The sequence below is a fragment of the Aplidium turbinatum genome, chromosome 2 (genome assembly GCF_918807975.1).
Source record: "Aplidium turbinatum chromosome 2, kaAplTurb1.1, whole genome shotgun sequence".
In the NCBI taxonomy this organism is placed as follows: Eukaryota; Metazoa; Chordata; class Ascidiacea; order Aplousobranchia; family Polyclinidae; genus Aplidium; species Aplidium turbinatum.
This window is the reverse complement of record NC_137473.1, coordinates 10380743-10506841: the sequence shown is the minus strand read 5'-3', so window position 1 is coordinate 10506841 and position 126099 is coordinate 10380743. Positions and strand designations below refer to the sequence as shown.

At 38.4% G+C, this 126099-nt stretch overlaps 5 protein-coding genes, 1 long non-coding RNA gene and 1 other non-coding gene across 9 annotated transcripts; 5 read left to right on the top strand and 2 right to left on the bottom strand.

Annotated features, from left to right (window-relative positions):
• The first annotated feature begins 4440 nt into the window (after positions 1-4440).
• Positions 4441-19316, top strand: LOC145788215 (uncharacterized). Of its 2 annotated transcripts, XR_014291501.1 has the most exons (4): positions 4441-4574; positions 5402-5578; positions 13781-13957; positions 19207-19316. It is a non-coding gene; the product is annotated as an uncharacterized LOC145788215 (long non-coding RNA). The 2 variants fall into 2 exon arrangements; XR_014291502.1 differs by lacking the exon at positions 19207-19316 and having other exon boundaries at positions 13781-14014.
• A 50-nt stretch (positions 19317-19366) lies between these two features.
• On the top strand, positions 19367-23202 carry LOC145788192 (uncharacterized). Its single transcript, XM_082599882.1, has 4 exons — positions 19367-19383; positions 20218-20394; positions 21639-21815; positions 23066-23202. Exons 1-4 carry the CDS (start codon positions 19380-19382, stop codon positions 23071-23073), a joined length of 366 nt encoding a protein of 121 aa, XP_082456008.1. The 5' UTR covers positions 19367-19379; the 3' UTR covers positions 23074-23202.
• A 5739-nt stretch (positions 23203-28941) lies between these two features.
• Positions 28942-32664, top strand: LOC145765668 (uncharacterized). Its single transcript, XM_082577486.1, has 4 exons — positions 28942-29035; positions 29789-29998; positions 31493-31687; positions 32031-32664. The coding sequence occupies exons 1-4, from the start codon at positions 28957-28959 to the stop codon at positions 32192-32194; spliced, it is 648 nt and encodes a 215-aa protein (XP_082433612.1). The 5' UTR covers positions 28942-28956; the 3' UTR covers positions 32195-32664.
• Positions 32665-33197: 533 nt separating this feature from the next.
• On the bottom strand, positions 33198-38884 carry LOC145765281 (uncharacterized). The gene is made up of 3 exons (XM_082577083.1): positions 38775-38884; positions 34910-35065; positions 33198-34279 (listed from the first exon to the last, which is right to left on the bottom strand). Exons 1-3 carry the CDS (start codon positions 38842-38844, stop codon positions 34065-34067), a joined length of 441 nt encoding a protein of 146 aa, XP_082433209.1. The 5' UTR covers positions 38845-38884; the 3' UTR covers positions 33198-34064.
• A 5460-nt stretch (positions 38885-44344) lies between these two features.
• Positions 44345-54924, top strand: LOC145764783 (uncharacterized). The gene is made up of 10 exons (XM_082576458.1): positions 44345-44475; positions 45936-46094; positions 46767-46919; positions 47543-47710; positions 48920-49066; positions 49785-49940; positions 50344-50475; positions 50997-51125; positions 53790-53939; positions 54625-54924. The coding sequence occupies exons 1-10, from the start codon at positions 44403-44405 to the stop codon at positions 54828-54830; spliced, it is 1473 nt and encodes a 490-aa protein (XP_082432584.1). The 5' UTR covers positions 44345-44402; the 3' UTR covers positions 54831-54924.
• Positions 54925-57959: 3035 nt separating this feature from the next.
• Positions 57960-58031, bottom strand: Trnap-ugg (transfer RNA proline (anticodon UGG)). Its single transcript has one exon. It is a non-coding gene; the product is annotated as a tRNA-Pro (tRNA).
• Positions 58032-60655: 2624 nt separating this feature from the next.
• LOC145764782 (uncharacterized) lies at positions 60656-89759 on the top strand. Of its 2 annotated transcripts, XM_082576456.1 has the most exons (17): positions 60656-60784; positions 75633-75782; positions 76652-76789; positions 78271-78429; positions 79022-79150; positions 80531-80683; positions 81002-81136; positions 82012-82140; positions 82378-82530; positions 82854-82988; positions 83868-83996; positions 84840-84989; positions 86770-86955; positions 87333-87539; positions 87886-88014; positions 88809-89174; positions 89578-89759. In XM_082576456.1, the coding sequence occupies exons 1-17, from the start codon at positions 60712-60714 to the stop codon at positions 89607-89609; spliced, it is 2553 nt and encodes an 850-aa protein (XP_082432582.1). In that variant the 5' UTR covers positions 60656-60711; the 3' UTR covers positions 89610-89759. The 2 variants fall into 2 exon arrangements, with proteins under 2 accessions (XP_082432582.1, XP_082432583.1); XM_082576457.1 differs by lacking the exon at positions 86770-86955.
• Positions 89760-126099: the final 36340 nt, after the last annotated feature.

Genomic DNA, 126099 nt, shown 5'->3' with positions numbered 1-126099 from the left:
GATGAGCAACCTTTTTGTGACTGTGGACCATAAATTTTTTTTAGAAATCTCTGTGGACCATAGCCTTTTTTGTATATCAGATTTATAATTGTGGCTTAAGTTTAGAAAAACAACATAGTAATAAGTAATAAATTTAACCAAATATTTATAAGTAATAATTGACCAAGTATCATAAAATTTTACGTCAGTGACTGCCTTGTTCTGTCACACATTAAGTTTGTTGTTTGTCACACATTAAGTCATAATTACAAGTAAAAGTTTGATTCAATCTTAATCTTACTGTACTACGCTTATTAATATCAAGTCGGTTTCTTTTTTTACAAAAAATGTCATTAATAACAGAAAATCCAGCCTCAACTAACCATGTTGTTGGAAAAGATATGATGAAACATTGTACGATTTCGTAAATCTGTAGATTATTATTTATTATTTTAAATAATTATTTTATCCGTGGACCACCGAAAATTCTCTGTGGACCACTTGTGGTCCACCTGGACCACGTTGCTCTTCACTGCTCTACAGTGTAGTAGAGCGAAATGCATATGCCATAAATAAGGCTCTGCTGATTCTCCATCCATTTTTAATAAAAAATACTGAACTCTGAACTGATACTTGATGGAGAATCGCTGGCCTGCTGCTTCGTAGTCAGGAGATCCCCTATCCTTAATGGAACTCAATAAATGTAAGAAATTGTTTCTATTATAATCTTTTTTGGAATAAACTGTTGCCTATGTAAGTTTTGACGATTTTAGCTTTGATATCCATTTTAATATTTGTGCATTTTTTTTTTCAGCTTGCCCAAAATCACAGAGCCCTTTTTCAATAGATTGCACTCCTTTCTCGTTGTGTTCATTCAACCTTTGCTCTAGATTTCCCAAGGCAAAATGTTCGGTAATTGACTGCAGAGGATGTTCGACAGTTTACACGACGCCGGAACTGGGAGTTATTCCAGAGTTTGCGTGCCGTCGCTTTGGTACGTCGTATCACTAACTTTGATTCTTAACAAAAACTGTAGCCTGTATTCGGTAAAGTTGGGAGGGAAATCCAGGAGGTACGTTTGAATTCGTCCTCGGGATATTCTTCGGGTCCCGGAACCTTTCAAGGGGTTCAGGAACATGAAGAAACCACATGGTATTCTTTGGATATAGTGCGTTATTCTTACAAATAGCCGAGTGGTAAGAGCGCTGGAACGGCAATCGAAAGGGCGCCGGTTCGACACCGCTCAAGAGCATGCGGCTGTGTCTTTGGCAGGACATTTAAAGGCTTGCCTGAAGGTGGACATGAAGATTGGCTACCTTGAGTTCCCGTCCACTTAATCAAAATCTTCAACCACCGGGTGTAAGCCTGGATACCAAAAAAAAATCTTACAAAATATCTTGAAATGAAATCTAAGGGTCTTATTGGTACCGGGTCCAAACTGTTGACTGTATTTAACATGCCCTGCCTGCACATACTCTGCCTAACATACCAGCCCTGCCTGTATTTAACATGAAAAATAAGCCTACAACTGCAGGAGACTCGAGCAAGAGCCATAAGGATATCTAAAAGCAATGCGATTAGCCTAGTTCCACGACAGGCTCTATGCCAAGAGTTCTTAACCTTTTTGAGCTGCGCCACCTTCGATGTCACTTGTGGAACTTTGCACCTCTTTAAGTTATAAATCAAAGTCAAACTAATTAAATTTTATATGTTTTGGATTTTAAATAAACAAAATTTGCTTTCTATTTTTTTATCGTACATAAATCAAAACATCAAGTGGAGCACAATCTGCTTTTGCTCGCATGTGAATGATGCAGCTGCTTTTTGGAAGCCAGCAGCGGTTTAACTCGTGGCTTGGTTGAAGACAATGCACATCGCATGTCAGGTTCCCAGTTAGAGTTAAGTATGTTTCGAGCTTATGTTTTCACAATTGCAAAGTGCAGAAAAGCCATTTTCAAAATAACTTCATTAACAGTCATTGCTACCGAACAATGGACTACACAACAGCTGCAAAAAATAAGCGCTGGTAACTGAAATCAAAACCAGGTTACGCTACTAATCAATAATCGTGACACAAGCTAAGGTGATACCAACATTCCTATTCAAGGCTTGTACAATATAATTCAACACAACAGCCTACCATCTTTGAAAATCAACCCCCACTCTCTTTGAAAATCCTCACGATCCTCAATGCGGGCTCGCCCCCAGTTTTAGAACCACTGCCCTATGCGTATTGCTAATATTCTACTGTAGATACAACTTTATGCATCATTCTACAATTTACATAATTTTAAAGATTTCACTATTAGCTTTTGCTTACATGACGTAATCGTAAGTTTAAAATTTAAAACCATCATTGCATGTTACTGAATATTTTTGTCATGTTTTTTTCTTCTGATTTTGAATTTTTTTTAAAGTTTATACTTATCTCAACAATCAGATTATTCTTCAACATGATTTTCTACTGTAATACAATCGGTTTGGCTCAGTAATGTAGCTAAAGAGAAAATTTTAAGGGAGCAAAAACAACTGTTGAGGGGGCAAATGTTTTAATGTTTGCAATAAAAAAATACGTAATTGGGCTTCTGTCTTGCACCGGCTTGACTGGGCGTGTCGTTGTTCTCTAATACATTAAATTGCTAACCTCATTGTTTTGCATATTGAAATTAAGAGTCTGTTTAAAAAATATAACCAGTAAATGCAGCCTAAAAGATTATAAAACGTCATTTAACATTTAACATACATCATTAAAACGTTGTAATTGCATTAAAGCATGTTTTTGAGGAGAGGCAATATATCATAACATCCCTTGGCTATACGTCGGGTTCATCATCCAGTCTTGTATAAAAAAAATTCTCGAAATTTTATGATTACAATAAAATCGTAATTGATAGGATTCGTCGTGACGTCATATCAAGATTCCATCAATGGTAATCGGATCGTGTAAACGTTTTTTTTTAACATTGAAAGTCAATAATTTTATTCTTCTGATTTAGCTATTTCGGGAAATTGGCCTTCTTGTCTTGAAGGTAAAAATTGTCAACCCATTTCTGATGACCAATGTCGAGCATTTTGTCCAAGATATGAAAACCGCCGATGCGAAGTGAACTGTGACTGTGAGTTACAAATAATTGACAAAACTACCGGAGGTTCAGTTGATATTAATAGAGACTGCCATGGCGGTAAGTTGTTTGCAATGTTTGAAGATACTGAAAAGTTTGGGTGTTCATCAGGACAATCGTTTCTAGCACTAGTTGCAACGTTCATGAAGATGATGATGTTTGTTTCTCATTCTAATTAGAACAAGCAATATATCAGAAAACACGAACACTGCTAATTGATTGTGTGTATGCAATCATGGTGTATGTACTTATTGTATATAGCGTATGATCAAAAGTGGGAAAAGCTCACTGAAAAAAGCGATCTCGTACAAAGACACTTCCTCAAATCTACCTTATAAAATCAGAAGCAATCACTAAAAAAAATGAATAGTTTTTTCCAAACTCTAAATATAAACGTTAAAATCATTTGGTTAAAGTTATCACTCACGAAAGTATTTCAAAAAAAAATGTTCAATAATTTTTTTTATATTGAAGTACTGTTGTTAGTGCTAGCCTAGCCAAATTGTTTTAAGGGTTAGACTTCACAAAAAAGTACTAGAAGGCTATTGATTTATTTTTTGTACAGTATAGCCTATAGCAGGGCTACTCAACTGGCGGACCGCGGTCCGAATCCGGACCTTCTGAGTGTTGAAGGTGGACCTCGGGCTTCTGGAAGAATAACTTTATTGCCACATTTTAGGGCCTTTTTAAACATATTTCCATTAGGGAAAAGCATTTTTTGTGTTTATCCAAGGAGCTGGGGGCTTCGCCCCTAGACCCCCAACGCTTTGCCGTCTTCTCTGATGTACGATCCACACAGCTACACTACAAAGAAACACAATACATTTTTCCTTTTTTATTTCTTTGTTTGTGTCAGACAAAAATCCAAGTTGTGTTACATACTACCTGAAAAGTGTTTCGGTGCTCGTAGGTTACTGGTTGTTTAATTTTCGTGGTTGCGTATGAAATATTCAAAACCGCCAAAATATTCAACTTGTCAAAATATACCTTTGCTAACATTAGTTGAGTAGCCCTGGTAGTGGTATATAGCTTAGCAATTTTGTCTGCAACTACCGCTTTGTAGGCAACATGAAGATTGAATAGCCTACACTTGTTTTTTCGTGAAAATCAATTTGAAATCAACCCTTTACCCGCCGACGTTTCCAAAATGGGAACTCATATTGGTGCTTTTGTAATCAAGCCTTTCTTCTTGTGAAACGATGTTAAAAAATAATAAACAAAAATACTTGGAACAAGTGTTTGGATTATGGTTGAGTTCAAACATTACAAAGTTATGATTTTTTACTTTTTTGAAAGGACGTTCACAGTCTCAATGTCCAGAGTTCGATGATGATGAAGATGATGATGATGAGCTATGTGATCGACGGAGACGGGATCCAGAAGGTGATGAGTTTCGCAACTGCCTTCTTGGATGTCCGGTTGGGCAGATATGTTGCCCTGATCGGTGTGGTGTAAACGTTTGCACTATTCCAGGTATGTAACTTAAACAGGTATTTGTTAAAGTTTTTATTGACTAATTTTCAAAAGCGCGAAACTCGTTCTCATTGACAGGTATGTAACTGAAAGAGAAAATAGCAATTTAAAGCTATAGCATTTGAAGTCTTTTTCAACTGCAACTCATCGTTGCGTGGACCAAATTAACCAGGGAAATCTGGCTCATTGTTTTCTCACTTTTTCAGTGAAGCTATGCTAATGGTTTTCAATCAGTGGATCATGCCTTAGTGGTGGGCCATGGCGTCATTTCCACTGGGGCACAAAGCTAGAGAGAATGAAAGCAATGTGAAACTTGATAAAAATACGTACTTGAACATACAATTGGAATCATCTTGTTAACATGCAATATATCATTGTGATCAAATAACAGGGACAAACAGAGAACAACTTAACTTGATTGCACTGCATGTACACAACAACCTAGAAAAATGCATTATACTATAGATCAGGGTTTCCCAAACTTTTTGGGCCACGGACCACTATTTGTGAAATTTTTTGGGCCGCAGACCACTAATTTTTCGTAAACAACTTTTTAACTGCAACGAAGATGCAACAAGGAAGATTTACGATACTGAATAGCAAAAGCTTTCGAAATCATTTAAGTTGTAAAAAACTGCTTCAATTATTTTTGACAGGGTACGTGCTGTACAACGTGTATGTGTGACTTCTTAATTTCTTGTCATATCGCCAGCACCGACTACCAGTAAAGTCGTCGCGGACCACCAATGGTCCGCGGACCACAGTTTGGGAAACCTTGCTATAGATGGCTTGGTTATACTAACAACAAAAACATGATTTCTCTTTAGAAACCAACAGGGGCGGAAGGGGACGTACATCACCATTGTGCCTGGATGGTTTCGGGCCAGGTCAAAGATGTGAGCAGCGTCCCCCTGGAGAAAACTTGCCACAATGTCCTAGACCATGTCCATTGGGAACGATCTGTTGCGAAAGACCTTGTGGTGGAACTCAATGTGTTCGAACAGGTGATGACAATTTTGTGCGTGGTAATAAACTGTTATGCTATGAAAAAATGCTCGCCCTTCATTGCCAAAGATGGCCAATAAATCTGAACCAGGCTTTATTAACTGATTGGCGTGAATGGGTGTGAAATGTGAATATCACTGATGAGGCGTGCCTCTGTTTTGAAGCTGCTGCTACAGAATGGATACGAGAAAAATGGTTGGCTAAAGTTTTTATTCTACGCTTGGGAATCGCGCTGTTCCCGTTTTTGACAGCAGACTTTGCTGATTTTGCTCCTTCAAAAATAACGAATGCGCCATGTTAGTCGTTCTTCGGCTAAGTCTTCCCAAGAATCAACATATTCAGAGAATTTCTTCATGAAGTCTTAGAAAGTGTCTTTGAAACGTCTTCTTTCTTTACCAACTTTTCGTCTCTAGGTAGTAGCCCAAGTTCAACGTACAACGGTTGTTTTGGAATGCGATGGTTTGGCATCCAGTGGACCTGACCAACCATTCTAATTTGTGCTTTCTTTATGATGGCAAGAGTGCTGGGCATGTTTGCCCTACGGAGCACGTCTGTGTCTAAAACTCTGTTTTGCCATTGAATGATGAAGAGTTTTTGTAGTCAGAAAAGGTGGAAATGATCCACTTGCCTTTTGGTCAACTGTAAAGAGTCCAGGCCTCACACGCATAAGAAAGGTGGTCAGAACAAAATTTTTGTAGACTTTTAGCTGTAGACTATCTGGTGTTCCTCTTCTGCCACACGCTAAACTTCAATCTACCGAATAGATGCTTTGGCAATTCTGTTCTTGATTTCCGTGTCAACGATGGCTGTGTTAGAAAGAGTATAGCCTACTCTTAAGATACCGTACTTAAAACTTTGGCAGGCGTGAAGTTTATGATTATTTGCAGTAACCTAATAACTGATTGGTTATCATTTTGTGTGAGCTAGTTAAGCAAGTTTCTCAAATGTTTAGATTTGACCATATTTTTATTGTGATATTGTATGATTTTTTAGTATTTCTTTTAAAAAATATTTTTCTTACAAGCTTGAAAAGGGCTGTATGACTAGCCGAAAACGTTAGCTTATTGTTTTTTGTTTTTATAATGTTAAATGTAGTGTTGTTGCTGAGTTATGTCTGTTTATAACTGATTTGTTATAAGATTTTCCTGGTGCTGGTTGGTGCATGGACTCATTTTTTCAGGGCTGATTGTTAATCCAAACTTATCTCAAGCAACGAAGAATTGTGTTACTCATTTTTTAATGAATTGCATTTTCGAAAAGTTTTAAAAGGTCTCAGGATAAACAGTTTTCCGTCGCAACGATATTGAGTTGAAATAGCAGTTTTCATCTCTGAAAGCATCTGATAGCATCGCTCAGAGGTTCTAAACCAGGGGTGCGCGCACCACTAAGGGGTGCGAGACTTATGCATAGGCGGTGCGGGAATGCTGAATTATCAAAGTTTGTTATAATAAGACGCAAGAAGCAAAGTTTTTTTACGAGGTTTCAACAAAAATTTCGAACTGTAGGCGACTATTAATTTTCAGCCAATCCTTGGAGGGGGTGCGAGAACTGGTTGGTATGCCGACAAGGAAAAAGGTTAAGAACCGCTGGTCTAGCTGAAAACACTATGCTAAACGAAGTGGGTACCAAGACATAACCCTGTAGCACGTCATTTATGATAGGAAAGACTTTTTAGAGAGTGCATTGTCACTAACAACGTCGGCCATCATTCCATCATAAAGTTGTCTCATAATGGAGATGTACAATTATGTAGTGTGGATTCATAATTACAGTTAGTGTGTATCCGCACGATCTGATTCATGAAGACACTCAAAACAATGAAAACCGGAAAGGCAGCTGGCTCATCTGGCGTCATAGCTGAAATGCTCAAAGCGTCCGGCGACACAGGTATTCAACTCATTACGGATATAGCAAATGATATCATCAAAAAGGGTGCAGTACCAGAAGATTGGGAGGATAACATCATCATCAACAGTTACAAAGGCAAAGGAGATGCCCAACAAAGAGGTAACTATAGAAGTTTGAAGCTATTAGATCAAGTGATGAATGTGATTGAAAGGGTTGCTGACAACATTATCAGAGACAAAGTATCCATTGACGAGATGCAGGTCGGTTTCATGCCCGGACGAAACACTACAGACGCCGCCTTCATTGTCCGTCAACTGTAGGAGAAATTTCTCTGTGCAGACAAGAAACTCTACTTTGCCTTTATTGACCTAGAGAAGGCTTTTGACCGAGTCCCAATGGAGGTTTTCTGGTGGTCCATGAGGAAGCTCGGAGTAAATGAGTGGATTATTGGTTTTGTTCAGAGTATGCATAGGCGAACTAATTGCAAAGTACGAGTAGGAGACAGTCTCAGTGATGACTTTGAAGTCAAAGTCTGTCTGCATCAGAGGTCTGTCCCCACTCCCCAGCCTGTCTTATTCATTATACTTCTCGAGGCACTGTCATGTCTTCCGCACGTGTTTCCTTTGAGAATTCCTTTATGATGACGACCTGATTATCATTTCTAAATGGCTAGACGAGCTTATGGAAAGGTTGAAGATATGGGAGGATGGAGTGGAAGCCAAAGGTCTAAAGGTCAACATGGCCAAGACCAAGATCATGATAAGGGAAAAGAAGTTGCAACCATTATAAGACTCAAGGGGTTACCCTTGTGCTGTGTGTAGGGCCGGTGTAAGCACAAATTCCATCCAGTGCAACACTTGCTTCCTCTGGGTTCACAAAAAGTGCAGTGGCATAAGCAGAGGACTGAAACTCGACCCAACCTTTAAGTGTAAAGGATGCGCAGGGGAAGCTCGGCCCATAAGGGGTAGAACCATCACTGACGTCCAAATAGATGATGGAAAGTTAGAAGTGTTAGACACAGTTTCTTTGGTGGTGGAATGCTCACTGCTCAGTGCAGATGGAGGTTCCGATCTCAGCTACATCACTAAAGTGAAGACAGCATGGGATAAAGTCAAACAACCACTGCCTATACTCACCGACAAAGATATCTCCCTTCTTAGTAAAGCTTAGTCTACAACAGCTTTGTCAAGAGCGTGGTGTTGTTTGTGAGCGAATGCTGGGCTGTGACAAAAGAGGTACTTGGTAGAATCAAACAAAATGACCATGCAATGATGCGATGGATCTTGCAACATCAGATCACAATAAATTTAGTGCACCAGTTCAGACACACTACTTGCTAGGCTGAGCTTGCCAAAGATTGAGGATGTCCTTCGCTTCAACCATCTCCGCTGGTTTGGACATGTTAAAAGTAGCAGAGGATGGATAAAACAATCCCGAGATGTGCCAGTTCCCAGTACAAAGAAACCTGGAGGTCCCAGATATACGTGGGTTGATACAATAAGTAATGATAGGAAGCGGTGGCAGATGACCAACGTTAGCCCCTTCGATCGTGATGAGTGGAAACTATGTGCCTTGCCAGACCCCGTCCTACCCCTACATCTGGGAAATGAGACGTAAAATAGAAAGAAGAGAAATAAGCAGAAGAATCAAACGGCAACTTTTAATCAAGTTATTTCACAATTTTTTATGTCTTTAAAGTGCCTCTGACAGGTAAATAAATTTGCGAAATTTACCTAAGATACCAACAAGGTGACACTAAAAAATTTCCCTGAACAGAAAATTGTAAAAAATATCAACAGGCTACTAAGTTACACGCTTGCAAACTTTCGTTGACATCGGCGATTCTGACACTCATTCTTTTGCGAAAATAAAAACGGCAACATCGCTGTGACGTCACCGTAAGCTGGAAGGATACAATCTGTGGTGACTGGTGACTTGGTTAGGTATAGTACGGCTACTGCAAAACGTGAATGTGTTGGGCTCTGTTGGTCTAAAGCATGTGCAAATTAAGAATTACCGAAATAGAAAAGTGAACTTACTATTACTACCAGGTTTTGATCAAAAAGGTTGAGTTTATTTTTTACCAAACAGCAATTCAATTGAAATTGCAGTTTCATAGGGCTACAATTTTGATACTTTTTTATTTGTTCTAATCTGGCTATAGCCATTTGCAGTGTAACAACAGTATCTCACAAACAGTAGGCTACCTTTAATTTATGGTTGAGGCAATGCCTAAAAATTGTTGTTCATGTGTATTGCTGTATTTAAAAATATCTATCCAGAATTTCCTTGCCAACTGAAAGTATTAAATGCAATAATTCTCATTGTTCAGATGCTTCTCATGTTGCCTCAATAGACTCTTTCTATAATATATATTATAACTGATGGTCTCAAAGCAGCTTCTGATAAAATCTTTGTTGATGTAAAGAAGAAATGTAACATATTTTCTGTTCCTGGTTGGAATAATCGTGTTAAGCAAGCTCATGCTACTGCCAGAGAAAGTTACATCATGTAGGTAAAAAATGGGAAACAGTGAAATGGTTACCTATATGAGTTGATGCAGAGCAAACAAAAGGAGTTTAAAAAAGCCTTTCACCGTTGTTTGTAATCATGCCTCTGAACAACATAGAGCAAATGTGCTTGCCTCAGCACTCAACTTGGACAGCTCACATAAGTCATTTTGGCAGAAAGTAAAAAAGTCTACTTGCAAAAAAAGTTCTCTTCCTGTAAATGTTGGTGGAGCAAAAAGTCCTGAAGCAATTACTGAGATGTGAAAACATCATTACAGCTCCTTGCTAAATTCTAGCAAAACCAACACTGAAAAAGAATTTGTTAACTCATGTATTTCTTCTAGGGATAAATATTACAACTTTTGTTGCAACATGGACACAATTGGTTCCTTGCTTGTCAAACTGACACTAAACCGCGCTGCTGGTGCTGACAAAATTTCAGCTGAACATATTGTTTATGCTGATTATTCGTTTTTATATTAGTGTACCTTGCTTTTTAATATGTGTCTTAGTCATGGCACTGTACCAAATTCTTGCTTGAAAACTGTCTTAGTCCCGATTGTAAAGAATTTGAATGGCGACATTCAAGATTCAGGTAACTATAGACTTATTGCTCTAGCCACAGTAATCTCAAAACTGTTTGAATGTTTTATTTGAATCATCTATTGCCTTTCTTGAATACCAGTGACAATCAATTTGGGTTTAAGTCTGGTTATAGTACTGACATGAGTGTTTTTTATTAAAACAACCAGTGTCCTCTTATATCAGTCATGACACTCCTGTATATTCTGTCTTTTTGGATGCTTCAAAAGCCTTCGACAAAGTCAATCATCATTTATTGTTTAAAACGCTTATCACACGTAACGTGCCTACTGCCTATCTAGTTTGTTTGCTTATTGGAATACTGGTAACCTTTGTGCCTTTATAGTAAAAAAACCATGCAAGTGAGGTGAGAAGGTCACCTGTGCCAATCATTTAGGCTACTGTGTCCAACGGAGTCTGACAAGGTGGGGTGTTCAGCCCCTATCTTTTTGCCGTATATATTAATCAGCTTTCTTATCTCAATAAAACAAAAGTTGGTTGCTATGTTGGCAACTCTTGTCTAAATCATATTATGTTTCCTGATGACATTTGCTGCATCTCGCCTAGTTTGTGTGGCTTTAAAAATTTGTTAGATGTTTGCCACAAGTATGCCGTTGAACATGAAATTACTTTCAATTCTAAAAAGTCATTTGGTATGTTATTCTCCCCAAAAAACTTTTATCTTTTACGTGCTCCTCTGCTACATCTAGGTAAATCTGAAATTGTGTTCACAGACTCTGTAAAATACCTGGGTGTATTTATTGATAGTTCTCAGATGAAAATTATGTTTCAAGGCAAGTACGCTCTCAGTATTGTGCTGCAAATAATGCAAAATCTTAATTTTTCTAAATGCTCACCCACTGTAAAAAAACAGTTTATTTCGTTCTTATTGTATGTCGTTTTACTTATCCAAGTTGTGGAACAAGTTTAGATCTTCTAGTATAAAACAATACGTGTTGCTTACAATGACTCTTTCAGAATATTGCACAATTTGCCTCGTTAGGTCAGTGCCCGTGAATATCAAGTAATGAATAATGTAACTACGTTTGATGCTTTATTGAGGAAAAAACATGTTTTCGTTTATTAACCGATTGCATACACTCCTCAAATCGCTTTATATCAGACATGATGTCATCTGATTGTTTTTATCGTTCTGAATGCTTTCAATTCTTCCAACGCTCATTGTATGTAAATTTGTAACAGTAGATAGCCTATTTAGTGAGCTTAACCGACGGCATCCAAGGTGGCTCTCTGTGATCTTTGTGCATTTTCAGCTTGTGTATTACAGTATTTCGTTGTTTTGTTTTCGATGTGGACAGCTTTGTCTGACGCAAATAAATAATAAATAAATATGTGACAGTGACAAAGATCGTGTGCTTTCTTTTCACGCTTTCCCACAAAACAAGGTGCTGAGAAGAAAATGGTCGAAGTTTTCTTCAAGTGTTCGAAAGTAGGATGGGCCATACAAAACTAGTCAAATATGTTCTCTTCACTTCACTAAAGATGATTTTGTTAATACCACTCAAGTAAAAATGGGCTTGAGCAAACTTTACATTTTGAAGAAATCTGCCATAGGCTACCATCTATAAAAGCAAAGATGCAACCTGTTGCTGATGATGATTTCAGCACTTCTAAACAACAACTTTTACAAAAACGTACCCTTGTACAGGTAAACTAGGGTGTTACATGTATAGACTCTGCGATGTACGTACTGAGGGCACATCATGAGAGAGAGAGAGAGAACTTTTATTTATTTTTGAATAGTGATGATGAATTAAATATGAATGATGATTCGTACAATTTCTTCATTTTTCACTTCAAGTATATTTTAGGTTTTGTAGGAACGTATCCAGTACAGTTTTATTAAACTGTAAAAAACAACAGATCTTTGAAAAAAGCAACCGCTTGTACCAACTCCGACTAAACTGTGATCCAGCAATTACATCTAGGAAACGTATGTTTCATCCGTCGCTAAGAACGCCGACTTAGGATGACGTAATACCACCAAAGTCGTCCCAGAGCAGTGAAATATGGAGTTTCGCCTGTGGTGGCGCTGCGGAGCCGTCGTTTGATGTAAATTACGCCCTAACCAGTCGAGCTACGAGGTTAAGGTTAAAAAGTTCGCTAAGTATGATTCTGCGCAAGGAAATGCTTTAAAAAGTTACTATACTTGGATCCAACCTGTCAGGGGCACTTTAAATCAAGTAATAAAGTTGAATGATGAAGTTTGGATGGAATTATGGAAGACTGTTTTCCATTTTATCATCTAAATCTCCCATCCCACGTCATCGTTCTTCCATCGCAAAATATGCATTCCATTCCATCCTATCTTCCTTTCCATTCTATCCCATTCCCTGCCTATGAATCGTAATAAGAAAGACAATCGTATTGTTTGTGATTGAACAACAGAGAAATTGCCATGAGGTTGAGTTGGTAAATTCAATCACTCACTGATGAAAAGTAACTATCCTCAAGCCTAAATAAAAATTATTTTAATAGGTTTTATTATGAATATATAGTTGATATTTTGCTAATTGATATTTGGCTGCGTCATTGGTAAAAAAAACTTAGGTACGGTAAGTGAGAAGTTTTTAGCTAAGCGATAGGCTACGCAACAGCGCACCAATACTTCTAGTTCTTACATATCTTCTAAAACTGAAACGAAATCATCATCGGCCAATAAACATATAGAATCGAGGCTCCATTACAAATTAACACAAGCCGCCAGTGTTGTAGACGACTAATTTTCAATCGCTGCGCTTTGGCACTCCAGTGTTTGGTGGAAGATCACTACGTGTTCCCAAACAGGTTTTGCATATCCCTTGATACATCATTGGCGTCGTGGCTAGTAGTTTTATTCCTCAACAATACCCCACACTCATTATTCTTTTCTGAATTTTAATGCAGAACTAACATTAGATGAAAAATTTTCTTGAAAAAGTAGGCTAAACTTTATTGTTTTTAATATTGTTCCCATAAGCTTCACACTAACGTTTTATATCCACACTTGCTTTGCTTGTCTTTTCAATAAAATACAATAAAAAACTTTTCAACCTTCAGTTCTCCAACGTACATTTAATTAGACTATTACCTTTTTTCACATTGTTAAAAACATTATGGGAATAATTCTTCATTCCCTGTCAATTTAAATTTGTTTCAGGTTGTATTGGCGCTTCCACACAGTCCTCAATGATTGTTGTTTAAATACATCTCTGAGGGAAGATGCAGAAACACTAAAAATAAAAAGATTTCTTTTGACAGGTGGTGGCCAACCTAATCCTGGGCGTAGGCCCACGTCGCCTTTGTGTCAGAATAACTTCCAACCTCGCCCACAACGATGTGATCCCCAACAACAGTTAAGACAATGTCCTATTCTATGTCCGGGTCAGGAAATCTGTTGTGATCTTCCTTGTGGTGGAACCGGATGCGTTCACATAGGTTCGCGTTTTGTCACTTCTACCTTTTTCTCGACCTTTGCTATGTTGACGTGTATTGTTTTTTGATATGATGGTCAGAAATAAAAAAACAACTGAACTGAACTGAGGTAAATGTGTGTTCCCAGCTAACATACCCTAATCGGGCCGGTATAGGGCCAATGCGGTGTTATATCGGGTCCCTTTATTGGCACGATACAGTAATCTATACAGGCCCAGTAAGAAAGTGCAAACAAGTTCCATACTGGGCCGATACAGTATTACTACAGTTGCCGGCACGATGCCATTACCCAACCGGTATTTGTACCTTTAACATACCCTAATCGGGCCGGTATAGGGCCAATGCGGTGTTGTATCGGGTCCCTTTATTGGCACGATACAGTAATCTATACAGGCCTGGTAAAAAAGTGCAAACAAGTTCTATACTGGGCCGATACAGTATTACTACAGTTGCCGGCACGATGCCATTACCTAACCGGTATTTGTACCTTACACCCTCGTTCTAGCCTGTACAATGCCATTACTCAGCGAATATCACTATACCATGCCAATAATGGGCCAGGGCAATGCCATTTATCTGCCTGTACCTCTAAAAGATACCATGCCTGCGCCTACACCATGCCAATACCTACAAATGTACAGGCATATACAATGCCATCACCAAGCCTGCATCAGTAACCCTAACCCGTACTTTCAAACAAAAACAAGAAAATTCTTATGTGAAAATTTATTGAACATATGAGCAACCGATGGTTCGTCTTTTCCGTCCCCCTTCGCGGTCATTAAAATTTCGCATCCAAGTGCTGATACATTTTTCTATGGCACTTTCAGTGGCACCATCCAAGTTCGGTGTTCGCATAACAGCACCTGTAAAAGCAGATATTTTATTGTCTCAGAATAAGTAATGTTTACAGAATCATGCATCAAAACCATTATTAGTCGGCTGCATAGCCGAGTGGGGAGAACCCTAGAACGGCAATCGAAAGGGCGCCGGTTCGACACCGCTCGAGCATGCGGCTGTGTCTGTGGCAGGACACTTAAAGGCATGCCTGAAGGTGGACACGAAGATTGGCTTCCTTGCCTTCCCGTCCATTCAATCTAAATCTTCAACCACCGGGTGTAAGCCTGGATACGACAAACAAAAACATTATTATTCAGTCCAGCCGTGATGGCGTGAGAAGTGCGACATGGAACTTGTCGTAGAAAGGCGCACTTTGCTACTGCTGACGACGCCCACTCACCTTAAAAGCAAGGTGTTTAGAAGGCATGACTGTGTCACGTTATCCACCCGATGTATTGATGCAGACAATATCCCTGATATAAAAGCGTCACGAATCGCTTCATTGCGGCAAACTTCCGCGGTTACGGCTTTATAATTGCAATCTCGAGATAGCCGCTTCAAGTTTAATACGTAATCATCTAATGACTGTTCTGCCTGTTGTTTGCACGTCATTAGCAAATGTCTGGCAAATATGAGATTATTTGGTTTCACGTATAATCTTTCTAAAGTTCTTATTGCAAGGTCTTAAGTATTACATTCACTGATGTAATTGTAAACATCCTTATCAACGTGGGCGATCAAACATCGCAGTTCATCGTCATCACTGATCTCTGGTTCAGCTGGAAATGCTGCAAGAAAATTCGCGAATGTTCGATGCCAATGTTTCCACTCTTTACTAGCTGGACTAGAGTTGGGATCAGCGCTGAACAAACTGGGCTTTATAAACTTGCTATCCATCTTCAATTAGTTCGTTAAATTGCCGTGAACTAATACATACTTTATTACGCAAGCTTATATTAGCTTTAACAAACTAAATGGAACATCTAAATAAACATAAACAAATGAATTAAGCTTATTTATTTTTATTTTTTATTTATTTATTTGCATCAGACTCAAGATGGTCCATATTACACAATCACACATAGCCTAGAAAGTAGAAACAAAGCAGATACTCAACTCCGAAGAGCTGAGTCGTAATGAACCAAATACAAAGATTGATAATAACAGTCCGTTCGCATGAGTTCATAAATCCATTGATTGGAAGACAAGTTACATCGGGTTATAAACTGATATAATCTTTTGCGAATGAGAGCTTGAAAGGTTGTGGTATTGTTATCAACGAATGCAGAGGTGATGCTGCATCGTCTCTGCAGATTAAACAACATTCTGTAACAGAACTTCAGACAATAAGATTATCAACCTGAACCGCACCTCAACATAACAAGCAAGTAAACAGAGTGGGAGCGCCAACTGAACAGTTGCGTTGGCCAAAGGCATTATGCGTGGAACGCGGCAGGAGTTTCTACTGTAGCATACAACGCAAATCACACGACAAACAGCTAAACTCGACTGCAAGCTTTCTCAAAAGTTTTCTTTCTCTCTCTCTCTCTCTACCACGCACGAATGTAGCCACCTGGCTTAACTCGCACGCGAAGTGTGTTCCCGTTAGTAGTAAACTGAAAACCAGTGATGCCAGGTTGGTTTTTGAAAACAAGCAAGTGAATCTAAAAAACAAGCCCAAAACAGCCAAATCAACACAAAAACAAGCCCAATAATTTGCAACCAAACTGTAGCTACAGTATACAGTGTTGCCTTTACCAAACTGTACTGTGCCAATATCGGCTGTACTGTGCCAACACCTTACCATACTGTACTGTACCATTGCAACACCGGATTGCCATTATAAACTGTAGGCTTACAGATTTGCCTTTACCACACAGTACTGTGCTAACACCGGATTGCCCTTACACAAACTGTACACTTTTGCCGTTACACAAACTGTACTGTGCCAGTAGGCTACCGGATTGCCCTTACACAAACTGTACATTTTTGCCATTACCAAACAGTACTGCGCCAATACCGGATTGCCCTTACACAAACTGTGCAGTTTTGCCTTTACCGAACTGTATTGTGCCAATACCGGATTGCCCTTACACAAACTGTACAGTTTTGCCATTACCAAACTGTACTGTGCCAATACCGGATTGCCCTTACACAAACTGTACAGTTTTGGCTTTATCACACAGTACTGTGCCAATATCGGATTGGCCTTACACAAACTGTACACTTTTGCCTTCATCACACAGTACTGTGCCAAGACCGGATTGCCCATACACAAACTGTACACTTTTGCCTTTACCACACAGTACTGTGTCAATACCGGATTGCCCTTACACAAACTGTACAGTTTTGCCATTACCAAACTGTACTGTGCCAATACCGGATTGCCCTTACACAAACTGTGCAGTTTTGCCATTACCAAACTGTACTGTGCAAATACCGGATTGCCCATACACAAACGGTACAGTTTTGCCATTACCAAACTGTATTGTGCCAATACCGGATTGCCCTTACACAAACTGTACAGTTTTGCCTTTACCACACAGTACTGTGCCAGTACTGGATTGCCCTTACACAAACTGTACAGTTTTGCCATTACCAAACTGTATTGTGCCAATACCGGATTGCCCTTACACAAACTGTACACTTTTGCCTTTATCACACAGTACTGTGCCAAGACCGGATTGCCCATACACAAACTGTACACTTTTGCCTTTACCACACAGTACTGTGCCAATACCGGATTGCCCTTGCATAAACTGTACAGTTTTGCCATTACCAAACTGTACTGTGCCAATACCGGATTGCCCTTACACAAACTGTGCAGTTTTGCCATTACCAAACTGTACTGTACAAATACCGGATTGCCCATACACAAACGGTACAGTTTTGCCATTACCAAACTGTATTGTGCCAATACCGGATTGCCCTTACACAAACTGTACAGTTTTGCCTTTACCACACAGTACTGTGCCAGTACTGGATTGCCCTTACACAAACTGTACAGTTTTGCCATTACCAAACTGTATTGTGCCAATACCGGATTGCCCTTACACAAACTGTATAGTTTTGCCATTACCAAACTGTACTGTGCCAATACCGCATTGCCCTTACACAAACGGTACAGTTTTGCCCTTACAACATTGTATCGGCCCGATACAGGCTTTGTATCAGACAAACTGTACCATTTTGCCGATACAATACTGTACGTTGCCGGTATTGGCCCGATACAGTGCAAACGTTACCGAACGGTTGGCGAATCGCAGCTGCTCGCTGTACTAGTGAGTGCTCAGCCTTGTGCTGATAGCCGGGAAGAACGCCCCTTTCTTCACAATGTCCTCTGCCCTGGCGCCTGCTAGTTTTGTTGGCTCTTTCTTTGTTTCCACAAAGATAAGAGTTAAACTGACTGGTAAAGCGGTGGTCGAATAAATTTGTGGCAGAATACGGTGCGATACTGATGAGCCCAGCCTCATGGGCGAAACACGTGGTATCGCTGTCAATTCTTGCTACAAATCGGCTGCCGAGAAACATATTGTTGATTGGATGGTCTTAATGGCTAGCGTGAAAGCTACACCGTTATGGTTGGCGAATCGCAGCTGCTCGCTGTACTAGTGAGTGCTCAGCCTTGTGCTGATAGCCGGGAAGAACGCCCCTTTCTTCACAATGTCCTCTGCCCTGGCGCCTGCTGGTTTTGTTGGCTCTTTCTTTGTTTCCACAAAGATAAGAGTTAAACTGACTGGTAAAGCGGTGGTCGAATAAATTTGTGGCAGAATACGGTGCGATACTGATGAGCCCAGCCTCATGGGCGAAACACGTGTCTATCGCTGTCAATTCTTGCTACAAATCGGCTGCCGAGAAACATAAAAAATTGTTTACTTGTTGTACGCTTCCTCAACTGAACCTCCTATCTAGGTGATATGCAATAGAAGCAAATGTGTCTTGTGTCAGTAAAATATGTAAGAAAAGCACTTGGTCATTCGCCACTCAAAAACCGAAAAACAAATGCAATATTTGATTACTACTTTTGACTGTTGGCCATTTCAGTCGTTGTTGATGCTCAAGCAAGCTTGGTGGTAGTTGTTGTTTTCTGTAAAAGCAAAAATTGAATATAAAACTGCACAAAAGTAGACAACTAAACAAACCACAAAATTTAATTGTAACATAGACAAAACCACAGAATTTTTCAACCTTTAATCCTCCAACGTACATTTAATTAGACTATTACCCTTTTTCACATTTTTAAAGAAATTTATGAGAATAATTTTTGATTCCCTGTTAATTAAAATTTGTTTCACCACCAGCTTTTACAAAGGTTGTGTTGGCGCTTCCGCACAGTCCTCAACGATTGTTATTTAAATACACCGCTGAGGAAGATGCAAAGACACTAAAAATCAAACGATTTCTTTTGACAGGTGGTGGCCAACCTAATCCTGGGCGTAGGCACACGTCGCCTTTGTGTCAGAATATTTTCCAACCTCGCCCACAACGATGTGATCCCCAGCAACAGTTACGACAATGCCCTATTCTATGTCCGGGTCAGGAAATCTGTTGTGATCTTCCTTGTGGTGGAACCGGATGTGTTGAGATGGGTATAAGTGTGTTTGATTTAAATTGATATGGCATAAGAGCTGTTTTATATGGCACCAAACAAGTTTCATTTTTGAGAAGCAGCTCAATAAATATTAGTCTATAGCTTCTTAACGATGACGGATTTGGAAAGGAGTAGAGAGAATCAAAATTCGTTTCCTCCAAATCAGTAGAAAGTTTCATTTTTTAAATTAAAATTACAGTTTCTCGAACTATTGTATCTAGATGGGAGATATCTTAATGAAATGGTGAATGTGAGGGGCAATTGGGTTTGTGCTCGATATTTAAAAAATTGTTTACTTGTTGTACGCTTCCTCAACTGAACCTCCTATCTAGGTGATATGCAATAGAAGCAAATGTGTCTTGTGTCAGTAAAATATGTAAGAAAAGCACTTGGTCATTCGCCACTCAAAAACCGAAAAACAAATGCAATATTTGATTGCTACTTTTGACTGTTGGCCATTTCAACCGTTGTTGATGCTCAAGCGAGCTTATTGATGGTTATTGTTTTCTGTGAAAGCAAAAATTGAATATAAAAGTACACAAAAGTAGACAACTAAACAAACTACAAAATTTAATTGTAACATGGACTAAATCACAGAATTTTTCAACCTTCAATCCTCCAACGTACATTTAATTAGACTATTACCCTTTTTCACATTTTTAAAGAAATTTATGAGAATAATTTTTGATTCCCTGTTAATTAAAATTTGTTTCACCACCAGCTTTTACAAAGGTTGTGTTGGCGCTTCCGCACTGTCCTCAACGATTGTTATTTAAATACACTGCTGAGGAAGATGCAAAGACACTAAAAATCAAACGATTTCTTTTGACAGGTGGCGGCCAACCTAATCCTGGGCGTAGGCACACGTCGCCTTTGTGTCAGAATATTTTCCAACCTCGCCCACAACGATGTGATCCCCAGCAACAGTTACGACAATGCCCTATTCTATGTCCGGGTCAGGAAATCTGTTGTGATCTTCCTTGTGGTGGAACCGGATGTGTTGAGATGGGTATACATGTGTTTGATTTAAATTGATATGGCATAAGAGCTGTTTTATATGGCACCAAACAAGTTTCATTTTTGAGAAGCAGCTCAATAAATATTAGTCTATAGCTTCTTAACGATGACGGATTTGGAAAGGAGCAGAGGGAATCAAAATTCGTTTCCTCCAAATCAGTAGAAAGTTTCATTTTTTAAATTAAAATTACAGTTTCTCGAACTATTGTATCTAGATGGGAGATATCTTAATGAAATGGTAAATGTGAGGGGGGCAATTGGGTTTGTGCCCTATACTTAAAAAATTGTTTACTTGTTGTACGCTTCCTCAACTGAACCTATCTCGGTGATATGCAGTAGATGCAATAATGTCTTGTGTCAGCAAAATATGTAAGAAAAGCACTTGGTCATTCGCCACTCAATAACCGAAAAACAAATGCAATATTTGATTGCTACTTTTGACTGTTAGCCATTTCAACCGTTGTTGATGCTCAAGCAAACTTATTGATGGTTATTGTTTTCTGTGAAAGCAAAAATTGAATATAAAAGTGCACAGAAGTAGACAACTAAACAAACTACAAAATTTAATTGTAACATCGACTAAATCACAGAGTTTTTCAACCTTCAATCCTCCAACTTACATTTAATTAGACTATTACCCTTTTCACATTTTTAAAGAAATTTATGGGAATAAGTCTTCATTCCCTGTCAATTAAAATTTGTTTCTCCACCAGCTTTTACAAACAGACATAACTCAGCAACAACACTACATTTAACATTATAAAAAACAAAAAGCGAACGTTTTTGGCTAGTCATACAGCCCTTTACATGCCTATAAGAAAAATACATATTAAAAGAAATGCTAAAGAATCATACAGTATCACAGTAAAAATATGGTTAAATCTAAACATTTGAGAAACTGCCTCGCTCACACAAAATGATAACTGAAAATTACACAGCACAACGGGCACAACAGCAGCACAACACAGCACAGCACAACGGGCACAATAGCCGAAAATTACACAGCACAATAGCCGAAAACGTTCGCTTTTTGTTTTTTGTTTTTTTGTAATGTTAAATGTAGTGTTGTTGCTGAGTTATGCCTCTTTATGGTTTAAAAGAGTTAACTCTCTACCCAAATTGTAGGTTTTACAAAGGTTGTGTTGGCGCTCCCACACAGTCCTCAATGATTGTTGTTTAAATATACCGCTGAGGAAAATGCAGAGACGCTAAAAATTAAACGATTTCTTTTGACAGGTGGTGGCCAACCTAATCCTGGGCGTAGGCCCACGTCGCCATTGTGTCAGAATAATTTCCAACCTCACCCACAACGATGTAATCCCCAGCAACCGTTACGACAATGCCCTATTTTATGTCTGGGCCAAGAAATCTGTTGTGATCTTCCTTGTGGTGGAACTGGATGCGTTGAGATAGGTATAAGTGTGTTTGATTTAAATTGATATGGCATAAGAGCTGTTTTATATGGCATCAAACAAGTTCCATTTTTGAGAAGCAGCTCAATAAATATTAGTCTACAACTTATTAACGATGACGGATTTGGAAAGGAGCAGAGGAAATCAAAATTCGTTTCCTCCAAATCAGTGGAAAGTTTCATTTTTTAAATTAAAATTACAGTTTCTCTAACCATTGTATCCAGATGGGAGATAGCCTATCTTAATAAAAAGGTGAATGTAGGGTGGCAATTGGGTTTGTGCCCGACACTTAAAAAATTGTTTACTTGTTGTACGCTTCCTCAACTGAACCTCCTCCTATCTAGGTGATATGCAATAGAAGCAAATGTGTCTTGTGTCAGTAAAACATGTAAGAAAAGCACTTGGTCATTCGCCACTCAATAACCGAAAAACAAATGCAATATTTGATTACTACTTTTGACTGTTAGCCATTTCAGTCGTTGTTGAGGCTCAAGCAAACTTATTGGTGGTTATTGTTTTCTGTGAAAGCAAAAATTGAATATAAAAGTGCACAGAAGCAGACAACTAAACAAACTACAAAATTTAATTGTAACATGGACAAAATCACAAAAGATGAATACAGTGAAAACCCCTTAGATAAAAGTTTGCAAGTGGTCTATACGGAACAGTATATCAATTACAGTAAATACTGCAGTGATGTACGCGCATACAAAAAATATTGACGCCGTCAGCGTAAACGTAAACGTTCGAAAAACCATACGCCGTATGCTTCAACGTAACTTGTAAAAAAAGTTGGCGGCGTCAGCGTCAGTGCATACACTAGCGTAAACTAATTTTGTTTGCTAGGTGCCAAACATTCACACGGTATAAACCACTCGAAACAAACAAGTTTTATTTTGAATTTCCACGAGGATACACAAGCATCTGAAAGTGTTCGTCTGACATTTTGCTGTGTTTTGGTTCCAATATGTCTTTGCCCATTGAAAACATTCTTTCAACTGCAGCGCTGGAAGGTATTGGCGTGTTGTAGCGAAAAAAAGACATTAAAAAGTATGCGTTGACACTATGCGCTAAAAAACCGCGAAAACTTTACGGCGTAGCCACAAGCGCAAACTATCCAAAAAATGTGGCCGCAAGCGTTAGCGTAGACTTTGCGGCGTATACGTACATCTCTGAAATACTGTTATAAAAATATTTTTTTGGGTTAAATACAATGAATAAGCTTTGCAAAACTAAATGATTATTTTTCAGAATTGTAGAAGATGAAACAGATCGCGAAAGTTTGTGCTGAAATCAAAAGAGGACTTAACAAGCACCTTCATCAACTTATTCCAATCATTTTGTTGATTGTAAAATGCATGGCATAGCCTATCAAATTTCAATAAATTCATTCCACATCGACATAGGTGGTAGTTTATTTTCCAATCAGAAAACGAATGTGCAATTATGGATGGCAAATTCGTACGAAAGTAGGCTACTGTATGATATAAAGTCAGAGATATCTAAAGAAGGGGTTACGAAGGCTCGCAGCGATTGCCTTATTCTCACGGCACTACCAGCAGGGCAGTAGTATATATTAAATATGAGGTTCTTTTTGAAATTGCAGAAAGTTTTGTGGTGCAGCTGGTACAATCAGCTACAGAAGACAGTTAGTAAATGTTGCGCAAAGCATATGTAAAGAATACTTATTTGGAAAGACAGTTGAAAAGTTACCAGTATAAGGTGTTTTTTTAACAAAGCCTTTACGATAGGCTAGATGTAAAATAAGTATACTACGGGTAAAGGTAGTTGAACATGCAGTGAATATTCAGGTCTGATGCTAATAGCAGGTTATCATAACAAAATTTGTTAAACTACTATCGGTGCCAATTGTCATTTTACGATAAACAGAGATTGTTTACGATAAACAGAAGCCCTTCTATTGTTAGACGTAATAAAAGCCTTTGCATCCCTTTCTTTAGATAGCCCTATATATAAACTAGTCTACAAATCCTATTGTCCTATTACGGATCTTAACTAAACGTTGAAAACGAATATCAGCTTCTTTTCCAACACCGAAATTATTTTAAGCGAATCGAATTCGAATTGAAACGTAACCAACTAAACAAGTTCACTTTCTGACGCAACAAAGCAATGATCGTAATTGTCATTTGATATTTTCATCAGATAACATGACCCTGGACATCAGATATCAGACATCTGGTATCAGATATCATCAGATATCTGATATCAGGTATCATCAGATATCAGATATCAGACATCAGACATCAGATATCAGACATCAGATAACATGACCCTGGACATCAGATAACATGACCCTAGCGTAACCCTGGACAGGTCACTCACGTACCGACGACACCTGGAGTCACTGCGCAAAAAACTATCTGCGCGCGTTGCACTTTTGAGGCGGCTGGCGGGTTCCGGCTGGGGAGCTGATGCGAAAACCCTTCGCACAGCTACCTTGGCCCTCGTCCATTCTACCGCTGAGTACTGCGCACCAGTGTGGTGCCGCAGCTCTCACACCCGCCACATTGACACCGCCATCAATGACGCACTACGCACTGTGACTGGATGCCTGCGTCCCACTCCAACGGACTGCCTTCCCATCCTTGCAGGCATCCAACCTGCTGAGCTTCGCCGTAAAGGAGCCATGATTTCCCTTGCTCGTCGCGCACTGGACCCCGACCACCTCCTCCACAGTACACTCCAGCGCCTACCTGGAAGACAGCAGCGACTGAAATCAAGACGCCCATTTGTGCCTGCCGCACGACAGCTTCTGAACAACGTTGAAGATCTTGGAATAAGTGCGGCACACTGGACGAACTACACATGGAACATGGAGTGGCAAAATAACACCTCCCGACTCCGTGATTTCCTACCCGACGTCGATCTCCACCCTCCGGGAATGTCCCTCGCAAGACTTGCGTGGGTCCGGCTTAACCGCCTACGAACCGGCGTCGGTCGCTTTCGTTCAGACATGTGCAGATGGGGTCTGGCTCCCTCACCGCGATGCGAGTGTGGCGCCACAGACCAAACAGTAGATCATGTCGTCCATGACTGCCCAATCCATCAACCACCACATGGAACGCTTGGACTGAAGGCCCTGGATGACGAAACTGTCGAGTGGCTGATGACATCATGCCCAAACATATAGTCCGGAAGAACAGCTCATATGACGAAGAAGAATCAGATAACATGTCATTAATTCCAGTATACTCTTCAACATTTTGCCAAAGTCTTAAAACAGACACGTTTATCCGTTGAATGTAAGGCCGGGTTGAAGTCTTGTTTAACAGCTTTGATTTACATGACAGACTCACAGTTTGATTGCAATAGAGCTTTCCCGCAGCCAGCCAAAGAAGCGTGACGTGGAAAACAAACCACTTCACGAACTGAAATCATAGCAGTGAATTAGTAGGCCTACAGACTTTGAAAGTTTTGGTTGTTGTTTTGATCGAACAATCGCTCATTTTATTCGAACATTTTATACTAAAAGTACTTTTTGGACTGATTATGACAATTAAATTATCTATTTTCAGCAAATCTTTGAAGTTATTGGAGGGCCATAGCGCATAGGCATAACTACCGCCGGCACGCTCTATAGGCCAGCACTGCAAGGGGCCGCTGAACAAAAGGACCTCGCATTGATAAATTTTATTTTAAAATATTTTAGTTAACAACTAAAGTAATTAGCTTAAACTTGTTACTACTTTATACAGAATCTACACTTATAATCTTTTTAAACAGCATTTTCGTTTATTAGGCTACTTGATGTTTTTGTCCTACCTTGGCCTATGCTTAGGGTCACTCCAGGTTTCTAGCCACTTAATGTTTGTGTTTGGTTTGGCTTCTTTTGCTCTTATGGAACTGCTGTAATATATTGAAATTACTTTCTGTCGAAATAGGAACAGTCCCAGCACAAGTTTGCAACACACGCGCTTCACGCTTTCATTTTGAATAGGACTACAACGCAAGTGAAACCACTCAATACCAAACGTTTTGGTTAGATTGTTAAGTTACAACGTTTTTAAATTATTAGCCTACTAACTGTTGTCTAAATTTTTTATAAACTTTTTAACTTTATAAAACTTTAATTAATTACAAACACCTTATAGTAATGTAGCGGCTGCATGGTTGAGAGATGAGAGGGTTTGCACGACGTTTGCAAAGGACTTCTGTTCGACACCACTCCAGAGTTTGCGGCTGTGTCTCAGCGAAGACACTTAATAGTATGTTAACAAGCGTAGCAGCTGATTCGAAGACTAAGCTATATATCTCTTCGCTAATTCCTGTTGTGTTGTATTTGTGATCGCAGTGACGGCTACGTAATTTATATGTTTTTGCAATGCAGCAGGGAAAATGATTAGGCTAGCCTGCTACAAGACCCCTATGTCAACTTTACTGAGTAGGGGTAGCTTATATGAAGCTGGGTAGGCTGAACAAACAAATTATTGAAATCCTTCTGTGGTCGGAAAAAAATTAAAACGTAGGTTCGATTTCAAAGTTAAAGTAGCCTAAATCACCAAACTTCTACGGAAATGAATTCGGGTAAATGCAATGTTTATGCCATACGTCTTCATCAGTAGGTTAACCCTTTGCGCTATTGCGCCCAAAAAGCCACCAAAACAAAGTATAGGGCCTATGGTAACAATAAATGTTTGTCGGCAGCCGATTGTAGCAAGAAATGACAGCGATAGACACCGGTGTTTAGTGGTATGTAGCTCCTGCGAGCTTTACATAGGCCTACGTCATTTCTACGTTCTATAATCTGCACATAAAATAATGGAGGCCTCATAATTGCATCCGGGCCCCAACTGACAAAGTTAGGCTACGGGCGGCCTACTACGGCCCTGATTATTGCTATTTCAAGTTTGTTTAATTTGGCTAAATAAGCGAGCTTGGTGAATGGCATTCTCAGTTGAGTTCAGTTTATTTTTATTTCTGACCATCACAACGAAAAACAATATATGACAAACATAGCAGAGGTCTAGAAAAAAGTAGAAGCGACAAAACACGGACATCATAACGTGCATAATACTAAAGCAGGACAATCAGTTTAAAATATGGCACGGTCGCAACATCTTATTAGATTTTTTTTTTAATTTCGAAAAAAAGAAAAAAAAGGCAAGTGAAATTTTGTTTAACAATTTATATGAGCAAAAAAAAAAACAAGACAAAAAGACAGTTGCTATATTGATCGACTATTCTTAAAGTTATGTCCCTTTAACAAGGCTTATTAGCCTACTCTAGTTGATTCATATTCAGTGCAAGTAGGCCATGAGTGATACATTGTTTTCACAAGTAAAGAAGCAAAAAAGGCTACAAAGGGAAACCTACTTAGCCTACTTATTGTAGTAAATAAGACAATAAATTTCACTTATTAGTATAAAGACACAGTAATGCAGGAAGGAATTCCAAGTCTATCAAAATTGTAGACCAACGGCATTTAGCTTTTACACCAACACAGTAACACACCACCAACAGTTCTTTCAAGCGCCACAGCTTATGCGCAGTTACGAGAGCCCATTAATAAGTGGCTTATCATTGTATCACTTGGCCTGTTTTTCTTATAAAAGTAACTTGAATAAAATACAACAGTCAGTTCTTTGTTTTTTTACGTTGATTCCACGTTTTTACGAAGATTCTACTAACTGCTAAACAAGTTATTAAGTATTTACAAGAAATTTGGTGCTTGCTAATGAAGTAGCTAGCGTGATTGTTTTCCACGTCACGCTTCATTGCACAGAGCTAAGAGAAAGGTCTATCAAACACGGTGCTGCCAGGAGTGGCATATTTTGACAAATCTCAACTGCATTGTGGCAAAACGAAATATGTAGCCTAGATAGCCTTCAATTAAAAAAGAAGATTGCACTATGTCCCATTTTGATTTTTGAATTCAAGTCGCAATGTAGGACGACAGAGCGTTGTGCTAAGTGGTGGGGCTGTCAATCGTTCCGGTGTTTTTCATTTGGTGCTCTTGTTGCCTGGATTCTGTCTTCAGCATCAGCAAGCTTATCATGTTGGAATGAATCAATAGCGAGGACCATCGTGTCCTGATCACTTCTCTTCATCGTCATGCCCAGAAGTGTTGTCCCATCGACGAATGTATATGAGCGGGCATGCTAACAAGCAACGTGCCGCTACATATTTTTAATGAAATCAACCTTATGCTGCAAACACTCAGCCCTATGCTCTCAAGTGGTGTGGAACCGATTTCTTTCGACCGTGTCTCCAGGACTTTCACCACTCGACTAAGCAGTTGGGTTACATTTTAAAAACGCTTTACAAAAATACCACATGATGCATTTTGTATCATTGTAGTTACACTGATGTAAAGCAACTCAGTTCGAAGAACAACCAATATTGTGAAATAAAATGTGAAATGAGGACATGTCGACACAGTTCAAACTAACTCCACAAAATACCAAAAAACGCACATCACGACCATTACACTAAATGTCATAAAATCGGGATTCTTACACTAAATGTGGATTCTTACACTAAATGTCATAAAATCGGCCATAACAAGACTGATACTAACTTCCTTTTTCCGCTTGCTAATCAAAAGAAAGTGCAAGAAATAAATATCCTTTGCAGAAGCCATGCTATGAATGCACATAGGCTACGTGGGTGGGAACCAAGCTTCCTTCTATGAGTCGCCTACAAAAATTTTTGGCGGAGAAAGAACTCCACAATATGACACATTTTAGAAAAAATAAACTTTAGCCATTACTGGAGTTCAAAATAGCTACGCCAAAGAATATAAATGGTTGGAAATTTCTATATTATTTCACTGTAGAAACAACTCATTTGTTGTACAGTCAAAAGAACTTTGATCAGTAAGCCTAAACTACGAAGGTGTAAATTGAAGCAACTATGAATCACTTACTGAGCTGAATTTCTGTACAACAGTAGCACGACGACTGTTGCAATTGAAATAGACTGCAATTTGTAAGGCTAACTTTCATTTGCAAAGTTTTGCCACGTTTGAGAATATTTTTGTGGAAAAATAACATGGGCGGGAAAATAAAAAGTCAACCTATGCAAATATATGAATGTTGTTCATCAGCAAGCTTAGAGAAATAACTAAGACACGAATGATTTCACAACAGGTCATAGAAGTAATTCTAAGGTGCATAAAAATGAGATTGACGCAGTTTGCACCACTGACTGTATTGGCTTTAACATTGTTTTTAATTTGCTTAACAAGTGATAGTGAAGGTAAGTACAATGAAGTAACAAATTGTTCAAAATTTAATTGTATCTACGCCTGTAATGTTTATGATAAGGTCGGCTTTAAATCTAAAAAAAATTAACATTTCAATGTTTGAACACTTTGCTGTTTCGGTTTTTCTTTCATAAATTTCGTATCGGAATATCACAACCCGTTGAACAGTATCACTCACATTGCAAAAAGACTATAGCGTACAAACTTGAATTAGTTTATTTGTGTTTGCCAAGAAAAAGAATTTCAATTTTGTTGGAAAAAATCATTTTGAAAACATTTAAAAGACAAACTCTGGTTAAACGTAGTAGGTAAAGCATTATATTCTACTACGATTGCTCCGTTTTACGGGTTAGTCAACGGGCACTTTTGTTAGTGGCAGGTTTTGATAAGGACTGTGTAATGGTAGGCTAATGGATGCAATTACAGTAGATTAGTAAACATCCTACTCCATTTCATCTTTTCTAACAACCTAATTTGACTATATCAGAATAATGTCGACTCCACAACCGATGGGCTGGCAACATCAAAGGTTTTTTAATGAAGTAAATTTTTTTCACCAGCAAGAATAATCTATTTTGGACATAATGAACTGAATAGAGAAGGCTATAAACAAAATCGTATGAAAAATGTTTCTAAAACAAATCTGTTTTTGTGAATGCCGTCACAGAGTAACCAGGAAAACTGTCACTCCAAGAATAAAATCTTCATTCATTCTTCAATCCTCATTTACAAAAATGTATTTGCAGCTTATAGATGGCGTCCCCGAAGTAGACGAATGTGCCGCCGGCTTGACAGCACGTTGGTAACTCAATGTACGAAGGGGCGGCGTGTTGGCTCTTATTGCATAATGAGCTGTCGGAAAGGTTATCGCTTACTAGGAAGAGTTAAAGCAGGCGTATTCTGTCTCTCCAACAGCCGCTGGAACAGACGAGTGGCAAGATCGCGATGCGTCAGAAGTAAGAAGGCTTCTTATTTTGAGTTGACTTATTTATAAAAACATGTTACCTTGGTCACGGTAAGCAAAAGTTGCCTGATTAAAATATACCAAACTGCCTGATTAAAATATACCAAAAAGTAAACTACTTTCTTTCTTTTTTTAACTACAGTATAGTTACAAAAAATATATATAGGCTATTTGTTTTATCGTTGTCTTTTGAGCTATTGAGCCGATGGTCCATTCTTTTAAACTCAGTTCAGAGATGTTTGCTGGGACTAACCGAGATGATATTGGAGAATAGCCATTTTTTTCATAATTTATTTGTTTGATATCTCTTTTAGAAAATTGGAGACAGTTATTCTGTTTGAATGCGCCCATACTGCTATTGTATGTAGCTGGCAAACCTTCTTAATTGAGATCGCAGCAGTCTGGCTCAGCTAAAGCAACCTTGACTATAAACAGCTACTTTCGCTGGATAGACAACAATGCAGTGCTGCCTGGAGATCGGCGGATAGATTCCCTTTGTTACGTAATACTGGGTGCGATGGTTGTCTTTCCATAAGTGCGTTGCCAGTTCCCCGTCACCAGCTGAAAGATGGTGCAGCGAATAATACGTTTGCTTTCCAGTTATGGGAACTTGGTTCGAATCCCGTTTTAAGTTGGTTTTTGAACACACACTGCTAAATTCAGACTGTAATAAATTGGAAAGACGGATTTGCTGCAGATAAAAAATTGGCAACCTGATTTTCTCATTGTTTCACTAGGTAGGCACTTTAACATAGGACAGTTTTCCGTGCGAACCAGCTATTGTGCGTGCGTACGTACGTGCGAACCCGCATTGGTTAAGAAAGGTAGGACAATTTTCCTTATAAACTCAATTGATTACAGTCATTAAGATCCTTCTTGCACTCAGTTCATTTGCAGAAGAAAAACAAAACATTAGCAGAGGGTGGGAATTGAACCTACGCAATCGAAATGACTATTACATTGCCCTAAACTTAATGGTTAACCCATTAGGCCACGCTGCTTGTGGCGATACATTTGCTTAATTCTCTTTGTATCTTTCGAGTAGATTATCACGTGATTATCAGAATATCACGTGCTGAGTCGCATGACTGAAATCAGCTGATTTGCACGGAAAACTGTCCTATGTTAAAGTTCCTACCGTTTTACTATGGGGATAACCTATAATATTCGTAACCTCTGCTGCTTTGTATCAAGTACTGTAAGCGGTGGGATGGCGCAGCTGGTAAGGCACTCGCTTTCCAATCACGCAATCCTGGTTCAACTCCCAGCTTATGCTGGTTGTTGACAAATACCGCTCACCTCTACCCAGGGTGTAATAAATTGGGTGGGCTTAATTGCCGAAGTAAAGGCAGCCGAGAGAAAGGAACTGGCCACCCTACTCTCGTTGGTGCCGATGACTTAGTACAAGGAGAACCTTATCTTCTCATCCCCCGATGCTTGGATTCAAGTATGGGACTTACCTTTACCTTTACTGTATGTTTTATAGTACCACCAAAAATAGCAGTATGTCCTCCTCTTCATAAATCCCTGGCAACAAATTGCACAAGAGGAAGGAGAGTTGGCTCAACCTGCGCATTGAGCTGCCAACCAGGCTACGAGATGCTTACGCGATTAGATTTAACAAGGTGTCTGTCCATCGAAAAGTGGCGCCCGAGTGTACGACGAGTGAGATGCACTAAAGGTAGGTTGTAGTTGAAAATTTACTTAATGAAAATTGACAGCCTTTTCTCATAGCTACCAGTACCACGATAAATCTAATACCAAACGTCTTATAAATATTAAAATTTACTGAAACGTACTAGGCTACAGTATATTCCATTTATCCAACTTTATTCAATTTATGACGTTACAGATAAAAACAGTTAAGTTTTCGAAAAGTTTAGTTTCTAGAATTTAGTTTCTGCAATTAGTCCGCTTAACTTTTTTTTGAGTTATCGTGTAATTTTAGTAATTTCAACACCACTTTCATGAAACTTAAACTGCTTAAGTGACATTTTATTGAATCTTTTGTCGTTTATTTGTAGCTTTGTGTCCAGAAAAAAAAGATTGTGGATTTTTATCAGACAACGAATGTCAATCTGCTTGTCCCAAACATCAAAACCTTGAATGTGCTTACGACTGTGACTGCATGGTTGTGCCCTTTGACAAAACAACAGGAGAAAAAGTCGACGTAGAAAGAAATTGTTAATCTAACTGTGGTATTCTACGTTTGATCAGCGATAAACCACCAAGAATGGTAGCCGAAATGTGGATCTATAACCATAACCTACCATCACTTGAATAATACTGCAATAGTTAGGCCTACAATGGATATGTACAAACTATGTACAAATTAATTAGTTTATATCTTTGGTATAGTGGCCTAAGCTGGGTTGCACGACAATCGGAGGGCACGGCCACTTGTAGAAACATTTAAAAAAAGCATATCATTTTTTACTTATAAAATAAATGTATATGATGATCGTATTAGAATACTATGATGTGTGTCTGCTTCATTCACTTAATGTTTTGAAGGTAATTCACCTGCAGTATTTACTTCGCACATATGTTATGATTTGTTTTATCAAAATTAAAATAATATTCACAATCTATTTTCATTGTCTTAAAAGTAGTGATCTATGTTCAGTGGGCCTACCTGAGAAGCTTCTCAGGCATTGTTTTCGTTCAAACGTTAAACCCCATTATTCTAATAATCATCACTTTTTTACCCTCAGTGGGTTAGTACCTGAGAATGAAGTGGGTTAGTACCTGTTAGTACCTCAGTGGGTTAGTACCTGAGGTTAGTACCTGTTTATATTATGTGGACTTAAAAAGCAAGAAAACTGAAGGTTTTATGTATTTACAAGTAATAAAGGTAAAGGTGGTTCCATACTTGATTCAAGTGTTGGGTATTAGAAGATAAGGTTCTCATTGTACTAAGCCTTCGGCACTAACGAGAGTAGGGTGGCCAGTTCCATTCTCTTGGCCGCCTTTCCTGCAGCAACTATGCCCACCCAATTTATTACACCCTAGGTAGAGGTGAGCGGTGTTTCCAACAACCAGTTGAAGCCGGAGTCGAAGCAGGATTGCATAATTGGAATGCCAACGCCTTATCCGTTGCGCCATCCCACCACGTTTACAAGTAGGCCTATACAAAATTGTCAGGTTAAAGTTTCAAAGAAAACATTTCTCACTGCAAGGACAAAGATTCATACAATCATTGTCTTTATTTTAGACGAAGTTCAACGTACGGTAATTAAAAAAATTCCAATATTACCAAAGTTAATATTTTTCTTTTTAATGATCTTAGTTAAATTTAACGCTTTAAAATTACCAACATTGATGTCATCATTACGATTTCATTATGAGGCTCACTATACATCATCAACAACCGGTAACGTACATTATAATTGAAATTCGCTTTCTGCTTGGGGTATTGATTCTTTTTTGGATACGTAAGAGATTTTTTTGGACGTCATAAATTCTAGACTTTTTTGGAAGATTTCCGGGAATGATGTGTTATTATTGGCAATGAATTTACACCATTTTCTACCAAACTTAGCCTATTGTTAAAACTTATCAAGTAAAAACAAACTTAATAGATTCAATTTACACAACTTGACAGAGCACTAAGTGTTGAATGGAACAACAGCAGATCTTTTAAGTGACCGATTAAGCTAGCCGTCTGATTAGTTATCTCAATCGACAATCACTTTGCGCGAAGTTTTAGAGTGCGTCAGTAATCGGAAATTTCATTTTAATCAACGGATTATGGTTGAGAAATAAAGGAAAGACTATCCGCAAAATAAGTTGATTAATCGACCGACTTGCTTTATCGGTAAATAAGCTAGGCTACTTTCGATGCACTTAACCTTATGTGATAGGAGAAAATTTAAGATAACTAGCAAACCTTGCTTTTAAAAGCGCATGAATTAGATTAGTTTAAAATTTGAAAACAAAAGCGGGTCAGTCATGAACTGGAGGCTTAGGTGATTAAATTACTTTCTGTTTAAGTTTGAGTTAAAAACATTGTTTCCTGCTGTTTAATGACAATAGCACAGTAGCAGGTATATTGATTTTTAAAAGTTTTCTTTTTTGCATGCTTCTTCAAGTTGTTCAAGCAATTCACGATTACTCCATTGCTTGAATGATGTACATGTTGTTTGGACTTCTTCATTGGCAAGTTGCTGAACTAAACCGCGACAGGTTACCACACATTCCGACCCAACACGTAGTCCACTCGAGCAACGAACGCTTAGTGCTCTATCGAACGATGGGCACCTACTCTGAAATACTAAAACAGAAATATGCAATGTAAGGTGTACATAAAAGCAACAGCATGACATTAAGCTTGTACCTGGTTACTTGGTACAAAGGTGGCCAAAAATTAATCACTGATGACCAAATGACTTTTTAAATTTTATATTCTTCAAGTAAACAAACAAAAAAACAAAAAGAATCTTGTTTTAACAGTAAATCTCTTCAGAGACTTGCCCTGCTTCTCATGCTGCTGGCCTTCTGACAGGAAATACAATAAATCCGATGAACTTTTAAAAAGTTTAATTAACCAACAACCAGTGCTAATGACAGCATAAAGTTACATTTTTCCACAAGTATTTTCTTCAATAGAGTTTTTTCTACAATCCAACACAAATTCTAAATTCGCCACATCGACGCTACTACACGAAGAAATAAAAGCCATTGGTTGCCTACTTTTAGAAGATACTTGATATAATCTAATGACGTGGGCCTACTGAGCCCACATCAAGCAACTTTAGTTATTAACTTCAGCTGGGTAACTGTTGAAGGCATCACGTATGCTTAAGAATAGCAAGTAGTAAATTTCTAAAATTAAAATAGAAATATAAAAACAACAATTAAAAGACCGAAACAACAAAGGAACCGAGAAGGCTGATTTACTGACTTGGTCGTCGTTTTAAACAATAACTGGCACATTGTATTCCCCCTGGACAGCAGATGTATCCTTCTTTACAAGGAGGAAAGCACCCTTCACAAGGTAGGGTCTCTATTAGGGCAGCATCCTGAAGAAGGGGGCATTGGAAAAAGTCCAGTGGTATTCCTGAAAGTTTAATTTTTTTAGTTATTACAAATAAACTTTGCACAGTACTGTGAACGCGGTTCTATTTTTAAAGAGGTAACCTGCCTAAGGTCATAGACGTAATCTATGAGGCCAAAACATTTTTGGGAAAAAAATAAAGCAAAAAAATGCTCGAATGTACTTATGATACTTGCAAACAGAGCAACTGTCCCCTAGCCACTAGAAACTCTGTCATGTACGTTAACTCTGTCCATTAGGCCTACTAAGACTTTTGTGGAAAGTTTTAGGTTATTTTTGGATGCAATATAATAATTCCATTCGCTTAATGGATTTTTTTTTGTTACGTTGCATGTCAAGCAGATAACCAGCAGAACTAATACCTGGTATTAATTAAGGCTAAAATGAATTAGCGTTTCTGTTTCATGTAGGAGTTGGTAACATACATGATGGTCAGTGCATTACTTTACAGATGTATAAGAGTTTGCAAATAGTTTCATATCTGCGGCTGCAATTTTGGCACAAAGTTGTAGAAAAAAATAATGAAAGTATAAGATACTTTCTCAAATTTATATTTATTTTATAAAAGCTCAAACAGCATAATATAACATAGAATCTGTATTGGTAGATACGCCGTTGATTAATAAAAATGAGTAACTACGTAATGTTTCTTTGGGCGTTTTTTTACCGATTGGTCTTATTTAGGCTACATAATTTGATACTTTGTGGCTGCCCAAATTTTGATAGTGCAGTTGTGTAAATGAACATATTAAGGATTTTAATGATTTTGGGCCATCTGTATCAAGTTGATTTGAACAGTTTCATACAAGAATTACTCAGATTCAAAATAATGTTATGTTTTATGGCTGCCAAAATCACCGGGATACATTTGTAGATGAGCAAAATCATTAAGGTTTTGTTGCTAAGATTTTGTCATTGCATAAAGCAATTAACGACTTCAGTTCGCTATGAGTGTGCCAAATACAAGTTTTGCAGCAGGCTTAGATTTTTTTATGGAGCTTTTAATTTTTCTAAACAAACCAATTTTGCAGTTTTAGATTTAGCAAACTTTGTTTAAATAATTGTAGTTTTTCTTTGCCAAAGGAGCAAATGCCTCATTGCTGCCGTGGCGCGTACACCTCAGGGTCGTTTCGAAGATATTTTGCGCCTTGTACCACTGAGATCGTCGGGATCCAAATTAAAACACTTTCAAGAAAAAGAGATTATATTTAAATAAACGTGCTGGTTTCTTCAAGGTTCCGGGCCCTTTGGAAAGGTTCCAGGCTCCCAAAATCATTCCGGACCTGGGTCTGAAAGTGTTCCTCCTTGAACCCCTTTGTCAACGTCACTGGTGTTTACGAAATTATTAAGAAGAAGACAGGTTGGGTAGCAATTAATACATAGCTGCTTCCATGAAGAAAAAACAACTGGTACACCTATGCATAGAGTGTGCCAGATGGATGATGACAACGAATAGTTACAAATAATCACATATTTTTCCCGTCAGTCTTCTTCTTCTTGCGCTTCCTCCTGTCGGAGTAACACTCTTCCTGTTAGCACAGAATACTAATGCGGTTTTGTAAAACTCCTGTTGTAGCTTAAATCTAGTCGTGGTGAGTTCAGGTAACTGAAAATATCAGACTAATGCCAACAAACAGAGACACGTCAGAGAATCTCTGTGGTGGTAAAAAGATAAACCCTCGGGCCAAGAGAACGAAGAAAGAATCTAAAAGTCCCAACATCCTGCATCCTCTTTTGTGCCTTCTTTCTGGTTTGCGTGACGCAAACCAGACATACATTGGCATGTCAACCAGACATTTGTTAACAAGGGCCGGGAAGCGAAATTTTTTTTCCTACGAACTTTCTGTCACTTCGCATAGAATTTGTATTTATACCGTGTGAATGCAAACATTTTTCGTTGGCTTGTTTGGTTCAGTGGTTTCGTCTTTTGCCTTATATTTGTGAGGACATCGGTTCGACACCCATAGAAGTCAATTGTTTTCTTTACATAATTTTTTCGGTGCACAAAAGCTTTTCAAAAAAAGTAAGGATAGGGTTAGTGTTAATTCTTAATCAATTCGTAAAAGCTTACTTTTACACTTAGTGACCAGAATCAACTTATTTTCTCACCTTTTTTAAACTTGACTAGACTAGGTGTGTCTCCAGGTTACATTTTGTTTCAAGTTCAATGTTTATATTTGGACCTGGAGGGCGAAAATCGGTAAAAAACAGTTACCGCGCGCCGCGCGGTAATGGCTACACTTACAGAAATATGCAAATGAGACAGAAAGTTTGTGGGAAAAAAATTCGCGGCCGGGAGCACTTAAACCCAAATCTAACAACTAAAAGTGCAATTAAAGAGCACATCCCCTCTTGTGAAACAAGCACTGACAATATCTCGATCGACCAATTTAAAATCATCTCTCGAGGCAGATCTGATTTTCAGACTAAGATCATGGAAGCCTTAAGAATCAAACGTAACAATCCATCTCTCAACCGGCAGTTAGCCTATTCGCCTGTGGCTCATCGTTCCTTTTGTGTGTGTTCTAATTGTTTGTCCAATGCCTGTAGTTTTCACCTCATGTGATCTGTTTCCCACCGCATAATTTACTCGTTATCATTCCTGTATCATTTGTTCAGTTGTGCTTTTCAGTCCAGAGTGTGGTTACAGTTGTAGTCAGTAGTGCAAAGTCAAATTTACCTTACGATTTTTCATAGTATGTATATTGCAGATTTAATTCCTGATGAGGACACACGTACGTGTCGAAAACATTTGAGTCTATTTTAGTTATGTTATATTTTTTGTGTGAAAAGTATGTTAAACCCGCTAAGGTTAGCCTACTCTGTTTTATTTCTCTATAGTTCAACAAACCAAACTCTCCACTAATTTTTTTTTATTTAAGTTACGACAATTTAAAAGCATAATATGTAATCACATTATAGCCTACTCTATTTGCTTGACACACTCCTACGTTTATTATATGAAGCTATAATAGCTTACACTACACGTAATATAATGAGTAAAATCATAGATGCATATAAATGAAGCTAGCAATATTGAATTTTATAGGTGTTAAGTACAATCTAATTTGTAGGTAGACCCACAGTAGCCTATGCTAAACTTAAGCCAAGATATAAATACATATGCGTTTCAATTCTTATTTTGGTTTATGTTTGGTTAATCAAAAACAGATTGTTCCAGACAAGTTCTGTAGGCCTACCTAATTTTCTTTTCCCACTGCCAGGATATGGGATGGAATGGAATGGAAGACGTTTTTTTCCATCTTCCACCCTGAGATTTTCTTCCATTCCATCTTAGAAATCTTCCATTCCATCTCAGAAATTTCTTCCATCTTCCATGTTCACATTTTGTGATCTCCGCGTTGGTTATGCCACAAATAAACCTAAAAACCATAGCTTTCTAATTGGTCAATTCTGTCTAACGACAGTACGTTTAACAAATATGTGTCAGGCAACAGTCCCGTTGGTTTAATACGAACCGAAAATTAAAAAAGTTAATGATGGAATTGGGATGGAATGATGGAAGATTGTCTTCCATCCCATCATCAAGATCTTCCATTCCTTTCCATCCTTGACATTTTCCATCTTCCATCCCAAAATCTGTCTTCCATTCCATTCCAAAGCTTTAGTATTTCAATATAAAGTGTAAAAAAAAGCTGCACATGCTTTTCCAAAGTGGGTTTGTAGCCAAAAAGTGTACAAAACTGCTTACCTTGTGTGCTGTGGATCACAAAAAGAAGAGAAATAGTAACGACAAGGACGACCTGTAGACACTTTTGCATTTTTATCAGTTTTTTTTATAAGATTTTTTAAACTAAACCTATGCATATGTAAACAATGTTGTCTGGATGTTAGCATAGCGCACTTCGATTTAGATACATTCAGGATAGAATCGGTTTTCGAATCTAGATACACAACTTTAAATCTTAAGGGGCGCATTGTGTCACAAGTGATTGTGACAAACATATCAAGCTGGGCAACCTCATAATCGACAAATATTTTAAGTTAATCAAAAAAGCAGTACGGTAAATCAGGAAGCGTAAGCGTAACTTCGAAAATGCTTTTATATCATTCGAAAGTTGTGAAGAAACAAAATAAAATCTCACCGTAACTTTTATTGTTTATATAGATTGTTTATATAAAAGATGGAAAGTTGTATTTTTATACATATATTTTTGCGTTTGCAATGCAAGGATACTAAACCTTCTAGAATAGCTTACCGTTATATGTTTAAGGTAGGCCGACAAGAAAGTAAATTTATTAGTCAGTTCGATAAATACTTGATTTTGCAAACAAACAAAAAAGTAAGATAAAGCTGCTAAAGCTTAACTCGCGATATGTGAAGTTGAACAACTAGCCTATTTCAAAGACAATGTTTCATTCTTTGACAATTATAGTAGAAGAAATAGTCAACATGCCATAACAGTTCACAAATCAGAGAAAACTTCACCGTCAATTGCGATAAAAGTTCCTACGCCAGTAGCTCAGAACATCTGAAGTAAGCAAAACTACCAGGATGATGCCTTCAAAACCGCTTTCTCAGTCTCATCATCATCATAATCCATCGTCGGTTTGTTCCCCACTAGTGGGGGTGGCCGATTGTTTCCGCGCAGCAATTGTTTTAATCCATTTTCTCCATTTCACCCTGTCCCTTGCATCTTCCTCCTTCAGTCCGACTTTTTTAAATTCATCCTTCACTTGTTGTTTCCACATTCTTCTTGGACAACCGCGTTTCCTCTTCCCATCCACATTTAGATCTAATGCCTTTCTAAGAAAACTTCCTTCCTCCCTCCTTATCACATGTTCATACCATCTTACTCCATTTGCCCTTGCCAGTTGGTCTATGGTCTCTCTCATCTCTAGCATATCCAACAATTCTTCAGTCCTTTTTTCCCTTCTCGTTTTCACCCCACACATTGCTCTCACCATTGACCTTTCCGTTCTTCTCAGGATTGCCAGTTCACTCTCTCTCAATACCCATGTCTCGCTACCATATATCATTGCAGGCCGCACACAGCTCCGATATACTTTTCCTTTCATCCTTAGTGAAAATTTTCTGCCATACAACATTTCCCCACATTCCCTGAACTTTGCCCAGCCCAATCTTGCCCTTGTTGTCACCGCTGCTTTACATCCACCACTTCCATTTATCCGATCACCCAGATAACAGAAGTCTGTCACTGTTTCGATGCCATGGCAGAACTCATTATCATGGCCTTCCACTACATTCCTTCCTTTACTGCATTTCCCACAAACAAAACACTTCGCCAATCTTGTTGCGGCTCTCTTGACATTAGCACATCTTGCATGTACCCACTTTCCACATTCCTTGCATTGCATTGAATTCCTCATCACTCTCTTGCCACATATTCCACAGGGATCTACTCTGTTCTCAACAACTGTTCCTTCTGCTCCACTCACCATCATTTTTGTTTTTTCAAGATTCACCTTCATACCCTTGGTTTCAAATGCTTCTTTCCATTTCTCAAACTTTCTCTCCAGTCCCTCCATACTATTACGTGTCAATACCAGGTCGTCTACTCTATTTGCTTGACACACTCCTACGTTTATTATATGAAGCTATAATAGCTTACACTACACGTAATATAATGAGTAAAATCATAGATGCATATAAATGAAGCTAGCAATATTGAATTTTATAGGTGTTAAGTGCAATCTAATTTGTAGGTAGACCCACAGTAGCCTATGCTAAACTTAAGCCAAGATATAAATACATATGCGTTTCAATTCTTATTTTGGTTTATGTTTGGTTAATCAAAAACAGATTGTTCCAGACAAGTTCTGTAGGCCTACCTAATTTTCTTTTCCCACTGCCAGGATATGGGATGGAATGGAATGGAAGACGTTTTTTTCCATCTTCCACCCTGAGATTTTCTTCCATTCCATCTTAGAAATCTTCCATTCCATCTCAGAAATTTCTTCCATCTTCCATGTTCACATTTTGTGATCTCCGCGTTGATTATGCCACAAATAAACCTAAAAACCATAGCTTTCTAATTGGTCAATTCTGTCTAACGACAGTACGTTTAACAAATATGTGTCAGGCAACAGTCCCGTTGGTTTAATACGAACCGAAAATTAAAAAAGTTAATGATGGAATTGGGATGGAATGATGGAAGATTGTCTTCCATCCCATCATCAAGATCTTCCATTCCTTTCCATCCTTGACATTTTCCATCTTCCATCCCAAAATCTGTCTTCCATTCCATTCCATCTTTCATTCCATCCCATCCCATTCCCTGCCCACTGCATAGCAACATCCTAAGCCTAAATGAGCATTACAAATCGGATACACGTGGATACATCTCGTTCATCTCAATTTTATAACAAAATGTTTGTTTGTATGTTGTAACTTTGGCTTTGGTACACTTCTGCAATTTGACTCTAAAAAATCATTTCAACAGAACAGACCTTCAAGCTTGAAAGGCTGTTAGGGCCAGACAGCATTCGACTTACTGATGTAAAATGCAAATGCATTGCCATTAAGAGATGAAACTTTTAAATTTTAGAAGTAAAGCATATTGTTTAATAAAATATGCCTCAACTAATTTTCCTACCAAAAGGGGATTTCACAGTAACTCAGGAAAAAGATTTCCACCATCTGTTGCAATATTTACTGTTTTGTAGCTGTTTCATAGCTGCTTTTACTTCAAGGAAATTTCAAACCACTTCCACAAATTGGAGCCTTTTGGTGAGGCAAGTTGTTTAGTGTTTGAGTTTTTTTCATTTAGCACTTTGACAACGGTTCAAAGTGCAACGAGGTAGCAAGTTTGATAAGCCAATAATAAGTCATGATCAAGTAAAACTCCTGCCATGCAAATTGATGGTCATTTATTCAAGGCGAGTGGATTAGATTCTTGGCTGTACGAAATGTTTCCAAATAAAGGATTTGAGCTATGAGAAAAATACTGCATGGTTCTTCTTACTCGTGGGTTTGATTTTAAAAGTGTTTTTTTTTTTAACTGTAACTTACCATCAAGAAATTATTGTTAGTTTAAAAAACGCTTAAAGATAAATGTCAACTTAAAAAAACTTATTTGATTGTGCGTAATTAAAAAAAGTTGAGTTTTCTGTAAAAGCCTTCTTCTCCATGCAAAGGCTAAATTGACAAAAAACCAATGGCTTCGGAGAAATTTCAACACAAAGAGCGGGGAAACAGATGGTGGAAATGTATGTTGAGAGCTTGCAACTTCCTCTTAGTGCAAAAACTTAATGTGACATTTTTTTATTAAGCAATATGTTTTCCATCTGAACGTGATTAGCTCGGCTGATTAGGGCTATGGATTTACATTTTGCTACAGTTTATCGAATGTTTTCAAGTAATAATAATCTTTGGAGCATTAAGCGCTATTCTGTTGAGGGAGATTTTTCCAGTCGGGGTATAACAAATTTATTGGAGCCTATTTTTCGCTGATATGTTTGCAGGTCACTATTGTTGCCTGTATTGCGATGTGTCAAACATTTCCTTGTTTACTGAACTGTTAACTGAAACTGTTAATTGCAAGATATCTTTTGTGAAGAGAAGTGACAACACCACTCTTGCTTGGCGATGAATATTCTGATGAAATCGCTTGCCTCGCTATAAGTGCGCAAAACAAGTGGCCTCGTTTATTAGGCATTGTTAAAAAAATGTCACAAGTGTTGTAAAAGGAGCTTGGCCTGGCAGTAGCATTGTTCGATTAATTTTGTTGCTGCGGTATTCTAACATGAATATGAACAACATGTAACGCTGGATGCTGGGTACGAAATGCGTTCTTTTCTAGCATAAGAGTCAACCTACCTAACATATTATTAGTGCGGCCCGCCAAGACTCTTCTTAGTGCCAAAGTGGCCCGCATGCAAAAAATATTAGTGACCCCTGCTATAGACCAATCCTGTTGTGCCAAGCCAGTTTATTGGTGCTATCGTATTATTTACATGGGAATTTAATTAATTTTATTTTTCAGCATAGCCTACAGATCGGCTACATTAATTTATTGGCTATATTTACTTGAATTATTGATAAGCATACTCCATAAACCGTGGTTGCATCTCATTTAGCGGTGATCTGAAGCCACTGTTGGTCATATAGGCGAGCCGCCACTGTTTGTTTGCGCCATGTTTCCCATGCACATGGCATGAACTGTGATGTTTGTTGTCATTTCAGTTCACCCTAATTAGGGTGAACTGACTTTCACCCTTGTTCACCCTTTTCAGTTCCTTTTTACATGTTGTACATTACCATTGAGTGGGCTGGTGTTTTGATCGCTGTTTACTACTGCTTTTTCATATGATTAAATTTAATACCGTTTACATTGTGATTTATTAAACCTTGCAAAAAAATAGTAATTGTGGCTTTAATTTACGTATAGTTTTGCTTTATGATCCAGGGCAGTTTAATATTTATCAATATCATGGGACGCGTCCGGGAGAAACTTGAAAATTTCGCTGGGAGGCGGCTTGTTGTTGACTTTTTTAGCAGTTATTTCATGAAACTTTTTTAAATGGGAAAACGTGTTCAAAATAATGCTACGTGACATATAAGATTGAACAAACTGCTCAATTAGGGCCAAAAATATGCATAATAAGTGAGTGTTCAAAGTTAGAATACTCCAACCCTAACTTTGAACACCCAAAAGTTTTGCGGGAAAAGCTCCAAAACTTTACTTGTTTAAAAATTGCTTGCACCTCCTTAAGCGTCTACACACAGCCCCAACTTTGGATAAATCTGAGCTTTTTATAGCTTAAAAACGCGTAAAAATACAAGCAAATAAGTGCAAAAAGTGTTCAAAGTAGACCTGGTTGACGGCATCTACACAGATTGCAACTAATAAAATGGATTTAAACGAGGAAGAAAATTTCCCACCAATTGCATGTTGTTGGGGGAAAAACATGACCAAAAGAACGTGAATCCAATGATACTTTGATTCTAAGACAAATTAATAACTCTTAATCAATTACACTTTTGAAAGAAGCTCTTTCAATAAGAATACTGTTGAAGTAATTCATCCGGTTTTCTAGGTAAATTTTTCCAGTTAAATACCTTCTAGCTAAAAAAAATTTTCTTGAAAAACTAATTTTTTATCTTGTAGTCGTGATTGCCACTCCTTTTTGTGTTATTGTCGCCATCATCGCCGCTTGTTCCAGTAGCTTCAGGCTATCACTCAAAAATTAATGCAACGTAATTTAGTGACACAAAACATATAAAAACATTGACCTTTAACAAACTTTTTTCCAATTTGATATAAGATTTGAGATTTGAGTTACAAAGTTTGGGCTTCATGTGTTTGAAATCAGCAGTCTTGAATGAGACTTCTAAACCACACACCCACAGATTAGCATGAAGCTTTCGATTGCCTTGCCCTTTGGCCTGCTGCTTGTTATGGTACTGACAGTTAAAAGCCAGACTCAAGGTAAATATCATTTTACAGTAGTTTGACACTAGGCCTATATCAGCAAAAGTGAGGTTTTAATATGCCTGGTATAGGCTACTGTAGGATGAGTTTTTATTAGCCTAAAAATTAAAAAAAAAAAACACTTGCATGATTGTAACCGACAAAGGAGGCTACACAAAGCGCGAAGAAGGGAGCGTCCCTCCTGGTTATCAGAACAAGGATGAGTAGGCCTACTCACTAATAGCCTACAGCGAGCAATTGGGATTCGCTAACCATAACGGTGTAGCTCCCACGCTAGCCATTTAAACCACCGGCTTAGTGGCTTAGTGGTTAGTGCGTCTGAATCGGTAGTCATGGGTCGATACCTTGTCGGGTCATACCAAACACTTTTTAAAAAAGGTGCTGAATCTAATTCCTGTTTGGCACTGAGTAATGGAATGGATTTGGGTAATAATGTACTCAGTTGTGCCTCCATAGGGCTGCATTGACACTGTCTACTTTGTAAAGCGCTGAGGAACAACGCATTCTACGATGGATACAGCGCTGTATAAAAACAAACATGATTATTATCTTATCAACTATATGTTTCTCGGCAGCCGATTGTAGCAACACACGGTTTTCTACAACTTGTGGTGAAAAATGCAGTTTTAAAATAGCGGCTTAGAGGCTTAAACAGCATTAAAACCATCAATCATGCTGTTTCGAAAGTCCCTTTATAACGTTGACAATCAATTAATGCCATAATAAAATACTGTCGGAGTCTCTTTGAAGAGGCTGTTGCACCGTACCAAAGCATCAAGATAAAGAAATATTTACAGGCGCGGATTTATGGGGGAGGCCCAGGGGGCCCGGGCCCCCCCCCGAAATTTTGTGAAAAATTGTAGAAATTGTATGTTTCCGCATCAAATGGTTTGATAAGCTTCTAAACAGCTGACATTAGTCTCTCGGCATCACAATTGATGAAAATGGTTCTTTTAATGTCTATTTTATAGCATATCGTATATGTCGTAGTATCATTGTTCATATCTGTTTAGCCTTTTCTTTCTTTTTAATTGATTTTCAAATTTTCTGGCCCCCCCCCGAAAAAACTCTTAGATTCGCGCCTGAATATTTATATACTGTATAATGCACTATTGCAATTCAACATGATTTAAGTAAAAATCTAAATCAATCCACATATCACAAACTCTGGTGTATACACGCCATATTCGATATCGTATCCTTAGTGCTAGTATAAATTGAAATGAAGCAAGATTTACAGTATGTTCGTTCTAATAATGTACAGCAAATAGGCTATTGCCAAGTCTTTTTTCTATGATTCTATTGTAGTTATCAGTTCTATTCGTATGACAAATTAAGTTTTGTTAATACTGTATTTACGTTTATACATTCATTTTGTGATCTTTTACAACCCCTGAAAAGTAGGTTATGTCACTTACAATTGATCGCTTCATAAAAAGCGCTTTCCTCCATTTAAGACCCGCGCTGCCCAGCACTCCGAGCGATCGATCCTTCCGCATATGGCGGTACATGTCCATCATGCTTCGGAAACAGACGTTGCAGGAGAAACGAGATCTGCTGCCGCGCTGGCTGTGGATCAATATGCGTTCCGCGTCCACGGCCAACAAGACCACCAGGTAAAAAGCGCCTAAAAATGTTAAATTAATGATCACTTAGTTTAGAAAACTATCTTTGCGCTTTGAATAACAAAATATTCTGTTTATAATAATAATAGATGTGATTGGAAATAGGTTAAAATAGATTGACCTGGTTATAACGCTGGTATTATGCTACATGATAATCTGTTTCAGTTCTACTCCAACTGTTGCATCTCTATAGAGTGTAGTAGTGATTTCCAAGGCGAGATTCACAACGAACATACAAAACTGTCTTCAGGATACAAAAACGTTGCACGAAAAATGGCGGATGGATAAAGAAAACAAACATGCGCCATTTTTCGTGCAACGTTTTTGCATGCTAAAGACCGTTGTGTATGTTCTTTGTGAATCTTGCGTAGCAGTTGTGTTTATTCGTACGACAGATTGCAGATAAAGGTTTATGTTATCATCGCTACCGAGACAGTTACTTAATCTAATTCAGATCTAGGCAGAGGGATTTCCGTTTAAGAGACGTGCATCAGATTAAGCACTTTCCTGAGCATTTGGAATTCTCGCTTATTAAATTGAAAATAAAGTTATTTTACTTAAGAAAGAAACTTTTGCTTCCTCTGATATTCGTAGGCTTCTTAGTAACAAGATAAAAAGGCTTCGTGCTTGGCATCTTAATAAACTAAATTGTATTTTTTGCAGTAGTCAATCCGGTATGTCCAGTTATAGATAGACCTTGCCTTGTGATGCGTGACCAGTGTTCTCTCACTGGACCTCCTACTTGTTCAGCTGGGCAAGCTTGTTGTTTTATTCCTGGTTGTGGTCTTGAATGCGTTGCCGTTGTACCAGAACCAGGTAAGAGCTTGTTTCAGAGCATGAATGAACTAAATATCATATAAATACAACACGATGGCGTGTAGCTATGCCTCGAATGCATTATAACTGGTATTCAAGCAAACAACACATTGAAAAAAAAACAATTTATAAGTTACATGACGTGTACAATGGCAGATCCAGGGGGACATTGAGGCGATCTCCCCCCTTACAACACAGAAAAAGTAACTTTATTTAAGGTACTGTATATTTGCAAGGTCAAATTAATGTAGACAAACAAATCATTGTGTTTGGTTGACATTTCTCCCTTTAAAATTATTTGCTAGGTCAGCCCCTGGGCTCGAGGGAGCATAACTACTTCACATCTTTATTTTACCGTTTTGACATACGGAAGATAGTTGCTACAAAATACTCTTGATCATGCTGAAACTACCTGCCTTGTAAGGCATTGAGACAAACATATTGTTAAATGGATTCAGTGCAATATAAAAAAAGCTATAAAAATTAAACAAGCCAACCTATAACATAACGTGAAAACGGAAGGTAACGTAATGATGTTGAACATTTTTTGTAAGCAGTATTGTCAATGACGTCATGTGTGTGGATGGCAAATGCGATGTTTACTATTTTCATTTATACGATAGTTTGCCCACCAAGCAATCCTTTAGTCGGATGCAATGGTCTACCTTGCGATGTGGAAAGCTGTCCAAATTTTCCTGATGCTATTTGCACAAATAATTTTTGTGGGGGATGCACAGCGGTCTTCAGAAGACCAAACGGACGCAGAATTTCAAGACTTGCGTGTACACTCAGTGAGTATTTTGCAACAAAATTTTGAAGTTCTTTAACTCTTATCAGATGCTTTACGTACCCTTTTCATATGAAAAACTTGTAGTGTTCTCCTCAATTATAGATTTTTATTAGACCAGCGAATATTTTGATATGAAATACCGGTACCTGCTTTCTGTTTGCCTGAAATATGTTTTATAGAAGTTTTATCTGTGTGTCTGAAGGCCAGGATTACAAAGCCAATAGGTTATTGTTGTTCTATGTAAACACTATCAACTACTTGCTCTCGATATCTTACAAAACAAATAATTTTTATCTAACAGAGATTCATAGAAATACGAGATGTCTAATAACTGCAAAAGTGTTGCCAGATATTTTTCAAACTTTAAGGAGAAATCGTTATTTTAGAGTTGTGACTACCCAAATTTTGCCTTTGAAAAACAATTCCAAAGCTAATTTAACGTTATTTACTCATCAAACCATCACAATAACAAATCACAATGCAAATTTAACATCACAATGCCATCAAAATTAACCATCACAATGCAAATTTAACCTGTCCTACACATAGAGAACTTACAACCTGCAAAAAAATGATAGTTTTTTTGCAGTTGAGACATTAAGCTACTGCTCATCAGCTCAAAGTGTAGTTTAAGAGTTCCTAAGATTTTCTCGTTCGCAAGTGATTAGTAATATATTTTCTAAACCTATACTTTCTTAGTACTTTAAATTCTGAAAATAAGTTTAAAATCTCATTGCAAAATGACACAATTACAAATTGATTTAGGCCTAAAGCTATTTTGCAAAACGTCAAATCAGAAATCACACGCTAGTATGCAACAGAAAAGTTTTGGGTGATTTTAAAATATCATCTTTTCAATTTGAATATCATTTGGCAGGAAGTTTGCTGAACGCACTCCCCCTTTGGCAGCTAGCTGGGCATCCCATAGCTTACAACTATGAACCTGTGCTAAAATAACAATCGTTGGCTCAACATTTTTCTCGGAGCCTAGTTAAAATGTTGAGACGTAGGTATTTTGATTCGAGTATAGCAACTTTCTGAAAATAAATTTAATGTTAGAATTACTTTTTTTCTGTAATCAGACATTTGGAATTGCCTTGCCATCGTTAAGTTGTTTCTAGGCCATAGATCAACTATACAGCCTCAAGTAGACTTCGACATGTTCAGACCTTAGTGGCTGTTTGACTTTTACTTATTCATTACATAACAGATCCACAGTGTCCAAGAAGGCCAAGAAATGTACAAGCAGTTACAACTCCTGGTCCTGGTCCATGCTTGTCTTGTGCAAACATTTTGTGCATCGCTGGAACAATATGCTGCGATTATGGATGCAGCCCCCAATGCGTTCCAAATCTTGGTAATTTATTTTTAAAGGAAGCTGTGATAATTACACTTAGGCTGGATAATCATAACAATAGATTTGTATTGTGATCAACGCTATTGTATTGACTTTCACGATCTTAACTTAAAGCTGAGTACAGTAAAATTGCGTTCCCCTCAGTTCTTCTCACTTTACGATGGAATTCTTCTTTTAGCGTAATGGAAATAAGGCATTTGCCCTTAAAAAGCATCGGGGGATTACCCCAAACCACAGTGACGTAGGTAGAAAGAAAATCTTAAGGGGCCAAAGTAACTGTTGAAGGGGCCAAATATTTTAATATTTGAAATAAAGAATTTGTTTAAACATAGGCCTATAGCTGCTGAATGCAGTCAAGCATTTATCACACGCCATTTAACATGTAATACAATTTCATTAAAACGTTTGATATCATTAAAAACCCATTTTTGGGAGAGGCAAAATAATTCTTTTTTGAGAGTTAGATTGCTGAGATGAGCAATCAGAGTATACAACCATTCTGCAAATAGAGAATTTTTCTAAGATTTAGAGTATGTGAACATTCTGGGAATAAGTTTACTGCTAGACATCTGGAATTCCCTTGTTAGTTTAGATGTTTTCACGGCCAGAAATCAAGTAGTGACGTATAACCTACAGCTTCAAAACAGCTTCAGAAAGTACACTTCGACATCCTTGGATCTTAGTCTTCATTTAAATTTTTCTTGTCATTACTCAACAGATCCTCGGTGTCCAAAAAGGCCAAGAAATTTACAAGCAGTTGCAACCCCTAGTCCTGGTACATGCTTGTCTTGTGCAAGCATTTTGTGCATCGCTGGAACAATATGCTGCGATTATACATGCAATCCTCAATGCATTCCGATTCCTGAGCCCACTGGTAATTGATTTTTAAAGGAAGCTGTGATACTTACACTTAAATACCGGATTATTACAGACGATAGATTTTAATTGTAGACAAAGCTACTATATCGATTTCCACCGTCTTAATTTAAAGCTGAATGTATGATACTGAAAAATACCAAATGTATCATAGCTCAGTCTATTGTGTTCCCCTCAGTTGTCTTTTAATATATTTCACCCAGAACCCACCAGCATAATGTCCGATGCCCTGAATGATTGCCTACTGTCAGAAACACATAGCCTATCTATCTGGTAGAAATGCTGCGCCAAACAGAATTATGAGTTGATGCAGATTTTAAAAAAATGGAAACGTTTTTGGTTGGTTACAGAGTCATGATATACAACTTTTTTTGTAAATATGCATTTTTCTTTACTTGCAGTTGATCCAAGGTGTCCTCTAATTAAACCAGGGGGTCCTTGTCTTGCACAAGAACAATGCCCACGCAGATGCCCTCCAAGACAGATATGTTGCCCTAGTTTTTGTGGAACTGCTTGCATACCTCTTCCCCCAGGTTTGTAATAAGACAAAAGATTTCCTTATTTAAAATGTGACTTGTTTTCGTTCAGAAATAATTTCACTATTGCAGTATTAGTCACTGCCAAGTGTAAAACAAAAATACGATAAAAGATAATGATCAGGGTAATAAAGCGAAACAACATCTTTCAACAATCTAACATATATTGAGGTGAAATTAAATTGGGTTGCATCAGGTGCGGATTAGTAAATCGGATTAGCTTGGGAATTTAAAAATAAAAGCAAGAGGATAAAAGCTATAAAAACTCACTATCTTATTTGAAAAGTGCTCGTATTCCTAAAGCAAGTCTTTATACAAGACAATAGTCACCTGACAACCCCAATCAAGCAGCCCACCAAAGTACATCCATAATTTGCTGTGAGCTAATTCACTTGTTTAGTTACATCACGCAACAAACAAGTCTGATGGTCGACACACAAAATTGTTCCTGTTGCACCCTCTTGCTGCAATAATATCACTAAAAGTTTGACCACTTTTGACATTATTGTTTGCTACAGATCCATCATGCCCTGCTCGTCCGATTGGTCCAGTCTGTGTTGCATCAGTGTCTTGTCCTCGGAGATGCCCACCAGGTCTCACTTGTTGCCCCCATCCCTGTGGAACATCATGCATTGACACTTCTCAAGGTACGACACGGTAGCTAGGTGCCAGAACTGTGAAATTGGTAGGCCTACCCATTACCATAAAACCATTTCTGGTATGCCACGACAAATCTCAATTCTGCTAAATTTAAACCACACTAACTAATGACCCCATAGCCACTCCATCTGGTACAAATGCTTCCCAATGGCTACCTGGAGGTATGGCCTGATTTGTCACATTTTTGGTGACTGTCTGAATGATTTTTTCTAAAAAAAATATTTTAACGTTTTCTTTACTGTCTTCCCTAGGTGACACAATGGATTTTAACATTATCAAACGTTGAAAAACAAACACAATTTGATTTCGAAAATTAGAGACAGACTGTTAATCGCTTTTTAACAGTCTGGTTGAGCGCTTTTCATCTGGCTTCTTCTGATTTTCTACTGCTTCTTCAAGACTTACATGACTTCGTAAAAAAAAAAAAAAACCTAGAAATTTTCAATCAGACAGTAGCAGTAGCGGTAATGAAAATCTGCAAAATGTGGCAAATCAGGCCGCAACTCCAGGTACACATGGCTTACCCAAACCGAGTTACGATTTGACTTGGTAAAGATCTGCACCAGATAAAATGGTTGTCTGAAAACTGTAGTGCATGATGCAGATTTAAAAAAAAAACATGAAACAGTTTTTGGTTGGTTACGTAGGTTCAGGCGCGGATCTAGGAGTTTTTTTCGGGGGGGGCCAGAAAATTTGAAAATCAATTAAACAGAAAGAAAAAGATAAAACAGATATTAACAATGATACTACGACAGTAGCGTAGCCAGGAATTTTGAAAGGGGGGGTTTTTACGGCCGGCGGGCGAAGCCCGTCGGCGTCTTCGCCAAATGCGACACCCAGCGGCGGGGGTCTGGGGGGCAGCCCCCAGAAAATTTTGAAAAATTGCTTTGAATTTGGTGCATTCTGGGAGCATTTTCAACAAAAATGTGGGTATAAATATTCCTGTAAAATGGTGATAAGATCATGTTTTCTTCGGATTTTTCGGTAATAAACCTAAGTCTCTATGTTTTCTTGTTGCTAATTCCTGGCTGAGATATTTAAATGTTTGGTATTGGCAAAACTCGCTCTTTTAATGCAGTTTCGTTTAAAATTAGGAAAACTTTATTTTAGAGAAACAGAGACTGAAAGCATTATTCTCAATATCGTGATGTCACACGCGTGCCAAAGGGGGAGGGGGTTGTAACCCCCCCCCTCCCCTTGGCTACGCCACTATACTACGACATATACGATATGCCATAAAATAAAATATACATTAAAAGAAACAGCCATTTCATCAATTGTGAATGTTTGAAAAATACATTTTGCTTGAATAAAAATTGCTAAGCATGCAAAGTAAACTTGAAATCTGGTTTAAAACCCTGTATGCAGTGTCCATGACCAATTGGATGTTTGTATGTTTGCAAGCATAGACGGCAATTGATTGAAATTATAATGAAGGCTAAAAACTATAAAACAGCCATTCAAGGTTTCAGATTGTTTCAACTGACGTCATTTGGTTCAGCATTGGTTTCAGCTGAGTCAGCTCCAACAAATGTTGCTATTAAAATGCATTTACAGTTGTATAACGGAATAAAGGAGTCTGATCGATGGATGATTTTAACCATAATAATAACAAAAAATTACCCCCCCCCCTCCCAGATAAGTTAAGTCTGCCGTGGGACTAATATCAGTTGTGTAGACGCATATCAAACGATTTGATGCGGATACATAGAATTTCAACAATAATTCCTCGCAACATTTCGGGGGGGGCCCGGGCCCCCTGGGCCCCCCCCATAAATCCGCGCCTGCGTAGGTTGGTAGGCTAAAAGTGTTGGTATGCCAATGTGAGTGTTTAGTGAGCGGTGAGCGGAAATTACAGCTGCACTACAGTTCTGTACATGTGCTTCCCTTGCCATTAGCAACCGTCTTTGGCTTTTTCTTTTTGTGTAATAGAGACTTCTTTGTTAAAATTGTTCGTTCTTATAGTTCGTTGTTGTATGTTGAATTTGTACATTTTTCCGCCAGGCAGCCTACATGTTGGTGTTCTGTTTTTATCATTAGGCCACCACAAATGGGGACAGCCTAGGCCAAATTTGGAAAGATGTAATGTTTTGTCAAAAGCACGATGCCCTGTAGGGTGTAGTGTATAACAGCAGGAGATAACTTTTCCAGCACCCTTTCGATTTTCATCACAACTCTGTTATTCCACCGTTGACTTTGTTATTTATTGTGCTCAATTCAAGTCAATGGAGATTCTAAATAGTTGTATATCTTTTCGCAATTTGCATCCAGCCCGCAGCTGTTAATCTCGCAGCAATCCGGCCCTCAGAGAAAAAAGTTTGGTGACCCCTGTTCAATGCTCTGCGAATAGTTATGCCCAAAATTCTATTTTAATAAAAAAACTTGAAAAGCGTTCAAACGCCTAAATGCTTATTAGGCCTAGTTCCAAATAGATAACGTTCAAATTGATAGTAAAGCTTAAACAATGACATATCTGAAGTAGTGGAGACAAGACAGTAGACTTTTGATATATTCGTTTCTGGTTGATGCATCACATACATGAAGGCGCAAGCTTAAACTTTTTTAAAACGTAAAATCAAAACCTATTAATATAGTTCAAAAGAAAATTAAAAATATTTATAAAAAAAATAACTTTTCACTATTATCATCAGACCGAAGATGCCCAGCTTCAAATGGAATTAGCAGTAGCCCGGCATGGATTGGACCTTGCAGAACTTGCCGTACGGTGAGATGCAGGCGCGGAACAATATGTTGCAATCCCGGATGTAGACCAAGTTGCATTTCTATCCAACGACCTCCAGGTAATATTGGTTTATGCACTTTCTTTGTGTTGTTGCGAGTGTTGCGGACGCTGCTGATTAGCATGCCCTTCCATGAAGCACTATATAGTCAGAATGCGATTAGGCATTCTTCCAAAAATTTATTGCTTATAATTCCCAAATTCAATTCAGTAGATTACTAAGCGAGACGCAGGATTGCGCTAATAGCCCGCGGTATTTGTACAAATCAAGTGGATTCCAGAGCGCGTGACGTCAGAGAGAGTGCTCGGGCTCTATAAACAAGCATCAGTGTATAAGCTCATTTAATTCCTTGCTAAGGTTAAAACAATGTAGCCTAATATGTCTGCAAAAGTCATCTTTGCACTGCATAAAGGCTAGACTGGAGCATAGCCGCTATGGGCAGGATTTACTGTCGCTTACTCCTGCTCCCAGTGGTCCTTAATCTTTTTATTTCATGCATTTATCAAGTGCTGTTTAATGTTAAAAAAATAAAAAAAAATTTGCGTTTTTGTTGCAAAGAGCGTTTTACTGAATATAGAGCCATAATGGAAGTTGCTGGGTTTTGTAAAAAATACAGAAGTGAGCTTTACCGCGGAGACAACAAGACCTATTGTTCTATTATCGTGTTACACATGGTCGATACAGAATATTATCTCGGTGGTGAGGACTAAATCCACAATCAAATCTTAATGTGATTTTGTTGCAGTTACATCCTGTGGTGCCCCAAGGAAGCCTCATGGGTCCATTTTCGAGTTAAATTGTTCAAACGGCTACAACGTTGGTTCTGTATGCCGGGTTGTCTGCAGGAATGGTTTTCTCGTTTTTGGTAATAGACAAATAACCTGCCAACCTAACAGGCATTGGCTTCCCGGACTTTATGGCACAAGATGCGTGACACCAAGACGTGGATAAATCTCACAGTCTACCGAGCTTTTATTGCTTAAAGTTGCAAAGATGTTTCGTCAATTAAACCTACCTTCGTAGAATATTAGTCTTTTATTACATCATTCAGATGACAATTGTACATTTCTACTATGCTACCAAGATTCTGCTGTGTGGTAACAATAAACAGCCTAATTCGTGGTAGCCAAGCTGTGTTGAAATGATTCGGATATTGTTGGGTAGTTTCAAAGACACCTATCATGTCTTTGAAACCTCACCGCTTCTGCAACTCACTTCAACGACAAATATCCATTGAGCAGTAGCGTAGCCTACTTGCAGTATAATGGATAAAATCTTTTACAGTCAAAGTTACAACCAGAAGAGGCTTTTCACTGTCCACCTCGTTGACCGAACCTGATTCAATGGTTCAAAGCTTCTGCAAGTATGTGAAGCTATCATTAAACTCTGGAAGAGGCTTTCTCAAACCCTCAGACCTAGCATCAAGATTCTCACATTTTTACGTCATCAAAATTCTCACCACAAAACGTGGTTATCATTACCCAGCATTATATGTGTAGTCTCCATATTTTATGAGACGAATTAAATGTATGAAACTATGGCAATGCTTTAGGTAGGTAGGCTTACATGCAAAGAGGCAACTGAAGTCACTGCGACTTGTAAACAACACTAGAGTAAGACTGTTAACCTACTTGAAACCGATAAAAGGAAAATATAAAGAACAGCTGATGAAGAACAACCGGAAGTAAACATCATCTTTTGTAACCAACAATCCTGCAATAATTAGCCAATACTAGCCTCTGTTAAGATTCTAGCGACCAGACAAGCAAACCTAGTGAAAATAGCTTATTACAATAGGCTATATTCTACAATTTACACGATAGCCTACGCAGGATTTTCTGGAGGGGAAGGAATAAGCTATAGCCAGCTTTCTCAATAGCCTGTACATTTTAGTACCGTATTTGTGAAGTCGTGAAATAACTAAATAAGGCAGGGGTGCTTAAAGTTTTGTAGTCATAGACTTTATTTTTCTTTTTCACGAATTTCAGTGGGCCTCACTAATTTTTGTTCCTGAAATTCGACCTATGAGCTTTAAGATTGTACAGCCTTTTGTAAAGCCCGTGGGGTTGCAGAGATTGTTAACGCATTTTGAGCACCCCTGAAATAAGGTGTTGGTATATCGATGCGAGTTTCACGTAAGCTATGTTTCGAGCAAAGTCCGTCATTGTAATCAATCGCAATCAGTGGCATAACAGCAGTATTTGCCGCTTTTCGATATTTAAACAAATTTTCATCCTCGTTTGTAGTTAGTCTACTATTAACAGTTTAAAGTAGATGAATTAGTTGGAAGAACCAGTTGGCTCCACATAGGTAGGCCTACCTAAAGCAACTGGAGGTGTGCCAGTTGATGAAACCATGCGGGGACGACTGAACCTTACAACTAATATAAAAAGGAAAAATCAACAACACGAGCATTTAAGAATAAACAATAAACATGCGGCCACAAATAGGGCATATTATTACATATTAAACATATTACATATATCGTTTTAAGTAAAATAAAGTGTTCGCAGCAACGACAGTGGTGTGATGTTGAATAGGAATTGATAACTGATAGGTACAGAAATTTAGATTAATTAACTTATTATTTGATCATGATATTAAACTGATGATCATGAATGATGAAAAATGTAGTGAAGATGATATCAAAATGGTCTTGATGGCATGCGGGTGACTTTGATGAAGCCTTTGATAGAAGAGAACAAAGAGATCGTTTACGTTCACCTGAAGTTGCGGTGTAACATCATCTTACTAATAAAAACACGTAGCCTATAAAGTTTTAAATAAAGTCCGCCCCGATAGCTCAGTTGCTTAGCGCGTGACTTCTGGAACGAAGAAGTTTCAAGATCAAGCAGTGCTGGTTTAATTTTTGGGGTGTGCATTTGAGCAACGCACGTTAAATAGGTTACTGTTCTCCATTCAGCGGCACTTAAAGATGGAATAATTCCTCGGCCACAAGCCACAACACTTCAACAATCGGAAACTTCTCGGTGACCGGGCCTGCATCAGTGGTTCAAAGCCTTTTCAAGTATGCGAAACTGCCAGAACTAAGCTCAGACAAAATAAAAGGTTTCTCTCTCTCTCTCTTTCTCTCTTTCTCTCTTTCTCTCTTTCTCTCTCTCTCCCTCCCTCTCTCTCTCTCTCTCTCTCTCTCTCTCTCTCTCAAAGAAGCTTTCTCAGCATAGACAGATAAAACCAACCAACCACACGGCATTTAACATAATACATTATAGTGAGCATAAACTATAAACTACGAACGTTTTCGGCCATTATACACGTGTTAACCCTTTTCAAGTAACGAAAAATAACTTATTTATTTCTCGGTACAAAAATAAACATTCAATCAATCAAAAAACTACAAAACAAAAGCTTATTGCGCTGCGGTTTGGGTATCTACTCCTCAACACAACAATCTCGAAAGTAATATTATGACGAAAAAGTTATGAGGATGTTATGCTGCGTGGATTGATTTATTGTGCTTAAAATACATCGAACTCTCTTCATCGCACAGACATTATTGGTTGACACTATATTTCTCTCTTTCTCTCTTTCTCTCTCTCTCCCTCCCTCTCTCTCTCTCTCTCTCTCTCTCTCTCTCTCTCTCTCAAAGAAGCTTTCTCAGCATAGACAGATAAAACCAACCAACCACACGGCATTTAACATAATACATTATAGTGAGCATAAACTATAAACTACGAACGTTTTCGGCCATTATACACGTGTTAACCCTTTTCAAGTAACGAAAAATAACTTATTTATTTCTCGGTACAAAAATAAACATTCAATCAATCAAAAAACTACAAAACAAAAGCTTATTGCGCTGCGGTTTGGGTATCTACTCCTCAACACAACAATCTCGAAAGTAATATTATGACGAAAAAGTTATGAGGATGTTATGCTGCGTGGATTGATTTATTGTGCTTAAAATGCATCGAACTCTCTTCATCGCACAGACATTATTGGTTGACACTATATTCAATAGCAAAGTAAACATGCACATACCCAAACCAAAGTAAACATGCACACTAATGCGAGTTGTAAAATTAAATTAACAAGTATTAAAGCGGAAAATAAACAATAGGGCTCGTCCGGGATTTGAACCCGGGACCTCTCGCACCCAAAGCGAGAATCATACCCCTAGACCAACGAGCCACACTTCAATTACGCAATTGAATATAGTATCAACCAATAATGTCTGTGCGATGAAGAGAGTTCGATGCATTTTAAGCACAATAAATCAATCCACGCAGCATAACATCTGTTTTTATTAGGTGAGAATAAAGTTGTGAGAAGTAGGCTACAGCACATTAATTATTTTGTAAGACATTTCTTCATGACAATTTTTTTGAAAATATCAAAAACAATTACTATCAGAATATTAAACTTAGTCTGCAACATTTTGTATTAGCCATAGTTTATTATATTTATGCATAAGTCATAGTTTATTCTATTTATGCAAAGCAGAATTAGATCAATCACACAGTACCAATTGCAATTACATTGCAATTTCATCATCAACTTTTTTTAATTAGGCGACATTACAATTACATATTTCTAAATTTTTTGATTACAATTACTTTCAAATGTAATTAGTTACACATTTTAATTGCAAAAATTAAATGTTTCGATACTTATGTTCATCAATCATTTTTTACAGCTTGATTTTACCAACGACAGTAGAAAGGCATTTGTTAAAGACATGCTAGTGCAACAAATTGTAGACTAGCTATTTCATTATTCCATCGCACATTTTCTCGCACAAGTTCACGGAGACACATCTATTCTACATCGTATATCATGCGTGCAACTTTACCAAATGGATTTACAATTTAAATAAAAAATTGTACAATTACATTACACAACTGTTTTATTACACAATCGGTAATAAATAAACTGAAGAAGTGAATCATTCAGATCCTATTTGCTCACTCCTGCTCTTTCGTAACAAGCTTGCTCTCTCTTGTTTACTTCACCATGTTACTGTGTCTTCCTAACGCAGGCATGGTTTTTGTATTGTAAAAATGTGACAATTTATTATTGTTTTTCCTCTAATTTTTCTAATGGTTTTTGCAGTTTAAACGTAGGTTTGCCGATGCTTGGCATCTGTTACATTAAAGACACGGAAAGCAGCTGGCTCGATGACTGATATAGTCTTTCGCCGCTTCCTGTCTGTTGTGGAATTTAGCTTTCATGGTGCTCGTTTTTTCTCGCACTGATTATATTCTTGCACCGTACCATTTTCAAAACCGACGAAATAAAAGTTTTCTCTCTCTGTCTCTACATAAGAAGCAAAATTACGCGTGATGCAATATGTAAAAAAAAGAATAAAATCCCGCATTACGATTGTAAAAGATAAACTAGCCGACATACACATTACACACCATTTAATTAAACAGACATTCACTCCATCTTTGGAAAACAGAAACCTTATAGCCTACAGGTAAAATTAAATACAGGAATATTTCTTTCAGAGAAATTGTGTGCTACATAATGAATTGGGACTAACACGTGTTTGGATAAATGAAAGAACAGACTCTATTTACCTATAAGAAAGTGACTACCAAAAGGTGTTGGTTTTGGAAAGTTCAATCTTCAAATTATTATCATCCATGGCAAATAACCATGTATCATCTAACTAAAACAAGAATCTAATGGCCAGAAAATCCTATGAAAATACATTCTGACATTATAGGTAAGCAGTAAAGAATTGGAACTACTGAAAATTGGTTCGAATTTATTATTTTAATTGCACAATGGATGTACATTAAACCACATAAAGCAAAAACAGAGTTTTAATTGTTTAAATTGTTTTTAACGACAAGAAAAGTGGCAAATTAAAGTGTGCACTGTGTTGTCTTTAAGAGCCTTGTTTTAATATAGCCTGATAATTTAAATTAAATGAAAACGTATCATTTTGCATTAACAGCAGTACAAATATGCTTTGAGATAATGGTAATTTAGAAAGCCACAATTGGATAATGAATAAATTAAAGACCTCCTCCACAATTAAGCTGCTCTGGTACAGAACAGGTACTTCTTAGTTTGAGTTTTTTGTGGTAAATAAATGAATCAGCAGAAAGAGAATGGTTAAAACTACATAATGTAAAACAGAATGACTACGTCACCCACATTTGTCCATCTTTCAGTTTTAAACTCGCCAGGACCGCCATAAAAAATTTTGGTGACCCTTCCCATAAACAGTTCATAAATAGTTCATATAAACAGTTCATAAAAAATTGCAGCTGATCAACATACCTGGTAAAAAACAATTTGCAGCAAACTTTCACAATAAAAGATCAATTTTGTCTTGAAACTTTGACACAACAACTGATACACACTTTGACATTTATGTAGCTATTCGATTAACTCAATTCGAAACCACAAACGGATTAAATCTTATCTTTTCAAGTGGAAAACAAAGAAAAGAATAAAGAAAAATTATGACTCATAAGGTAATAAAAACGTAGGCCCGAAGCAAAACAACTTTTTAAAAACTGCCAGCTTCTCGTTGGCGAGCGGTTTACCAGCGGCCTTAAATTGTAGTTTAAAAAATACGTAAATTAAATTATTAATTCATAGAATTAACTTGTGCCATACCTGAACGTGCCATTGACAGTAAGTTGATACGTCTGTCTCCATGCATTGTTCCAGCTCCTAGCTTCGGGCTATATAGGCCAAGACTTACACTAATTGTATATACTAAAATTAAACTGGTACAGAAAATGTTTACATATGTTCGATATTGTTTTTGTAAAGTTGTACAAAGTTAGCACCAACTAGATTTCCGATTTCAGTCTTGCAAAGACAGTTTCACACAACACTGCTAGCAGGAATGGGCTTATTAAAGTTTTCAATGTTTCTTCTTTCGTTTCTTTTTATACTGATAATTGAAATTCAGGGTCAAGGTAAGAAATATACTGTACTGTAGATGTAAGCTACTTTGTGAAATGTAAGGACAAATAATTTGGTTAGTTGAAAGAATGCTGATTAGTGGTTAGAATGTAGTTGAAAAGTTTTTATTTTCAGAAAAATGTCACCGTTTTTAGTGTAAGTAATTGCAAGTAATGAATTTAAAATCACATGAGAGTTTCTTTATTAAGAGCAATGGCCTATTTATTCTACAATCGTTATGAGTAAGGCTTGTTTAGATACTATGTAATTACAGTGATAAATTTACTCGCAAAAAATTACGCACTGCAATATCTTTTTTGCTCTAACAGCCAGTTAAACATATTCTAATTCAATATTAATTCTATTTGAATAAATGACATCTGATGACTGCTATAGTATAAACCCCTAAGCAACGCTTAACCTTTCTTACCTCAAGTTTCAACACCATGGCAAAAATCTTTAAAGATCGAAAGCTCTCCAAAACCTTAAAAAAATTTGTTTGACAAAATGCTTTATTTGGTCAATTTTGATGTACGGATGTGAAACCTGGACGCTAACGGCAAAAACCCGAAAAAAGCTTGAAGCTGCAGAAATGTGTTTTTTTTCGAAGAATTTTTAAAATTCCATGGACAGAGCACTTCTCCTACAGATGGGCGCGAGCAGCAGATAATGAGATCTTTAGAAATGCGACAGCTGAAGTTCTTGGGTCACATCATAAGGAAAGGCGAACTTGAAGATTTATCTTTAAGTGGAAAAATACTAGGAAAACGGTCAAGAGGATCTCAAAGATTCACATTTTTGAAAAATTTTCAATCACATATCAAAAATCTACTAAAATTTGGCAAGACGCACAAGATAAATCAAACTGGAACATCATTGTACATCTGGTCACAGCGGTAAACCATAATCTCTTCTTGGGAAAATTTTAACATAAAGTTCCCGGATCCGTTCGTCTGTATATAATGACCGAAGAAACACACACTTGAACTTCTTTTCAAACAGTGTATTCCTGTAAAATTAGCCCGAGGCTACCGAAAACGAGGGGGTGCAACGCCTACACCACTTAAACTGTCACTACACAACAGATTACTTGGATAAAAGACGGAACCTTTGTCCAGCTAGCAAGCACTAAGCCAACAGTTAAATGTGCGGCCAACTTTCAAACAATCATTTTACGAATGACCAGAATAGATATCAATATCTCAAATTCACGTAGAAAGTAACTGTGACGCAATAAATGAAAGACAATTATGAAGTCATTCCAACAGGTGTTCAAGCTGATGTAATATTTCCTGTTTAAACAGGCCCAAACAAGTCCAAACAAGTTTGACACAAGTCTATGAACGATGGTGCAATTTTGGCACATTTTCTAGCAACTTCCATGACGTAATATTCAGTAGACTTGAACGGTTTTATATGACGTTTGATTTGTACAGAGATTGGCCGTAACATAGCGGCCCCTAGTTATGACAGTCTAACATGGCATAACTAAAAAAGAATTGAAGGACAATCGTGAGCCAATGAATAAAACACACGATACACAAATTGTTTGAATCACTCACGTTTAAGTTAATACGCAAATACAAAGGGCATGCAAAGAATGAACAGCAATAAGAATAAACACGACGATACATGAAATTGGTACCATAGGTACACGCTAAAATGACGCTATATACAATGGTTGCGATAATAACCGACTGTTCCGGGCTCAGACAAGGGTCGGCCACCGCAGACAAAACCAGGCTCAAACCCTAACACTTAGGTGTTCTTTACGGGGGCGAGGCACGAAATATCCCTCAACACGTAGTCTACTTTTACTTTCCCTGTACTCTCATCATAGTTGCAGACGGCAACTTTGGCTCTACGAACCACAGGCTTCCCTTTCCTAATTTGTGGAACTACCTCATGCACCCTCCCAAGTTGATACTTCCCACGTTTACCAATGTCTTGGAGAGAACCTACCACTACAAGTTGACCAGGCTCCAAATTCTCGGCCATTTTTAGCCATTTTTTCCGGCCCTGAAGACCTGGCAAGTAAAAATCGATCCATTTATTCCAAAACTGCTGAGAAAGTGACAAATTGAACCGATAATCCCTTCTTAATTGGTCACGATCATGTGGTTGCCCAACAGCACAGTATGGGTCTAAGTATGGGGTCAAAAGTGAGGCAGGGGTGATGACAGTAAAATCCCTAGGGTCGTCACTCAAAGGTACCAAAGGGCGTTCGTTCACGATCCGAACGGCACTGCCTGTGTACGTAAGCAGTTCAATAAAATTGGGCTTACGAATTGAAGAGTCCAAAATGTGAAAAAATGCGATTTTAAATTGTTTTACCATTGCCTCCCAGGCGCCACCTTGCGCCGGAGCATACGGAGGTATAAATTCCCAGTTTATCTCTCTCTGTCTCAGGGCGTTGTGAAATTCAGCTGATTCTATCAACTCGGGTAACTTCTTAGATGCTGCCTGAAAGGTACTTCCATTATCGGAATAGATAGCATTAACCTGCCCACGTAAATCTGTAAACCTTGTAAAGGCAAGTAAAAAATCACTCAGCGACAATGACGTAACCAGCTCAACATGAATAGCGCGAGATGCCATACATGTGAATAAGAGTCCCCAAGCTTTTTTGTGACTCCTACCTTCAACAAAGGTCAATGGTCCAAGATAGTCCAAGCCGCAATCAAAAAAGGGTTTCCTATGGGCAGTTGTGCGAGACAAAGGTAAATCAGACATGAGCTGCCTTATAGGCCGAGCTTTCTCAATCGCACATACACCACAATCATTAAGATACCTCTTCACGGAAGCATTACCATTAGCGATCCAAAACTTCTGTCGCGTAGACAACAAAGTGTGCTGTACTCCACAGTGCGCATTTCGATTATGATGCGACAGTACAACAAGCCTAGTGAAGGGGTGCTTCGAAGGCAAAACAATCGGATGCTTTGCTTCTAGAGAAATCTCGGGAGAATTACTTAAGCGCCCTTCAATGCGGATTACACCAGCATCATCTACACAAGGTCTGTACTTTTTAAGTGAACGCAATTCCTTCAAGCGTTCCTTCTCACGTTGCGAAGCGCCAACACTACCCCGCTTTATCACTTCCTCAAGTGCATCCGGCGATCGTTTGGTCATTAAATGTAACACATCGCCATACACGCTCTTCTGAACAAACTTCACAGTTAAGTCTAAGGCTCTATTAAGATAAGAGGCGTCCAGTTTTGGCTTCATAAAGCTACGCTTTTTCGTTTTAAAGCACAAAAATTCAACAAAAGCAACCAAATAAGCAATTCTCTTTTTCATAACATACAAAGAAGGTGCGGCCTCGATCAATCTGTGAAGGCCACCCTGTCCAACGTCAAGCGACCCCTCTTCGTCACGAAGATATAGGCTATGGACAGGTACTGGAGTGGGGTTTTCTACAGATGGAATTTCTTCACACTGATAGAGAAGACTAGAACCATTTAACCACAACTCTCGAAACTCTTTCTTTGTAATAAGATTTGGCCTTGTGCCAACATCAGCTGGGTTCATATCGGTAGGGCAAAAACGCCAATCCTGGGCTCCAGACAACAATAAAATATGCTCAACTCGACGCGTAATAAACTTATTCAAACGTAAATCAGGGTTCTTAACCCACTGCAACACAGTCCGAGAATCACACCAAAAATACTTACTGCAGTCGGGCATCTTCAATGCCTCGTAGGCCTGCTTCACGAGTCTTGCTGTATTCAAAGCGGCAACAAGCTCTTTCCTAGCTATCGGCCAAGAAAACTGATTTTTTACAACAATGGTAGATTTACCCAGAACGAAAGACACACTCGGAACTCCGTTAACCAGTCTACGTAAGTAAACAACAGAAGAGAAAGCTTGATTCGAAGCATCACTAAACCCATGCAATTGATATGAAACAATATCATCCGGACTGCACACACCAGAGTTTGCAAAATACCATCTCGGTAACGAAAAATCCTTAAGCAGGTCCAAAGAGCGAAGCCACGACTCCCACTCTTTAACAAAGCTATCAGGGACCTCGGTGTCCCAATCAAACTTGTCTATCGCCAATTGCTGAAGTATAAGGCGTGCTTTTAGAAAAAATGGCGCTCCAAAGCCTAGCGGATCAAAATTTTGTCCAAGCTGACTGAGCATACTTCGGCGCGTGTGTTTAGCTAAGGGCTTTAAGGAACATGCGATACGCATCTCGTCAGACTCGGTTTGCCACACACAACCCAATGTCTTCGCTGATGGCAAAGTCATATTTTCAGTCTGAAAGTCAATGTCACGAATCAAAGGTGAAAGCATCTCATTATCCAAATTTGACAAGACAATCATAGCCTCCTTGTTAGCACTCCACTTAACAAGTTTAAACCCACGGCTATCAAACAAAGCAATTGATTCATGAGTGATTTGCTGAGCTTCCTCTAAGCTATCAGCCGAAAATATAAAATCATCCATGTACATATTATTTGCAATATTGCAGAGAGTCAATTCACCAGCACTGCTGGGATTCTGCTCGATCATTTTCTTTATAGCCAAGCAAGCGATATACGGGCTACTCTTTATTCCCCAAGGGTGTACACAAAAACGAAATGGTACCATCCTACCATTTTCAAGGTCATCATCTTCAAACCACAATATACGAAACAAATCCCTTTGCGACTCAGGTAACTTTATTTGAAAGAAGCATTTAGTCACATCAGCCATGAGACCAAATCTACCAAGCCGAAATCTAGCCAAGACATCTACCAGAGGGTTTAACAAGTCAGGACCCGAAAACATTACATCATTAACACAAGTTCCTCGAAATTCAGACTTGCCATCGTAAACAATGCGCTTTTTTAATTGTGACGTCACAAAGTATGGTAAATACCATTCAAATCCCTTGACATTTCCTGCTTCACCCGCGCGCTCAATATAGCCATTAGATTTAAGATCTTTCATGGTGTCAGTAAGGAAATCACGAAGTTCAGGTTGTTTTAAAGCTTTCTTTCTTAAAGCAGCAGCTCTATCTGACGCCAACACAAAATTGTTAGGTAGATCAATATCTTCCTTCAACGGAACAGGTATCTCAAATCGACCATCTTTCAACTCAATATTCGGTTCGACAAGTTCTCTAGCCAAAATATCATTGCGAGACAATTCACAGGTTTCATTTTGCAAAGTCAAATCCTGAATGACTTTATTCAGGTCTGCTATTTCCATATCACGAGACTCAATTTTACGCTGAAAGCCAGAGATGACATCCGACTCTGAAGACGTCTGCACTCTGCACACTTTAGCAACGCTTTCAACTAAGGGTGACTTACCACCACAAGCCAACCAACCGAGAGGAGTGAGCAAAGCATGCGGTTCACTACGATTGTCACCAACACGCTCTTCTTTTGCACACATCAAATAAGCGTTGTCGTTGCCAATCAGTACATCTACAGTACTACAATCATTCAAATGAAACATATTCACGTCATGAAAATGACGGAAACCACTTAAATCTTGTTTATGGGGTAAAGTTTTAACATCGTCAGCCCAAGCTGGGTTAACCACCGAGGTTATATCACAAAACAGTTCATCAGTCTCTAACGACTGGATGTTGAGTTTAACAAGGTCAGCACAAGTAGGTTTCTGACCAGCCAGAGTATCCATTTTAAACGACGCTTTATCATACGGTTTAAGACCAAGTTCGCACACCAAGTCACTCGAAACAAAGGTCAACTGCGAACTAGGATCATGCTGACAATACACCAACTTCGATTTGCCAGTCATTGGATTCAAAACACGAGCAGCAGTAACGCGGTTAAAAGCTGCTTTAACATTTCCAATCTTAACATTACGCACAGGAACTCTGGCACCAGCCTCATCTTTACCGACCAAATCCAGAGAATCACGTGACGTCACATAAAAATCATGCAGAAGAAAATAGTGTTTCCTATCGTTGGTAGGTCCACACTTACGACAGTTATTTGCATGATTACAGTCTCTAACCATATGCTGGCGCAAACAATTCAAGCATTTGCCAGCTTTCACAATGACATCTCTCCGATCTTTAGGTGTCAAGCGCAAAAATTCTTTACAATTAGACAAAAAATGATATTCAACTTGACCACGTGACGAACAACAAAAACACGCCGGTATGTCACTATGTCTGGCCACACCGCCGCGCGGTGCGCCAACAGCAGTCGAGTACTGCGAACTCCCTGAAATCACATTATCATGGGGTTTTACCGACGTCTGCCTAACCGGACATGAAGGCAATTTTCCTTTGCCAAACTTTTTAAAATGCTGCGACTCACCAGAATCGCCCATTAGCATAATGCTAAAATCAGTCGACTTGCGCGTTTCCTCCCGTACTACAAAATCAAACAAACTCTGAAAGGTAGGTTCCTCAGTGCTACCATACTGATCACCTAAAAAGTCAAGATAACGCTGCTTAGCGTCAAACGGGAGTCGCTTAGCCAAATCCAAAACAAAACGTCCTTCTAATTTATCACGCTGACCATAAGCTTTCGCGTAAAGCAAACACTGCGACAATTCATCTTTAAACTCTTTCAAATCACTGGAAGAGATAGAAGTCAATTTGCTACCATAGCGATACTTTCTAATTTCTGGTTCTGCGAAAAGACCTCCACGAACCCCAAAACGTTGGGACAAGCGAGCTAACGACATTTCTATCCTGTCTTCCTCTGACAAGCCAGGAGTGTCAGAAACCAAATTAGCAATCGTTTGTGCAGCTGTTCTAACACAAGCTGCTTGCAACAAAGTCAAACGAGTTCCCTTAAAGGGCGAAGCTGCCATCAAGGCCATAACACGATTTTTAAAGAAGACAAATGGCATATTATTACCATCGTAACCAATCAAGGCCGCCTTATCGAAGAACGTCCTACTATTTTGGTATTCAAAAAAGCAATCCTGCTGTTGAGAACTCGATTTAGCGGGAGAAGACAAGCTATATCCCTTAATGGGCTGAGTGGGCTCAGTCACATGCACAGCCCGATCACGATCCTCACATACGTTAAAATCAGGAGACACGATACGCCTCTCACAACCACCCAAATTACGTGTAGCTGGGCGATCAAAAACTAGCGGCGCTGAAAACTGTGAAGGGGGCAAAGCATTACTGCTAATGGCGGCCCCGTGACCTGTACGCTCTGGGGGAGGAGTTCGGTTGTAATTTGCAGACCTTGGCTCTACAGCCTTCGGAAGATCCTTAGCCGCGGCCCCGAGACCTCCTGAAACAGCTGGAAAACATGTGGATTGTACAGGTCCACTTACGGATTGAACAGGCGTGTGGAAAAGGTTAGGTAAATTAAACTGTGATTGATGTTCACTTCTGGAATGCCTAGAAGAGCCCTTCCTAGAGCTACGCCGGGAGCCCAACTCAGAACGATATTCAGCTAAAACTACCTCTTTACGTTGTTCGGCCCTCAACTGAGCGTCTTTGAGTGCGAACTCAGCAGCTCTCGCTTCGGCTCTCGCGGCGGCCTCAGCAGCTCTCGCTTCGGCCTCAGCAGCTCTCGCGTCGGCCTCAGCTCTCGCAGCAGCCTCAGCTCGTATGGCCTCAGCTCGTATGGCCTCAGCTCTTGCGGCAGCCTCTGCTCGTGCGGCAGCCTCAGCTCGTATGGCTTCAGCTCTTGCGATGGCCTCAGCAGCTCTTGCTTCGGCCTCAGCTTGGATCTGGAGCTCCTCTCGTCTTAACTGTAGGTTAATTTGTGCAACTATCCGTGACGAGCTCTCAGACATCCTAGTGCTTACATTTGAGGCGCTATCCTCAGGATGTATGTCAGCATCCAACCTATCTGACAACTCACTTTCTTTTTGTTCGAAGTTATTTTTTAACGAGTTAAATTCGGGATCTACCCTATCACGAAGTTCTGCCAAGATTGCAGAGTTAACAATTTTACTCAAAAGAGCATGGAAATGCCGTAATTCCTCTTCTAAAGTAGATAACTTAGATCTAAAAATTAACAGTTCCTGCTTATCACTCAAAGAACCTAGGGCTACAGAAAGTTTCCCAATTTGAGTCAAAATATCCCGTCTAAGATGCCGGGCCTCTCGAACTGACTTAGCCTCATCGTTAATGGGTCCCTCCCCAGAATGGCCTGCCCGACCGCAAAGAACATCATCAGGCTTAAACTCAGTCGAGTCGACGGCGGTCGAGTCCCTGTCGCCACCGAGTGTAGACATATTAAATGTTAGGGCTAAATTTAACAATTAAAAAATTAAGTTACACAAACACACAAATTACAGTAGTTATAAAAAACTTAACTGCAAAGACCGTAAAAAATACAAAAAAGAATTTAAATGCACGATACCGTATAGCTGTACGAGTATGTGAAGTCCAAACGTCCACAAAACTTGCTTGGATTCTTCCACTTGAATCTTCAAGCACAGATGGATTGCCTTTAATCTTCTTTCTTGCCAATGAATGTCAAAGTTATTTTTTCTTCTGTACCAAACTGAGAAGAAATGTCTTTACTTTTTAGCTTAAAGTTCTTCAGTTGCCTACCGAGAAGAAATGTCTTTAATTTTCTTTGCTTCTTTAGACTACCAACCAACAAGATCTTCTTTTATTATTTCTTTGCTTTTGTAGCCTACCAACCAACAACTTCGTCTTTTATTTTTTGCTTCTAAGTGCTTCTGTGCCAAACACTAGACAGAGAATCGTCTTTTATTTTTTATGGTCACAGCGGTAAACCATAATTTCTTCGTGGGAAAATTGTAACTTAAAGTTCCCGGATCCTTTCGTCTGCATATAATGACCGAAGAAACACACACTTGAACTTCTTTTCAAACAGTGTATTCCTGTAAAATTAGCCCGAGGCTACCGAAAACGAGGGGGTGCAACGCCTACACCACTTAAACTGTCACTACACAACAGATTACTTGGATAAAAGACGGAACCTTTGTCCAGCTAGCAAGCACTAAGCCAACAGTTAAATGTGCGGCCAACTTTCAAACAATCATTTTACGAATGACCAGAATAGATATCAATATCTCAAATTCACGTAGAAAGTAACTGTGACGCAATAAATGAAAGACAATTATGAAGTCATTCCAACAGGTGTTCAAGCTGATGTAATATTTCCTGTTTAAACAGGCCCAAACAAGTCCAAACAAGTTTGACACAAGTCTATGAACGATGGTGCAATTTTGGCACATTTTCTAGCAACTTCCATGACGTAATATTCAGTAGACTTGAACGGTTTTATATGACGTTTGATTTGTACAGAGATTGGCCGTAACAACATCGAGGGTTGTATCAGCTATAATACCTACAGAGAGAGAACCCTTCTTATCAGACTATACATTAAGTTTGCACTCTATGGCTCTGTTGTGCTGTATTAAGCGCTTTTGCTTCCGGGTGCTGCATTCCCAGAAGGATATGCTTTAGTGTTTCAACCAACCTAGCCAGAACGATAAGATACAAAACAGAATTACCCAATAGGTATTTAAAACAAATAGCTACTGCGATCAGGGCGTTGACAGGGAGGTTTATGTGTAGGGCTACCATATGTCCTCTTTTAAGAGGATTTGTCCTCTTTTTTGAAGAAAAATAAATTGTCCTCCGAGGACACCCAAAAATGCTCAAATGTCTTCTTTTTTTACATTTTCTGTTTTCTGCTCATATTTGCAACAGGATTTCATTGGACTTTTTTGCAATTTCCAACCATTTCTGTACCAATGCAACATGATGATTTATAGATTTTCCAAAAAACATTGGCGTACTATTTGATCTGTTGTTCTAATCTAAACAATCCTAGACGTTCATTGAAACACTTACACTTACATCTATGACCTGCCTGACACCATCTCCAGGAAGTACGCTTATGCAGACGATCTGGCTCTCCTGCATCCAGCCGGAGATTGGCAGTCAATGGAGAGGAACCTAAGCCAGGACATGTCAACTATATCAACATATCTCCAGAAATGGAAGCTACAGCTCAGCAAGGCAAAGACAGTGTCGGCGGCCTTCCACCTAAACAACAAGGAAGCAAAACGTGAGATCAACATTACCACCGATGACGAACACCTCCCCTACTGCGCCGAACCCACCTACCTCGGCGTAACCCTGGACAGGTCACTCACGTACCGACGACACCTGGAGTCACTGCGCAAAAAACTATCTGCGCGCGTTGCACTTTTGAGGCGGCTGGCGGGTTCCGGTTGGGGAGCTGATGCGAAAACCCTTCGCACAGCTACCTTGGCCCTTGTCCATTCTACCGCTGAGTACTGCGCACCAGTGTGGTGCCGCAGCTCTCACACCCGCCACATTGACACCGCCATCAATGACGCACTACGCACTGTGACTGGATGCCTGCGTCCCACTCCAACGGACTGCCTTCCCATCCTTGCAGGCATCCAACCTGCTGAGCTTCGCCGTAAAGGAGCCATGATTTCCCTTGCTCGTCGCGCACTGGACCCCGACCACCTCCTCCACAGTACATTCCAGCGCCTACCTGGAGGACAGCAGCGACTAAAATCAAGACGCCCATTTGTGCCTGCCGCACGACAGCTTCTGAACAACGTTGAAGATCTTGGAATAAGTGCGGCACACTGGACGAACTACACATGGAACATGGAGTGGCAAAACAACACCTCCCGACTCCGTGATTTCCTACCCGACGTCGATCCCCACCCTCCGGGAATGTCCCTCGCAAGACTTGCGTGGGTCCGGCTTAACCGCCTACGAACCGGCGTCGGTCGCTTTCGTTCAGACATGTGCAGATGGGGCCTGGCTCCCTCACCGGGATGCGAGTGTGGCGCCACAGACCAGACAGTAGATCATGTCGTCCATGACTGCCCAATCCATCAACCACCACATGGAGCGCCTGGACTGAAGGCCCTGGATGACGAGACTGTCGAGTGGCTGATGACATCATGCCCAAACATATAGTCCAGAAGAACAGCTCATACGACGAAGAAGATTGAAACACTACTTTTGCGATTGTCGTAGGTAGCCAATTCGTGGTCAGCGATGAGTGCGAGCGGAACTGCAAATCCACTTGTGAGGGAATTTCCTCATTTGAGGAGATTTGAACAACAAATTTATGAAAAAGAAAAATTGGGACAAACTAAAAAAAAATTGAGAAAATAAAAAATGAGTAAATCACAAACAAATAAAACATTAAAAAACGCAAAAACTTGCAAAAGAGTTTGACATGTTTACATTTTAAGGTTCTCACACTTTTACAACATATTATTGTTTTAGGCTACCCAGATCTATTTATTAAATTGATTCAGCACTTGTAGACGTTGCTGATTACCAATTTTATAGTTTGGCTAATTTGTCAAGTGAAGCAAATCAAAAAAATAATCCAAACTGCACTATGCAATACGTAGCCTAATATATAACCTATTTCAAAATATATCATGGCATGGATACTTAGGGGAAGGGAAGATAATTTGATACGGAAGGTAATTTGATGCACTCCCCCTACAGAAATGTACAAAAAATATTAGTCAAAAATATTGTCATTAGGTGGAAGATTTATGAACATAATGCTTACAAAAATTGCACCATTCAGCTAACTCGTGCTTTTGTGGCATAAAATTGTAAAAGTGTGTTTTTTGAGTATTTTCGGAAAAATTTTAACTCATGATCATTTTTGTCTGGAAAATTAAAGAAAAGTTCCTGAAAGATGAAACCAAACTCATTTGACAGTTCGTTTATAAGGCTTCAAGGACATGTCACGTTTTTTCTGCAATGTGCATCTAACCATACAAAAATCAGAATTTTATAACTTTTTTTGAAAAAGGTAAATTGATACATTGGAGAAGGTAAATTGATACAGTAGGCTATATTAAATTCTTTTTTGTGACTGTAATAAATGTTGTCATTGATTCAGTTGGTTTAAATAAGTTATTCTTTATTAACTAGACTTGCTACTTTGGGAAACAACTATTATATAGGCTTTCGTAGGCCTACACGCTATCTGCTGTCAAAAAATGAGAACAGCGCAAAGCACCTCCCTTGAATAAGAACTCCAGCCAATCATCCTTCCCATGTCCCTCCCGCTGCAGAAGCTTCGCCGCACACATAGGTCTCAACAGTCATCCTTGGACCCAATCACGTCAACCACATATTAAATTTTCATTTATTGTTTTGAACCATAGAGAAATAAAACATAGTAACTTTAGCGGATTTAACATACTTTATTTCACACAAAATATAACATAATTAAAATAAATAAACTCAAACGTTTTCGACACGTACGTGTGTCCTCATCAGGAATTAAATCTGCAATACATAAAATGAAAAATCGTAAGATAAATTTGACTATGCACTGTAACTGTAACGACACTCTGGACTGAAAGCACAAACTGAACAAATGATATGAGAATGATTGCGAGTAAGTTATGCGATATTGTATTGTTTTGCTGTCAAATATTGTTTTGCTGTCAAAGAGGATTTCTGTGTTAGTTTTACTGTATCAAATTATCTTCCGGGTGTATCAATTTGCCTTCCGTGGAAGGTAAATTGATACATTTGAGTGACGTTTTTAAAATTTCAATTAGAATAAAAGTAACAAAAATATAAAAGTGAAAATGTTTTTAAAAAGTGTGTAAGGGATCAGACTTTCATTTCAGCCTAAAATCAATAGTTTGTGTCACGTAATTTTCAGTTAACAGGCAAAAATGTTAAAAGTGTATCAAATTACCTTCCCCTACAACTTATGTGGGTGCAAATGTAGAATGCATTTTATCTGTGATGTAGCCACAATGGTACAAGGAAGGAATCAGCCTTTTAGTTGAGTCTGTCTTTAGCATCTCATTAAAAGCTGTATACAACTTCAATTATATTTCGTGCAAGTAATTTTATGATTTCGTTAAAGTTGATCCTTTTTTTCCGAAAAAAGTTAAAGCAAGGCTACCTGCAGATACTGCCTGATTTGTCACATTTTTATTACATTTTCATTTTGTCACACAAATCGGCTTGCGTAAAACAACTTTGTCTGTTTTTTTGCTGTAACTTTTGCTGCATACGTCTATGTAATTGTCCAAAAGGATGTAAAAAATTCTTCATACGTGACATTCCACTTGTATTTTACTTGCTGGCGAAACGTGTCCTCTTTTTAGGCGATGAAAATATGGTAGGCCTATCCATGTGGTACTTTTGGACCCGGGCCCGGAATATTTAGGGTGCCCGGATTTAATAGATTCCCTGCAACCAAACTTTATCAAGATATTAATATAATCAGATCTAAAGAAATTGCCATCAGAGGTTAAAACAGCCACTTAAGCCGTCACATGGTAAAGTACCGGGCCCCCTTCCGGGTATAGTGATTTCCCTAACAACGATTTTTATTTTCAAAAACACGAAATATTTTTCTTCACCCACTCTTTAATTTTGAATATATATATTTTTTTGGAGGTAATCACTTTTAGATACTTGCGTCAACTTTACAAAGAATTAATTTCAGACAAAAACTCCTACAACTTTGAACATACTGACGAAGATCGTGATTGAGAGCAAGGATTTCGCGGTTTACGGAGAAATCCCTAATGCGTAATTGCGCAGTTGGGGAAATTCGTGGATACAACAAATCTTTGAGAATATAGTAATATATATATAGCAAGGTTGCCTCCAGTAAAGTGCTCAATCGGCATAAGCCAAGAGCGTCCATAACTGCAGACAGTGCACACTGCCAACCTTGCCAAAGTGCTCAAACTGCAAGCAGTGAGCTTTGCGCAATGCATAGCAAGGTGCCCATATAAATGATATTTCTCCTAATTTTCTACTTTGAACGACATGTGTCGTCCTCATTTTAACAGCACATCAATAAAAGTGTGTACACAACCTTTATATTCATAACAGTATCGATAAAAGGGGCCCGAAAATAAATTGGTACCCGGCCCGACAAATCCTGTCAACGGCCCTGACTGCGATACAGTGAATCAATCAATTCTTCTTCTTCATCGTGTGTCACACGGCCGTAGCCCAGTGGATCACGCAACTTTGCCGTTGAACTCGGCCAAATCCTGTACTGAGCACCTTGCTTTTAGGTCATAATCAGTCAAACAAGCTTACCTCGGTATAGTTCCATATTCCTTTTAATGTAGGCTGTAATAGCAGAAAACAAAACATATATTTTCATTCACATGAAAGCTATTCCATGGGGCACCGAAAAAACATTTGGTTATCCAAGTCAAGGTGCCCCAGATGGGATATTTTACTGTGTGCAATGAATAATTAAATGAGCAGTATGGAAAAAAATAGTTATCAGCAATAATAAAGCAATAATAATCAAAAATAGCACATCGATGAATCAGGTAATGGTGTCCAATGATTCCTATCGTCAACATACGTATCAAGATATGGCTGATATAAACTGAGCAAAAACAACTGCGCTTGAAGCACCTCATGATCATACAATGCCTGCGTGCAAATCTCATTTTAGAAGTTTTGCATATTTTTGGGTTGTTTTTGGTGAGGGAGGTGAGGTACTGTCGCATCTCGATTTACTCGCGTTCTGTAACTGCTTACAAGGGTCACGTGGGTTCGTGCTAAGTGCAACTAGTGATAAATAAAAACGTAGCCTATACAGAAGACAGTATGAATACAGCAACAACAACATAAATTTAGAATATAGATCATTACAGGGAAGCAGAAATTAAGCAAAAACATTAATTGTACATTTAAGGGCCATAGCCAGACAAGGACCATTGGGCAATACTACTCTTGAAATTTATTTACCACCAGTAACAAGTTTATTAATGATACTAAAAGGGTATTTTTTTATTCATGTTTGCAGTTTTCTATATTTTACAAACAAATATTTGATTTGGACTTTTGTGGTTGATAACTTTCGCCTTAGGATCTTTCTCATCTTTAATATGTGATCCATTTCTAAAATGTTTTCTTTTTCACAGATCCACTATGTCCACCAAGATCAGGGTCACCTTTGCAATCATTTGGTCCCTGTTCCACATGTGCTGCCACCACGTGCATCATCGGGACCACGTGCTGCAGTGATGGCTGCCGTACACAATGTCTTCGATTCTTACCCACACCAGCACCAAGTACGGACTTGATTTATGTTTCGTATTATAATTTGTATAAAAATATATGTTATATATTTATATAACATATATTATAATATATAATGTTATAATGTTATATGTATATTATATATTATAATCTGAACAAAAATTTATATTATGCATTTTACAAGTGGCATAAATAGAAATTGATGATTTTTTTTTTAATTTATGGTGGGTACATTTATAAAAAAAAAAGTAAGAAAATCACACGTAGGCTACAAAAGTTCAGAAAACAAACGAAGATTTGTTTTTGTGGATAAACTACTTTCAATGATAGATATGTTAACAACATATACAGCATAGCATAGTTCAGTTTATTTTTATTTGCAACCGTCACAACAAAATCATGTCAAAAAATGTTACTTGCCAAACATAGCAGAAGTCTAGAAAAAGGTAAAAGCGATAAAATACAAAAGTCATAACGTGCTTGATCGAAATAGAATAAACAGCTTGAAATTTGTCACGGTTGCAACACCTTAGGCAAGTGGTCAACTGATACAATTCACAAAATTATCTAGTAGGTTAGTACTTTTCCATCTCTTACTTAAATATTTGAACATTTGCTATCAGTTCATATCTACAACAATTAGTGGTGATATATATTGGTTTGTTTTGCTTGGTTGTTGGTTTGACATTTTTAACGTAGGCTTCCGGTAGCAAATTAAAAAGGACCAAGTGTTTAGTTGGTGTTTGGTATGCAAAACTTCACTTATTTCTTATGTTTCTAATTCTCGATGGGCAGCATAATATGCTAATAGCAGTCAAACATATTATGTTTACACAGTGGATATAATCGTCTCCAAATAAGATGATGTACTAAAAGTACAGTAATTACGATATATTTTTAGACCCCAGATGTCCACCACTACCTCCAAACAGTGGAGACATAAGATGCGTCACTGTTGATGTCTGCAATATTCCTTGCCGTCAAGATCAATTATGCTGCCCCAGTCCATGTGGGCAAAGGTGCACAGATGTACCACAGGGTAAACAAATTATTATCAGTAGTAATAGTTGTATGGTTTAGCCACGTTCTGTTGATTGCGTTAATTGGTGTCGTAAACCGGTTTGTAAAATGTAGGCTACACGCGTATCACCAACTAAGAGGAAAAGCATCGCAATAGACAAAACTGTCGGAATTTTTCATTATCACCGGTGGTATGCTTAATTGCTTAACATGTTATCGTTGCGGTTGCGCCTGCCAGTCACACATTGGACTTTTTAGCCATGAGGGCTGGCAAATGACGTGATTTTTAAACTGCTATCTTCGTTCCGAAGTACTGCCATATATACTTGGCTCTAGTTAAAGCTTGAGCATACAGCAGCAAGACGTTTAAAAGTATGCATCCTGGGTTTCTTGGCTATTCATCCACTTTATTTGAATAAACGGAGCCAAAATCTGGCTTCAACCAAAGAGAATATTAGTGAATTTGGCTTACTCTGGGTATTTTGCTCAATTTGCCTACTGTCAAATTTTACACCTAAACTGCCACATTCAGATCAGACATTAGGCTACGGCCAATAGTAAAAACATATTTTGTTCATGTTTCTTTTTCAGGTAGGCTACTAACCTTTGGCTGAATAATTCTGCCAGCATTAAGAAAATAAAACAAACTGTGTTTATGTCATTTTAAGTTGTTTTCCTTCAAAATTAAAAGTAACCTATAAGCAATGACACAGCAATTTCAAATTGTGGAAAAATCTGGTCAAAGAAATTTTTCGGCATGTCATGCATTATAACACGAACTTTCAATTTTACTTGTGATTGGATGAACCGCATTTTTAAAATGCACTGTATGAAATTTAAAAAAAACAGTATGAAATTTCAAAATTTCATACTGTATTGTTTCATCTTATGTTCGTTGCAAGACCGCTATCAATAAACTCTAAAAAAAAACACAAATAGATTTTTGATGTTATATTTTTCTTGTGAATTCCCTGCAACAGCATTGCGTGTTAACTGAGTTATTGAAATTATTCGGATTATTAGTTTTTTTAATAATAATAATGTTTGTTTTTATACAGCGCTGTATCCATCGCAGAATGCGCTGCTCCTCAGCGCTTTACAAAGCAGACAATGTCAATGCAGCCGTATATTGCAAAATCATTTTTCTTGTTGTTCTTAGCTTCTCCTAACTTTATTTTTAGCTGGAAAATTCTTGATCTTAAAGCTACTGTTTTGTGGTAAAAAGGCCCCGTAAAAAGGTTTAATTTTCTGAATTCGAAACACGAGAAAAGGATGCAGCTATGATACTGTATCATCATGATCATTAAACGACAATCTAACTATAAAACAAATGTAAAACGCAGATCTGCGATGTCCTGCACTGCGAGGATCTGATCTTTAAGCGTTAGCGTAAACAAAAAGTCTACGCCGCAAATCTACGGCGTAGAATTTGCGGCGCATACGTACATCTCTGATTATCATCAAATGACATCCTAACTATAAAACAAATGTAAAACGCAGATCCGCGATGTCCTGCACTGCGAGGATCTGATCTTCCAACGACTGGAGGTCGATGTCCATCTTGCTTTAGAGGGAATCGTTGTCCTCCCAACCAAATCTGCTGTCGCGCCGGATGTGGATCTATCTGCATTCCCATCCCGACACCACCTTCCACTCCGAGTAAGATAAAACAAATACCAATGTCGTTAGTACGACTTACCACCCACTGAGATCAAAAATCTATGCAAAACTGTGGTAATCAGACTATAACTAGTAAAAAATTAAAGACGACTCAGTGGTTAGTGTTCGATATCCAAAATGTTGTATGCTTCCGTACACCACCCACAACAAGTAAGACGAATACCAACGACTTCAGCATCATATGACCAACCAGTCGGTCTAAAGTTTAAACAATGTTGGGTACGTTAGTCAAAATTGTGTTATCAACTTGGCTAGTACCATATAGCCTAAGCTTATGCAAGTGCTACCAAAAAGTATTTTTATTGATTGACAATATTTTATTATTTCAAGACACCAACTATTTGTTTTTTGAGTGATATTAACTAGGGGTTTATGCGTTATATTGTTGTTATTTAACAAATTTCTTACTTTTCTTAATTTAAATTTTTTGCTAGATAAATGCTAAATCATATTTAAACTGTTTTCCAACATTAAAAGTTAGTGAAGGTTAGTTTTCTTCACTTGAACTTTTCCAGTTTCAATATGTCTATAGCAGCTTCAGTATTCTACGTTCATTTGTATTTTTTAACAGACCCAGCGTGTCCTAAAGTCCCAACTGGGATCGCTTGCTTTGCTCCTGTATTTTGTCCCAGAAGATGTCCTCCGGGTCTGACATGTTGTCCTCATCCTTGCGGAATGTCTTGCGTCGATACCGCTCAAGGTAGAGGAATATCGTATAGAACATTTTAAATTAGTGTTCCAGTTTTTTTAAACTGCTTTGATTTTTGGATGAATTATGATTAGCGTATTAAAATTAAAGACGTTGAATCAATATAAAAAATGACTAAGTTGCTAGCTGGGTAATAACACAAGAAGCTTAATTCTCTCCAGCCAATTAATACAGAATGCTGTTATTCATGCTTAATCAGTCGTTCACTCTTTAATGAGCGTACCTAACTGGTTAGCAGTAGCAGGGCCGGATTTAGCTGACGGGGGGCCCGGGGCACTTTTAGATCGGAGGCCCCCCGTGCAAAAAAATTTTTCGCGCCTACGGCGCGAAAAACCACCTTTACGTCTACAGTAGTATTGATCCAGCATTGCACAGCATTTTTGCAGAAACGTCAAAGGTTGAAAGAAAAACAATTAACACAAAATCACATTTTTTCACGTAGGGGGGCCCTTCAGAAGTCGGGGGGCCCGGGGCACATGCCCCTCCTAAATCCGGGCCTGAGCAGTAGCAAGGTGTTTCAAAGATTATGTGACGCAAAAAGAATCCTATCATATGAGTCATATGATAAGATATCATTTGAATCAAATTTACCTTGTTTCTCAATTTTGGCTTCATAGCGAGTAGTAGGACATACTACAGTAGTGCAGAAAATGAAGGATTGTGCAATGGTATGTGAAAGAGCACATTAACGTTATACAGTATTGGCATCGTGTACTGTAGCCATGAAAACCAGACCGTTAAAGAAAGAGTGTGTAGACGTTTGTGGTCCACCAAACCGGTTTCAAAAACTCTAATGAATGCAAACCAGTTTTGAAAAGAAATGTATCCAATAGGCTAATAATCCCATGTGGTAGTATGATTGATAAAGGCACAATTTGGTAATCGAACTGTTGAAGTTGCAGATCTTTATACTAATAGTTCGCGTAAAAAATACTAATGACACTGCTCTAAGTGTGCCATTGATGTCAAGATTTGAAAACAAACAAGAATTTGTTTTTGCAGATGGTTGTAATGTGGTATGGCACAGCAGATAAGGTGTTGGCTTTTCGATTAATGCAAACGTTGTTCAATAGCCGGCTGAAACTGGTTGTTGAAAACACCGCTCATCTTTACCCAGGGTGTAATAAATTGGGTGGATGTAGATGCTGAAGGAAAGGCGACCGAAAGAAAGCAACTATAGCCAGACCACGCTACTCTCGTTATTGCCGAATTACTGGTGTGATGCCTTATTATTCTCCGAAGCTAAATAACTGACTATGGGACCACCACCTTTACTTAACTATAAAAACTCATTGAGAATCCAAACTTAAATCAAAGGCAACTATTCGTTTATAGTACAAAAGTCTGTTTACTTTTACTGTTTGTTTATAGATCCACGTTGTCCATCAGCTTTCGACGGCATCACAACTACCAGCTTAATCCCTTCTTCGTGTCTGACATGCGCCACTGTGTTTTGCTCTCCTGGAACTGTATGCTGCAACACTGGATGCTCTCCCAGCTGCATTCAAATTCCAGAGCCCACAGGTGTTTGATTTGTTAAAATACAAGTTTTATGAATAGAACATGCTGATTTGTCCTTTTTTATGTTAATTTCATGTGTACTTTAAACATCAAGTTCTTGTCCAACTTACACAGCGTTATCGGTACAATATAGGCTACCATAGTTTTCATAAGTAGCATTGAAAAATGAACAGTTGATCCTGACTACCTATAATGGGACTTACATCATTTTAAAATATTAACTATCACCAACAATCGGCGTCTATAGTGACAAACATATTGATATAACGTTGTGATACATAAATTTTTGCGTATAGGCTAAGCATTTTCATTTACTTGCAGTTGATCCAAGGTGTCCCCTTGTGAGACCATCAGGGGGTCCTTGCCTTGCACAAGAGCAATGCTCACGCAGATGCCCACCACGACAGATATGTTGTCCCAGCTTTTGTGGAACTGCTTGCATACCTCTTCCCTCAGGTTTGTAACGAGACAAAAAATTTCCTTATTTAAAATGTCATTTGTTTTCTTAATGAAGAATGAGTCGAACTATTCCGAACTCCACAGCAAAACAAGAACAAATGATGATATTTTTCAAACAAAATTTCAAATTTAATCAACGTAACACTACTTAGCACTCAAATCCATTTAGAACAGTGATCGCATTCCTTACTCCTTCAGATTCAAGTCATAAACCTGTATTTGTACCGGATTTCTCCTTTGAAAAAAGGTATAGCTTACTTACAAATTTCAATGTCCAATTTTAAAAATTAATCATAAAGTTCAAGTTTACGCTTTAGCGTCTTTTATTTTTCTGAAGAAGATCAACTTTTCTGCCCGAGAATTTAGCAATAAAAGCAAGGTTTCAAAAACTACAAAACGCACTCTTTTATTTTCATATTTTGTTTGAAAGTGCTCGTATCAGTAAAACAGGTTCTTTTACAAGACAATAGTCGCCTGACAGTAGCCACCAGTCAAGCAGCCTACCAAAATAATTTTCATAAATCCCGGTTAGCTAAATCCACGTTTTGCTTTTTTGTTTGTCGTATCCAGGCTTGAATGGATGAAGATGGATGAAGACTTAGATTAGATAGACGAGAAGGTAAGGAAGCTAATCTTCATGTCAAGCTTCAGGCATGCCTTTAAGTGTCCTGCCAAAGACACAGCCGCATGCTCTTGAGCGGTATCGAACCGGCGCCATTTCGCTTGTCGCATACCAGCTCTATCACCACTCGGCTATGCAGCCGACTTATGGTTACATCACACAACAAAACAGGTGTTATGACTGGTTGCACCCTTTTGCGGCAATAACATAAATAAGAAATCGACTACTTCTGATTTTTGTTTTTCGACAGATCCAACTTGTCCGGCCCGTCCGACTGGCCCAGTCTGTGTTGCACCGGTGTCTTGTCCTCCGAGATGCCCACCAGGTCTCACTTGCTGTCCCCATCCATGCGGAACGACATGCATTGATACTTCTCAAGGTGAGTTTGCCACTTCCAGGTAGCGTGAGAGAGAAGCGCAAGAGAGCGTGGAAAAAAGGTCGGTTTCTTGGCTGTGGGCCTCAATTGTAAGGAAGTGAGTTTTTCAACCCGTACTGGATGTCTTGGCAATGGATTCTAGCCAATGTTAATTCGATCGTGCAGTTGCACTTTAAATCAAAAGCAACTATTCGTTAATAGTACAAAATTTTGTTTTTTTATTAATATGTTTGTTTATAGACCCACGTTGTCCATCAGCTTTCGACGGCATCACAACTACCAGCTTAATCCCGTCTTCGTGTCTGACATGCGCCACTGTGTTTTGCTCTCCTGGAACTGTATGCTGCAACACTGGATGCTCTCCCAGCTGCATTCAAATTCCAGAGCCCACAGGTGTTTGGTTTGTTAAAATACAAGTTTTATGAATAGAACGTGCTGATTTGTCCTTTTTTATGTTAATTTCATGTGTAGGCTACTTTGAACATAACCTTCTTGCCCGACTTAAACAGCGTTTTCGGTAGACTACAGTGTAGGCTAAGATAGTTTTCATAAGAAGCATTGAAAAATGAACAGTTGATCCTGAGTAGGATAATGGGACTTACATCACTTTAAAATATTAACTGTCACTAACAATTGGCGTCTAGTGACAGACATATTGATATAACGTTGTGATACATAACTTTTTGTGTAGGCTACGTATTCTTATTTACTTGCAGTTGATCCAAGGTGTCCCCTTGTGAGACCATCAGGGGGTCCTTGCTTTGCACAAGAGCAATGCCCGCGCAGATGCCCACCACGACAGATATGCTGCCCCAGTTTTTGTGGAACTGCTTGCATACCTCTTCCCCCAGGTTTGCAACAAGAGAAAAAGATTTCCTTATTTAAAATGTGATTTGTTTTCTTAATGAAAAACGAGTCGAACTATTCCGAACTCCACAGCAAAACAAAAAACAAATGATGATGTTTTTTATACAAAATTTGAAATTTGGTCAACAAAACACCATTTAGCAATGAAAATCATTCAGACCAGCAATTGCGTTCCTTACTCTTTTAGATTCAAGTCATAAACCTGTATTTGAACTGGGTTACTCCTTTGAAAAAGTATAGCTTTCTTACGAATTTCAATGTCCAATTTTAAGAATTAATCATGAAGTTCAAGTTTACGCTTTAGTGTTTTCCAAAGAAAATCTACTTTTCAGCCCGAGAGTTTATCAATAAAAGCAAGGTTACAAAAATTACAAAACGCACTCTTTTATTTTCATATTTTGTTTGAAAGTGCTATAGTATCCCTAATACAGGTTCTTACACAAGACAATAGTCGCCTGACAGTAGCCACCAGTCAAGCAGCCTACCAAAATAATTTTCATAAATCCCGGTTAGCTAAATCCACGTTTTTCTTTTTTGTTTGTCGTATCCAGGTTTGGATGGATGAATGTGGATGAAGATTTAGATAAGATAGACGAGAAGGCAAGGAAGCTAATCTTCATGTCCATCTTCAGGCATGCCTTTAAGTGTCCTGCCAAAGACACAGCCGCATGTTCTTGAGCGGTATCGAACCGGCGCCCTTTGCCGTACCAGCGCTATCACCACTCGGCTATGCAGCCGACTTATGGTTACATCACACAACAAAACACATGTTATGACCGGCAGAGTGAGTTCGATTGCACCCTTTTGCGGCAATAATATCAATAACAGGTTTGACCACTTCTGACATTTTTGTTTGCTAAAAGATCCAACTTGTCCGGCTCGTCCGACTGGTCCAGTCTGTGTTGCACCAGTGTCTTGTCCTCGGAGGTGCCCACCAGGTCTCACTTGTTGTCCCCATCCATGCGGAACATCATGCATTGACACTTCTCAAGGTGAGTTTAAAGTCCGCCCAGATAGCTCAGTTGATTAGCGCTTGACTTCGTGAACGAAAAAGCTTCAAGATCAAGCGGCGCTAAGTCGATTCTCTGTGTGCGTTTGAGCAACACATTCTAAGGACTGCTCTCCATTCAGCGGCACTTAATGGATGGAATAATTCCCCGTTAACAATACTTCAACAATCGGAAACTTCACTCTGCCAATCTCGGTAGCCGGCCTGCGTCAAAAGCCTCTACAAGTAGGCTACCGTATGTCAAACTACCAGGAATACCCTATCAAGGCTTTTTCAGTCCGAGGATAAAGGTTTAAAACCAACCAACCTGATGCACAATTTGGTCACGAACTAGACTAGAATTTAGAAGAATAAATTTTACTTTACATAAATAAGTGATGACAAAAACGTTGATGTCTCTTAACCTCTGTTCCGGTTTCTCGATGTTATTGAGAATGAAATTCACACATGGATCCTTAATGCAGGATACAATCGAACAGCAATTAAACACAACAAGTAAACACAATCAACCAGATTCGGATACTTATATATTGATAAAGCTTCTGCAGCCGCAAACGCAACTTTTTCAGTGTCTGGAAAAGTAAGGTAGCCTACTAAAAAAATAAAAATTAAAAATTAACTACCGACAAATCAACTAAAAGCACTGTAAAAATCTTTTAAGATAAAAATTAAAAACAAACTTTTGAACAGTTGCAAAGCTACACAACATCCAAAGCAAAGGGTACCATAAAACTGCTTAAAGATGAAATTTTTAAAACATTGATACTGATGCATTGATGATGCACTGATGCTGATGCATTTAAAACATGGGTGCAATTTAAAACAGACCGAAGATGCCCAGCGTCAGATGGAATTAGCACCAATGCAGCATTGTTTGGATCTTGTGGGACTTGCCGTACGGTGAGATGCAGGCGCGGAACGATCTGTTGCAATCCCGGATGTAGACCAAGCTGCATTCCAATCCCGAGACCTCCAGGTGATATTGGTTTACATACTTTTTCTTATAAGGAGTAGCGTTAGTGTTATAGCCCACTGCAATGTATACTTTACGATTAAAAATTTCATGCTAAGGCTAAAAACAATTCGATATGTCGGCAAAAGAATTTGTATGCTGCACATAGGCAGTAGAACTTACAGTCGCTTCTATCGGAGCAACTTACAATTTAGTCTGAGACTTAATTTTATGACTAAAGTTGAGTTTTTAGCCTAAAAGTTTAAATTTTATTTCATCCAGTCATCGTAAATTTTGCCACTGCTCTGCTGCTGTTGAGAAAATAGCAACCATTTAATTTTTAAAAAAATCAAATGAGGCTGTTTACCATTTTTACTGCAGAAACGATATTGTAAATCTAAGTGATAAAATGTAACTTGAATTGGCTAAATTGAAGTTTTACTAGTGTCCCAGAAGCTATACAATTAAACTACAACAATTAGAAATTAAGCACTGTTTGGCATATAAAATCATATTTGATAGAATTGAAAACGTTCATTCAATGTAATTGTCTGACGTTTAAAACCAATAAACACTTTTAAAATTGTGACTTAAATTTAAAGTTGATAAACAATATTTCAACTCAGTCATAGTAAGAGAGAAAGAGAAACCTGTTATTTTGTCTGCTGCGAAAAATAGTATACGGTACAAATATAAACCGGTACAAATATATTCAACAACAGACAGGAAGCAGCGAAAGACTATATTAGTCATTGAGTCAGCTGCTTCCCGTGTTTTTAATGTGACAAATGTAAAGCATCGGCATTACGTTGCAAACAAGATTAGCATAAGTTCCGCAAAACTGTAAACAAAAAAGTGGATTCCTGTGGTTTCATTGTAACATCAAAAAATATCATGCCCTACAAAAGTAAGTTAGTATAAGAAATAAAAAAAAAAAACCTATGCAAAAACAACAACTGTTAACTGCTAGCATAAAGGACGAAGCAAAAACACTAAAAGTAGGCCTATCTTTATAAATTCATACTTTAACAAAATCAGTCAGTGTATAGGCCGACTTGAGTACAGTTAATAAGATTGCAGTCGTTAATAAGTAGTACGTAGCACACATTCGTGAGGAGTAAGCCTATACGTATAGTACTAACAATGTTCAATCCGAAATAATCGTCAATGTTGTGACAATAAAAACAGTCACGGACCAAGTTCATTCATATAATAAATTTTTAGTTTTTTCGTGAAAGTTTTAATACTCGTAGCCCCAGCTATTTCTGAAGGTAAATCATTCCATATTTTTGCGCCTAAGAATTTCAAACTGCCTTGACCCTTTCTTGAGCTGACACTACGTAAGTGAAAGTTATTTTTTTGAGAAGCTCTCGTGCCATGGCAATGCACCTCAGTAATTTCCTGAAAGTAAGGTTCAAAGTAGCCAGGTAATAGCATATTTTTAAATTTAAAGACAAATTTAGAAATCTCTAGTTTATGCAAATTACTGATAGGAAGTATGTCGAGATCTTGGTACAGTGGTGAAAGTTTTGCTGTTCTGTTGCTAAAGGTTATTGTGCGAATGATTCGATTTTGCATTGTTGAAATTTTCTTGAGCAGTTTTTGTGTGCTTGAACCCCAACATAAAATGCCATATTGTATTATTGAGCGTGCAAGAGCATAGTACAGCGTTAACATGCTTTGTTTGTTTGTGTAGTTTCTAATTTTATAAAATATTTCAGATATTTTCGCCAATCTCCCAGATAGATCTTTAATGTGATAATTCCAACTTAGTTTGTCGTAGTAACAATAATTTTTTTATCAGCATTATGTCCTCCTCTTCCTAGAGGAGAAGTGAGAGCACGATGTAATAATGGAAGACGACTAGGCTCAGTTTGCCGTTTGAGTTGCCCTCCCGGTCGTATATTGCCGGATGGCGTAAGCAGGAGAGTAACCTGCCAGCCTGATGGAACGTGGGATCAAAATTTGGAGAACGCAAGATGCATCAGACGTAAAACTTGTTAAAATTCTTATAATCTACCACTAATTTTTTTTATCATTTTTATGACATAACAAACAAGTGGAAACAGTAAAAACAATTGCCAGAGTCAAACTAGCAAACTTTTAAGCTTCGTACAAATGCTCTTATCACTCTGTCAAGCAGCACAGCTTATTTACGGTATAACAATGTTAACGATATAAATCTGCCATATCAATGTGGCTTTATCTTCAATAGCCACATTAAACTCAATATTCTTACTCTAATCATATTCTCGATGGTTTTTTCAAAGGACAAAATCTTGTAGCAATTGTTATATTTGACAAATATTGAATTTTTGAAACATTGACCCTGTATTATGAAATATGTTTTATATGTTTCATTTTCAGGACCTCCGCCTAGAATGTGTCCTCCTTTGGTGGATCTTTCATCTCGCCCTACCATCTTATTCAGCTGCGATAGGGGTAGAAACGTGGGTTCTAGATGCACGATATACTGCCAGCCACCCCAAACCTTGTTGGGTTTGGTCCCCAGCGTAAGATGCTTGCCGTCAGGAAACTGGGACCAAAGTTTGGAAAACTCAAGATGTGTGCCCGGTATGTAAGTTCCTTAAAGTTGCTGTTGTTGTTCAAATATAAGCTATCCTGTAATAACTACAGAGTTATAGATCGTAAAGATCACGTCGTTTTGTTTGTCGTATCCAGGCTTATACCCGGTGGTTGAAGATTTAGATTAAGTGGACGGGAAGGCAAGGAAGCCAATCGTCGTGTCCACCTTCAGGCATGCCTTTAAGTGTTTTGCTAAAGACGCAGCCACATGGTCTTGAGCGGTGTCGAACCGTCACCCTTTCGATTGCCGTATCACGTTGAGCTAACCCAAAAGAATGAATACCGAATGTCAAAAAGTATATTTTCGGCTTTCAAATAACTTGTGTTTTCTCAGCTTCTAACGTATGTCCAAGAGTACCACCAGGATCAGTTGGTGTTTGCACCATATGTGAACCTGGTCTCTGTGGCAGAGGACGGATATGTTGTCCTAATGGGTGTGGATCATCCTGCATAGACATTCCAAGTATGCTGTTTATTTATTTCAGTTTTATAACGATGAGAGTCTAAAAATGTCTTTTTAAAGCTAGTGGTTATGTTTTGGAAAGATACAAAGGTAACATTAATGGTTGACACAGAGATTGGCTTTCTTGCCTTTGCGTTTATTAAAACTTCAAATAGCAGGCATAAGATAAAAAGAAAAAGCATCAATTTTAGGGTTTACAAAATTACTAAGAAGCAAAATGGTTGAAACGACCTGTCACTCTAATTTGTTTGCTGAACATGAGTTTAGTATCTTCATTTTGGGTTCCTTATTTTTTAATTAGAGAAAATTTCATGTTAACCTAAAAATATCCTACACATACCGTGTGCGTATCAAAGCTGGATCATGTAGGCCTACATAGTTTTCAGTTCAATTGTATCATAATTACACCATCAAATTTTTAATTACATTACAATTACTTTATTTTGAAATTTTCAAACTACAATCACTTCAAATCTAATTAATTACACGTTTCAATTATAAAATTAAATGGTTCAGTATTTATTATCATCAATAAATTTTTTATCATCAATTGCTTGTGATAAAAGTTGCAAAAATAGTCTTGTATTCCAATAGTGAGTGCCTTTTTGCGGTACGGGATAGAATATTTACCAGTTATTGAATAGCCTATATATTTATAATTGAAACCAATTTTTTTTAAATTACAATTACATTACACAACAACAAAAAGTGTCATTAACAATTATAATTACATGAGAATGTGTAATTAATTACACTCAATTACAATTGTATTTTTAACGGTATTTATGTCACAGCTCCTTCCTGCCCTCGCCCATACACAAACCCAAGATCTAGAGTCACATTGGATTGTTCAGACGATTACAATATTGGTTCTACATGTCGAGTAGTATGCCCAAGTGGTTATGGCGTTCGCGGCATCCGACAAACCACCTGCAGAAACAATCGGCGTTGGCAGCCTAGACTTGGCAACACTCGTTGTGTGAGAGTGTGTCGACTTGGAGTGCTCGTCAACAATTGCCCCGTAGCGCCATGCCGGAACCCAGAAGCACAATGCTTGCCTTATCCAGAAGCTCGATGCGTGAATGATTACTGTGGTGGATGTTACTTTTACTTTGAGTTGAATAATAACCAAAAACTCTCAACTGAACAATGCAGAAGAAGTAAGTTCCAAAGAATTTAGTAATCCCATAATAGAGTTTATTTCAATTTCACATAATAAAAAGTAGGATATGTACTTATTATTTTCTTCACTTTTTACCAGCGATAAATAAAACTGCTACAGTTTCAAAAAATGACATTGTTATTGCCGTAGTGTAAACAATATTTTCAGCTTAATATGCAAAAAATAACCTAATCTGTAATGGTTCTTGAAATGTTCTAAAACTATTTAATTAAATTACATAATAAAAGTATAGGCATATATATTTATGTGGACTATAACTTTAAAATAGATTGAATGGATATTTCTGACCCCGACTCCAAAACTTTGACTTGAAAGATGTTGGCTACAGCACTATATTAGGTTACCTAAAATGATCAACATCAACTCTTATTGTGTTACAGCTACACTTTTCAATCGCCTTCCAGGAAGTTAAGACAGAATTGTTGGGTGATGATGATGATCCAAGAATCTTCTCCTAAAATCACTTTAGCAAAATCCCAGAGCTGCGAAAGTTGTTAGAAGTCTCATTGTGATATTACCTAGTTAACATGTGAAATAAAAATGTTTTTCTTTTGCTATGAACCTAAAATGCGTTTTTATTTTCTTCACAACCAGTTGCCTTGAAAATGAGACTTAGGAACTATTAAAGGTTAGAATCACGGAAAAAAGTGAAGAATAGAATTATAAAAGTTACAGAAGAAATCATTCATCAATAAAGAAATCTTCGGGTTGGTTGAAAGTTCACTACTTGACTATTCCTTTCCACATGAGCCGTTTTTCTATTTGGTTACAGCTGCTACAACAAGTCGCAGCAGAAAAGCTATTCCAACTAAATCGTCGTTTTGTTGGTTTTGAATCTTTATCCCCGGACTGACAAAGCCTTGATAGGTTATTCCTGGTAGTTTTGCATACTTATAGATGCTCTTGTCGCAGTTTGATTAACATGTTGCTGAACTTCAGAACCCATCAGTGCTCTTGTTATCATGCAATGTCAATTAGTAAACTTGGTTATTGATCGTTTTGCCTTAAAATTTTTTAATGAATAATCTAAAACAAAAATCATTTATAAACAGACTAAGCTTTTTGTAGTTCTAAACTGGCTATGTGATTCCAGTCATCACTTATCGGTAATCCTATAAATGACCATAAAATGTTGGATAATATCTCCATTGAAATTAAAGTTTGAGTTTTTTATTCACTACTACGTGAGCCATATAAAAGTGTGATTCTTTTGATATTTAGACATATTTGCTTTATAGCGTTACGTATACGTTACGCTATATAAAGTATATAATAAAGTAAAGTAACGCTATATGAAGTAAAGTACGTATATAAAGTTTAGGTTATAGGTTATGCACATAGGTTATGCACTCTGGTGAAAAGTATGGTGAAAACAGCCATTTGAAAACGTGGATATGTATTTTTTATTCAATCAGCTATGTGACGTGGTAGTCCATCCCTTATCAACAGGTCTATCAATGACTATAAAATGTTAGCTCACATTTTGATGAATAAAACTTTGTGTATTTAATTTACTATTCCGTGAGATAGACCAATATAAAATCTGTTTACTCCCACGTTTCTAGATGTTTACCAATCAGCTTGAGCTAAAAAAAGATAATTTTGATGACAATCTTCAAACAGAGACAATAGGTTGTAAACAAGAGGTATGTGCATGTGAGAAATGTCACGGAGACAAGAGCCACAAAGGAACGCCAAAAGCTCATTGGTTGATTATATGCCCAAAATTTAGGCTCTTATAAAAGCCGAACTGAAAAAGAAAACTGTGTTTTCAATTACTTTTTACAGACCAATTTATGAAAACAGTATCACGAAAAAACTTTCATATGTAACTGACAAACAAGTTTTGATTTGAAACAAACTTCCTAAAATCCCAATGTTGGATACTTTTTGCCTGACTTTCAAACATTTGCTAGGCCTAATTTATTTAAACCTAAAGCAGAAAAATTATTGCAAAATATCTAACAACCTGAGATTAATAACTACGAATTCGTATACAACAGGACCAAACAAATTTTTCTTATACATTCTTGGTGGCTACAAAAGGCACTTTCTCACTAGCAAATCGTATTATGGCAGGGTTAGTTCACGTACCAAAAACTGACGAATCATTTAAACATAAAAATTTTCGATGTTTTGTCGTATTGTTCAAGGTGGTAGAAGACGGAACCTTCGACCCTTGGAGTGGCAAAAAAAGACAAAGGTTCACGACGAAGGAGATTGCCTATCGTCTTATCTTTTCCAAGCTTTTCATTTGATAACTAAATTGCAAAAAAGTTCCGTGTTCAAATTGTTTGCACTTCTTCAAATTCATTATTATCCTATTTTGTTAAAAATTTCGCACGTGTTTTTTTGCACTTGTGACCGTCAATCATTCTTTTGACGTTTTTAAGAGGACTGCAATCAAAAAGTTTTGTTTACTTTTGCTTGAATATATTTTACTACAATCTAGCTTCCTTGTATAATGCGATATCCACTATTTCGCTTCACTTTCAAAGCATCAGTAAGAAACGAAAGATTTCTTGAAACAAGATGCTGGAGGCAACTTTGAGCCCTTTGATAAAAGGATGAGTTAAAGTCATAGCTGTCAAATTGAAAGTCAGTGGCTACCTTATAAAAGTAAAATAATTCTGCAGCGTGTTTGCGTTTTTTAAACCCATCAAGGTTGTTAACGCTCAATTTGATATGTAGACGAAGAGTAGGCTATGTATGTAAAATTTTCTTTTTCCAAGGCATAGGAGCATAGTGTAGGTTACGTATAAAGTTGCAAAACGCTGGAAACATTTTGTCTTAATAACGTAGATCCACTTTCTCCACAGAATAAACTGCACTTGACCGCAAAAAAGATTTAAAATAAACTTATTACCAGCAGTTAGTTGGCTACTCTGTAGCATTTAATTGTGGATTAAATAAATGAGGATATTTTTTTTTTTTTTGAAGTAAAAATATGTTTCTAACATTACTTCTGCTGTTAATCGCTTCTGTTAGCGATGTCACAAGCTCCTCAAAAGACCAGACAGCCTACATCATTGGCCTTTCTCCAGATCCAATATACGATGCGGTAAGAACATGAACGTGAGCTATTTACGTAACCTACTTCAGTCCTAAAGCATTAAGGCATTCTATACTGTCAATCCTTAAATACAATACAGTAGTTAAATCTCTAAGTTTTTCTTTGTTGTCTTTTTTCATTCGTGTGTCAGTGTTCCTCTTTTGCAAAGTAGTTCCACTATTACTGTATTTGTTCTGTGCATCTAATTTAATGACTCCTTTGTCACTTTAATGCGTGTAGGCCGCATGATGTTGCATATTACATAGTAACAACGTGAAAAACATTAATATTCTGTATTATTTTCACTACTTTATACAAAAACACCCTCGGCATCATTTGAAATTTTTAGTGTAGCCTAATTTTATTCACATCATAAGATTTAAATGCCAACATCAGGCCTGCACAGCGTACAGCCCGCGGGTAACATGCGACCTGCAAAACCTTTTTCGCTGTTTTATGTGTGAGATGGTTCAAATATATGTTTCAATTACATTCTGTAATAACAATTTTTGGCTTTTTAATGTAATTTTAACTAAGTGTTCTTATGATTTAACTTTTTTAAATACAAACGATGAGATAGTGCGGTACGCTCTTTGAGCGGTTACTTTTTGGCCAATTGATCTCATTTTATTTCCCATTTGAATAATATCTGCTATACGATAGTCACTTTATAGAAAATGTACCTAGTGGAAACTAGTTAGTGAATCATAGGCATACGAAGCCGAGCAACGTTATCAAGTTTAACATATTAAAGATTATTATATTTACAAGATTATTGTAAATATAATAATCTTTAATATGTTTGTCACAATCAAGGTGTAATGCCTCGCTATGGCTTGCTTTGTATCTTCAACGAGCGTGTTGTTTTGGTTGTAGAATTCTGGTGCGATATGTTATTATCGGTTATGACCTGAAGTAACCTCTGATTACGAAATCTGTATTATGTAAAATGTGTTTTCTGGAATCATTTTCCCTACGTGACATTCTAGAGACTTCTGTTGTTTACATTTAAATGCTGCTTGATAGAACAATGGTTCTTTATGATGTAACCTTCTCGAAGTTACTAGACTGAACAACCAACTATAAATAGTGGTGTAGTTTGTATTATTATTATGATGATTATTATTGAGTTGGTTATGAGAGTTGTGTTATGAGTTGTGGATTGGTAGTTGATGCAGAAATTATTGTTGATTGAGAGTTGAAGTAATCGAATACAAGTAGATGAGAATTGATGCTGATATAATTTCTGATCAAAATTAGAGTTATTTGAGAAGCCGTTCGTTAAAGTCCTTCAAGAAGTTAGATTATCATTCCACTAGTAGAATTATTCGACATTTAATTGACTGCTTTTCGGTTTGACCCATTAAACTACGTCATTGAACCTTTCCAAGTCTTTTTCCTGGTAAGAGATAGAAAGAAATCGTGACATTCTGGGGGCTCGTCCGGGATTTAACCGAAAAACCGAAGAATACCGAAGATTTATTGAAAGAATAATAAATTAATGTCAAGATGGCGGATACTGTCAAACATGAGATGATTGAAGACTTAGGGAGCATGGCTGAACGAATGGGGCTGACTGGTAATGAGAAGTCTCAGTTTGTGATGGAAGAGTATCACAAGATAATGGACCAAAAAGCTCAGCGAGAAGTTGACGAAAGAGAAGATAGAAGAGCTGCTCGTGAAATAAGGAAAGCAGAACTTGAAGCTGAAGAAAAACGAGCACAGCGTGAAGCTGAAGCAGAAGAGAAGCGGGAGCAGCGCGAAGCCGAAGAGAAGCGGGCACAGCGCGAAGCAGAAGCCGAAGAGAATCGGGCGCAACGCGAAGCAGAAGCTGAAGAAAGAAGGGCGCAATATGAATTGGAAAAGATAAGACTTGATTTAGAAAGACAAAAACTGGACATTGGTGAGCGATCTAATTCTACTAATGATAATGCTCGAGATGTTATTGTGGCGCAAGTTAGACGTCCAGATTTGCCATCATTTGTTGAAGAAAAAGATAAGTTGGATAGTTATTTGTTAAGATTTGAAAGATATGCTACAATAGCCAAATTGGAAAAGTCGACGTGGGCTACCCAGCTAAGCATGCTATTGTCGGGACAAGCTCTTGATGTATATTCAAGACTTTCGCAAGAAGAAGCCATGAATTACGACAGATTGAAGTTAGCTCTGTTAAAGCGATACAATTTTACCGAGCATGGATACCGTCAAAGATTCCGTGAGGCAAAGCCTGAACGACACGAAAGCCCAGGTCAATTTATTGAACGTTTAAGAAACCTTTTGTTAAAATGGTTTGAACTTTCGGGGGCCGATCAATCATTGGACGGATTGGCAAACCTTATAGTTAAGGAACAATTCACAGATTCATGTTCAAAAGATCTGTCTGTTTATTTAATGGAAAGAAGTCCGAAGACTCTAGAAGAAATAGCCAGTGTGGCGGAACAATATTTAGTTGCTCATGATGAGAAGTCGTCGACTGAAGAAACGTTGTCATGCGATAATGACGAGGAGCAAACAAATAATTTTAAAGGAGGTGCTGTTCCAAGAGAAGTACGTTGTCTTAATTGTAATGGCTTAGGTCATAAATCTGTTAACTGCCGGAGGAAGATTAACAGAAATCATCAGGAATCGAGGAAGTGGTGCAATCGTTGCAATAGGCAAGGACATGAAGCGAAGGAATGCAAGGACAAGTCGTTTTCCCTATCCAATCAGTCTGGAAAAAATAAAGACACGGACGTTTATCGAGGTGGTTGTGCGTTAATGATTCCTGAACCCACGCTTGGGGAGGAGAAACCGGATGAAGATGTTTGCGGAAAAATAATACCTGAAGATTACCTGCCAGTAGTGGATGGAAAAGTTGGAAACAAAAAGATAATAATCAGCGACGATCTCACGGTCATGGATACAATGAGCGCAAAGAACCGAGGAGAAGAGGCAGGCGACGACCATTTGGAGTTTGCTATAGATGCGGTAGACGCGGACACTTCGCCAGGGAGTGCGTTGCTGACGGCGGACATTCGGAAAACAGACGTTGCCGTGACAACCACTGTTACCGATGTGGAGAGATTGGACACATAGCCAGGAGCTGCTCTTTTGAGGAAAAGGCTTGCTACAATTGTCATAAAGAAGGTCATCTCGCCAAGGACTGTCCGGAGAGGAGGTGTTTCCGATGTAAGAAGATGGGTCATCTTGCTCGCCGATGCACTGAAGTTGCTGAGGACGTTGGAAACTTTCACAGTAAACGTGACTATTGTTTTGAGAAAAGTTATCGTTGGTAGATCATGCAACGATGGACTTATGAGAATTGATTTATTGAGTAATTAATTGTTTTGTGGTGTGTTTTGTATTGATTGTGTTGTTATATTGTTTGCAACAATATTCTAAGGGGGGGCGTATGTCACAATCAATGTGCAAAGCCTCGCGTCGGGCTGCTTTGCGTCTTGACAGAATGTGCTGTTTTCATTATGGAATTTTGAGCGATGTGTTATTATCGGGTATTGACCTGAAGTAACCTCTGATGACGAAATCTGTATTATGTAACGTGTTTTCTGGAATCATTTTCCCTACGTGACTTTCTAGAGACTTCTGTTGTTTACATTTAAATGCTACGTGACCGACGATGAGTTCGTGTGATGCAACACTACATAACATTCTCGAGGTTACTGGACTGAACAACCAACTATATAAATAGTGGTGTAGTTTGTGTAATTTATTATTATGGTGATTATTATGAGTTGATTATGAGAGGTGTGCTATGAGTTGTGGATTGGTAGTTGATGCAGAAATTACAGTTATTTGAGAAGCCGTTCGTTAAAGTTCTTCAAGAAGTCAGATTATCATTTCACTAGTAGAATTATTCGACATTTAATTGACTGCTTTTCGGTTTGACCCATTAAATTACGTCATTGAACCTTTCCAAGTCTTTTTCCTGGTAAGAGATAGAAAGAAATCGTGACACTCGGCCCCTTCTCCCATTGTGCACCGGCCTCGCATTAGACCAAGTAATGCTGACGCAGCCGTCTTGTCTGTTCTTTGGCTTTTTTAGAAAAGTTGTATAAGACTTTAGTGTGTCTGGAAACTCAACATCATCGTAGTTGTTCATGTCGAGAGAGGAATCTATGCTGTTCACTGGTCTTTTCGATGTTATAATCCGTCGTGGTGGTGCCAACTCCGGTTGAACATCGCCCATGGAAGGTAACTGGTCGTCATTCTCGATCGGAATCGCTGTTGCGAAAGTTGACGGAGAAGAATCTGCTTCTTCATCTGAATCGGAGTGCCATAAATCCTCCAAATCATCCGCCTGGCTTTCGTCGTCAGAATCCAGTAAAACATGTTGCAGTATTTCTTCAGCACTGAATCCTTGCCTTGCCATGTTTTATTTAAAGTTGAAAACGAAGTAATATGTTTTCATAATGGCGTTGAAATACTAAAGAAAATGTATAATGAAACAAATTGTTAGTCACATACAAACTAGTTAGAAAAAAACTGTTACACATAATTATAGAAGTCAAGAATAAATCAAAACTTTGCAATATAATAAATTGTCAGACCGTTGTCAAAAATTGTGAAGTTTTGCAATCAGAGGGCACTTTACATATTTACTGATGATGAAACTATATGAATATTATGGTTATCTATGGTGATTCAGATTAGCTTCTTGAGCAATGCTTTCACGTTTGTGATAACCACACGTAGAAGGGAAATTCAACAGGCGTTTGCACAATTTCGTCGTTAAGCGACGTAGATTCGACGAAAGCGGCATAATAATTAGTAGGCATACCTGGTATCAATAATGGCTGTTTCTGCAATGTTGCGTTATGACCATGAACGCCACGTGGCTTGAAAAACAACATTATAGCGCTGCATGAAAACATGTGCATGAAACTGATAATCTATATAATAAAATTATCTCTGATGTAAATTTAACGATTAGGCAATGGTATGTCTCAACAAAATTACCAAATATTCCATCATTTTGACGGCTGGAATGCATTGTTGAACCTAAACCGAAAAATATAGATGCGCTGTTCATCCATAATTTTTGATATTTGTTTATATGTGTAGTGAAAATAAGCTTTCATTCTTGTTATTATCTTGAAAATGAAAAGAGCAGTTTGCGAAGTTCAGTTCAAGTTGGCAGTTACCCGCCTTTTCGTCGATTCAACGTTGCAAGACGTCGCATAAGTTCATATCTTCAGTTTGGTAAACGAAGATAAGATTTCATTGTGACATTGCTATGTAAACTTATATTTCACATGAGACAACTTGACAAGTAAATACACAAGTTTTCACAATTTATGACGAGTTATAGCACATGGAAATGTTACGCTACAATTGCTTTGCGAGGTACTGCATTGCGGTTTAGTTTATTAGTGACAGTGAACCTGGTACAAGAAGCCTCGAATATATTGATTCAACTAAGCCGCATCACGTATAAACGTGGTGGAACGATCGTCCTTTTCACAAAAGCGTGATGTTCAGGTTTATCCTACGCAAATGAGAAGCGTATTGCATTTCAAATCTTTACATGTCGACTGGGGAATAAATGTTTACAAGTATGTATTTGAGAAGCTTTGGGAGCATTGACGCCTTTTCTGCTTTTGATAGTGTGTCGGACAGAAAGAAAGATTTGAAACCAAAATAATAATATGGTACAGCGCAGCTTCTACAGTAGCTAAATTTCAAATTATTCATAAAAACGTTGTAGCCCAAACAGAGCAATATAAAAACAGTCCACAACGTAGAATATGTCACAGAAAGGAAAATGCAATCAAAAGAAACAAGTCGATCACTTTCAATACTTAGCCTATCTCACATTTTACATCAAGTCTACTCCAAATGACGCTGAGTCATTGCAATAGCGTTGCATGCTTTGTTTGATTGAAAGGACACAATTGTCTGCGAAAAACAATTGTCGCGCTAGAACTAGATGCATTGGCACCAAGTCTTATGTTTAATTTTATGCAATTTTAACCGCAAGCGACGGCAAATCATCATATCAAAGTTAAAGCTTTTACTGTATCGAGTCGCTTATAAGCCATGGTGAGAACAAAAGGTCCACCCATGGCCACCTAAAGATACGGCCTGATTTGTCACATTTTGCAGAAATTTCCAGGTTTTTCTAACTTTGGGCAAACGTTTAAATAAATTTTTCTAAAAATTTGATTTTTACGCTTTCTTTATTCTTTTCCCCAGATGACACAATAAGTTTTAACATCCTCACATGTTGAAAAACAAAGAAAATTTGATTTCGAAGATTTTAGTCAGACTGTTAATTTTCAATAACAGTCTGATTTTGCGTTTTTCAACTTACTTTTTCTCATTTGCTGCTGCTTCCCCAAGGCCACAAAAAAGTTTTATGTCATTAGGAAACCGCAAAAAGTAAAAACATCTCAAAAAATGTCAGTCAAGCACTAACAGTAGCTGTAATCAAAATCTGCAAAATGTGACAAATCAGGCCGGATCTTCAGGTGGCCATGGTCCACCCATACAGCCAATTCCCTTCACGCTGTGAAACAGTTAGGATTAACGAGACATGGGCCAAATTAATTACTTTTATCCCGCTGGTGGGAAAATTTTGAACAATAGAATATGAAATATTTCAAAGGATGTGCTGAGAAATGCCTTATATCTCTCAATTCATAACCGTTATTCGCTCAAAATTTCAGCTCAATAGAGGTGAATGAAAGTTAGGAAAAGTCAAGAAATCTCGTAGTCGCAGCCTCAGTGGTTTTAGAGATACAACTGTTGATGCAAAAAAGTTGAATTGACAGCCCCCCCCCCCAACCTTCAAACAACCAGTCCAAGCTCAAGGATGGGATATCACTACCAATGGCAAATTTAAAGTGGTAAATAAGAAGCATGCCCATGCGGTGAAGCAGGAATGCAGGTGGCTCTGGAACGCCCCAAGCGTAGATAGTCATTTGTTAGCCCCCTTCAGCAACAGAGAACTTGCATTTGTCATTAAACAAGTTAAAAGTGGGAAAGCACAAGGGCCTGATAATACCCCTCCAGAATTCTTAAGGCACTGTGATCTCAAATATTCGGCATGGTTGAAAAGCTTCTATTCTGCTTGCCTGACCCTCCAGGCCAGGAGTGGGGAACCTTTTCAGTATTGCGGGCCACATAAAATGAGAAATAACACAGGCGGGCCACTAAAAATTTCGAAATTTTATTTACAGATAAACAATGCAGCGAAGTAGACAATGATTTATTTCACTTTCACAGCGAGTGGGATGGCTGAAAGTTTTTATTTTTGGTGAGTCGTGTGATGTGTGCTGACACGGAAGATATTGCAACTCTTAACTGCATCTCCACGTTTTTATCAGTCAGTCTGGAGCGAAGCCGACTTTTTGTAAGATTCAATTTGGAAAAAAACTGCTCGCAACGCTAGATGCTTCCAAACAGAGACACATATTTCAAAGCATGTTTCCGCATGACTGGAAAATCATCAGCATTTATGTAGCGTTGATAAAAGTTGAGCAGTGGAATGTTTTGGTAAACTTACATCGCTTTCAACGTAGCCTACCGTCATTCTGGAGCTCTACTATTTCATATTGGAAATTTCTAGGAACATCAGTTGCAACCACATTAAAAGGAGAAGCAAAAATATCTAACTCCATATCTTTACTCTTTATTTCCAAAAATCTTGCATTAAATGTCTCCATAAGATTGATACATAGGCCTACATGGGCATATTTGGCTGTAGTAGAAGGCTTTTGCTCTTGCAAGGTAGGGAAATGTGTGGTGTTATTGTTTTCAAGTTGTACTTTCCACAGATGTAGTTTAGCTCCAAATGATTTCACTTTTGCAAACAAGGAGTTCAAAAGCTGACTTGGGCCTTGCAACTTGACGTTAAGCTCGGAGAGGTGCTTGCTAATGTCAACCATAAACGCTAGGTCACACAACTATTGGCTATCACTCAAAACGGCATGGTTTCTCTGATTATTCATGATAGTCCGGGGGCAGAAATGGTTGACTCTGCATTGTTGTATTAAGTTCTTTTTACTGTTGATTTTGGTAGCCAAGGGTCTCTATTTTTAGAAACTTCTTGATGACATGTTGTCACCTTTGGGCAATTTGAGAAATTCAAGATGGCGTCCAAGATGGCCGCCATTATCTATAAATGACCATAACTCCCTATTCATTCACCTATCAGGAAGGTGATTTTTGTCTCTATACCTAGGTTGTAGTGGTCAAGCTATCCATTAGAACTAAGTGTTTTCTTAATATCGTATTACATACATAATGGTAACTTACAAGATGGCGTCCAAGATGGCGGCCATTAATTATAAATGACCATAACTTCTTATCCATTCACCTTAGGAAGGTGATTGTTGTCTCTATACCTAGGTTATAGACGTCAAGCTATCCATAAGAACCAAGTATTATGTTAAAATATCGAATTACATAATGATAATTTCCAAGATGGCCGTCGTAACACTATATGATCTTAAATAGCCTACTATTCAATCTTGAAGGAAAGTATGAAAAGGAAAACGACAACAGGTGTTATATTATAACAAATGCTCTTTAATTGCAATTCTGAATTCTCACACAGATTACCAAAAGTATATTATACAATTCATAACTAAGGATGGCTGCCACTTTACCACGTAATTTCCTCTAAGCAGACTGAGACGTCTGAAAAACGGCGTCCCACAGGGATCGGTTCTGTCTCCACTTCTTTTTAACATCTACATTCTACACCCACGACCTGCCAACCACGGTCACCGCAAAATGCGCTTACGCGGACGACCTGGCAATTCTCCCCTCCACAAAGTCGTGAGAAAGTCTAGAAGACACTTTGAGCCAGGACATGCAAACTCTCTCAGCTTATCTCCAGAACTGGCGACTGAAACTCAACGAAACCAAACTGTGGCAGCAGTTTCCACCTACACAATCGAGAAGCTGATCGTGAGCTACAGGTCCACAACAACGGAAAATCTCTGTCCTTCTGCCCCGAACCAAGGTATCTTGAGGCGACACTGGACAGATCGCTCACATACCGCCACCATTTGGTGTCACTGCGCAAGAAACTCACATCCCGCGCCGCGCTACTCAAGCGCCTGGCAGGCTCTAGCTGGGGGGGCGAGGGCTGACACTTTGCGTATAGCAGCGTTAGCCCTTGTCTACCCTTCAGCAGAGTACTGTGCACCTGTTTGGCGCCGCAGTGCTCACTGCCGTAACATAAACATTGCTATAAACAGCGCCCTGCGCACAGTGACCGGATGCCTGCGTCCCACACCATTGGACAATCTCCCCTACCCGCTGAGCTTCGTCGCAAAGAAGTCACTCATTTCCTCAGTCGACGGGCACTGGAGCCTGACCACCTTCTCCACCACAAGACCTCTGCTCTTCCAAACGAGCACCCCGTCGACTGAAATCAAGACACCCATTCGTGCCAGCCGCTCAATTTCTGATCAACGAAGCTGATGAACGGGACATCTCTGCAGCTGCTTGGGCAGACCATGGATGGAATTTTGAGTGGAGGTCGGGCACCACCAGACTCTATTCGTTCATCCCCGACGCCGACACGCGCCGCATTTGCCTGACACTACCAAGGCGGGCATGGCTGCGCCTCAACCGTGTTCGTGCGGGCCTCGGGCTTTTCCTCCCAACCATGCACCAAATGGGGAATGGCCTCTTCCTCCTCCTGTAAATGTGGTGCCGAGGAACAGACCGCAGACCACATCATCAATGACTGTACCATCTTCAAGCCACCTAACGGAGTGGAAGATATGCGTGTCATGGATGATGAAACCAAAGACTGGCTGCTCTATAGTAGCCTTCCAGTGTAGTCCAGGAATATCGTGAATCTGGGGTGGTAAAAGAATAGACCTTCGGCCCCAGAGGCTCACACGACGACGACGTATAATTTGCTTGAGTGAGTTCTTGCCACCTGCGCTGCCTATTTCCGACATGAATATGCTGGTGGCTAACGTTTTGGGTGTTTAGGATCTTTTTGAAGCACACAAGTTTCACCACAAAACAAACAATGTACTTTGAACATAAACCCTGGTAGTGATGACCGTCTCCTGGTCTTAGGCGGAATGTAAGACAAGTAACGTCCTAGATTCTTCCTTTTGTGCCTTTGAACCTGGAGGCTTGAAGTGTATGTTGAAGAACAGTTTCTGTGACGTTTAACTGTGCATTCAGGATTTTCACTGATTTTTTCTTCAAGAAGTTTATGATACCTGTCCCCATAGATTTTTCTATGCTTGATAAAGTTTTGAATACTGACAAGACAAGTGTCTTTCAACGGTTCAGTCTTATTCTCACAACCAAATTTGGACACGAAAAAGCACTATTCTCTTTTCCATTCATTTTTCACTATTGGTGATCGTCATACTATACTATAGGTTACGGGCAGCACCTAAAAAGACAACAGTGAATTATTAGTGCCCGTCTAACACAATATGATATTTACATGGGATTTACAGGGAGTTATGGTCACTTGTAGGTAATAGCGGCCATCTTGGAAATTATCATTATGTAGGCTATGTAATACGATATTAAGATAATAATTAGTTCTAATCGATAGCTTGACCCCTACAACCTAGGTATAGAGACAGAAATCACCTTCCTAAGGTGAACGGATAGGGAGTTATGGTCATTTATAGGTAATGGCCGCTATCTTGGAGTCATCTTGAAAATTACCATTATGTATGTAATACGATATTAAGATAAAAGTTAGTTCTAATGGATTGCTTGACCCCTACAACCTAGGTATAGAGACATGGGTAGGGATTTATGGTCATTTATAGGTAATGGCGACCATCTTGAACGCCATCTTGGAAATTGCCATTATGCATGTAATACAATATTAAAATAATACTTAGTTCTAATGGATAGCTCGACCCCTACAACCTAGGTATAGAGACAAAAATCACCTTCCTAAGTTGAATGGATAGGGATTTATGGTCATTTATAAGTAATGGCGGTCATCTTGGAAATTACCATTATGTATGTAATACGATATTAGGATAATACTTCTAACGGATAGCTTGACCCCTACAACCTAGGTATAGAGACAAAAATCACCTTCTTAAGGTGAATGGGTAGGTAGTTATGGTCATTTATAGGTAATGGCGCCATCGGACGCCATCTTGGAAATTACCATTATGTATGTAATACGATATTAAGATAATACTTAGTACTAATGGATAGCTTGACCCCTACAACCTAGGTATAGAGACAAAAATCACCTTCCTGATAGTTGAATGGATAAGAAGTTATGGTCATTTATAGATAATGGCGGCCATCTTGGACGCCATCTTTAATTTCTCAAATTGCCCAAAGATGACAACATGTCATCAAGCAGTTAATGAAAATAGAGACCCTTGGCTACCAAAATCAACAGTAAAAAAAACTTAATTCAGCAATGCAAGGTTAAGGGGGAAAACGACATTTGGCTCCCAGACTATGAACTGATCGACTTCGTTTCGCAACAAGTAAAAGCGTGTAAGCATGTCGCTACGACTCAACCAACGAACTGCACAGTGGTAGACAAGGTCGTGGTAATCAGTATTCAGATCTTCCAGTAATTGCTTAAACAAGCGGCTGTTCAAACCTCTGCTTTTGATGAAATTGATGCATTTTATCACTATTGGCATGACATTACTAAGCTGAACTGACTTCGCGCACAAGTTTTCTTGGTGAATGAGACAGTGGCATACCACTAAAGTCATAGAAGGCCATTCGCAATATACCGAGAATGCCGAGCCTACTTTTTTTTTGAGCTTTTGTTTCAATATATTTTGGGTAAAGAAATTTTGACGCGGGCCACATGGAACAGTCACGCGGGCCGCATTTGGCCCGCGGGCCGCAGGTTCCCCACCCCTGCTCCAGGCCATACCTAAAATCTGGCGAAAAGCAACTGTAGTAGCACTAGCCTACTTAAACCAAACAAGCCAGCTGATGATCCTAAGAGCTATCGTCCAATATCACTACTCTGCGTTCCATATAAGATCCTGGTACGGCTCCTGCTAAGTAGACTCGAGCCAGTTGTTGATTCCCAGCTACCAAAAGAACAAGCTGGATTTCGGCACGGACACTGTACGACTCATCAAGCAGTCAAGCTGACCGAGGATATTGAGGAAAGTTTCGAGAAGGGCAACAAAGCAGGAGTTATCTTGGTAGACCTCACTGCTGCCTATGATACTGTGTGGCATCAAGGGCTAACCCTGACGCTTCCCCGCATGATCCCAGACAAAAAGGTAGTGCGATTTCTCGCCAACATTCTGGCAAATCGGACCTTTTTGCTGAAGACGAGTGATGGGAAGTGCAGCCGGCCCAGCCGCTTAAGAAATGGTGTTCCGCAAGGATCATGCTTATCACTTCTACTATTTAACATCTACATCACTGACATGCCAGAGACTACGTCACGCCAGTACGGCTATGCTGATGATCTGGCACTACTCCATTCTGACAAGTATACTGGCATGTTGTGGAGGAAGCACTTACAGATGACATGGCCCAAATCGCAGACTACCTGAAGCTTTTGATGCTAAAACTGAGCCTGGCAAAGATCACTGTCACACCTTTTCACCTTTGCAACATGGAATCTACTCGCCAATTGTCAGTCTCTCTCAACGGAAACCCACTTCCACACAACCCATGCCACACCGACCAAGGAGTGAATCTCGACCGACAATTATAATCTACAAACACCATACTGAAGCCCTCCACGCTACGCTATCAGCACGCAACAACTTGCTGAGATGCTTAGCTGGAACATTTTGAGGTTCTAATACATCTGCACTCGGTACAAGTGCTTTTGCACTTGCTTACAGCACCTCGGAATATGCTTCCCCCACTTGGTGCCGCAGCGCACACACTAACAAAATTGACACTGCCTTCAACACCACCATGAGAATAATCACTGGTTGCCTGCTTCAAACTCCCACCGACTTTTTGCCGGTGCTATCCGGCATCGCCCCAGGTAGACTGAGTGGGGAAAATCACGTACACAGTCTAGTTTTACAAGCTATGTCAAGGGATGACCACCTCCTCAACCAGATTGTCATAAACTCACACTCCCAAAAGCCCCAGCGCTTGAAATCTCGACGCCCCTTTTCCCGACATGCTGCAGATATCTGCAAGTCTAACTTCCACTTTACCGAAGTTTGGAACAGTGAATGGAGAGAAGTTGCGAGACCAACCCAACTCACAGGCCCTCCCAATACTAACACACTACCTGGAGCAGAACTACCTCGGAAGGAATGGGTGAAGCTCAATCGCTTGCTGACTGGGCTGGGCCGTATCAACAGCAACATGTTTCAATGGGGCCTCACCGACTCACCATCTTGTGCATGTGCCTCAGAATCTCAGACTGCAAAACGCATTATCTAACACTGTCCTGTATATCGACCCCAGGACAGACAATATATTATATGGAATGTGGACCTCACAACGCCCGATGAACACACAATCCATTGGCTGCTGTGCCTGGATGTAACAACGTGATCTGTGCCGGTCTCAAACGCAAGGAGAAGAATCTTCTCGAACTTTTTGGGAAGATGCTCCATACACGAATCAAGAGATTTTCCAAGACGACCGGAAAATTCACGCGGTCCGGTTGTTAGTCCATCCAGATGTGCAAATACATGTCTCATGAGAAACGTGTTCTCCAGAGAAATGGATACTTCGCGCACTCAAAAAACATTACGTTGGCCATGATCACAGATGAGAGGCAAATAATCCGTGAGCTTAGACTTAAGTGAATTCAGAAAACCCGATCAAGACATCGCGAACAGAAAGCAATGCGACGATTCTGCACTCCGCCCTTAAAGTTTGACGCCAACGAATACTACGATATGGTTAACTGGCAGCTTCTCAATCTCACCAAGCCTACTGTGACAAGAAATATGAGGGACCAAAAATTACAAGACATGATTGCAGCTAAGGACACTCCAGAACTTTTATTCCCTCAATTTCCGTGTCACACACAGGTGGTGGAAAGGTGCGTCAGGTTGGTGACGGAAGCTTCAGCGGCGGTGTGCGGGGTTAATTCGCGAGATGGATTTATACGCTCACGCATTGAATCACGACAAGAAATGCCCAAGTTTGAATCGAAACGTGACTATTTCATCGAAAGTGAGGAAGTTTGATGCATATTATCATTTCCATTGCATTGCAATAAATCTCTATGCTAACGTCAAATTCAAATACATTTGCATGTATTTTTGTATTTTTGCGTTTTTAGTCGATAAGTAGGTGGCCTGGTTGCAGATCAAAAATTTGTTCGATCGAAATATACTTTTAGCACAGTGTTCTATATACCCTATGGTAAGTTTTGGCTACCCAAACTAAGCAAAATGATAAAAAAAGTTTTACACCCCCCTAAATTGATCCACCCTAAACCTAATGTAGAAGGAAATAGTAAATTTTCAAGTGGCTGGTGGCAGATCAAGATGTCGTCAGATTACATTCTAATTTTGCACAACTGTTTTTAGTAGTAATTGGCAAGTTTTTCCACCCCAAGCTAAGCAAAATGAGGAAAAAAGTGTTTTACCCACCTAAATCGATCCACCCTACTGCACAGTGCACACAGCACGAGAAATGAAGTAATGCAAAAATAAATAAAAATTAAAACAAGAAAATGATTTACAAAGAGACAGCTAGCACACCTTAAAAAATTTAAGGATAGAACAACAGCTAAAAAGCTCGAGTTGCTTCTTGCGTGATGTTGGATAGCTGTAGCCTGTACTCTGTCTATTGTTCAATTCTTAGTAACATTTATTAGGTCATAAATCTGTTGTTATAATCAGAAATCATTTTCTCTATCTCAACTCAACAGTAGTTTCTGTAGTCAGACCTCGTGTGCAGTAAAACTGAGATACTGGTGTATTTTATTGTTTTAGCGTAGTTAGAAAGGGAAGGCAGACATAGTGTTGAGAGTTGGCTGGCACTACAGATTCAGTTTAGTTAGGGCAGGTTAGGTTTTCTGTGCCAGCATCATAATTTTAGATAGGTGTTTATTTAGGATTTGAGGTAGACTACCGGTGTGTCGTTGGGAAAGACTCTTTCGGTTACTTAGAACAGTGTTTTTCAACCACTGTGCCGCGGCACACTAGTGTGCCGTGTAAGATCGTCAGGTGTGCCATGTGAAATTATCCAATTTCACCTAATTGGTCTAAAAAAAATTTTTGAAAATGTTTCCACTCACCAAGAAATGGCAAGATGTTTACACTGCTGCACTATGTGAGATCATTAGGAGAAGATGTCATTTTATTTCTCTTCAGCCTCTACTGATAGCCTTGACTGGGTTAGGGACCCATACAGCTCAGCAGTTTTTGGAAAGAACATGTATGACTTTGCAGGAGCAGGAGGAACTAACTGAACTGAGACAAAATCTTGGTCTGAAGCTCAGCTTTGCTGATCTACCTTCGGACAGTTTTGGTTGACTGCTGCCAAGGAGTTTCCCATTCTGACAAACAAAGCTATTGTGACATTGCTCCCATTTTCCACGACATATCTGTGTGAGGTGAGCTTCTCGAGCCCGACTGCCATCAAAACTAAAAACAGAGAGTGACTGAAAGCTGTTAAGGAAGAGCTTCGTGTGTGTCTTTCTTCAATTCCTGCCTGGATATCAGCTCTTTGTTTATCCAAACAGGCACAAGTTTCACACTGAGTGAGTAAAATACACTGAGATCGACATTTTGTACATGTAACTCTTCATATTTCTCAGTGTAGGACGGTGAAATCTTTCCCAAATTTAACACCGGTCGAACATCAAAATCACAACAGCTTCGCGTTTGTCTTCTGCAATTTCTGCCCGAATATCAACTTTGTGATCATCCAAACAGGCCCAGATGTTGCACTGACAAAAACTAAAAGTAAATGAATTGTTGTTGTGTTGTTTATTTTATTGTATCATTATAAAATTTCGTTTAGTGTTACGTCAGATTATTTTAGTGCATAAAGTGTTCCGTCGCTCAAAAAAGATTGAAAAACACTGACTTAGAAGACTTTTGTCGGCCAGGGGCTCTTATTGGCTTTTGACACTAGCACGATAAAAAGTTTTAGCGAGTCTCTCACGTTTGACCCTATGAGAGGGGGAGACATTGTACCCGGGACTGAGGGGGCCCGGAGAGATGGCTAATCACGAGCTAATTAGTTACGATTTGGTCCCGCAGACCAAGAAAACTGTGGAAGGTGAACCAGTCCTGGGCATTTAAACGTTTAATTGTAAATGTTTAAGTTGTTATTAATTGTAAACGTTTAAATGACAGGTTGTGGTTAAATTTATACAAGTGTTAATTTAGACTCGAAAATGAAACGTGTCAAAGAGAGTGGAGCTTTTTTTTAAAAAGAAGAAGAAAGCAAGAGAAGCAGAATTAAAAAAGCACGACGGAACTATGCTAAAATTTGTAACCTCTTCTGGTTCAAATGTTTCTTTAACATTACCAGAGAACGATTCAAATGAAAACCCAGACAATAAGGCTGAGCTCCAGAGAGATACTGAAAAGATCAGTTAAAAGAAACGCAAGAAACAGGGTCTATCAAAAGTAGCCTAATACCAATGAAATCAATTATGGATTGCCAGTTATATATGGAGACGAAGGTGAAAATAACGACGAAGCAGTTGCAGTAGTCAACAATTCGCCCAATGATGTGGCCTCTTGGCCTGGAGTTATAGATCACCATATGAGAGTTGAGCTAGTCAAAGCAGGACCAGAAAAGTGTCAAAACAAGGATGGCCCATTTGCTTCTAGCAGCAGAATAATTAAAGTTGGAGATAGCGCTAAGCTTGAGCAAAGAAATGTTTCCAAAGAATGGTTCTATAAAATACTCAATAACGGTGACAGAATTTTGAGAAGTTGGTAATATATTCGAAAAAGGAATCTGGATTGTATTGTTATTGTTGTAAGTTGTTCCACTTTACCGGCTATGCTTTATTTATCACAAAATGTTTCAATAATTTCTGGCATTTAAATCCACGCATATATGAGCATGAGAATCCCAAAATCCACAAAGAATGCATGGAAAAATGGAAAGAGCTTGCAATGAGACTACAATTGCAACAATTGACAAGAACATGCAGAAACATATGGATGAAGAGCGAAAAAAGTGGAAAGCAATTTTAGAAAGTGTTGTTGATGTCATATCATTTCTAAGCAAGCAAAACTTTCCTTTTCGAGGACATTGTGAAGCTTTTGAATCCAACAACCAAGGAAATTTTTTAGAGACGGTGAAGCTTCTGACAAAATATAGTCCCGTACTCAGCAAACACCTTTTAGATATTCGTATTTCTAAGAAGATGACAACTACTTATCTTTCTCCCGCTATTCAAAATGAGCTTATTTTGCTTCTCAGTAAACAAGTCAAAAACATCGTTCTTGAAGAGGTGCGCGAAGCTAAATATTTTGCGGTTATGTGCGACAGTACTCCGGACATATCACATACTGATCAAATGACTCTTACAGTCAGATATGTAACAATCAAAAACAGTATTGCCCAACTGAAGAAATCGTTTTTAAATTTCTTTACGTTGAGCGGCAAAACGGCAGCTGAAATTTCTCAATTTATTCTAGATGAACTTGAACTAAACAACTTAGATGTGATGATGTGTAGGGGACAAGGCTACGACAACGCATCTACTATGTCGGGAATTCATACTGGAGTTCAGCAAAAAATCAAAAACATATATCCAAAAGCACTATTCGTACCGTTTGGAAATCACACAATGAATCTTGCAGGTGTTCCAGCCGTCGGATCGCCGCAATTAAGCGACAGAGTTTTCGCTGTTTTAGAAAGTCGCTTAATTGCGGCGATCCGACGGCTGGAACACCTGCAAGATTCATTGTGTGATTTCCAAACGGTACGAATAGTGCTTTTGGATATAATTGAATTGAATCGCGCTGAAGCGAGTGATTGATACGCGATGGAGCGCACATCACGTTGCTGTAAAGGCCCTTCGCGTAGGTTTTGATGAGATTATGGATGCCCTAGAGTAGACTCTAGAGCAGGGGTCGGCAAACTGCGGCCCGCGGGCCAAATGCGGCCCGCGGACAAACTTTTTGCGGCCCTCGAACGATCTTACTTTTAGTGCATACACTAAAGTTTCATCATTATGTACGCATGAATTCATTTTATATCATAACAATGTCTACTGTTGTTAAAATAATCAACTTTGTTTTGGCAAAAGGCCTTAACCACAGCCAATTCAAAAGTTTACTTGAAGTGACGAATGCTGTGCAGTGTGCATCAAGATCTGGTGTATTTTGCGAGGTTAGATGGCTAAGTCGCAGTGCTATGTTACAACGGTTTTATGATTTGCGAAACGAAATAGTGACTTTCTTGAAACAAAAGAATGCAGGTTTCGGCATTGATGAACTGAGTGATCCTGATTGGTTAACAGATTTAGCCTTTCTCACTGATTTCACTTCTCATATGAACAAGCTAAACTTAGGCTACAACTACAAGGAAAGGAACAATGTATTAATCAGATGTATGATCATATTACTGCCTTCGTAAACAAGCTACGTCTTTGGGAAACTCAATTAATCAATTCCAACTTTCCTTATTTTCCCAATTTTGGCCTTTGTAAACCTTCCAACCCTGATAAGTAGCCTACATATCACTTATCGTTTCCACTAAAACTAACTTTGAATCTCGATTTTGCGATTTAAAAATTCAAAAAAACAGATTCGATTTATTTGCCTTCCATTTTCAATGGATGTCAATACTATGCCACATGAGATGCAAATGGAAATAATTGAACTTCAATCGTCTTCGTCGTCGTGTGAGCCTCTGGGGCCAAGGGTCTATCTTTTTACCACCCCAGATTCACGATGTTCCCGGACTACAGTGGAAGGCTACTAGAGAGCAGCCAGTCTTTGGTTGAACATTGAACTTCAATCATCCAACATACTGAAGGCCAAATACGATTCAGTTCCAATTGCCAACTTTTTTAAAGAATATGTCCAGAAATCCACCTATCCTCATCTGTATGACAATGCAAAACCTGTAATGTGCAATTTGTGCATGTTTGGAAGCACATATTGCTGTGAGCAGCTTTTTTCAAAAATGAATTACGCAAAGAATAAACTTCGCACTCGCCTGTCAGATCGTCATTTGAATTACGTATTGCAAATATCATCAACAAAGTTGCCAGTTGATTTAAACACCTTGGCCATGACACAGAAACAACATCATCTTTCACATTGATAAATGATAACTAAATAAAAACAATGCATTGCGTTTTAATACGTGTTTGACAATAAATATGAAACGGCAACAAACACGTCTCATTGTGCAATAGACACAGGAATAGGAGTTGCAGGTGCGCCATGATTTTAAGGATAATGTGGCGATTGTTTATAGGTTGAAATTTATGCGGCCCGCGCGTTACCGGAAGTTTGTAGATTTGGCCCAGTAGTACAGAAAGTTTGCCGACCCCTGCTCTAGAGGAACTATGTAATCCATACGAAAATCTTAATACACGAGGTGACGCTCATAGTATTCTAGAAGCGATTCAGAATTTTTCTTTCTTTTCCTTCTTATGTTTTTGGAAAGTAATCCTGCGAGAATCTCATGGTACTCAAACTTACTTGCAGCAAAAAGGACTGCTGTTTGCGCAATGCTCTAACAAGATGAAAGCGTTTGTCAACTTTTTAGTAGAAGAACGAGATAATCTGGTTAGGCTAAAGGTTCTGTGGATGCTGCGATAAAAAAATGCACAGAGCTAGAGATTCCAGTTGAAGATCGGAGAGTTCGCAGAAAAAAGAGAATGCCTGGGGAGCACGCAAAAGATACTAGCCTTAGTGTTGTTGGAGAAGTAAGACGATGCATGTTTCAAGCTTTGGACAGATTTAAACTTGAAGCTGAAACTAGGTTTACCGGCATACACCACTTGAATGATATGTTTGGATTTTTGAATCCTCACGCGCTGCTGCAAAGCGAAAGTCACAATGGATTCACCAACGCTTTTAAAGCACTTATGACGACGAGGTGGACTTTTTGGAGTTAGCTGTGGAAATTGACAGATTTAAGAGGCTGGTGCGAAGCAGTGAAACCACGTTTGATCGTAATGCAACAGCGTTTGATGTTTTACAGTGGTTAGCTAAATCACGCCTACTTGATTCGACACCATATTTATGCTTGTGTCTGAAACTTTATCTTACCATTGGTGTTTCAATTGCGAGCTGTGAGAGGAGTTTCTCAAAGCTCAAAATGATAAAGTCGTATTTACGTTCTACCATGAATGATGATCGGCTATCAGCTCTATCGATTCTTTCTATAGAAAGAGACAGACTACTTCAAAAACTTGATTTTGAAGATATTATCGCTGATTTTGCTTCGGCGAAAGCTCGAAAATTTCAATTTTGAGGCGGCTATTGATCTTTTATTTGCCTAATACATTTGTTGTCCATTTTTTGTTTTTTATTTTTGGCCTTAACGCAGAGGCAGTGAGGCTTCTTTCTCAAGCAACATAGAACTTCTGAGACGCAGCACATTATTTGTAATTATTTTTATTGAAAAGATTGCTTGAACATGAAACTATTTCAAAATTTGCTGCAGTTTACTTTGGGCGGTATTTTCAACGAAAGCCAGGGGCGGCAGCATATGCTCCTACGCCACTGTTTCTACCCAAACTACTTGGTCCTGACTTGATTTCATAAGAGAGCAGCAATTGCATTTCTTAACTTGCAACGAAAAGCATGCCAAACGGTGTCGCGGTATAATTAATTGAATCCATAATAATAACTTTTCGTTAGGCTACTTTTGATCTACAAATGTTTTACTAAGACTGTGATTCTTGACCTTTGCAGGGATGCGAAATTTCTCCAGTTTTTGTCGGATCACAAGTCACAAAATAATGACACAAAACGAAGTTCTCACATAAAAATAAAAAAGCGTTCAACAAGCAATCGAAAAGTCAATTACCAATCCAGTTTATGTTCAATAATTGCATGCTGCGTCAATGGGCTATGACTTCCATTCTCATATTTTGGTAGAAATCTGAGAAGCCTTTATTTTAGAAAGGGTAGCTCAATCCTTAAATCAGTTTTATAAGCGATCGAACCCAGATTAGAAACCACTGTTTCAAGGCATAATTCATATCGCTGCCCGACCTTATAGCTACCGACATCGCAATATTGTTCTTTTTCTTCAAGGTAAAATTTCTAAAGCTAACCCACATTCTTACTATGAGCAGAAGCTGCCGCCGACGATGCGCACCGCACAAACACCAGTGAGTCTCGTTTCCTCTCATTTTCAACAGCTGTAGGCCTAAATCTTTTTGCTGTAAATCGTAAAATCACGTGATTGGTTTTGAATCTTTATTCTCAGTGTGAAAAAGTCTCTGATAGGCTCTACAAACCTGATAGTTTCGCATAGGCCTACTTGTAGAAGATTTTGACGCAGGAGCGGTTACCGAGATTGGCAGAGTAAAGTTTCGGATTGTTGCAGGGGAATTATTCCATCAACTAGGTGCCGCTGAATGGAGAGCAGTCCTGAAATGCGTTGCTCAAGCATAGTCTACTCCGAGAGTCAAACAACCAGCGATACGTGATTTGAAGTCTGGGGTTTAACCAGGTTTTGCTGCCTTTCGTGACTTTTTGAAATTTTTAACGAAAACTGTGGTAAACATGTGATACCAGATGAATAGTCGTCAATAAACGAAACTTTATATCCAATGCGAAATCAAATTGGTTTCAAGCAATACAATCCGAACAAACCGGCTAAGTACGGTTTGCTATTCAAATCAGTCAATGCGGTACGGTAGGCTATAGTTTAACATTCGCTTCACTGCCATATTATGGAAAACCAGAAAAACTTCATCAAGTGGACCTACACGGAAGGAACATATCGTTTAATCGCCTCCACTAGCCTAATGGCTTCTATCACAAAACGTAACTTGTGTTGGAACCAGTGGCGTAGCCAAGGGAGGAGGGTTCACCTCCCCCTTTGGCATGCGTGTGACGTCACGATATTGAGAATGATGCTTTCAGTCTCTAACACAAAGTCTGCCTAATTTTAAACGAAACTGGATAAAAAGAGCGAGTTTTGCCAATACCAAGCATTTAAATATCTCAGCCAGGAATTAGCAACAAGAAAACATAGAGACTTAGCTTTATTTCCGAAAAATGCCAAAGAAAACATGATCTTATCCTTTTGCAATGCCACCGGACAGCACCATTTTACAGGAATATTCATACCCACATTTTTGTTAAAAATGCTCTCAGAATGCTCCAAATTCAAAGTAATTTTTTTAAATTTTCTGAGGTAGGCCTCCCAGACCCCCCGCCGCTGGATGTTGTCTTTAGCGAACACGCCGTAGGGCGTCGCCCGCGGCCGTCAAAATTTCCCTTTTCAAAATCCCTGGCTACGCCACTGGTTGGGATATTCCAAGCTAATAGAAAGGCACAAGTAAAACAAACCACTAGACGTGACATTTATTCGTATAAATGCTTTTGGGAAGCAGAAAAAAATAGTTAGTTCTGCACCCATACGTTGTAAAAACAAAAAGCACGGGTTTACGAAATGTGTTGATGTTATCGACTCTTCAACCGCTTGTAGGTACCGTCAAAGATGACATTAAAAAGAAACCAGCGATATACAAACTTTATGATTTCACAAAAGGTAGAACCTAATATTGTAGATCAACGAATGGCCAAATACTCTACAAAAACCAAATCGAAACGACAAATTCAATCAAAAACTGTTAAGATAGGAAGCTCCGCCAGCAAATAGCCTAATTGCCAGATTGCCTTTCCTATCTTAACAGTTTTGATTGAATTTGTCACGTCTTGTGCTTCTCGTATATTTTCACTTTGTTTGTGCCACTATCTCGTGTTGTGCTCGTCGTCGTCGTCGTCTGAGCTTCTGGGGCCGAGGGTCTATCCTTTTACCACCCCAGATTCACGATGTTCCCGGACTACACTGGAAGGTTGCTAGAGAGCAGCCAGTCTTTGGTTTCATCATTCATGACGCGCAGACTTTCCACTCCGTTAGGTGGCTTGAAGATGGTACAGTCATTGATGATGTGGTCTGCGGTCTGTTCCTCGGCACCACATTCACAGGAGGAGGAAGAAGCCATTCCCAATGGTGCATGGTTGAGCGGAAAAGCCCGACGCCCGTACGGAGACGGTTGAGGCGCACCCATGCCTGTCTCTGTAGGTTGTGCTTATAAACTGTCAACTAAAAACAAGCTACAAGTATACAAAAACAATTTAGCATTTTCGTTTTTTGGCTTTTGCTCTGAATATGTCTTTGTTGAATACAAGAGCATGCTCTTATTGTACTGTCACGGAGAAGGTAACAATAAAAATTTGTGAAGATAGCATCTACTGCAAAAATGATTTATATAATACGCAAATGTGTTTGTTTGCTCGTGTGGGTAAAAACGTGACGCGACAATTCATCGAAAGACAATTTATCGAACGACCGTTCATCGAACGACAGTTTATCGAAAGACAGTTCATCGAACGACAATTCATCGAAACGACAGTTTATCGAAACGACAGTTCATCGAAACGACAGTTCATCGAACGACAGTTCATCGAAAGACAGTTCATCGAACGACAATTCATCGAAGGGGCTATAGAGGCTAGGGGTTAGGGGTTAGGGGCTAGGGGTTAGGGGTTAGGAGTTAGGGTTGGGGGTTAAGGGGTGGGGGTTAAGGGGTAGAGTTAGGGGTAGGGGTTAGCGGTTGGGGTTAGAGTTAGGGTTAGATTTTAGGTTAGGGGTTAGGTTTTCGATTAACTGTCGTTCAATAAATTGTCGTTCGATAAACTGTCGTTTCGATAAACTGTCGTTCGATGAATTGTCGTTCGATAAACTGTCGTTTCGATAAACTGTCGTTCGATAAACTGTCGTTCGATAAACTGTCGATCGATAAACTGTCATAGTACTGGGTAAAAACGACATGACAAAGCAAGACTATTCAAAATGTTTACTTAAATATTTTACATTTAATGGACATACTTTTATTATCATCAATGAAAGAAATGCTGCATTCCTATAATAAAAAAAAAGGTTTTTACTGACACAATAAATTATCATTCAAACAAACATGCAACAAAAAGTAATTTCCAAAATTAGAAAATAACCTACAAAAAGTTTTCACCATAGTAGAGCTTCGGTAGAGAGTTTGTCTTGTTGAACCATAGGCATACGAAGCCGAGCAACGTTATCAAGTTTAGCATATTCAAGTTTATTATATTTACAGAAACACAAAACTACGCAACAAATTAAATATCGAACGTTTTCAACATCACAAGATGTCCTCTTCAGGAATAACATATAGGCTATGTATACAATTTAACTACATCTGAATAAAATACAATGGTTATTATAACTATAAACAGGAAAAAACAAAAACTGCACAGTACTTCTGACTAGCTCAAACTCAACGATATAGGCTCTGCTAGAATCAAAGGTAACTGCATCAAAAAGTGTTGAACAGGTCACATGATGTGGTAGAAAGGCAAGGTGCGAAAAAAAGGCATTTTGCCTAAATAGATGGAAATCTGGATTACTTCTATCTCGTGCCCGTTTGGTTTGTTCGACGGATTTATTGTTCCACAAAGAAACTAATGAGTTGAAAAATAAGCTACATTTATATGGATACCCGTCATAATTTTTTGATAAAGCATTGAAAGCCCTTTTGGGAGCATTCAAATATTATGTAACGCTGTTTTTCCGAATTTTTGACCCCCCCTCCCCCATGTGACGCCAACGTAACGTTTTTGTCAACCCCCCTCCCCTCCCCCACGTGACGCTTTTCCATTACAAAGCCCGTTTTGTCAGTTTATATCAAAATTATGACGTGGAAACACGTGCTGATAAAATATCTTGGTTTGTATGCACCTAAAGCTTACGTTTGAGACATGAAATTTTAGCTATATTCTTTTTTTGGAATTAAAACGTTATGTACCTACTGAAAACGTTTAGTAGCCTACAGCAAGCGGATGGAAAATTTGCATTGGTGTGGGCTTATGTGTGGTAATTGCTGTGCCATCATGCCGACAATAATCGAAAGCGAATGTTGCCAGGAGAATGACTCTGTGTTAGCCAAAACCAAAACTGTTTCAAAGTCTTGTTGTTTTCTCGCTTTGCTATTCGATCCAAACGCCCGATCGTACTCACAGACCTGTACCTAGGTCGATCGAGTTTTGTGGGTAGGCTACTGCATTGATAGTGGCTTTCACATATCTTGAAAAATCAAAGACAGAAGGAACAGCTTCAGGGATGAGCAGGTGTCTGGACTTGGTGCCTTGTAGCTCTGCCTGTAGATCACGTTGGTAATCGTTGGCCAGACAATGATTGCTGCACACACGGTAGTGCTTGTTTACAGGTGGGTCTTTGAGTTTCATCGCCGAGATCCATTTCTTCAGCTTGTCGTCATTATTCAGAGGTAAACGATACCCCTTTAACGATTCCCCGGTTAGTACAACCGGGAGCCATACAAGAAGCCACCATCTTAAGGGCGTAAAAACTCCCTTTAGCACAAAATTGTTCGCTGTTTCGGTAGCCTATGCGATTTGTTCCTTGTGTTTGCACGCAAAACAGTAGACCTTGGATGCGGCGTTGCCAGCCAATCACGTCATCAAAAATTTTGACCAATCAGAATCATTCAAATCAAAAAAGGTTTTTTAATTAATGGTAACACAAAAAATAAAAAAATTGTTGAAAAACGTTTTATTTCAGAAAGATCTACAACTACAAAAGCCATGTATTTTCGTTGCAGTGCACCTCAAAAGTTTAAAACATAAAGACCAAAAACAGTCTTTAATGAATTTATTAACAATTAACGTAATGTACTTCAATAGCTGCTGAAGTCAATGAGACATCTGTGGTCGATCAAAGTTGTCACTTTCATTGCAAAGCAAACATACGGTAGCCTAGCCTACTGCTTTCTTGCCGACTTGTGTGAAACAGCGCTTGAGCATATTTGTTAAATTCGCGACACTCCTTTTCAACTTTACGTTTCTTGGCAAAATCTATAGGAAAATATTTAGTGTAAATTCAAAATCTAATTCTAACTGAAAACAAAGAAACTAATAACACAAAGAACTAAAGTTTAACCAACAATCACTATTATTTGTATACGTTCCCGGTTTAATTATTACACTAATCAGTCAAACTTCACTTTGATCTATTTTTCCGGCTTGAGACTGAAGGAGATTCTTACAAGAGACAAAGAAAAAGAATGGAAGGCCCGTTTATGACAGAACATAACATGTTTGTCACTTGACTAAAAACCGAAAACAAATAATCAAAGAACTAAAAAATAACCAACAGTCACTATTATTTGACGTAGTAAGCAAGTAGTGGGGGATTGCGGCAGAGTGTGGCCGCGGGCCACATTTATGTAAAGACCGGAAACTGTCTGCGGGCCGCTCAAAATCCCGTCGCGGGACGGATCCGGCCCGCGGGCCGTATGTTGCCCGTCCCTGACTTAGAACCTGTATGGAATTACGGGAATTACAGTATCGTAGTTGATACTTGATAGAGATTTTGTTGGTGCTGTTGGATATGATTTCAGCTTAATTTAGTATCCAAACGACGATACCAGCCAGCACAAATAAACTACCGTACTCGTAAGCGTTACGTAACGTTCTGCTTGAACCCCCTCCCCCCCGATGTGACGCTAACGTAACGCTTTTCGTAAACCCCCCCTCCCCCTCGATAGCGTTACGTAATATTTGAACGGTCCCTAAACAGTTTGTACAGAAATAAGATCTATCAGTCTGAGTTAAGTTTGTACATTTAAAATGCTTAGACAAATTACATACACCGCAGGAGATGGACTTCTGGTTGCTGCGAACAACTTTCTCACAGATGTTACATGTAGTCATAGATAATATGGACTTACCTGTGTAGCTGTGAAGAAATCAACCGAACATGATATTTAAATACAGCCTACTGCTGAGTATACAAATAAGCAGAAAAATATGCTAAAAATTGAACAATAGTCAAAAGTATATTATCAATACTTTAAAGTAGTTTAACAAGGTAATTAAGGTAATATAATAAAGTTGAGGTTGACTGGAGGTTTTAAAGTTATGTCAGCATACTGCAAGCTGACTTTAATAAATGCTATATCAAAAAGCAGTACTTTTCAGTACTGCATCTAAAATAGGTTTTAACATTTCAAGTCTCAACAGTTATGGAGCTTAATGTATGGAAGAAATCATTTAAATAATTAATATTAATTGCTTAACTTTGTTACGTCATCTTCAGTCTGAATCCAATGCTTTTTGTCGTGGACATACGCATAAATTTTTCCATTGAATGAGAACAATTTACTTTTTCCCAATTTCTCCTTGGCCTGATTCAGCAATGCTAGCCTTCTTTTGGTGAGGGACTCGGTTATGGCCATCCCGCTTCCTTTAAGTTTGCGTTTTGAGTTGAAGATCTGATCTCGGGTTGACCTCCTAGTAAATTTCACAATTATCGGTACATTTTCAGTTCTGTTAGATAAAGGGTGGCAAGTACTTATGTCCCAATCTGTGATGTTTAAATCTAACTTCTCATTTATGGTTTGAATTACAAAATTAGTAAAAAAAGAAGGACGAGAGCCACTGATTGATTCCTTAGGCATGGCTGAGCATACATGAAGAATCAAGCAGTCGCATCTGGTATACTGTTCTTGGTCATCCATTTTGTTTTCAATTTTCTTCATGTCAGAAGACATCATGTTGAATTTATTGACCAGATGGTCAAGTCTTTTGTCAAGTCGTTCCACATCAGGGTTTTTTTGTAAATCTGCAAAACAGGATGCCATTAGAGTCAGCTTTTGGTTTAGAAATTTCAGTCTGGTACTTCTCTTTTATTGTCCTTTGCTCCTTTTGAATTTCCTTGATTTCTTCAGACAATTGCTTCAGCATGCTTTTAACTTCATCCATTTTTCTTTGCAAGGTAATTGAAGCAGCAAGAAGTATTAGGCAAGATTAAAACTACTTAATTTTTCCGGTTTTTAAACACAAGCTACCTAGGCATCCATTCACCTTATTCAAATAGAATAACTTAAAACAGTCAAAGGACACTGCGTATCAATATAACATTTTTTTTCACAAACTCGGATTTATCTTTTATACCAAAGACCATAGCCTAGTAAGAGAACGTAAAGGCAGACCAAATGTGGTACCGGTAGCCTATAGGTTTGATCTAAAAGAAATATATTTGTAATAACTGGCCAAGTTCAACTTCGGTACAGCAGCCTATTCCCAGGCGGAAAAATCCGTCATTTTTACATCGATTTAACGTCTGCAGACGTTGAATCAATGTAAAGATGCGGGATTTTGCTGACTAGGCTTAAGTTAAAACTGAGAAACCTTTAAACAAGCCCTTCGATTTGTTCCAGAAAGTTAGCCTAATAGTTCATTTTTACATTGATTGTTGATTCACAGAATACGTTGATTCTGATTCTGAATACGTTGATTCACTGAGGTAGTCTATCAATTTTTACATCAATTTCACGTCTGAACAGGTTGGTTCAATGTAAAAAAAATGATTTGCTGGCTCAAGCGGCGTGTTTGACAATGCAATGTAGGTTTTGCTAATCAGTTGCAACGTCCAAAATTTCAAAGTGCGCTTCAATAGTTTATCAACCTATTTTTCATTACCATGGCAACAAGAGGAAGAGGAGAACTGCTCTCACTTTTTCAAAACGCTGGCAGCTAAAGGGTTTGTTTCTGCACACGCGTCACCTAATTTGTCAGCGCTTTACCTGTGGAAAGCGCCTTCTCAAAGGTAGAGCCAATATCGTTTCACTGTTAATTTTCAATCACTTTAGTTTTTTGTTAATGCCGTCCGGATAGCTGAAATCTTTTGATGTTATTGTTTGGTGTTTGTAAAGAACTATTTTTAATCCTTTAAAGAGAAAAACAAATAAGCTTCAAAAAGTTGCGCGTTGAAGGAAGTTTAGAAAAGAATAGGGAGACTTATAATACAAGCTTCCTAAATTTGAAAGTCTCTTTAAGCAACCTTGAGGGACGATCCAAGTTAAAAATAGTAGTTCGAAGCCCATCAAATTAATCTAACTCTCGCAACATCAGAAGAAAGAAGAAAAGAAACTTTGTAGGCCTATTTGTGATCAAGGACAGTAGCCTACAGAATTACTTATTGTGAATGAATTCGATCATAAATGGAATAAATAGAGAAGAAATTCAGAAGAAACAAAGAACATCCAACAAACGAACTCTTGCAATGTAAGGTAGTTCCGAACTTGTTCTCAATTGAATAATTAATTGTAGTGTTGTATTGTATTTCTTCAGCCAGTAAGTGGTAGGCGAATGTCTTCGTCACCCATCTCTAGTTGTTATCAGGGTTGGAAGTCGTTAGTCAAAAAGCAGTGACTATTTCACTATTCGATAGTGCCCAAAAAAGCAATGGTTTTCCGCTAGCCTATCGATACTTAAAAAAAAGCAATGAATAGCAATTACTAAAAATAATTAGCCTACTAACAGCACAGATGAAACAAAACTAGCAGTTTAACTTTGCCGCAAAATTTTCCTTACTCTTTTAAAGTTTGAAAACCTGAAGGGGACTAGGTCGGATAGTAATCCGAAAACTAAATCTCGTAAATTCGTTTTGACGACGAAGTAAGTGAACATTCGATATTTATATTATTAACGCGCATTCCATATTTATTTTTAAAAGGAATAGATATAAGCATTCCATATTCAGAAAGCAACGAATAACGCTATCGAATAGTGACAACTAGTCGCTACTTCCAACCTGCGTACATGTTAGTAAATATTTATGTGTAGGCCTGGCAATGAACCTCTTCTTTAATCGTTTATATTTATGTGCCATAATTAGGAGCCGCAATGTTCCCGAGGCTCATTTGCTTAATTGTGTCTGCGCACGCGTCACCTAATTTGTCAGCGCTTTACCTGTGGAAAGCGCCTTCTCAAAGGTAGAGCTAATATCGTTTCACTGTTAATTTTCAATCACTTCAGTTTTTTGTTAATGCCGTCCGGATAGCTGAAATCTTTTGGTGTTATTGTTTGGTGTTTATAAAGAACTATTTTTAATCCTTTAAAGAAAAAAACAAATAAGCTTCAAAAAGTTGCGCGTTGAAGGAAGTTTAGAAAAGGATAGGGAGACTTATAATACAAGCTTCCTAAATTTGAAAGTCTTCTTAAGCAACCTTGAGGGGCGATCCACTGCGTTATTTTGTTTGTTGACTTCTTGTTGTGTATTGCGGCCCTTCAGTTAATTCAGAAGTATTCATTTGGCTCTCAAGAGCAATTTGAGACTCCTGGTCTAAGCTGTTCTTACCTCCTAAATAATGTACAAGGCACATTTCCCCTCATACCTTCAGTATGGAAGATAATTCAAAAATAGGTTAAATTTAATAGTTAACTAGTTGGATGAGAAATGAATGTTGCATTATTTTCTTACTTTTTGAAGGACACATAAAACCTCAACCTTTCTTATCAGGTAAATTCCTGGTAGGCTAAGGACTATGAACCTACTATGAGGCGTCAAAAACGTTTAATGAAATTTCTCAATAACAAAGCTGTTTGTGCTTGTTTAAAAATACGTTACTTAACTTCGGGATCGTTGAGAATCTACATTTGCACGGCACCCATGACATTTCCAGGTCTCCAAAACAAGACACTGCTAAACAAATGCATTATAGCAAAATTCACACTAACTTTCCGAGCCCGGTGAAATGGTTTCGGGTTCCTAAACATATCCCGGGTTCGGGACGAAAAGTCACCAGGACTGTCAACGCTACCTTGCTTGGCTTTATATGTTGACGGTATAATAAGACGAATTCTACCGAATAAGCACCTTCTGACGATCCCGCAAAAAGATGAAACAGGCTGTAAAGGTTACTTTGATAATAGGCAAGGTTACTTTTGATAATGATAATATTAACCTTAATCAGTAAATAGAATTTATTTTTATCTCATAGGTTTGCATTTGTAAATAGCTGCTTTATTTTTCTCTTCTTCCGCAACTAGTTCTCTTAACTTCTGGTCATCGTCTTTAACTTTCTTAAGGACTTCCATGTTGTCTGCCACACTCCAAAGCTCTTTCAAACGACGACGTCTGCCTTTGAGTTCCATTCTTAATTCAGTTCTCTCGTTATTATGCAGCTGAACTCTCAAGTTCGAAGGTGGTGTCTCTTTGGTTTTCCTTTTCTCTGCTTTGTCAACAAAAAATGTGTGTTTGTTTTTAATCGGGCATGGTTCACTCAATTTTAACTTGATATGCAATTTTTCAACTTTTTTCTTTTCGATCTGTAATTTCCATTGGACATAATTCATGTCTTGTGTTTCCATCATCTGCTTTTGTTTCTCAGTCATCACATCGTCCGGATGGGGATTGTCAATCCAATGTTCTCCGTCCTGCAAAAGTCACATGTTTTGTAATCGCTATTAATAATACATGACATATTTCTTTTTATAAATTATTTTTTCAATCATAGTGATTTTCTTAAATTGAATTAAAATAATAATGCATTTTACTAATTACCATCTGTTACTCCACTCTACACACATGGTACGTATACATACATGCATGCAGCAAACATATGTATTCCACAAATGAAATGCAGCGAAATGTTGATATTGAAATTTTAGGCAGTATTTTCTAGAAAGATTGAAAGCTGTTGCAAAACTCTTTCAGTGCCACGCTTTTTTGATGAAATTTTCAGGATTTAACTTGAGCAAAGGCTTTGATTTTGAACTGCTGTATTTTGAGAACCGTAACTGCTAGAAAAAAAATCAAAACATGAAAGTTGTTGCATTTTCAACAGTCTTTTACAGTATATTAACAAATTTTGTGTATTTTCTTTTTAAAATCTCTTAAATGACTAAAATTTCTGACAAACTACGAAAATTCTGTGTTTTTTTTACTTTTTTTCGCTTCCGTTTAACCGTATCTGTCACTGGCGTAGACCTTTGGGTCTCGCCCTCTGCTAATTCAGCAATTTCACATAGAAGCAGTGACGCTAGAAACCTGAGATTTCTTGACTTTTAGTTTTTTTTCTTGCCCCAACTTTTAATCCCGACTATGTTGGTATCGGATAATTGTGAAGTTCAAAATAAACCTTTTGTCACAGCCAGTTATAAAATGCAAGAAATTTCCTGATATTCAATAGCTTGATTGACAGTTTACTATTAGCGTGCGGTTTCATTTTGTGTCTGTCAGTCATAACACGACGGCGCTAAAATTCCATTCTCTACCCAGGCAGCAAAATCCGTCATTTTTACATTGATCCAACGTCGATTTTTCTGTCTGGGTAGGGAGTTGGTCTTTGACGCGATATGAGTCATTCTTTGCTGGCAGACATCAATTAGGAAGGTAATTTATTATTTGCGCAAATTGCTTTGTAGTGCAAAAAGTGCATGGAATACTGTTTGCACAGAAACGGAAAAACAAAATTTATGAAATTCTGTGTTCTATGCAAGAGGACTTTCAAAATAAAATGTGAACTGGGAAATTTGACCAAGAAATGGCGAAAATAGGTCAAAAACCGAGTCTTTATCACCTTTTCTACCTAAAATACACAATCACGAATATATTTTGCGAAATAAATTGATTGAAGTGATAGATAAGGCTTTTGACCAACGGCATACTTTTTCCCGTTGTTATTTGATATAAGCCGACGGAGTAATTAGCAATAAGAGAGACGTAGACCTGATGGTCTCGGCCAGTGACTCTTGACGCCAAAAGGAGGCAGTGACAGATACGGTTAAATATCTGAAAAAAATCTTCAAACTGCGATAAACTTCACCGGTAGATGTCAGGCAAGTACTACGCTTGCCGCACAAAGGTTGTCACGGAGATATTGACGCGTTTTGCGAAGAAAGAAGTGGATATACCTCACTTTGCACAAAAAATGACAGTTTTTTGTAAATGATTGATAATTGCAGAAAAAATTAAATACAAACCTAGTAATTTCTTTCAACTTCTAGACAATACAAGTCTTCCTCTTTCTAAAACAGTCAGACTCATGCAGTTTGGCAAACGAAAAGACCAGATTTATCTATTTATCAAATGACCAGTGCTGACCAGTTCTGACCGCGTGTATACACGCGGTCGGCACTGTGCTCAATTTAGCATACTTACATGTTATACTTATCACAACAGTGGATTATTAGTTTAGAAGTGGCTATTTTTCCACACCTAATGCCATGGTTACAATCAGGTGTTGCCAGAGTTAGGATTAAAGTTAGGAAGGGTTAAGGTAAGGCTTAGAGTGAAAAATAAGATTAGGGTTTTGATCTTTGCCTAGGACTTAAAAAAATTCCAAAATACAAGTTTTTGTTTTCAACAGCTTTAAACTTTTCTCAAATTAGGGCAGAATTCTTTATCTGGCAACACTATTGAGGCTATTATTACACTATATAGTGTAAATATAGCCACAGACTATTAGTTTACTGCAGACAGTTCATTCCACTTAATAAAAAACATAAACCTATAATTCAATTTGTAGCTGTGAAGACATGAAAACAGAATAATTTGCGAAACGTTTGCTAAACATGAGTTCCGTTTCTACTTTTTGGCTCTTTATTTTTTACTCACACATCAGTGTTTTTAACACACAAGCAAAGCAAATAGAACACAAATAATACATTATTATTACAATTCTTTATTGCGGACAAAACTTTGTCCATAGTTACCACACAAAAACGACACAACAATCAAACCAGACGGTATGATCAATTAATGATCACGATGAAGAGCCTGTTGATAATATTTGAAGTAGTTTGATCTGTAAAAAACAGTTAGAATTCATCAAAGACATTATCAGGCTTTTGGCGGAGTAATACAGCGTTGAATTTTGAAGTTGATAACATGTTCTTTTTTCCTTCAGACGTTATATCAATGTAAACGTATTGTAACGGACTAAGACAAAATTGCGTTTTTCTTTGTA

Bases quoted from the DNA above. Each gene is read 5' to 3' on its own strand.
- LOC145764782 (XM_082576456.1), top strand. From the start codon at position 60,712: ATGGGCTTATTAAAGTTTTCAATGTTTCTTCTTTCGTTTCTTTTTATA. The intron at 79,151-80,530 runs GTAGAGGAATAT...GTTTGTTTATAG, and splicing joins TTGCGTCGATACCGCTCAAG to ATCCACGTTGTCCATCAGCT. The intron at 88,015-88,808 runs GTATGCTGTTTA...TTTATGTCACAG, and splicing joins ATCCTGCATAGACATTCCAA to CTCCTTCCTGCCCTCGCCCA.
- LOC145765281 (XM_082577083.1), bottom strand. From the start codon at position 38,844: ATGCAAAAGTGTCTACAGGTCGTCCTTGTCGTTACTATTTCTCTTCTT. The intron at 35,066-38,774 runs GTAAGCAGTTTT...TTAAACTTTCAG, and splicing joins TGTGATCCACAGCACACAAG to GAATACCACTGGACTTTTTC. The intron at 34,280-34,909 runs GTCAGTAAATCA...TTTCTGTTTTAG, and splicing joins TTGTTTAAAACGACGACCAA to TATTTCAGAGTAGGTGCCCA.
- LOC145765668 (XM_082577486.1), top strand. From the start codon at position 28,957: ATGAGATTGACGCAGTTTGCACCACTGACTGTATTGGCTTTAACATTG. The intron at 29,999-31,492 runs GTAAGAAGGCTT...TATGTTTTATAG, and splicing joins AAGATCGCGATGCGTCAGAA to TACCACCAAAAATAGCAGTA. The intron at 31,688-32,030 runs GTAGGTTGTAGT...GTTTATTTGTAG, and splicing joins ACGAGTGAGATGCACTAAAG to CTTTGTGTCCAGAAAAAAAA.
- LOC145788192 (XM_082599882.1), top strand. The intron at 20,395-21,638 runs GTATACATGTGT...TTCTTTTGACAG, and splicing joins AACCGGATGTGTTGAGATGG to GTGGTGGCCAACCTAATCCT.
- LOC145764783 (XM_082576458.1), top strand. From the start codon at position 44,403: ATGAAGCTTTCGATTGCCTTGCCCTTTGGCCTGCTGCTTGTTATGGTA. The intron at 44,476-45,935 runs GTAAATATCATT...CCTCCATTTAAG, and splicing joins AGTTAAAAGCCAGACTCAAG to ACCCGCGCTGCCCAGCACTC. The intron at 49,941-50,343 runs GTAATTGATTTT...CTTTACTTGCAG, and splicing joins TCCGATTCCTGAGCCCACTG to TTGATCCAAGGTGTCCTCTA.